At 44.8% G+C, this 143,889-nt stretch overlaps 3 protein-coding genes and 3 long non-coding RNA genes across 8 annotated transcripts; 2 read left to right on the top strand and 4 right to left on the bottom strand.

The window, feature by feature from the left end:
- Positions 1-45,887: 45,887 nt before the first annotated feature.
- SST (somatostatin) lies at positions 45,888-47,391 on the bottom strand. The gene is made up of 2 exons (XM_032472213.1): positions 47,137-47,391; positions 45,888-46,254 (listed from the first exon to the last, which is right to left on the bottom strand). The coding sequence occupies exons 1-2, from the start codon at positions 47,272-47,274 to the stop codon at positions 46,042-46,044; spliced, it is 351 nt and encodes a 116-aa protein (XP_032328104.1). The 5' UTR covers positions 47,275-47,391; the 3' UTR covers positions 45,888-46,041.
- A 14,538-nt stretch (positions 47,392-61,929) lies between these two features.
- LOC116664371 lies at positions 61,930-82,237 on the top strand. Its single transcript, XR_004320883.1, has 3 exons — positions 61,930-61,939; positions 62,018-62,027; positions 82,108-82,237. It is a non-coding gene; the product is annotated as an uncharacterized LOC116664371 (long non-coding RNA).
- Positions 62,140-65,618, bottom strand: RTP2 (receptor transporter protein 2). Its single transcript, XM_032482453.1, has 2 exons — positions 65,455-65,618; positions 62,140-62,647 (listed from the first exon to the last, which is right to left on the bottom strand). The coding sequence occupies exons 1-2, from the start codon at positions 65,616-65,618 to the stop codon at positions 62,140-62,142; spliced, it is 672 nt and encodes a 223-aa protein (XP_032338344.1).
- Positions 78,238-102,046, bottom strand: BCL6 (BCL6 transcription repressor). 3 transcript variants are annotated; one of them, XM_006188853.3, is made up of 10 exons: positions 101,939-102,046; positions 91,565-91,603; positions 90,378-90,549; positions 88,622-88,843; positions 86,016-86,987; positions 85,174-85,358; positions 83,603-83,770; positions 82,381-82,511; positions 82,130-82,267; positions 78,238-79,440 (listed from the first exon to the last, which is right to left on the bottom strand). In XM_006188853.3, the coding sequence occupies exons 3-10, from the start codon at positions 90,536-90,538 to the stop codon at positions 79,297-79,299; spliced, it is 2,121 nt and encodes a 706-aa protein (XP_006188915.1). In that variant the 5' UTR covers positions 90,539-90,549; positions 91,565-91,603; positions 101,939-102,046; the 3' UTR covers positions 78,238-79,296. The 3 variants fall into 3 exon arrangements, with proteins under 3 accessions (XP_006188915.1, XP_014418180.1, XP_014418179.1); XM_014562694.2 differs by lacking the exon at positions 101,939-102,046 and adding an exon at positions 94,181-99,613; XM_014562693.2 differs by lacking the exon at positions 101,939-102,046 and adding an exon at positions 92,763-94,044.
- A 328-nt stretch (positions 102,047-102,374) lies between these two features.
- On the top strand, positions 102,375-107,773 carry LOC116664361. The gene is made up of 2 exons (XR_004320869.1): positions 102,375-102,604; positions 103,984-107,773. It is a non-coding gene; the product is annotated as an uncharacterized LOC116664361 (long non-coding RNA).
- A 19,772-nt stretch (positions 107,774-127,545) lies between these two features.
- LOC116664362 lies at positions 127,546-143,375 on the bottom strand. The gene is made up of 3 exons (XR_004320870.1): positions 142,164-143,375; positions 128,079-128,220; positions 127,546-127,661 (listed from the first exon to the last, which is right to left on the bottom strand). It is a non-coding gene; the product is annotated as an uncharacterized LOC116664362 (long non-coding RNA).
- Positions 143,376-143,889: the final 514 nt, after the last annotated feature.

Below are 143,889 nucleotides of genomic sequence, written 5' to 3'. Positions count from 1 at the left end.
TATGTAGAAATTTATTATTAGCAAGCACATTGAGATTTCTGAGCTCTGAAGTATCTTAATAGAATGAGACAGCTTACAAAAATACAAAGGTAGAAAACAGTTGTTGCACAGACTTAAGGAAAAGAAAAAAAAACAAAAACAAAAAGCCAGGATATCCTCAGATCAGCATGATCTCACATGATCTCACACTGTTGGTAAAAGAAACCACGAATTTGATTCTGAACTTCTTAGTTCCCAAGGCAAAAATTCAGTCAGTTTCAGAACCACTGACTGCCTAGAAGTCATATAGTCATATAGCAGATCTGTAGCTAAGTCAACCAGGAAATTTAGGGGCAGAGTTGGGGCCCTTGGACTCCTCCCCCATGTTCAGCGACCCCAACAAGCCCACTGACAGCCCTGACAGTATAGGCAGGGCAATCAGAAAGCTGAGGGACAAGACTCCCCTAAAATCTGTGCACATCAAGTAGGTCGAACCACGAGAGATTAAGGTCGTTTTCAGAACTTGGTGTTCAGCCAGCGTGGGCAACAACAGCAATAAGAAGGCTACATTAAGGATGAGGGCAGAGGGATGGCTGGTCAGAAATGCATCAGTAAAAAGCGTCTTAGAGAGAAAGGAGAACTGATGATTCCCATCTAAGCAGTATCTGGAGGACAGAAAGCCATTAGAGTCTAGACTTAGAACTTCTGTGGGACAGACTGCCTGCTGCTTTTACCACTTGATGTGTGTGAGGCCTTTTACTACAATGCCATCCTCAATGGGCAAGATTCTGATTAAAGTTCAGCTTCCCAGGAAGGCCTTCCTCTAAGACAAGACTGTTCTGTGACGATTTATGAACTCTGGTCCCTGTGGCGTCCTTCACTGGGAATCTATAATTTTTGATGAGTTTGGCTAGTCCAGATCTTCCCTGGGAGAAGAGTACACATTCTGGTGCTCATGAAATCAGACCTGGGTACCGCCCCTGGAGGCCCTTCTCCCTTGCCTTGTGTTTAAACTGTCATGGGTAAGCCCTGAGGAGAATGCGAGTTCCATGTGTGAAAACTCTTGGCTTTCCTGCCTCACCTCTTCCCTTGCTTGTTTGGGTCGGTAATCTCCATACACAAGCTTGCATCTGACTACCAGTGATACATGTTACTTCTGGGAACTTGTGCCTGCCTCAGACCCTGCACATTGATGTAAAAACCATTACATCTTCCAACAGTCAAATTGCCGGTACTTTACATCTACTAGACCTATTTCCCCGTGGGAAAATTTGAAAGTTATAGCTCTTCTCGGGTGTTTTATAACATTTCAAAAAGCCCAGGCCAGCGTGAAACCACAGTGAACTGAATGAAGATGGATGTGGAAGGTGGAGAAGGGTTGACTTTATCTTCTGACTACTTGAGATGAAAAATGGCTCAAGAAACACAAAGGGAATGACAGTAACATGGTTCATTGGCCTGATGGCCTGTTGTTCATAAACAGATAGTGGAGCTGCTGAAAGGTTGTATGGCTTAAGTCTGTGATGACCAAACAGGACTAGCAGAACTGTTTTCATTTTGGACTTCAAATACATCCTAAGGCTAATGTAAAATACCAAAAAAAAAAAAGTTTTTAATAATATGAAACAGCCGTATTATGTCCAATGGGAAATCAGCAGTGAGAAGGAGACAGAACAACAGAGTTACTGACCTTCCAGGGTTCAGCTTTGAAACAATCTCCCCAGAGGGCCTTTGCTAAAACCTCCTTCCCAGCCCACAATCAGGAAGCAAACTACTTTATTGGGGGTGATTAGCATACAAAAGGCTATACATATTTAATGCATACAACCTGATGAGTTTGGGTGAGTACAGACTCCCGAAACCATCACCACAGCCTATGCCGTAAACACACCCATTACCTCCGAAAGTTTCCTACCACCCAGTTTATTTATTTTTTTGTTTTATATTTATATTTAGTGATAAGAACACTTAACATAAGATCTACACTCTCAGCAAAATTTTAAGCGTATCTAATACAGTGTTGTTTACTACAGTTCTCTGTATTATATTCCTCTGTATATTGAAACTTTGTACTCTGGGACAAATACCTCCCATTTTTCCAACCCACTAGCCCCTGGAAACCACCCTCTCCTCTCTGCCTTTATGAGTTTGACTATTTTAGATTCCTCATATAAGTTGTATCATGTAGCATTTGTCCTCCTATGTCTGGTTTACTTCCCTTAGCGTGATATCCTCCAGTTCATCCGCACTGTCACAAGTGGTAGGATTTCCTTCTATTTTATAGCTGAATAATATTTTGTTTTATATAGATGTACCACATTTTCTTCATCCATTCATTTATCAATGGACATTTAGGTTGCTTCCCTATCTTGGCTGTTGTGAATAATGCTGCAGTGAACAGGAGAGTGCAGATCTCTTCAAGATTCTGCTTTAAATTTCTTTGATATATACCCAGAAGTGAAATTGCTTGATCACATGGTAGTTTTATTTTTAATATTTTGAGAAACCTCCATACTGTTTTCCATAGGGGTTGCCTCAAGGAACAAAAAAAGAGAAGAAAAACTTAAGCCCAAAGTTAGCAAAAGAAAGGAGGAGATAAAGATTAGGGTAAAAATAACTGAAATAGAGAATACCCCTCAAAAATTTGTTAATCAACAAAACTAAAAGTTAGTTTTTAATTAGGAAAAACAAAATCAATAAACCTGAGCTAGAGCAAGAAAAAAGAGTCAAGTAAATAAAGACAAAAATGGAAGAGGAGATATTACAACCAATGCCACAGAAATAAAATAAGGGACTATTGTAAATAATTGTATGCCAGCAAATTGGTTAACTTAGAAGAAATGGACATATTCCTAGAAATATACAACCTACCAAGACTGAATCAGGAGGAATGGAAAGCCTGAACAGATATAAGGAGACTGAATCAATAATTAAAATATTCCTAAGTAAGAAAAACTCAAAACCATATAGCTCACAGGTAAGTTCTACCAAGCATTTAAAGATTTAATACCAATCCTTTTAAACTCTTCCCAAAACTAGAAGAATAGAGAAAACTTCCAAACTCATTTTGTGAGGTCTGCATCAACCTGATACCAAAGCTAGACAAAGACACCCCCAGAAAACTACAGGTCAATATCTCCATTGAAAATTGGTGCTAAAATCCTGAGTAAAATTACTTGCAAACCAAATTCAATAGCATATTGAAAGGATCATGCACAATGACCAAGTGGGACTTATCCCTGGGATGCAGTGATAAACCACATTAAAAGAATGAAAAAAATACAAGATCTTCTCCATAGGTGCAAAATAATCATTTGACGAAATTCAACATTTTGATGATAAAATTTCTCAGAAAAAATTATGTATAGAAAGAACTTACCACAACACAATAAAGGCTGTGTGTGAAAAGCCCACAACCAACATTATATTCAAATGTTCCTCTAAGGTCTGGAACAAAGCAAGGATGCCTATTCTTGCCACTTTTATTCAACATAATACTGGAAGACCTAGTTAGAGCAATTAGGTAACAAGAAGAAATAAAATGCATCCAAATTAGAAAGAAGTAAAATTAATCTCTGTTTGCAGATGGCATGATCTTATGTATGTTGAGTCAGCATCCTGACACTCCATCTTCCCTGCTTTGAAGCCATTCACCTGGGTGTCTTTCCTCCCATAGTGAATGGTCAGTCTTTGAGGGAGGGGCTGGGTCTCTTTCGTCTATTTTCCTTGCAGTGATGGCTTCATGCCAGTCACCTTGCAAGTGCTCAGTACAGATAGAGAAGGAAGATGTGAGTAAACTGTCATGTAAAGGGAGTTCCTCATGGGTGTACAGCACTTTACAGTTTCCAAAATGGCTTCACAGATTTGATCTCATCTGAACTTCCTAAAGCCCTAGGAAGTTCATTGGGACTATTATCCTCTGCTTCAGATAAAGATGCTTTTATCTTCTACAGGCATTATTTTCATGGGTCAGCTCTACACTAGGGATTATGATAGTCCCTACCTCATAAAGCTGCTACAAAGACTAAGTGGAATAAAAGAATGAATGTATGTGAAGGCACTCACAACAGAACTTGGCACTTAGGGAATTCTATACACATTTGCTATATTACTTTTGCTCATTAGTATCTTATTTAATCTGGAATCCGAAGACCAGGACCAAGATTTTCTGCTCCCAAATCCAGGGTCCCTTTCAGCGTCTTCCACCCCCTGGCCTAGCAAGAACCACTTCCTGCCGGGGCCCCCTGTGGCCTCAACAGTGTCACAGGTGTTTGAAGTGGACTTCCTCCAGAAACACTGCCTGCCATGGCTATCCACGGCCCCTTTAAGAAGAAAAATATTCGTCTCTTCCGGAGCAGCTTCTCTTTTCCTTCAGGGTTCACCTCTTCCCCTCCAGAGAGGAGAAAAGAACTTTTGCTCCTGAGGACTTTAGCCCTTCTGATTTCTTCTAAATAGCTATCTGCTCTCCACCTGGATGTGGAACAGGTAACGCTCCAAAGGGGCAGAAGTGCCATTTGCATGCTCTCTATCAGAGGGGCATTTAGACAAAGTGAAGGAGGGGCAGATAGACACACAGCAGTAGTGAGGAGATACTGACCACTGTTTTAATGCTGATGACAGGTCAGCTGGCCTGATTCCCTGGGGGATAAAAGAGCTTAGTTGAAGGTGGGCCACTGTGGCTTATGCATTTCCAGCCCATCACTGAAATTGCCAGATGTGCTTGCTGTGCTATGAGTCCTTCCTCCAATTATTAAAAGGTAAAAAACAAAAACAAAAAACCCCCGCTAAACAAAAAGCAACCACCACGTCCTAAAGAATTGAGCATAGACTCTAGTTGCTGGACTTATTCTAACACAGCATTTCCTCCTTTCTCATACCCTCTTGTCAGAGTTTGGTTGGATGTCCAGTACCACATGACCTCTTTGATCACCTCCCAGAAGGAAAAAACCTCTCTGTTCTATATGAATGAACCCTCATGTTTTCTTTGTCCTCTTTTGAGACATTAGTTTTTCTGCCTTGTTGTGTCTTAACTTCCTGACCTCAAACACCGCTCAGTTATGCAGAATTAACTTTGCTCTCTTGGGTGCCAAGGCAACCCCTTCTTCATGCCACTTCTGTAGCACTTAACTCATTTCCTCATGGTTATTTGCTTAGACCAACCCCCTACTCTGTCCTTGCATCACCATTCCTGAGTTCCACTAGAACAGAGAAGATGTTTTTCCCTCCTTATATTCTCAATGCCTCATACAGTGTGAGTAACTGTGAACTGAGTGAGAACAAGATTGAGACTGAGTCATCACAAAATGTGCTCGGCACATAGGAACTTGATATTACTCATTAATTGAATGGAAATTCTGAACCAGGCTGTTTCCGAGGAAGTAAATCTCCATCGTTTTTCAAGTTTACATTATGAACTTAGATAGTAATAGGTGTCAAGGAGTACAATGTATGAGTGGGAGGAGCGGTTCTGGGAGAAGTTCTGGTTCATAATATTCAAGTTTTGTGAGACCCCCTTAGCTTTGCAAATGACCAATCTGTGAAGTTTATAAGTTATAGACTGGGAAGCGGTCTTAGAGTAATGCATCTAGTTCAACTCATATCTGATAGTTGAACAACCAATCTACATGTGAGCACCTGTAGGGATAAGAAAACACTAGTTTCTTAAGCAATAGATTCCAGTTTTGGGCAGCTGTGTTAGAACATGTAATAACCCAGTCAGTTATTACAAACAATGACCAGGAATATTCTGTGGCCCAAAGGAATATGTTTTATATAAGGGCAAACAAACAAACAAACAAAAGCAAGGTTCAAAAGCCAACATAGGCATCATCAAAGTATCCATGAAAAATAATCATGGTGGGGAAAATAAAGGTGGATAAAAGACATCAAAATTATAATTCATTCACTCCTTTACCAAAGAGCATTAACACCCTAGTCTGTGCCAGGCACTGTTCTAGGTCCTGTGGGTACTGTACGAACAAGATATATGAGCCCTCATGGCTGAGGCATGGTGATGAAATTGGGCTGAATTTTATTTTTTCTTTATTCCACATTATCTGGCCTAGGCTTATATTGATAATTAAAATCCTACAAGGCTTAAGAAGCCCTTCCATAAACTGAAAGCACATGAAAAGAATCTTTTCAATCTTGAATCCTGGAGTTTTTAAAAAACATATCATATTAATAGTTTTTCTCCTGAAGAAGATGCTGATTTCCTACCGAGGAAGGGATTATCAGTTGTGCCAAGGTGAGTGTGACCGGTCTGCAGGGAACTTACCAACTAAGGAATACTCCCTATGGATCTCAGAATATGAAAATGAATATATGTATGTTGATGTATGACTGAAGCATTGTGCTGTACACCAGAAACTGACACAACATTGTAAACTGACTATACTTCAATTTAAAAAAAAATACTCCCCATGGATCTAAAAGAACAGAACAACAACACAATTCTCAGTTTGGAGAGAACCTTCTAATTTATTTATTCAGATCACCTCAATTAAGAGCAGAGTTAGACCAAGAATTCACAGGGTAATGTTGTAATAGGACCTCAGTGATGGCAGGATGCTTGCAGCTGGACCTCCAGCCAGTGTGCCTAGATGTGCATTTGAAGTCCTCTAAAAATAAATTAGCCCAAGTATTTGGTGAAATTATTGAAAAAGAGAAGTTTGGTTCATTAAAAGCTTTATGAGTGGGGAGTTCTACACTCCAGTGTTTGGTTGCCTTCTAAGGGAACTGGGCTGGAAGATGCATGAGCACCTTCTCTCACCAACTATGTGCAATGGTCCCCATGCATTACTACAGATTTATGTCCTCCCTGCAATACGGTTGTGAGTGATAAGCAGCATCTCCTTCATGAAATGCCTAAAAGACAAAACTGCCAATCAAGCCAGGGACACTTTACCTGTGACCACAGCACAGAGTCTGGGGAAGAGTTCTGATGATACAGGCCAAAGCTGCCTCAGTTGAAACTCCCTGGAATTCAATAAAAATATTATCCAAATTCTAAATTCACCAACAATGGGGTTCAACCAAATATCCTTACTGGCCCATACCAGCAGCTTCAAAATTGAATTTTTCCCGTGCTTACTGGAGGAAATAAAACCTCCCAAGGTAGCTAGCTGCTTCAGTAAGTTTGCAACCCGTGCTCTCACAGCATCTGGATGCAAAACCAGTAGTGCTGTTTGGCAGAGAGAACTTTGATAGAGACAACATAAATTGTCTAGGGAGAGGCATGTTTTGCCCTGGTCTGATAAGATTAGTAACGTTATCTACATTTCCACAGGATTATTTACTGACAACCAGACTCTGCTTCAGAATCTTGCTCTAAACATTACAAAATTTCTGTCACTCCAGGTTCATGCCTCTTCTCTCGGTAGCACAACAAGATGTGGGGGTGGCTGCTGAGGTCACAGGGCTTCTTAGCATGGGGGGCACAGGACCCCCTTGTCATGCAAGGGGCCCCCAAAACTCAAGGTCTCATCTGTTAAGATCTGCTTGAAATGTGCTCTTTTCAATAACAAGTACTTCTTTTTTTTTAGGTTTTTTTCTTAATCTTTTAGCAGTTTCCTGCCTCTATTGCTTTATTAAAAAACGATCAATATAGTAATTTACTCATACTTGCATAGGAAAGCTGTTAGCCTGCTTAGAAATCAAATTATTATTTTCTATTGATGGCATTTCCTTTGAAACGAAAGTTCCCAAAATGGATATTCCTGGGAGGGTTCTAACTAATAGAAATTGAGAGTATTAATTGTTCTTTTGCTATTTATAATAACAGTGTCACTAAGTCTGAAGGAGTCATCCACTAAAGTAATGAGGAACATTCGTAACACAGGGTACCCACGTGAGGAAAATCTAGAGAGAATCAAGATGGAAAAGATCAAATATATTTCCCAGAAGCCAGGATGGATGGTCTTTTTGCTCAAATTCTCTCGGAAATTGACCTACACTGTGAAAACAGCAGAACCCCTGACACTTGGAATAAATCTACTATTAAGCCAACTTTTTTTGTTGGCTGTTCTTGTACCAAGATTTTAGCCTCTTGCTTGCTTCTAGATTCAAAGGTAAAAGAATCACTCTCTTCCCACCCAGGTGGCAGTGAACACTGTATAAAGAAGAAAATGTGCTGCTTCAATTCTCAGCCATAATGCAGGCTGGCTAGACAGGTAACTAACCAGCTTCTGTGCCTCGGTTTCCCCACCTGTGAAATGGGATTCTCATTCCCAGCACCCTCACCTCACTGTGTTATTGTGAGTATCAGATAAAATAAAAAATAAGAGAAAGTGGCATGATCTAGAAAGTGTTGTGTTCCTAAATCACTAAAATTATTTCTGATTCCATCTCTTCGTTTTAGAGGGTAGGAGAAATCTTTTTCCCTCTGTCCTCCTAGGTTCAATGGCTGGGGTCCAGGAATCAAATTGATAAAGATTAGCAAGAGGAAAAAAACAGTTTTAATTATATATGCATGAGAGATCACAAAGAAAAATGTGCCTCCAGGAGGTAGCTGGCTAGAAGATTGATGCTGGTTACCATCTTTGGTTAAACAAAGGAAAAGAGGGTTGGGGACGTCTGGGAGGAGGGGGCAAGCTATGGGAAGGTGAGGGGAAAGATGTGTGGTGCATCAGTGTTGTCCAGCAGTATGGATAAGAGTCTCTCAGCTGATAAGAGTTTTCTCCCCAGTGCAGCTAGGGAGACATCTTTACAAATGGAAATTTCCTTTATAAATGTAAATGTTATTTACAAAAGGGAAAATTTATACTCTTATTTTTAGGCAGTGAGGGAGGGGTGAGGTGAAGAGCTTTTTCCTGCATCTACTGGTTCTTGATGGCCTTTAGCTCAAAACAGTTCACATGCCAACAAGGCATATTTGGGGGTGGCGTATTCTGGTACCTACAGTATCATAATTTATGTGATACATGCCTGTCTCCCTAATGGAGTGTGAGGCCAGGGCTTATCATTTTCCATGCCAAATTAACAACAGGGCATTCTTGCTAGTCTCTTTAAAAGGCGTGTATCTACATGACACCAAATGATGTACAAAAGGAAAAAAAAAATCACTCAGTTTCACATCACGGAGAACAAACACACAAATATTTTATTGCATTATTTCACTTTTTTTTGACAGCGTGCAAATATTTGTCATGTCATCACTAATTAACCTGAGAGGGATTTATCAGCCTTCACCATGGATCTACCTGGAAGCAACGGGGAAACCGCACACACAGGCACACACACAGCCTGCCCCAGCGTAGAATGTACAAAAGCAGCACAGAAAGAACAGTGTGTGTGTGTGTGTGTGTGTGTGTGTGTGTGTGTGTGTGTGTGTGTGTGATGACAGTTAAACAAACCAAGGGGAAAAATGAGGCAGAGAAATCGACACAGTAAGAAGAGGTTTTTTGTTTTTGTTGTTATAGTATATCTATCAGGAAAGCAGAAAAAAAGGGAAAATGTGAGTAACACAACAAGGAGGGACCCGCCGCTGTAGGATTAGCACCCACAAAGCACCCCTTGTGTCCTGTGTAACCTGACCTGGGTGCCACGGTCCTGTGCATTAGTCCCACAGCTTTCTGATGTGTCAGGTGCAGGGAAGAAAACCAGAGTAGCATAAGCCCCAGATACAGAACCCATGTCGAGGAGATAACACGCACACCGGCTTTCAGAAGCAGCACAGCGGATCCCAGCATTGAAACATTTTCTCCTGTGGACCCTCGTAAAGGGCATCCTAGTGGAGCAATGTCCACATACTAACAGAAAATAAAATGCTTTGGCTGTACCATGCCAACATCAAGAAAAGTGAATCCATGAGTGGCAGGGAAGCATGCTTTAAATCAGAAGCTCTGTAGCCCTGGGGTCTAACTGACTCCCCAATGCTCTGACCAGCTATGAGAACTTGGACATATTGTATAATTGGTTTTTTTTTCATTTGAGTTTTCACATCTGAGAAAGAATAATAATATTATTTATACTGATAGGGTTTCTGGGGGAAAAAAACTGCAAAGGCAAAGTACCTAGCAAATGGGAGATTCTTAATAAATGTAGGCTCCCTTCCCTCTGTGTGAAGCCCAGCGAATCCCATGTAGCCCTCGTCCCAGGTGAGAGGCTGCTGTAGAGAATAACTTCCTCTGACCCAAACCCTGAGTGGACAGCGGACAGATCTTGCATGAATCAAGCCCTTAATCCAAAATTAGGTTTCCTACACACATTCTTCAGACCCAACATCTCTTTAATGAGCCCATTACATTGAGTTAATTTATAATTGTAACTCATAGCCCAGCTCTTTACTCTCTTTTCATCTGCTCAGCAAGACCACAGGCATTAAATACAAGAATATATTCTGCATTTTGAAAAGAAAAAAAAAGCCCCAAACCTGCCACCCCTGGATACTTATCCATTCAAGGAAGTGTTAGACCTCAGCAACAATAAGCATTGGTGTGTAGGACCCCACAGGGTTCATGAATTTTAGATGCTTGTAAGAAATTATCTGTTTTGCTGGACTCTTGCTGGGATCAATCAGCCCCTCAGTGGTTGGTGCCAATTAAGAGCTAGTGTGATGCAAAGAGGATATTTTAAACACTGTTTGACACCAAGTACTTCTCTGTCCTCTTCCCACCTCCCTCCCTCCTCTCTAACTCTTCCTCCAACCACCTTTTCAGTCATTTTCTTCTCTCACCACGACTCTGCTCTGAAGGTCGTGGAATGTGATAAAAATAATGGCACCTTTCTTTTTTCTGAAGCGAGATACTGTTTACTAAGTGATCTCCGATCATCTCAACTGATCTCCGACAGCCTGCTGTCGGAGGGCAGGCGTAGTTTATCACCGCCTCTGCCTCCTGTCTCCCTTCTCCTTTGCCGGAGTCCTAATCCATTCTCCTCAAAGCTGCCAAAGTTACCTTGTGACGATCAAATTGAATCTGTCATTCTGCTTAAAATAAATCCCCCGCTCTTTCTCATTGCCCAGAGGATAAAGCCCTCCAAGCGCTGATCCCTCCCTTCCTCCTGGGTCTCCCCTCTCACCACCCCTCCTCCTGTCCCACTCATACTTGCAATTCCCTGAGTCCACTAAGCTAGTTCTTGCCTTCCCCTTCTGCCCTGTCCTGAAACTGCCCACACCACCCTGACCATCCCAGTAGCTAACTCATATGCATCCTTTAGGATTCAGCTCAAGCATCTCCCCCTCCAAGAAGCCTTACCCAACTGCCTCGAGATGGCTTAGCTGCCCCTGTGCTATATCCCCTGGCGCTAGAGCTCTCTAGGATAGCGCATTCCTCAGACTGCAGACTAAAGGCCAGTTAGCTTGTCGGTCCAAACTCCAGTCTCCAACTAAACTGGGAGTTCCTTGAGATCAAGGGTAGGGTTTATGTATCTCTGCCTTCTAGTGTCTTGTATAGTATCTCATACACCGTAAGCCATGAGTTCTCAACCTGGCCACTTGTCACAGTCACCTGGTTGAGTTTGTTCATAATGCAGATTCTCCAGCCTTACCTTGGACTTATTAAATCAGTGTGTCTTTTGGGGGTGGAGCCCCAGTTTCTGTGTTTTGTGAAAGAACCATTGATGATGTGCAGACCTTGTTAAAATAATGTGGTAGGGGTTAATAAATATTTAATGATGAGTGCATGAATGAATATATGAGTGTCCCCATTTTAGAAATGAACTTGAGGAGGTGAAAATTTGGCCCAAACTGCCCACAGAAGGCTTATAGGGAGATAGTAAGACAAAAGGGTGTAGGATTGAGCTCTCTTGGACTAGAGTTATTTGTTTACATGTTGATCACCTCAATTACTCTCTGAGCTCTAGGGAGCAGGAATAGGTCTTGTTCATTGTTGGAACCTAAAAAAGTCTGACTCAGTGTCTAATAGGTAGTTTGTCCTCAATATTTGTTGAGATACAACAACATGATGTGACTCAAATACTGTATTTGTAGTTAGAAGGCTTGAGTTCTAGAGCTGGCTATGACATTAATTGCTACTTAGTCTAGGGCAGGAATTCCCTTGGGCCTTAGATTCCCCATCTACACAGAGAGGTAGACTAGATGATCCAAGGTTGCTTCCAGCTCTGATATGTCTAATCTAATGAGTGTGCCGGAGCCGCAGCCTGAGTCTTGGCCTACTGCTGATTGAAAGGACTTCATTGAGGTGAGATGGTGGCTGAGGCCCAGAGAGAAGAGTGACTTGACTATTCTTCATTTTTTAATTCATCATGAAAATGGCGAAAAGAAGCACTGCATTTTGTTCTGCAAAAGACAGGTAAGTATTCAGCCCTAAGCACTCCTAGGGCTTACCTGAGATGTTCATCTTGGCATTCAGACACAAGAAAAATCTCCCTCTCTTGATCACATGGATCTCCAAGGTAAGGGCTGAGTCCCTGGAGGATGAGGGCATGTTAGGAGATGTGATGGGAAGGCACTTGCTCTCTGACACCCACACAAAAACAGCAATAACTTTGCATATGCCCCCAGAGTGATCGTGCCCAAATCACAGATCAGTGATTTCAGCTGATTTTCATTACCTTACAAAAGAAAATAAAAAACAAAAATAAAAATCTAAAAAGAAGTATTACCAGCTCCACCTTACAAATTGGGAAATTGAGTATCGGAGAGCTTGAAGGATCTCTGTATAAATATATAGTGATTAAACGGTAAGACCCTGGAGATTTCTGCTTCCAAAGGTAATGCTCCTTTGGCTACATCATGTTGCTTTCTTTTCTTACCTTCTTTGTTGGATCCTAACAAAAATCCTAACAAGGAAAAAGGTCAGGTATTTCCATTCCTACTTCACAGAGCAGGACATTGATGCTCAAAGGGACTTTTCAGTCTCTCAGTAAATAGCAGTGATTTCCAGTGTACTTTATACTACAACACTACTGCTTTCTTCTGTTGTTTAATTGTATCTTGTTATTGAAACTTACTACTCCCCAAGCAGAGAGTCAGAGCAGGCTGGGATCACAAGCCCCAATTTTCTAACAAGGAAACTGAGGTCCAGAGAGGTAACATTGGAGGAATTTAAAAGGAGTTCATGAGTTTGGGTTGGCATAAGAATAACCTTTCCAACACTGTCCCATCACAGGATCAGTGAGTGGCTCAGAGATATGGTACAGGGGACAATGAAAGGAAGAATTGGCTTGGGTGTTCATTAAGCTCCTTCCTGGCTCCAAGCGTCCATGATTCCACACCTTACCACAAGACCCACAGCCAGGGTGTGATCAGTCAAGATATGAACCCACGTCCTCCAACTCCTACTTTATCCTGTGCCTCTTTCCAACTTTGATTGACTTGCTTCTCCATAGATTTCAGAAGCCAGTTGTCCCAGGTGTAGATACAGCTATCATTTGAACCAGGAGGGAAAAGATCTCTCTGTAGGTTTCCTGGGTAAAACATTGATGAACTGGCCATTCAACAAATCGTAAGTACTGAATATGGGGTAGGCTTCTAGAGCAGCATGAAATAGAGAAAGTCCCTAACATGGGCCCTAGTCCTGATTTCTTAACCAGATCTCTGAAGGTCCTGGGCAAAGTCACTTTCCCTCTCGTGGCAGTGAGCATCCTCCCTGGTACAACGTGACTGTTGCGCCAGGGGTCCTTTCAACCTCAGGAGCACAAGGCTATGAGACAAATTTGTCTTTGCCATTAGGCACAGCACAGCTGGAAGGAAAGGAGCTGGGAATAATGCACTCATCCCGAGGCTTGGCGAAGAGTGTCAGGCTTAGCAACGTTGCTGAGTCCTTAAATGCATTTGAGGTTATGAAGAACCAACCCAGAAATAATAAAATCAGAAAATCCCTATGGTCGCTTCAGTCCTAAATGATGCTGTGTCTTTGAGCTCTGTCCCCCAGTCTCAGGCAGGCACCGACTTCTGTCAGTAGCTGGAGTATTTTTCCCTACCACCGCCCATCTCTAGTTCTTGTTTCTAACCCCATCTTCTCTCTCCCCATACAATCTCCCTGCTGACATTCCTTCCATATCTTGACTGACAACCAATTTTCCTACCTGTCATTATCAATTCCGCTCATTAACTCTCCCACCTGCTTCAGCTGAGGCCTCCCGACACCAAAAAGCATCTCTAAAAACTGATTTTCCCAAGCAGGATAATTGAAACTTCTTGCACATCTAGAGAAACTTTTGTCTGAAGCTCTCAGAGCTATTTCTAAATGTCAGCAGAAATGTACATTTTATACCAAGGGGGCAGACTTTGCCATTCCAGTACAACCAAATGAAAAGTGAAAGAAAAAAAAAAAGTCAGTAACTAGTTTTTTTCTTCTTTTCTTTGCAAAATGCAAAATTGGTCTGACTTTAAAAAAAAAATTATTGACTTGTTAGTTGCTTGTTGCTCTTTTAGACATGGCCTCAGAAATGGTTAGTAACAGGAACAGCAATGCACATATAAAAACCAGAGAGAGACCCTAGTGCCTTTCCCCAAGGAGTTCCATGACTGCTGAGGTGCTAAGACTTGCTAGGAACCTGTAGAGAGTTTTCTGCAGCACTGAGAGGCAGGAGTACCTCTGGGAAGAGTTCAGTCTCTGCTATCAGATTAGTTGGATTTAAAAGCTACAACATATATCTAGACAACCCTTCACTATTTATAAAGCATTTTCACACATGATCTCACTGTGCACTTGCTGTTTCCTCTGTTTGGAACACTGTCCCCTCAGCCATCTACATGACTGACACTCCTTACCTCCTTCAGGCCTTTGTTCAAGTGTCACCTTTCCTCATGGCCTTAGGTACACCTAGTCCACCTGGCATTCCCACAATATACGTTCCCTCCATGGCACTTTTCAGCAACTGACTTGCTATACATTTCATGTACAGAGTGTAAGCCTCGTGGGGGCTGGGACCTTTGTCACGGCTTCTCACGGCTGTATTCCCAAGTCCTAGCACGGTGTCTGAAACAGAGCAGCTGCTTGATTAACACAGGCTTGAGGACTAAAGGAATAAATGGGTGTATCTGATCCTCCCAACAGCCTTGAGGAGCAGAAGTCATCATGATCACTATTTTGCAGACGAGGTGATGGGGACTCAGAGAGGTCAACTGGCCAGGCCAAATGGCTAAGGGGGCAAGACCCAGCTCTCGTTACCCTGCCTCACTCTGTGCTCTCCAGAGACACATTTCAGAAACAGACACGGTGAAGAGTGAACCGTCCCAATCAGGAAAGAGCACTAAGAGTCTTCATGCTCAGCCCTGTGCCCTCAGCCCTGCATTGGGCCCCTTTTGGCATGCTGCCACCCCTGCCCTCCAGGGAGGAAGAGTTCCCAGGCACCCATTGCATTTGATGACTGCCTGCAGGCCTGATCACCCCATTAAGGTGACAGCAAACAAAGGGACGGATAAAATAATTTCCAAGTCAACAACCTGAATGGCTGGCCAGAATATGTCAACACAGTAATTGCTCTGCTCCAAAAAAGAAAAACATGGGACTACACATTTCCATGATTCTTCTCCCTTTAACGGAAGCCCCCTTGCCCAGTTAGCTGCAGAGCATTCACCTGGGTGCTGGCTTTCCCACCCCCACCGCATGCCTTGTTGCCTCTTGACAGAAGTGCGCCATTACTCTTGAGTAAAATTCATTGGCCACCCACTCGACACTTGACAATACTCTGGAAATTGATCTGCTCAAGTATTTTTGGAGCTAATTTAAGGCAATTTGCCCTTCCACTGCTCCACACCGGCACCCCAGGAGACAGAATCGTTGGTAAGAGGATGATTATGTTTTTCTGAGAGGGGAGGGAAGTCTCGTGTGAAGAAGGCAATCCAAAATCTTGGTAGTGTTGGTTATAAAATGATTTCTTTAAATCAAATACCACTTGTACTGCTCTACCTCTTCCGAAGAAAACTCACCTGCATTATCTGTAGGATGTAAGCCTCACACTGCCTGTGAGGAAGTTGAGGAGTACTTGACTCTCCATTTTAAACAAGCACAGAACTAAGAAGCTCGTGACTGGCCCATGGTCACACCCTGTTAAGCAAAAGAGCAAATACTTGAATCCAGGCTTAATAACCCTGAGTGAAATGCTTTATGCCACTGACACGGTGTGTGTGCATGTGTGTGAGTGTATGTGTGTGTGCACACTGGTAGGTATGTGGCAGCGGGGGGAGAAAGAGAGAACGATTGACTCCTTTCCCCCTTCACTGACTCCAGACCTTCCAGTCTTTCCCATGTACTCTTCACCCAGCTCCAAAGTCCCCAGGTATACTCTCCTGTATCAAGGAGCAGGCATTCTGCAGTCCCCAGACTGGTGCTCAGTCCTCCACTGACGTGCTCAGAGGTAAGATTTAATTCCACAAGTATCTGACTTGCCTTAGAGCATGGACTTTGGAGGCAGAGTCCAGTAGGGATTGATTGCTCCGAACCTCAGAGTCCTCACCTGCCCCACAGATTGCTGACAGAATTATATGAAAAGATGAGTATGTTGCGGGGTGAAGTATAGCTCAGTTGTAGAGCGGGCTTAGTATGCACTAGGTCCTGGGTTCAATCCCCAGCACTTCCATTAACAATAAATAAGTAAATAAATAAATAAAATAAATAAATAAATAAATAAATAAAGCTGACTTTTTTAAAAAAAAGACAAACATGGTACCCATCACAGTGCATGGCACACAGTAAGTACTCAATACACACGAGCAGCCATTATTGATTACACTGTTCACTCCTGTGTCACATCCGTGGAGTCGGTGTCCAGGCTGAGTTATCTGACCTACCATTGTTGCCCTGATGCCTTCACCAGAGTCACTCTCTGAGTGTGAAGATTCAGGGGAACAAAAATGTCCCCTCCTCTGAGACTTTCCAGGGGCTGAACAATAGCAGCAACCATAATAGCAGTCACTCCCACTTCCTGAACTTTTACTTGTGCCCTAAATGTTCTCAATGGATGGATACCATTGATTCTGTCAACAGCCCTATTGCGAAGGGCTATCATGATCCCCAGTTTAGATACAGTAATGATGTTGATTGTGTCAACAGCCCTAGCACATAAGGATTACCATCATTCCCCTTTTACAGATAAGAAGGCTGAGGCAAAGAGATTCAGTAACTCCTCCAAGGATGCCAGCCTAGGGAGTCCACCTAGCAGAGGGCAGGCTCGTGACCAACAGCACTCAGCCGCCTAAACATTACATTAGGGAGTCCCATCGTCTCTTACAGCCGGGCTGACATGTTCCAGATGTTGTCTCTCACCTGGCAACTCCACCCTGGCTTGTGTGAGGTACAAGCCCCGCCTGGAATCACAAAATGTTAACACCAGATGATCTCTGAAAATCTGTCTCACTTAATAACTCACTCATTGTTCAGATGAAGCTGAAAGGGGAGGTGAGCTACCTGAGGCCACACAGCCAGACCCTGACATGAATCTTAAGATAGCAAGTGTGGGCCGTGGAAGCTCTGAGGATGCCCTTTGTGCCCTGGCTGCCTGGCAGCTCGGCTGTGCCATCAATTACCTTCTCTGACATAGTGAACAGCTCCTCACTATCCCATCAATGCAGGCCCCGGTAGAATGTAACTTGTCTTAATTTTTGTTTGACTTTGAATTCTTTAAACCATATTGGTGCTTTCTAACATAGGCAATCACAAATCCTTTGGGGAGACAGGTGGAATATAAGGAATAAATACATAAATGCATAAATAAGTAGGTAACTACCAATTTAGCACTCTTCCCACTGAAGTTTGCTTCTCTTCCTACAAATTCCAAAGAGTGCAAGGGAGGGAAGAAAGTCTAGCAGTGAGTATGCCCCATAGATTTCTTTTTCAAAGTGTTGGAAAGAAGAAGAAGAAACTTGGAGCTATTACTTCTCGGTGTAGAATGAGAGGGTGTTAAAAATCGTGCTGTCTGCCGACTACAGAAAAGCATAAGCACTAAGCCTCTGAGCTGACGGCAGTGCATTCAGAGCGGGTCACTTCCTCTACTTAAGTACTTAGAAACCAGGTCCCCAAGCACTGCCCCCACTATGTTTCCCCCTACATTTGCACTCTTCCTGGTCCTGTAACTAGGACCTTTGCGTGATTACTTTTCCCAGGACCTTAGCTCTGTCCGCTGAAGCGCTCCTCCTGGCTGGCTCCTAGCATGCCAGCGAATCACCTTGTATCTTAACACTAAACACTGCGTATTTTCTCTCAGAGTTGTTTGTTTGTTAATTATCTCCTCCTCACTAAAATGCAAGTTCAGTAAGTGCAAGGACTTTGTCTATTGTCTCCACCACTGTTTTCTCAGAGCCAAGAACTTAGCCTAGGACACAACAAGTACCCAGGAAACACTGTCTAATGAGTGTAAATATGATCCTTGAGTACCTCATATTCTCAGTCAAAAATCTGAGTCACAGAAACTGGCCCAAACTCATCAATCCATCAATATTTAGCTGGCATTTGGTGTGTGCTGGGTGCGTTTTGTGAACTGGAGGTTGGGATATGGCTACAGAGATGAATGTGATCAGTCTCTAACCTCAAGAAGTCTATACTCTCGTTAGGGAGTTAAGATGAGCATCTGAAAATTTAACTGAAACAATGGAGCCAATGCTCAGGGACAAACGAGAATTCAGAAGGCAGAAGTGCTGAAGGCCGAACACACAGAGCAGGAAGGAAGATTGGAAGGAAGTTTCACCAACTATGCCGTATCTGTCAAATATCCACAGCACATGAGTGGTAGAGAGAGGGTACCACAACCTCACAACCTGCCCAGCCAGGGCCCCTCAACTGCACTGCAGGCTTCCTAGCGCCTCTGTGTCTCCAAGAGACTCGGAGTTGGAGAGCTTGACTCAACCTGGTGCTTGAAGAAGAGCCCATCTTGGTCAAATGTTCTTTCTGTGAAGGATGCTATGCTAATTTACACATGCCATCTCAGTTATCCTCACTGCCGTGGCCGTATTATAATTCTCATTTTAGATCTATGAAAAACTGACACCCTGGGGTGGGAACTCTTTTACCTAAAGTGACATAGCAGACAGGGCCTGGTGTACTGACCTCTATAACCTGCCCCACTCTTCCCAGCTCACACATCTGCCTCCTTGAGCAGGCTGGCAACTTGCTCAAGTTCACATGACAACTAGGAACTCACCTCTAGGTCTATCTGACTACTAAATAGGTGCTCTTCTGAAACCTGGCAGAGATGAACAGGACAAAGCCCACCATTGCTCCTTTTGCCCCAGTGCAAAAAAACCAGAGGCCTTCAGAAGGTTCAAGTGTTTAGATAAAGGCAAGAAGAATGGTTGTTAAAATGCAAAATTGTACCTCCCTGGAATTCATTTGGTGCTCCCACCCTTCTTCCTGACTAAATGATTCCCTGGTGACGAGCTCTTTAAAGAATTTTCTCTTCACTTCTTTCTGCAGTTTGGAATAATTGTATGTCATCAACAGCCTAGGAATAGTCAAGATTGCAAAATTCTTGCTGTGCTCTTGGCAAAATCATTGCTCACCAGCCAATGTTTAGAAATAAAATGCTCCCCTTCAGTGCCATTAAACACAAATATTTATCAACGCTGTGCTTGAATGTTAGGCTGACGAAGGTTGGGCGTTTGTCGGCGTGTACTTGTACATAATTAGGTTCAGATTTTCAATGAGTACAAGATGGCTTACGGGAGCTATGGCCCTCAGTACCCACCTACAGGCAAAGGAGTTTTATGTTGGTTTACTTCTCAGAGAAATGTTCAAAATCTTAGAAGCATTGCCCAAAGATAGCCAGGGAATTTCTGTTTCTTAGCTCTTTGCAGGCATTGTGGAAGATGCTGCCTGTGATAAAATAAATGACAAGACAAGTGGAAGAGACAAAAATGGACAGTTCAGGATAGCAAATGCTGATGGATAAGTCATTGTTATAAACCCCCACTAGAGTCTGAAGAAAACGAGGCTTTCGATCTCTGTCTTCAATTTGCCCCTACACACTGCTGTGAGAGTTAACATCTCCCAAAGCAGGTTAATGTGTATCTTACTAAGGTCAACTTCCCTGGAAGCTGAGCCTGAGGCTGGGATTCCAGTGATTTACTGGGGGGAAGTACTCTCTGGGTAAAGGGAATGAAAAAAGCAGGATAAGGCAGGGAAAAAACTCAGTTGGATCCAATCCCACAGTAGCACAGATCACCCACAGAGTTAGCCCCGTCCCTCCCTTCACTGAACTGAGGCAAGGGAACTAGCCCTTCGCAATCCATGCCATGGAGTCATGGTCTGTGATCTGTCCCTGCGAAGGCTCCCCTTCTTCGCAGCTGTAAGTATTATGCCCAGCACAGCACCTGGAGCTGTGTGTGCTGCTTGCAGAGGCCTCTGGGTGGGGCACCAACAGAGCCACTGTGCTGCTTGTAAAGCTCCTTCTTATGAAACTTTTTTTATATTCTGCAGAATAAGGTACAAACTTTCCAACATAGACTTGAAAATTTCTGTGTCTGGCCTCAATCTCACAGTTCTGAAATCAGTTTTCTAAAAATCTCAGCCTACGGATGGAATTGTCCAAATGTCTACATGTATGTTGAACATATCATCTGAGTAAAGTCTTGGGATCCCCCCCCCCCCGCCCCTGTCACAGACTGCCACCAGGTCCCCTGCCTTTGGAAGGAAGCTGACTGCCTAGCCTGACCTTCTGCGAGTCTTAGCCTAGCCCTCCAGCTTTGTCTCCTATCACCTCTTTGCACACAGCCCAGCCTTGACAGTGCAGTAGACTGTTAGTCATTTCCCAGAGATGCTATGTTCTTTCACCGCTCCCTGCCTTTGTGACACTAACAATGAATAAGGATAGAAAAGTGCTGAAAACGAAAACCCATTTCCCCCCACCCCTGAATGCTACTGGCATTATTGTCTGAAAGCACAGTGTTAATCATCTTGGGCCCTTCTTAAAAACCTCCTATGGTCTCTGCCCTGAAGAACCAGGTTTTTAATCCTGGGCATGGAATGTCCATTACCTGCTTTTCTGTCTTTGTTCTCCGGTTCTGCCATCTCGCCCCAGTTCACATGCCACCTCTGCTGTGGAGACTTCCCTGACCCACCCAAGCCTTCCTAGCCCTCCATAGCACTGCACTGAGGCCTTTTCTTAGCACTGCCTTTATTCTGCTGTGGACAATCATCTGTTGTGTGGGTGCCTACCTCCACCATCAGACTGTGAGCATCCTAAAAGCAATGTCCTCCACAGCACTTGACACCCTGCTGGGTACCAAGCGTGTGCCAGTGCAGGCATGCTGATGGAAGAAAAGAATGTCCCTCTAGAGAATGGGCCCCTGGGAGAGGCATTTCAGACATGGGGAGACTTCTACAGGGAGCTCTTAGTATTTGAAAGGACTTTGGGACTGACAAAATAAACAGCAGCTGCAACAACCGATGCTAAGACTTACTGAGCACATGCTATGTCAGAATCTGTGCTTAACATTCTACGTGAATTCACTGATTTAACCTTATTAGGCAGGTACGATTTTCATCTCCATTGTACACATAAGACTTTGTCAGGGAGGTTACATGACCTGTTCAAGATCACACAGCAAGTAAATGCTAAAGCCAGGGTGTCAGGACCAGAATCTGGGCCTCAACTCCATACTCTTGGCCACTAAATCCTCAGTAAGGGAAAAGGATTGCTAACAGCTGCATCCTTTGAAGCTATCTACCCGGGGGGTGGGGGGGGGGTGGGGGGGTGGGGTGGCGACATGATAAAAAACACAGTCACAGCGCTTTTTGTGAGCAGGAATGAAAAGCCTTCCGGCCTGTTCCTCCCCTTTATTCAAAGGGAAATGGCCAAAATGAGAAAAAAAGAAAATATTCTTGAAGTTTATTTGATGTTTACTTACTTATAAGTTGTTGTTTTGTTATTTTTTTTTTGTCAGAACGGCTCTGACTTGCAGTGAGAAGAGTACTTCTCTGATCCCTGCTTCCTCATGAGTAAAATGGGCTTTTGCTTGTTTTATTTATCTCTGAACCCATTTGTGTGGGTTCCCCCATCAGTTTAAGCTCCACAACAGACTCCAGCACAGCACCGGGCACAGCATAGGCCTTGATAAGTGTTCATTGACTGAATGGATGGTAGAATTGGCTGGTCAAGTAATAGTGTTTCTCAAACTGCGCTTCTGGGACTACCTGCTCCAGGATTACAGGGACAGCTTGTTAAAAGTGCAGATTCCTGGGCTCACTATGACTTCTCTACTCATCCATGTTTGACAACCGCTGAGATCACTGCTCCACAAGGGTCTCCAAATTCTGCTCACATTTAACAATTTAATTACTGTAACTTCAGGTGAAGTTGTTATAATCTGCTAAAAAGAACGGGGAGGAAATCCTCTTGTTTCTTCCTACTTTCCCTAATTTACTCACCACCCCTCCCCCCAGCCCGCCACCCTCTCCTCTTTTTCTCCTCCTCCCATGGTTATTTATAGTTACTGGCTCAAGGCAAGGCCTGGGAAAGCAAATGTGAATGAAATCCTGTCCTCTGCCCCCAAGGGTCTCACAGTCCAACTAGGGGAGGGGAAACAGTCACTTACACGTGGCTGGAATAAGCTGTAGAGCAGAAATAAACTAGGATGGCACCTCACCAGCTTATGGGGTAAAGAAGTGGTTGCCACTTTGTGTGGGGCTTCTTGCCCTTAAGTACCAGTCTTGAACTGTGGAAGATCAAAGGAACTCAGGTGGAGAGTTTTGTTATATTTTTTCAGCTTTACTGAGGTGTAACTGACATGTAAAATTGTAAGATATTTAAAGCGTACTTCGTGGTGATTTGGCATGCTTATACACTGCGAAAGGAGTCTAGTTATTTAACACGTTCATTTTGGTAAGAGCATTTAAGTTCTACTCTCTTAGCAAATTTCGGTTGTACACACAGTGCTATCAGCTATAATCACCTTGTTTTACATCCGACTCTCAGATCTTAGTTATCTTATAACTGGAAGTCTGTACCCTTCTACCAACATAACCCTGTTGCCCCCACCCTCCAGCCCCCAGCAACCGCTTCTCTGCTCCATTTCTCCGAGTTTGACTTCCACGTTTAAGTGATACCAAGAAGTCTTTGTCTTTCTCTGTCTAGCTTAAGTCTTGTTACATTTTTCATCTTAAAAGTTCGTTTACTCTTTCCTTTCATCATTTCCTTCCAATCCATGCACTCCTAGTTGTTTTTGTTTTGTTTGTTTTTTTTTCCTACCTTAGAAATCCAATTCCCTTCTATCCTCAGAACCTGATTTTCTGGGTCAGTTATTTCTTCCTTCTAGACTATTTCAGTTTTACATATTTGCTTTTCATTTGTGCCCAGCTTCAGCACATGATAGGCTAGTCAATGCTGGTGGATTGACATCTTTTAGATTGTAGTAACAGCAATGCTCAAGAATATCCTCTGAAAATTCATTTTCTACATGATACTTTTCTTGCCTTTGTTTGTTCTTGTTGTGGGTGGATTTTTATCATCTTAATTTCAGGGGCATCTGATGGACATCTGATTTTTTTTTTTTCTGTAGACTAAATTCTCATTACTCTAACACTTGCTGTTTAGCAAAGCTGGGCATGAAGGTTTGTTGGTTTAGCTTGGGTCGTGAGCTAAGCACATGGCATTTATTGTTCAATTCAATCCCACAACACAGCTCCCAGGAGATATTATTATCTCCATTTACAGAAGAGGAACCTGAAATTCAATTCCACAGCCAGTTAGTATGAATAGTGCCCAGGCTTTTTTGGCTGCAATGACCAAGCACTTTCTCTTTATACCACCCTGCCTCCCACGAATATATGGTCTGCTGAGGGAAAACGTGACATGTGTGCAATCAGCTAACCACCACACTCTTCTCTCTTGACATTTTGCCTGCCGCTCTCTTTAATACTCATCTCCGTACCCCTGTTCAAGGTCCAGCACGGGGCTACAAATATAGCTGCTTTTGAGGAAGTTGGATGGCTAACGAAATAAATTTTAAAAAGCCAATAACCTGAGTGCAAACTACTGGCTTTGAGAGCACTGAGGGCATCATTTTAATTGGGGAAGTGATCTTCGAGGGTTCAAGAAGGTTGCAGACTTTGGTGAAGAAGATTTTCCAAAGTAGCCAATGTTGCCAAAGGACTTTCCAGGCAGAGAAGCATGAGAAAAGGGAACGAGTTGGGCAGAGCCTGGCAGGCTGGGGAAAGGAAACTGAGGGTATGTGAAGCTTGGAGGCACAATGAGGACATCGATGTGAAATGCAGCAGCTGGAAGATTGAGGCCAGAGGTTAAAGGGACTTGACATTGGGACCCACCCTGGAAATAGTGAAGAACCATAGGGTGGGCTTGAGGGGATGAGATATGACCCAGACAGTGCAGGAAGGTTGGGCAGCAACTTTAGAGCTTTATGAGTGAATATGAGTTCACTCTGGACATGGACATCCAGCCCCAAATTCTAGCAATCAGCTCATAGTCTCAGCTAAGAAAAATGACAGGAGTTCTACAATTCAAGGCAAAATAAAATATTTTCCAAAAAGTCATCGCATTCCTCTCCTCCCAGCTGAATGAAGCCCTGTGAATTTGTGCTCACAGTCTGAAGAGCTCTGGAGGGCCTGTCAAGAAGGTATTGTATAAACCTTATCTCAGAGATATATTCTTGAGAACTTGTTTACATGACAGAAACATCGCCTGGTGGAATTTCATTGTTCTAACAGGCTTCAAGGAGCCAAAAGTCAATATATCCATCAGTTCTCCCTGCCTGTGATGGTCAGGATTCTTAGACCACTCCCCGGACTGAGTGCCATTTGGAGCTGGAAGATGACAGGGCAGCAGAGGGGATCTATTTTTAGGGAACATTCAGTGTCACATTCTTCTTCAGACCTCAGCCCTTTCACTGGGCGGTGGGCACCAGCTATGTCAGACTTTTTAAACCCACTGGGATGTGATCTGCCAGTGTCCACATCTGGAGGAGGACAGAAGAAACACTAACTCAGAGATCCTGAACAGCAGCTCATTGTCCTGATGACAACATGAAGGTGAGAGGCTTGCAAAGCACAGGGGATCCTCAGCAAATTTCACACAGTTGGCTTCCTCTCCAAGTCTGCCTGCCCACTGGCCGCTTCATACTGTGTTGAGTGCCAGAGTCCTGAGGTTCCTTCCTCCCCCAAGTATTCTGCTGTCTGACCTCACCTTGACACTGGGATTTGTATGGCTAAAATGACCCCTGCCCCCTATCAGCCATGCTATGCCTGTGCCAGCGTGTGTGCACAAGTGTGCGTGCAAACACACACAGAAACACACACACACACACACACACAGGCATTTGCATTTTAACAAGGATCCAATGCCTGGGAGTAGCTCCTTTCAGGTATTAACAGGGGATGCCAGAGACTTTCTCTGTGATATGGGGTCCTTGCCTGATACCCCGGATTATCCCATATCACAGATTCATCTATAGCACAGAGCACTGGACCAGAAGTCCAGATACTAAGATTCTAATCCCAGCTCTGCCACTAATGGACTGTACAAATTTAGGCAAATCATTTGGATTCCCTAGGGCTTGATTTCCTCATGTGTGAAATGGAAGTGATGCCTTTCTTCTCCATTTCGCAGTGGGAACGTGCCACATAACCAGAGATGCTGCTGTGTGGACAGCCTCACCTATGAGCAGGGCTCACCTGCCCGGGAGCCCCCACAGCTGCCCATCCTCTAGGCAGCTGGTGAGGATAGCTTCCCTGCCTCTGAGCAGGGCTCACCACACTGGCCTGCTTGTGAATTTTCTGTGGCTCCCTATCACCTACAGAGTAAAGTCCACGTTTCTCATTTGAATAGAACAAGTTCCACACAAATTGGTCCCAGTCTACCTTTATTCCTTGTCTCCTGGTGAAAAACACTGTGTAGTACCTGTTGACCACCTACTAAGGGTCAGGCACTGTTCTCAGTGCTTTAAATGCATCAGTTTATCGATCCTTATAAACGTGAGTTGCGTATGACTGATTCACTTTTTACAGATGTGGAAAAAAATTTGAGGAATTTTGAGAAAATCACTTTGTGAATTTCACAGTTATTCAGGTAAAGTTGAGATCTGAACTAAAGCCAAATCTTTTGTACTAGAGGCCTATTTTTTTTCCTAGATAGTCCCTGGGTTTGAATCATACTGTGCAACACACCGTCTCTCAGATGTGCGCATCCTGTTTGTCACCTGCTCAGTGCCTGTGTTGATGCTGTCGCCTTCCCATGACCTGCCCTCTCCTTACCCTATCCCTGTCCGGATCGCTCACCCTTTGAGGACTAACCCCAGTATGACATCCTCCCGGGAGCAGCTCCTGCTGGCCTCCAATGACTCAGTGCCTCCTGCTTCATTGGCCCCTTGGGCCTGCTTACTAGGTATTCTGTCTGCCTGGACACTGCACTCAGTGTCAAGTCCTTTGAGGACAGGGACAAGTCTTCTTGGCCTTTACCTCCTAGAGTACGCAGGAGAGCACCCTACAGGGAGACTCCCTTACACCAGGGTACCAGGCACCGGCAGATTTCAAATCCCTCTCTCTCGCCGACGTGGCTTATAATCTCCATAGCGAGAGCAAGGGGCAGTCAGCCTCATTGTATAGATGAGGCTCTGAAGCCCAGAGGGCGAACAGATCTGCTCACAGGCACCAGCCAGCTAGGTAAGTGCAGACAAAGCGGATGACAATATTCCCATTCCTGGCCCCCTGGTCTTTCTTCTCCACTAGCATTCGGCCCCCAACTCTTTCAGGCACACAGTGACCGTTGACCTTTTTCAGAGGCCACATAGCATGGTACAAAGAGATATATAATAACAATAGCTAACGTTTTCTGAGCCCTTACCGTGTGTCGGGCACAGTTCTGAATGCTCTGCAGGCATATCATTTAGTCCCAGCAGTCAGCCTGGGAGGTGAGGTGCATTTTTATCATCACCTCCTTTTTATACATGAGGAAACAAACAAGTCACAGAGAGGTTCAGTAACTTGCCTGAGGTCACACAGTATGAAAGTAGTGGAATCAGGATTTGAACCCAGAGAGTGTGACTCAGACCCATGCATACAAACACTCTGCTCTGGTTGCTGATTCTTATGTGTCCTCAGACATAGCGGGGCCCCACACATCTCGTCTATGATTCACAGGGAGGTGGTGAGCGTTCACGGGGTGAACGATGCGGGAAATCCTGTGTGAGGTCCTGCACGTAGTAGGCTATCAGTAAATCATAGCTCCTAACTTTACTATGAAGCATCCCTCAACGACAGAGCCTCGACTGGCAAAAGCTTTTCATGGTAATGAAAGAATTTGGCAAATGGAAATGCATAATTAGCTATTTATTTTCAGTTCACCTCCATCGAATTGAGATAAAACATTAAGTGCATCACTCCAGTTTGTGAGAAAGAGGTAGGCGAGAGGCAGCGTTTGACATTGGGCTTTAAAAGCTCTTAAATAATTACAGCGTTCAGAGCAAACAAGGCCTTCATGCTTCATTAGGCGACATGTATTACGGCTCCATTAACACACTGTGGCACTTTTCCATTTCTCATTTTCAAAGCACGCTGAGATGGATGCTGGAGTCATCAGTGTTAACTGATAGCTAACAGAAACAAACTTCCTAAAAGGGGAATGATTTTTAGGTCCTAATTTGATTAATTATTAAAGCTCCTGGAACCTACCTTAATGGGGGAGACAGGAAAACCAAATAATGTTAATATTGATTCATGTGAAAACCCAGCCTGGTTATAGCCTCCAGGTACCTGCACCCCCCTTTTAGTATTTGTTCTTGATTCTGCCAAGGTAAATAGAAAAGCCAGGAGTATTTACAGGTAATTAAAAATAAAGTACTGTTCTCACTTTCACTCCGCAGAAAATCCACGACGCATCTTCGTTGAGATGATTCAGAGAGAGAGATGGTGCTTTTGTTCCTGAACTCTTCTCTCTCAGCCGGCCCCGATGCTTTAGCAACCCACAGTACTCACTGCTTTAGTTCATAATAAAAATGCAAGTTTTAAATAATTAAAACGAGTGGCCATCTAAGTGAATGCCATTTGGTAACACCTTTACAGTTACAGATGTATATGTAAGTATAGGTGTAGATAGAAGGATGGATGGATGGATAGATAGATATATGGATAGATAGATAAAGACAGGCAGACACACAGATGTAGACACAGCCATAGATACAGCTATACAGATATTTCAACAAACATGTAGGCTATTCCGTGTAGTGATTAAGGGTTGGGCTCTGGAGTCAGTTTCCCTGGTTCAGATTTGGGCATCATTACTTACTACTGGGAAACCTTAGACAATATACCTAAACCTCCTGTGCCTCAGTTTCTTCATCTATAAAGTAGAGATTTAAAACATTACCTCATGTAGTTGTGGGGTTAAAGGCGTGAGTAACTGTAAGAAGGTGTAAACAATTTCTGGCCTTGCTAGTATCTGCTGTCACCATGATCATTACCCTCTGTGTGCCAGGCCTCCCTATGGGGAATATATGGTTAACTCAGATCTGGGCTTGGTCCTCAGGAAATTCATCACTATGTGCATTAAGACATTTGCACGAATAACTAATACAATTTAGAAAACACTCAGCACCTTAGAGGGAAACATAAGAGAAGCTATAAAGATTCAGAGGGATGAGAACACTTTCCAGTGGGGGGAGTGAGGGATGCCGTCCAGATTGGGAGGACATCCTGTGTGGGGGGAAAGGTGAGAGCAAGTGCCCAGAAGAAGGAAAGTCATGTGCTGGTCAACTAGCTTTTAAAATCAAGCAGGGAGAGAGAAGTCGATTTGGGGGGATGAGGGTAGGTGAGTGACAAAGTTTCAAATTCTTGTCATGGGCTTCCTTAGGTTCACAACTGATGGGGGGCACCAGAAAGCCCTCCGCAAGACTAAGAGGGGTGGGGAAGCCACAGGCCGCCACCAGAAGATGGAATATGATCATCAGTAGAAAGAACACACCAACCTGAACGCTAGAGGGAGTGAGGTCTACTCCCCCGCTTCCTTTCACTAGTCCTGCTGAGGCCTCGGACAACTCCCTGTCCTTCTCTGGACCCATTGCCTCAGTTATAAAATAAGAGATTGGGGGTGGGCAATCTCCAAAAGCCCTTCCAGCTTTGGCATTCTAGGAGTCTAAGAATTTGCCAAGAGCTGAAGTGCCTCCCTTTTGGCACCCTCCCCCCTCCACTGCCTATTCACACACCTTTCCAACCCCTTCCATTCCTTCATTTATATACAAGCAGATAGCATTCAAATAACAAAAAAGACAAGAAATCCCAAAGTGAAAATATTAGGAAAGGGTTAAAAAGTAGAGGAGGAAATTGAGATTAGCAGCCAGACAATTCTGCAGACAGGATGGGAACAATTTAATGGCAAGGCCAGCTTTTCAGGGCCTTCATGACTTGATAGTGAAGCTATTAAGTAGCTCAAACCACTCTTTTTTAATGAAGTGGTTCATTGGGACAAACACTTCAAGCTAAGAGGCAATGTTGCTACAGCTAGGTTTGAAGTGTTTTGCAAAGCATTAACACAATCTTTCACTGTCCTTTATCCTCCCCACTTCATGTAAAGCTGAGTTACATGAATTAGTGTTCAACCAATACCATTTGGAGCCCTTCTGTTACTCAAATTTCTCAAGATTCTACTATGTCACTTCTACTGACACGATTAACTTTTCATTAACTTTAATGGAAACTGTGAGGGTGAAGTCCATTTTGTTCCCTGGGACTTTTTGTTTCTTGATGGTGAGTTCTGGAGCTTTATTTGACTCATCATTATAAATATACATTGGGTAATGACTACTAAGGGACAGTATTTCCTGAACAAAATGGAACTTTCCCATCCAATCCACTTAGTAAACTAACAGGTATTCAAAATTAGAGGAATCACAAACATCGTTGAGTCCTGCCATCATTTGAGTCTCCTTTTAACATCCTTACCAAATAATAGTCCAGCCTTTGTTTGAACAGATCCAAAGGCTGGGAGTCAACTTCTTTTAAGTGTTCATCATGTGACCAATATCCAAGAAATATCACCATTCTGCTTACCGTCCTTCTGGTGCAGTCTTATTTGTATTCATGGTCCCCCTTTAGCCATAAATAATGACTTTCCTTTGACCCATCTTAAGGTTGTCATTGACTTGCTCAGTCAAGTCCCATCTCAGAGATTAGGACCTTGGATAATACACCTGTGACTTAGGAACATTATACAACCAGGGACTGGCCCTTAGTCTTTTGGGCAAATGTATTTGTGGTCTGCAAAATAATCACCTTTCCCAAAGAAGTTAATGTCCTAATTCCTGAATCTACAAATATGTTATCTTACATGGGAAAAGGGGTTTTGCAGATGTGATTGCATGGAGAATCTTGTCATGAGGAGATTATCCTGGATTATCTATATGGGCCCAGAGGACAAAGGGCCTTGTAAGAGGGAAACAGAAAGCTCAGAGTCAGAGAAGGACAAGGAGAGGTAGCAATGGAAGAGGAAACTGGAATGATGTGGGGCTATGAACCAAGGAACGTAAGAAGTCTTCAGAAGCTGAAAAAAGGAAATAGATTCTCCCCAGAACTTCTAGAAGGAACACAGTCTTGTCGACAGTGTGGGACTGATTTGGGGCTTCTGACCTCCAGAGCTATAAGGTGATAAGTTTGTGTTACTTTCAGCCAATACATTATGCTAATTTGTTACAGCAGCAATTGGAATCTAATAAACCAGTAATAATAAAATAAATTTATGCCTGAATTAGATGAGTTCACCTAGGGTTAGGGGAGTGACTCAAATTACCCAAATTCACAAGAGTCCAAGAGCCCAAACTGACACTAATTTTCTTATTATTAACATTATTTCATCCAGGGCACCCCATTTCTAGGATCAGGGTACCCGAGAATGGAGCAGATCAACAGAAGTTTGTCTAGTGGCAGAAAAATTAAAGCAGAGGAAATTATATTATATTTTTAGGTATTTTTTCTAGTGTAGTAAAACCTAATACATTATTCTTGGTCTGTTATGAGGCTTCTGTTGCTCAGTCTGAAGTACAGACTCTCTCTCTCACTAGAAAGTACTATAATCATTAGGCAATTTCCCCTCTCTGAATTTCCTTTATTATTTGCCTTAATCAGTTACAAAAACACCTTTAGTTATGTATCAGTCAAGGGCACACCTAAATACACCTTACAGATAAGCAGGACCAATGAGGAGCCTCAGAACTACCACACATTTAATATGAATTATATTTGAAATTGATATCCTTCAAATGCCTTAGAGGAATTTAGAAAAAAAGTTTTAGTTTCACTAACAATATTCAGAAGTCATCTCCAAGTGAGCAATTTCTTGGAAACATTCCATACTTGATGAATGTCATACGTTTCTGTTAAATTCCATTCCTGAGAGCAATATTTTCTGCCATTCTCCCCAAATCCTTGAGCTATACCTGACTTGGTTCCTGTGGATGCCTTGTCTTAGCGTGGTTCTGAGATGGAAAAGAAATCTGTGTGCATATACCTTTTTCAGTTAGGAACCTCAGTCACGCTTGACTCATTACTCTCCTTAAGGTCTTATGTCTAATTTGTCATCAAATACTGTCATTGTTTTTTTTTTTCTTTCCAAAATGTCCCTTGATTATTCCCTCACTGGGTCAGGCCTCCAACCCTCACACAATCCAACAATCATATTGGCTCTCCCTGCCACCAGCTCACCTTAAATTCAACCAGTGAATGACGGGATGGACTTTGGATGTGGCCTCTCTGCCTGTTGATCTTTGCCTGGCTCTGGACCTAGACACTCACTCCTCTATCCACAACCCTTGAAGAGTTGACACTGGTCGCCATACTAAGTCCATCCAACTGGTTTGCAATCTCTTCTCCACCTAGAAAACTTTATTTCCCACTATTTACTTAATAATTGTGCTGATTGGATTGATCTCCTACAGACCCTATTCAACAAGACCTCCCAAAAGTTTGCCTGTGCTGGATCTCACTGCTAGACCCATCCAAGTGTAACAGGAGGAGATGCCTGGGGGCTATGACTCTTTTCTAATATGGAGTTGATACAGAAGCATTCTTAAAGTCAGACAGAGCCAGGTTCTATTCCAAGCTCTGCCACAATCTTGCTAAGCTTCACTGTAAAGTAAGAATAACAGTAACACTTATTTCATGTCAGAGGAAAGGGTTAAAGGAGAGAATCTGTGCTGTTGCCATTATTTAAAATCCAGTGTGCTTCTAACTACATCATTCGGATTCTCAAGTAGAAAAGCAAACAAACAAATCACAACAATGAAACCTTTCAGACTTCTTAAAACTTACCTAAACAACTGAGGTTGAAGAGCCTCTCAGATTCAGGAAACATTCATTCCTTACTGAATACCCCAGAGTCAATGAGCCCAGCATGGCCATGGGCAGACAGATGCACTCCCTGGGCCACGGCCTCAAGCAGATGGTAGCACCTGGAAAGTCTGTGCAGTGGGACCTTTCACGCCCATTTTCTAAGAGTCTGTACCCTTCCTGCAAGGCTCAGACCTGATTCTTTAAGCCCCATCCTAAACTCATTGACAATTTCTGGCCTTTCCTGCTTCTGCATCTGCCCTGGAAAGAGTGGAAAAGAGAACACTTTATGCTGTCATATGCACATTTTGAGGGTTTTGAGCCAATGGTCCCCCAGGGATGACCAAGGGCAGAAACTGGAATGACAGGGGGATTCCAGAGACACCACGATCTCCTGAAACAGGTGGACATCGTCTCAGTGCTGGAGCCACAAAGATGACCCTCTGGAAAACGTGTCTGGGGGGCCTTTGCTTCCTAGGGTAGCTAACTTCAGGTTGTCTGGACTAGAAGGGCCTGAATCTGGGATCCTGCTGCGCGTAGAGAGCCATTAGTCTGAGCAAGTGCAGCCTCCTGTAGAGATTCTTAGTCACAAGAACCCCAGGGCCCACGCCCAGAGTCAGACAGAACAGATACAAAAGAAGACAAGCCTCTAAATCTGACCTCCCAGGCTAAGCTGTCTTCCTCTTACGAAACAGATCCCATCCCAGCGGATCTCCACATTTGAAATCTACACCCTCTGCATGCACCCTGCGCAAGACCCAGTTCTCCTCCGAGGTTCAGGGAGCCTTAGAACTACCAGACTCATTGGGTCAGCTATGTCCATTTCTCCTCTATACAAGGAAAGATGGCCTGGCAACCAAGAAGCCATGGTCCCCCTTCCACTCCTACAGGCATTATTTTTTTTAACTTTTTTTTTTATTGAATTGTAGTCATTTTACAATGTTGTGTCAAATTCCAGTGTAGAGCACAATTTTTCAGTTATATATGAACATACATATATTCATTGTCACATTCTTTTTTGCTGTGAGCTACCACAAGATCTTGTATATATTTCCCTGTGCTATACAGTATAATCTTGTTTATCTATTCTGCATATGCCTGTCAGTATCTACAAATTTTGAAATCCCAGTCTGTCCCTTCCCACCATCCGCCCCCTTGGCAACCACAAGTTTGTATTCTATGTCTATGAGTCTGTTTCTGTTTTGTATTTATGTTCTTTTTTTTTTTTTTTTTTAGATTCCACATGTGAGCGATCTCATATGGTATTTTTCTTTCTCTTTCTGGCTTACTTCACTTAGAATGACATTCTCCAGGAGTATCCATGTTGCTGCAAATGGCGTTATGTTGTCATTTTTATAACTGAATAGTATTCCATTGTATAAATATACCACATCTTCTTTATCCACCTGTTGATGGACATTTAGGCTGTTTCCATGTTTTGGCTATTGTAAATAGTGCTGCTATGAACATTGGGGTGCAGGTGTCTTTTTGAAGTAGGATTCCTTCTGGATATATGCCCAGGAGCGGGGTTCCAGGGTCATATGGTAAGTCTATTCCTAGTCTTTTGAGGAATCTCCATACTGTTTTCCATAGTGGCTGCACCAAACTGCATCCCCACCAGCACTGTAGGAGGGTCCCTTTTGTCCACAGCCTCTCTAGCATTGGTCATTTTCCAATATTCTGGGTCCTGGACTTGAATTAAAATCAAGTCTTCTATCTTATTGGGTCTAGCATTTTAATTGCCTTCTTTTCTATTATTTGATGTCTTCTTTTTATTTAATGACTTCCAAGGGCTCCCCAAGATTATATAAGTACCAGGGCTGGGATAAATGATGCCCTCAGCTTTACAGCCTGGAAGGAAAACATTTAAAGTGGATTTAATTTCATTCTCCTTTCATCCTAGCACCCAAAAAGTAGAGGGAAATGATGTGAAATTATCTGTTTTTCTCTTTCTGCAGCAAGGGGAAAATTTGCAAGAGGAAAAGCTTTTTTCTAATATCAGTTTATTATTATTTTTTAAAGGCACTCCGAATATGGAGTGAGTTGGCATAGCCATTTCTTTATTGTTCTTAATTTGAACAATCCAGTGTGATTGCTTTTAAACACATCTCTGGGGTTTCAGCTATTTTTAATTAGAGTGGCTTCATTTTTTTCTTTCTTGTTTTTTTTTCTTCACCGTTATCATTCTAAATTTGTTTTCAGTCTTCCCACTCCCCTAGTCTCTGCCTCCTCCCTTAACTCTCCTGTCCCCTATCATATTCAGCCAAGGTTTTACAGAAGCTAGTAAATTGTGATTTATCTGTGTCTATAAAGATAAAGGTCTCCAGTTCTTCCTCTGTGACTCCAGTCGCCCTCTCACCCCCATGCTTGGAAACAGAATTGAAAGTTTATGACGATATGTTCCCTCTGTAATGAGGAAAAACCCAATAAACCATATCATAAAACAGAATCATAAAATTAGAGATGGGAGACTATCCACTTTCACGCCTACCCAATTTTACAGGGGAGGAAACTGAGGCCCAGCCTGGCTGAAGTCAGACTCATTTAAAGGCAGAGCTGGCCTCGAGGCTGGAGCCCCACCTGAGAGGCCTGTGCTGCTTCCTCCTGGCCGCCCACCAGCTCTGAGCTGGCCACCGGAGACACAACACAACAGCAATTACGGGACCTGGCCATCAGCTCCAACACTTCCCCAGCCCCATCCCACCTCCCGAGAAGAGCCGGGAGTGCTCCAGCATTTCTCTGCTGGGGCACTGTCGTCATGGTCTGTGGTTGACAGAACATGGGGCTGAAATTCAAAACATCCCGGTTCTAGTCTTGCCTGACACTAATCAGCCCTATGTAATTGAATGAGTCATTTACGTTTCTAAAAGTCCATTTTCTCCCCATGAAATGGAAATAATATCTACTTGCCCTACAGCACAGGATGATGACTAAACAACTTCCCTGTCTTTTAAAATTCTGTACCATTCGGGTCCAGGACACCCCTCTTTTCCTCATCTCTATGGTCATTCCTTTCAAGCTCCTCTCTGAGGTTATTCCCTTTCAACACCTCTTCTGAGGGATTCCCCTCAGGGCTCTATCCTCTCTCCATTCCTCCTCTTACTCTGCACATTTTTCCTGGATAATTTTACTCCTTGCCTTCAACTACCATCCGTGAAATATGATTCCTAAATCTCTTCTCCAGCCTAGACCTGACTCCCAAGGGAAATGTATCTCTTCACTGTTCCCCGTGGGTGGTCCTTAGCTTCTTAGCTCAACATACCCGCCACAAACCTACTCTACATCCCTTAAGCCTTCTCTTCTCTGTTGTCTTGGTGAATGGCACCCCATGCTACTCTGCTGCTTACATTAAAAAAGTGGAAACCATGCTAGTTTCCTCCTAAGTCCCCAGCCACATTGAATAGCCTCAATATTCAGTTATGCTTTTCTCCTGAAATTTTTTTCCATTTCATTCCATTTTACCCATTCTTATTGCCTAATTAAGGCTCTGTTAGTCTCTTACCTAGACTATTTCAACTACCTCTAAAATATCTTCTCTTTTTTCAGTTTATCCCTTTCTAGTTCATATTCTACACCGTCATCATAGTTAACTACCCAAAATGAAATTCTGACCATTTTACTTTCAGCATATTTTAAAGTCACTCATCATCTAAAAACCAAAAAGATTAAAACCCTTTCACAGTGTCCTTCATGCCAACTCTCCAGTCTCATCTACATCCTGATCTCTGTTAGCACACACACCACACACACACACACACACACACAACCACCATCACTACCATCACCACTCCACCCATTGGTACTATTGCATTTCTTAATTCTTGCTAAGGGTCTCAGATCTGCTGAGAGCAGACAACTTTTGGATTACCTTTGCAGGCTTCAAACTCCCTTCTTTGAAGCTTTCACCCATAGAGGAGAGCCTTGGAAACCATGTGTGTATCACATGATCTTCCCAATCTGGTCATGTGGGTAGGGCTAGAGCAGATTCTGGACCCAAGCTGGGCCAAGTACCAAGAATTTAGGTATTTAGACAGAGAGCTATAAATAAGGTAACTATGGTTCTGGGGATACCTTTTCTGTTCGTGTTCAGCCTCACCGTGTTGCCTGGCAGGACTCTGCCCTAGGGAATCTACAGGATGCCCATGATTCCCAGTCATACACTCCCATTCTTGTTTAAGCAAGTATGAATGGGTTTGTTTTACTTGCCTCCAAATGAGTCTAAGTCACTCATCAACGTGTTCAGCACCTGCTTTTCCTCTGACTGAATCATCTTGCAACTCCTTTCATCTTATAAATCTCTAGTCATCCTCAGGACCTAGGTCAATACTCCCACTCCCACAGACAAATGTATTTACTCCTGCCTATGAGCTGACTATATTTGCTATCGTACTTAGTCATAACTTAGTTTACAAAGCAGATTTTCCCAAAAAACCATGACCTCCTCGAGGGCAGGGATGATGCCATATTTATATTTATATCTCCAGCACCAGAGGAGAGTTTCATACAGAGTAGACACTCAGTACTTTATCTTGAGTGAGTGAATTAATACTTGTAAAAGTGCCCTGTAAACTATTAAGGTCTACACACAATTGGATGGGAGTTCTTAAAAGAAAGCTATATTCTTTATGTCTAAAACAAAGGCCTTCCCTCTAATCACTGGATGATTCCCTCAGCCCTAAAATTCTGATTAATGCTTTGCCCTGAATTTTAAACGAATCATGGATATTATCACGTTATTAAACTTTCCATAAAAATTAAGACAAATGCAAGAGGGAAAAAAGATACTGAAATAGCGAGCAATTAAGACAAATAAAAGGCCATATGCTAATGGATCAGCCTTCCAAATGGCTCTCTGTCTTTTATTTAAAGTCATTTTAAGGTTGAATTGTCAAAAAACATTTTGACTAGCTACTTTAACATTTTGTTTTTGTTCTGGGGCTGCAGTGTATAGCAAGACCTCTTTGTTTTGACCCCTGCAAATGCTTTTTAGTTTCAGAAAGACACTAAAAAATGCTCACACATCATCTCAAAAAATAATTCATTCATCCTCCATGCATCTCAGGGAAAGCCTTGTCTTCCTGTATCAACCACCCCAAAAAAGTATGAACAAGCAGCAGCCCAAATTGTCCTTTAGGGTCCAAGGAAAAATCTAGATCAAGGTAACACACATAAAAACTGATTCATCATCCTTGAAACACACCCTGCATTTCCCCACCTCTGTGTTTTTGCCTCTATCCCCTCAACTTGGAGCAACAGTCACATGGCTCAACTCTCTACCACCTGTTAAAGGCTCAGCAACTCCAGTTTCTTTTCTCTTGGCTGCACTCCTGAGGCAATTGCTTCACACCTCAGCTGTGGGGCTTCCTACACTCGTCCATGAACATGTCAACCTTCCCCTCTGCACTGGACTCCTCAAGGCCAAGGTCTGAGTCTCTGAAATTCCACAGCCTGTGGTTGGTGCTTCAGCACTCAGTAGTGTTCTTGTCATTGAATAGAAACAAAGAAAATGTTATTCGCCAGTCCTTCTTGAGAACTGGGTGACACTGCACTGGGTTTAAAACTAAACCAGCTAGAATTAGGAATCCCAGCTGCCCAGCTCTATTCATTGTATTTTAGTTTAGCAGAAGTTGACAACACGACCTTTCCAAGCAGCAGATTGTCTTAAATCCTGTAATTAACTTATGTCTGACTGATACCTACAAGTGTCTTTGGAAAAACGGTGTAGTGAACACTGGTAAAAAAAAATCAGGAGAACTAAATTTTAACCCTGAATGTAACATTGGAGGTTGTATTACACTTTTCTTCCCTAAACCTCATTTTTGTCATATATATTAAAAAAAAGTTCCCATTGTTTGAGAAAATGTCTTCCCATGGTTTGGTGACAGTAACGAAACCAAAAAGCCAGTACAGATTAACTTTCATTTCAACTAATATATAATCAACATAGCCAAGGTACCATGAGGCAGAGTCCATCAAAAAAAAAAAAAAAAAAAAAAAGGAAATTGATATATTTAACACTATAGTTAAAATCCTTCTTTCTTAGATCTTTAGAATGTTTTTTTCTTCTCTCAGAAAACAAAAACAAAGGATAGGCCACACTCAAGTGTGTGCAGAGATGAGTAAAAGAATTGGAATCCATGTCGCATGCAATAGAAAGAACTTGAGGATGGCCAGGAGGGAGAAGGGAGTAATGGGTGCACTGAAGGGGTCAAAGCATGAGTGTGCTCTGCAAATATTTGGAGGACTTTCTTTGAAGGAGTGATTAAACTTTGTCTAACCCCAAACTACCTCAGGAGAGAGGGAATCCTTCATCACCAAAGAAATTTAATCAGAGTCTGAATATCCTCTGGATAGGGATATGATAGAGCGAGTTCAAGTATTAAATGATAGGCAAGCACGCAGCCTCAAGGACAGGTTCAAATTCTAAATAATGGGTTAGAACGTTGCCAGGAAATGCTATGATTCTCTCTCCTAGGTTCTACTGCATGTTACTCTGGGACAGCTCTCAGGCCAGGATCAGAAGGGCATTGGTGAACCCCTGGGAGCTGGTTGGGACTGTTACGATAATGAAATTCACCAGATATAAAGTAACTAGATTTCTGAAGAGGCCTATAGCAGATTCAACAGCTTCAGTCTGTAACGGCCTGGATATGGTCCCAATGAACAATTGATTTTCTGTTCTTCCTTTTTTTTTTTTTTTTTTTTTTGGTTGGAGGAGGTAATTAGGTTTACTTACTTATTTATTTATTCTTGGAGGAAGTACTGGGGATTGAACCCAGGACCTCCTGTATGCTAAGCATGTACTCTACCACTTGAGCTATACCCTGCCCTGAACAATTGATTTTCTTTGTGACTTTATCCACCCAGGCAGATAAAGCCTTTACCACTTCACCCCCAGGTTAGTCTTGATTCAATTCCTCCCAGAGAGAGATTGAAATAGGACATTGCAGATTTCTTCAGCTCTCTGTCTCCCCTAGAACCATGTGATGGGAACTTACACCAACTGAAATCAAGAGGGTTTTGAAATACCTGCTGAGAGTCAGAGTATTCTCTTTATAGACGATTTCCAAAGAACCAATTTCAGTGAGGCCAAATCTTGATGAAATGAATAAGAACAGAGAGGCAGTAAGTAGATAGACTTATATTCAATGGTATGCTTAATTATATATATATCTTTTATATATATATATATATATATATATATATATATATATATATATTTCAATGGTAGCAAGTTATAATGTAGAAGTTGCTTGGAAACATGGAATTCTTTTGACTAAATGAAAAGGACCATGAGACCAGCAGAATTATTTTGATTTTATTTTTTTCCTTTGGTAAAGAGAGATCACCCCAGTCACACAGTGCTGAGAAAGATCTAATGACATCAATAACTTCACTCTCCTGAACAAATTTGAAAAAAAAGCCAAACTATTTAACAACAGAGGAAGACAAGAATAATTCTGATATATTTGCACAATGAAATATTATGCAGAAACTTAAAAGACGGAAAAAATTCCAAAAATACAACTAAGCTACTACATATAAAGATAGCTAAAGCACAAAGCAATACAACGTATTATTGATGATCACATACATATATAGTAAAAGTATAAAACCACAGGCAGGAGGAATACACACTGAATTAGGAAAAGGAGAAAGGGGAATGAGAATATACCTGAGGATGAGATAAAAAGGAACTTCCACTTTATTTGTAAATTTATTTGATAAAAATTTTGGAATGAAATATGAAAATTAAAAAATTAAATATTATCTTCACCATGGTGACTGTCCTCATATTTTTCCTTCTTGTCTTAAAACGGTAGTTCTCAAAATTTAGTGTGCATTAGAATCTCTCAGAGGGCTTGTTAAAACACTGATCTCTGAATCCAATACCAAAATTTCTTATTCAGTAGATCTGGGCTTGGGCCCAAGAAGTTGCTTTTCCAACAAGTTATGAGGTGATTCTAATGTCATTGGTCCAGGGCCACACTTTGAGAATCAATGTCTTTTAGTTACCTACCAGTGAACATTCATTCAGACTTGAACTGCCTAAGGACAGAGACTTTAACTAATTAATCTTTGTAGCTTCCACTTAGCAGACAGATCATCAATAAATATTTGTGGACTGAAAGAGCGCATTACTAAAAAAATAAATCTGCACTCATATACTGAGCAGTATGACAGCCACACAACAGCATGTAAAATAAATGACATGTTAATGATAATAACTTGACAATTTTAGAAAAGCAAATACAGTGTACTTAGGAAGGTAGACCTTCCTCAGGGGAGACCTCAAGTTATGATCACTGGTATCTTATCTTCACCAGGATGTAACTCTCAAGAAAGGTACTTGAGGAGGAGTACATAAGGAAGCCCAAAGTCAAGACTCTAGACAAAAGCAAAGATACTTTTTATTACATCTTACATAATCAGATAATTCCTACTTATTCGTCTCCTACCTATGCTCCATGAAATGATCCAGAGACAGTCTTTTCACTGAGACTGAATGAGAAGCCTCATGAATTGTCTGTGAAGCTCTTACAGTCTCTTCTCTGCAGGCCAGGAATGACAGTGAGGGTTGTTGCCATAAAAACAGGCTCCCTGAATTCAGTGGATACGATGCGATCCGAGGATGTCAGAGGCCAATTGGTAGGATGTCAACCCCAGCAATGAGATGTCAGTGCTTGCCATAGCAAACAGCAGAGGGAGAGCAGAAAGCAAAGGGCTTGACCTACTATACCACTGTCTGATTGATTGTGGTGTCCCTACAACTGAAAAGGACGGTCGGCTTTACTTGGTTCTTCAGAAGAGCTGGTCTTAATTTTAAGCTCTGCCACATAAGCTTTCTGTGACTGTAAGCAAGTTACGTACATACCTTGAACATCAATTTTTACATTTGTGGCAAATGAAGTATAAACTCCTATCCTAAGCTCAGTTGATAAATTATAAAATGTGTGAAGATTCAATGAGATAACAACAGTAGAACACTTTAATGCATTGGAAAATATTAAATGAATGTAAGCTGATTCTCTTGTTCTTTATTATCAACAGTATTTGTAAAGAAGCTGGTATAGACTCTTCACATAATGGGGTTTCAAAACAGCACAAAGTCTAGTCTTTTTCCTCTGAAAATGTTTATCTCATTGGGAAGTTAGGACAAGCCTAAATATATAAACAGCTACAGATATATGAACAAACACATACCTATAGAATCATACATTTGTGCATACACAAACACACACATATACACACACACTACTAATAATATGAGGTAATGCTAAGTGTGTGGATAAGAAAGCATCTGGTTAAAGTAAAGGAAACCTGAACTACTCTTTAAAAATATAGAAAATTACTTAGATAATACACATGAGGGTCAGAGGTAAAAATTGCCATCGTTGCTGCTGCTGCTGTTGGCGTTTGGGATAAGCTTACTATCATACTTCAGTGAGGCCACCAGAGACCCAGTTTCCTTACGTATCATCGCTCTGCCTTCTGCAGCATAGGCCTTCAGACTGCACTGGCTGTCTCAATATGGTTGACAAACCTTTCATGCTTCCTCATCCACAATCAGCAAGAAAGAGATGTCCCAGCAGTGCCCCCACAAAAGTCTTAAGGTTCGCTGTGATGGGTCAGGTGCTCAAGCCATGAATCAATCCCCATAACCTGGGGGTCATATATTCTGAATGGTTTAATCCATCCTAATGTCCATTCTGAACTGGAAGTGGAGTCAGTCTCATGCCAGCCACATGGCTGAACAGGCACAGAGGGGTGGTAACAGAAAGTAATTGGGGATGCTGTGGTCAAAGAGAGGAGTGACTGTTAGAGAAAAACTAGGAGGAGAAGGAGGAGGAGGAGAAAGAGGAGTTGAAGGAGAAAGGCAGCAGCAACAACATTAGAAATCTGTCCACCACAATGATTCCTAATAGGTTGATCCAGGAAGAAGTGCTTTCATAAATCACATGAGAGAAAAACGTGAGAGCCAGGAAACTCCAGATTTCTTGAAGGGTACGGAACTTGTGTGGTCTTACATATGACTCCATCATGCTAATCCATGTATAATAGCAAATACAAAGGAGGATGAAGAAGATGTTGGTGAGAAGTCTGGTAAAATCACTGCCTTTCATCTTTGATTGGCTGGGAGAATGTAGATGGAAAAATAAGGAAGAAAGAGCTATTTCCTACTTAAATTCCTAATTCTTGACTCTCATAATGGGTATTCTGTAGTCAAATAAATTGTTACCCAGGCATAGTAATTCCAGGGTAGCTGAATACTTCTTTTCGCAATGTGTGCCATCTGACCTTAGTGCAGCATTGGAACTGAAAATGTACTTTTATGTATATTTTGTACAGGAAAGATAGAATTAAGCAGCCATTAATTAGGAATGCATTATCTTTCTTATCTATTTGAACCCTACTCTAAAAGCCTGAATTTCTTTGAATTAGTATTTATTTTAATAGAACTATTTAACCTCTACATAACAATTTCACCATCTTAATGGACCATATTCCAGAGACATGTGAAGCTAATTGGAATGAGGTGGCCACTTGTGTAATCTAGAATATTTATCCGGGACCTTGAGAGGTATACCAACTTCAGTGATGTTAAAGCCTATTTAGTAAAACTTTACTTAATTTATAAAATCCAATGAAAATTCCCAGGGCTCCAAATCCCAGCCTCTAAGAGTGGGAACTTAGGGCTTTGTCCAGACTCTGCATCAGTTTACTGGGTATCTTGGACAGGAATCCTCTCTATATGTCAGCTTCCAGTAAAGTAAATGCTGAGGACAAGATAATTTCTGAGCCCTCTTTCATGTCTAATATTCAGAATTAAAGGTATATTTTGTGTCACCATAAAACTGAATTGTCTATATATTGAGAGTTTAAGCCAAGGTGAAAAAATTGGTCCTGCATGAGCTCAAGAGTGGATCTGCATGATCTTAAGATAAACCAATGTGAAAAAGTGTCAGTGAATCTGATTCTCTATAACTGTGAGCCCCATGGTTGTTGGGCAGCTAAGCAGACCCTACCGAGGAAATTTGTATAATGATTCAGGAAAACTGGACTGATTGCAGCTTCCAAAATGAGTGAGTCTGCTAATTACATGCTTCATTGGTTATAAAAATTATAATCATGTACTATGTCTTTCTGGTGTTACACCAGCATCACATAGAATAGTCATTAATGTAATTTTCCTGTGCTATTCCTAAGAAAGAAAGTTGCCACCTAGCAAATAGAGATTTGTTTCACTTGAGACTGCAAGTTCATGGACCATTCATTCATTCTTCAGTGAACACTAAGAACATACTATGTGCACTGTCTGAGGTACTGATTGCACCGTGCATATGAATCAGACATACATTTTTTCATTGCAAGTTCACATATCAATACTCACTCTCCTACATACCCTCATGCAACTACAATAAGTTGTAGGAAGTGATAAGTAAGCACCTTGGAAGAGATACAGATTAGTACTCAGAGAAGGGAGATATCCCAGTTGAGGGCTTAGAGCAAGAATTTTATGGAGCAAGAAGCATATAAAACAAGTCCTCAACGCTGGGTTAGATTTGGACCTATGGAAATGTCAAGAAATAGCAAAAGCAAAGAAAGAGAGGCTAGAAAGCACAGCATACATGAGAACAAAATTAACACCAAGAATAACATCTAAAACTTACCAGCTGTTTACCACACACCAAGAACTCTAAATATATGGTCTTGGTGAATCCTCATAACTCCAAGGGATTGGTTTTATTACTATGCCTATTTTCAGATGGGGAACCTAAGGCCCAGAAAAGAGAATTATTTTGCCCAAGCTCTCCCCTGGAAAAGAAGTAGCAGGTGGCTCAGGACTGTTGAAACCTATGGTTGTGTTAAGGAGGAAGGAAAATACAATCTGAAAGGTCTGTTGTGGCTAGAATACTAGACTCTTTCAGTGAATCAAACTTAGGAGGAACACAAATGAACTAAATAGGAAGTAAAAAGTAAAGCCTTCTGTATATTTAAAAAACAACAACAACAACAACTATGCTCCACATCTTACTTAAAATGTTCAAAAATCAGTACTTGTTCAGCAGTTTTGTCAATGTTGAAGCACAAAATGACAGTCACGTCTGAAAGGGATATGTATGCCTTTGTCAGTACAATCCTCTACTTATGAGGTTGGGAAAACTGAGGCTGAAAGACAGCTAACCCTAATTAAATGATTCATTCAATTTAAGCTTTAAATAAAGAATAAGTTTATATGTGGGCACATGACTACATAATTCTTGCCAACTATTTCCATACCACTGTTGGGAACTGATGACTAAAGATGATACTAAAAACTTAAAATCCCCTGGCACTCATACAATCTATACACTGCTCAGAAAATAATTAAGTTGTGTTCTCTTCTGTGCTTTAATCATAGTAATGTGATTTTATTACTCCATTGAGTTGGTGGTAACCAGATGTACAGTAAGGCATTTAACACAGACAGATCCCCTAATGGACACTCATTAATTCCCTCCTAAACGTCTTGTAAATAAAAGATGCACCAGTACTTCAAAGGATGTTCTGTTTTCACAGAGATTAGTTAAGTGGCTTAGATTTTCTCTTGTTTGATCAGCTGTTCAGGAATTAACTTCCGCTAAGCCATGTTCATATTAAAAACGTGTGTTATCTAACACAAATATTTTCTTTAAAATACAAAATTCCTGTTAGATGTTTATATGCTGCCATCAGTAAGTTCATAATACTATGGGGGTTTAGACTGAGTTTATGTGTTTATATTTGGTTTCTTATTCTGGCAGCTCTTCAGAAATACAGTTTGTAGTTAAAACACACATCTCCAAAGGGACACCTATCTAAGGTCTTTGTAAGTTAAATGAGCAATGTTTCTATCTCTGTTGTGAGCAGTGCCATTTAGTATATTATTATAATGCTAATAATAATAGCTGACATGTACTGAGTATTTTTATTATTGTCTGCATCTTTATTTTAGTCACATTTTGATAACATCAAAAGAAGGCTTGAAATCTCTCCTTCAGTTGTTCTGCAATGACAATATTTTACTTCAATACCCCTGATAGTGTAGCAGTCAGTGAGACGACCCAACACACGTTTCTTGCAACCCATAGCTCTCATGTTGGAATCCTATAATTAAACAGATATTTTCCCCGAGGGAAAAAATTTAGGAGCTTATATTTAAAACAGAAACTATCATTTAGCCTTATTCAGTTACAAAGAGGATTGTCAAAAAAAGATATTAAAGCAATATTTTTTCTCTAGATAACCGTTCACAAACTATAAACATTTTAAATCCTCAGAACTTTATTTTAGCTATTAAGCCAGCTTCTTTGCTCCAACTTTTAATGATTTTTCCTTTCATTTTTTATATATCATTTATTTTACATAACACTCTGGTGGTTAGTTGGGCATTTCAACCTACCTACCCATGAATACTAATTCTCATTTCAACATATAATTTTAAATGTATTTAATGTGTAATTGATGTTTGTAGCAGCCCTTTCCAATAGTTATCACTAGATTAAAATTAGAATTCATAATTATTTGAAATTGTTTGTGTTTAAAACGATCCAAACTATCAGAGTTACCACTTAAAACATAACCTTTATTACCACAGGGAATTTTAAACAGTGTGTCTGTGAGATTTGGAGTGCATATCTCAAACAACTTGTCTGAAATCACAACTGAAGTTAATCACGTATTATTAAACAGAAAGTTTTACTCAATAAAAAACCAGTCTTGTTTTTCATAATTTTCACCACAATTTTATTTTGTATTTACAGTCTTCTGTTTCTCATGTGAGCATGTTGCTGAGGATTGGGGGAATTAGGGAGGAGAGATGGGGTTTGAAGGAGAGGGATCAGAGGTCTTATAGGGACAAACATAATTAATAAAGCTAACAGGATGTGAAAGTCTTCCAGAAGAAATTCTTGCAGCCAGCTTTGCGTTCTCTGGGTGCCATGGCCGGGTTTGAGTTAGTGGATCTCTGCAGCTCCAGCCTCATTTCGTCCTGCTCAGCAGCCTGGGACAGATCTTCCGGCTCCAGGGCATCGTTCTCTGTCTGGTTAGGTTCAGAGAGCAGCTCTGCCAAGAAGTACTTGGCCAGTTCCTGCAAGGTGTAGGGGAGACAGAGAGAGAGAGAGAGAGAGAGGGGGGAGAGAGAGAGAGAGAGGGAGAGAGAGATAGGATGAGGGTGATAGAGAAGAAGAAATGGAAACGCCTAGTTTGAATAAAAAGATTCAACCGCAACTCAAACCCCAATTTTCACAGCTGTGCAATTTTTGTCACACTTAAAATCAGTTAAGGATATAAAAACAAGGGCTGTTGCTTTAATCAGCAAGTTACACAAAGGAGCTTTAAAAAATCAAATGTTCCTGCACGTTTTCTGCCTCTGTACGTTTAAAACACACACAGAAAGAAATAGCAGATCGTTAGTTTTGCAAAGATAAAACATGTGCCAACAGTTTGTTTCACTCAATTTCCATAGCACGAACTTCATACTGGGATTTTCCTTGCCGTTTTTACTAAGTCATCTTTGGGGAATGAAATCTTTCACAATCCTAAACATACTGTGTTCTGGCTGCAGAGTGCCCTTTAGCCCCTAGCCCCGCTGCATGGAAGGTACAGCTTAGGAAGACAGCCGCTTCAGAAGTCCGCGCTTTCAGCACCTGGGTCAGCACCTCCCGCGGTCAGCACCGGGGATAGATACCGTCATCCCTTCGAGCTCTGTTTCCCGTGTCTTGAAATTTTCTTGAATGCCGAAGAACTCACCTGAACTGTGACCGACTGCGCTGATCAGGAAAAGAAGAGGTAAAAACGGATTCCGGACTTTGAAAGTTATCCCGAGAGCTTTGGTAGCTGAGGGACCCAGAAAAACACCGACACTCGTCTGGAACACCTCTTAGGTCCACCCAAGAGAGCGGGGACAAGGCTAAGGGAAGGTTGGGGGTTTCAGGGGAGGGGAAAGAAGGCGTCGAGGGAGTATCCTTACCTGCTTCCCAGCGGCAGCAGCCAGAGACTTCTGCAGAAACTGACGGAGTCGTGGATCCGAGGGCGCGCCGGTGACACTTCCCAGAGCCAGGACGATGGAGAGCGCGGCCAGCGCGCACTGGAGGCGGCAGGACAGCATCTCTGCGGCGCCGGAGAAGCCGAGCTGGAGGGCGGTTGATCAAACTCTAGGAGCAGATCGCAGGCAGCAGCAAGGGCTCTGAACCTCGCGACTCCTAAAGCGGCTTGTGCGCTCTCCACCGTTTCCCCCCTTTTAAACTCTCTCTCTGACGTCAGACTAGGAGGCGCCCCCAGATCTCACCAGCGCTTTTACGCACCATTACCCTCGTGAAATCAATCACAGAAGTGAGAGGAGGCTACACAATCAAAAGTGGCTTATTAAAGAAAAAACAAAAAAACAAAACCCTGCGCGCACACAGACAGGTCCCCATGATTCCACACATGCCACACCATCTACACAATCTTTTAATGTTCACTCAGTGCTACGCACATACACGTTCCAAATTTCACTCACACACTTGCATATGTACACACTCAATTACACACACACTCACTCAGCCCCCGGAGAAGCAAATGCACCATCATACTCAGCTGCATACGCATAAATGTGTCCAGACAACACTATCCATCACCGTACGCAAACATTTTAGGAGAACCAAATGCAAACGTATATGTATGTGACAAGCTGAGATTCAGAAGCATTCCTCTAAGAACGGATTTGAGAGTGGAATGTGGATTTTAGGACTGAATCATCCCTTTCTCCATTATCTCTGTAAAGAGTCTTGTAGATTAAGATGTAATGGGACTCCAGAAGAACTTCTCTTTTCCTTACAGCGGAGGAAAGTACCTTAGGCTCATCCTCTATCCCTCTTAGCCCCTGAGATCCTTCTAGTCTACCTGCCCTTCTACAGTGACCAAAAAAAAAAAAAAAAAAAAGTTAAATGGAAAAAAAAGTGAGATTGACTTCATTTTCGTCCTAGAAACTTGGAGCTAGAAAGAAATCTCAGAAACCATCTACTGAGCCTCAGAGTTTGAGCCACTGAGCCTGGAAATGGGTAGTGAAATTCTCTGGCTCACATAGTACACAGCTGGACCAGATCTCCACATTCCAAGGCCAGGGTCCTTTTCACTTAACTCTGAGTTTTCTAACAGATTCCTGGCCAGTAGGTGCAGTTTTAGGTCAGGGACTGCCAGTCTGGATGTACAAAAGCCCAGGAACCCTCTGAACATATGTGACCATTATTGTATGTCTCTGTGTGGGGAAAGCACCAACAGACTCTTAGATCCACTACTCCCGTACTCCCCACACGCATAGAAAGGAAGTTTGAGAAATGGTATTCTAGAGTTCTAGTTGTGGTCTGGTTAGATGTTTGCTGTCTAGATCATAGTTCTAGCAGCTTTTTGTTTTCTTCCCCTCACCCCAAATAATTCCTTATCAAGGAATGGCCAGCTAATGTCCTGGCATGGACTAACTGATCCCTGCAGGCTCTTCAAGGGATGACATTTTATAAACTTTAAGCTAGTAAAGGCTGAAAAAAATTACTGTATCTTCAGAAACCAGGTGAAGCAAAGAACTTGACCAAGCCTGTCACCAGCCAGGCATCACATATGTATTCTCATTACTTAGACCAAGACCACAGTGTTGAAAAATCAGGAGGGGTTGGAGGTGTCCTGAATGGCTTGAATAATTGTCACCATTCCCTTTTGAGTCTGTAAGCCAAAGCAATAAGAAAATGCACAGCAGGAAGATCTATAGCTTCCAGGGCTTGGTGAGTCCAGACAAAGCTAAGCACAAGGAGGGCATTAAAAATCACTTGTGTGTTGGAATAATCTCGGACAGCAATGGATCTGGCATTGTGGAACACAACCCTAGGAAATACGTGTTATTTTCTCTGTAATCCCAGAACTCTCCTAGGCCTGTAGCTGGGGATTTGGAGTCTAGTTACAGCAACCCAACAGTCTCCAGGCACGCCCAAATGGTCACACATCTTCTACACGCAGGACTTGCCATTGGCAGCCCGATTGAGTAGAAAAGGAGGGTTTTCCTAAAACAGGAGCCAGCCAAAGGACAAATAGCAGCCCTTTCATTTCGCTCTGTGCTCTGAGATCTCTTCTGCCTCCCTCCCCAGACTCCTGCTCCTTCCCGTCCACATCCTCATTCCCCTCTTTCCTCTTTCTCCCTTTCCTAACCATCTCTGAATTTCTCCCTCAGAATCTTCCTTATTCAATCTTCTCTCTTCACTCCTCGTCCTCAACCTCTTTGCTGTACTTCCCTTTCCCCAGCCACTTTCTGACTTTGGCCTGGTTCAACCTGTCTTTTTCCCTGCCTTCTCTGCACGACTCCCTCCCTTCCTGCTCTGTTCTGTCGATAACCCTCCCAGTCTCTGCCTCCACTCCCTCCCTCTCCTTCCTCCATCCTTCTCAGCTGCTTCTCATAAAAAATACTCATGATCTTTAGTTAAGTACCTACTTGAGGATAGTAAAATCTGGGTTGCTTCCCTCCTACCTTTGCCGAATTACTGAGGCTGTGGATGAGATCACTTCTGGGCTTTTTTTTTTTGTTTGTTTGTTTTGTTTTGTTTATAATTCTCACATTGTTAGAAGTCTAGGAACCACTTAAGAAAGAAGCAGAATCACGACAAAAGGGGACACAAATTCTTCCTTAAACACCCCTGTGGGCAAGTTTTGCGTAAAGATTGATTTAGCACAAAGACATTTCAAACTTCCCCAAACTGAGCTCTCCACAGCCAGTCCCCAGGGCATTGCTCCCAAGTCCCAAACGCTGGGAGGGGGAAGCTGTGCATGGTTAAACAGGGGACCCTATTTCCTAGACCTTGGTCACCAGGAATGACTTCCCCTATCCTTATGCAGCCCTCTGGGGTTCACAAAGCACTTTCTCATCCTATACATCAGGACAGGCTAGCCCCATCTCACAGAGGTGGAAACTGAGATGTGGGAGCACGGTGTCTTACACAAGGGCACACAGGCAGAAAGTGGCGAGGTCGTGGGAGGCTGTTGATTGTCCTTAGAAACATTCACCCTCCCCTGACTCAAAAATGCCAGAAACACCTGGATGAGCTGTCTGCAGCTGGGATACGAGTGCCTCTAGGAGGCATGCTGGCTTCCTTCACAGGCAGCAATCAGGCCAGGATGTGATTTCCCACATCCCTGTGAAATGTGCATTTGGGGAGGGTGACTACCTGCCAGTATGAGGGGAAGACACTCATCTGAATAAGAAACAATAAAATCTATAAGCAAACATATGTTTAACATTAAGCAAGGCAGGGAAGCAGAAAGTAACTGTACTTGGAGTCCAGAGACCTTGGTTCTAGTTCTGGTTCTGCCACAGTCCAGTTGGAGGCTTCCTTTCTGGGCCTTAGTCTCCTCATCTGCAAAATAAAAGGCTTGATAGGTAATTTTGTGGTTCCTTCCCGCTCTGGTAATCAACAAGTTCAAGTTGGAGGAAATAAAGAGGCAAACTACAGTACACTGTGATGTTAAAATGCTGTTTCTTTCTCAAAATGAGAACTTTATATTGGAAGAGTCTGACTTTTATGGAGCAGGAGGGAGGAAGTTGGGTGCAGTGGGCATTTTCACAGGCCTGTTAGAAAGAAAACTTGCTCTTGTGTCTTGCTGCTACTGACCTGCTTTCCCATCCTGGACCTCAGTTACTCCATCTGTGAAATTGATTCCCTCATATCCTTTCTATAAATAAGTACTGAGAATCTGCATTGCTTGAGAGGTTGATAATATAGTAGTGAACTAGATAAACAAAGCCCTGGTGAGAAAGACAAATCATAAACAATCAATTAATTAATTAATATATGTTCAAGTTGGTAAGAACTAAAGCAACATATAAAGCACGATGGTGAGGGGAAAACCCTTCAGAGGAGGAACAACTTGAGTAGAGACCTGAATGAGGTAAGGGAGCTAGCCATGCAAATATCTGAATAAAGGCATTTCCTTGTCAGATGGAAGGACTGTTCAAAGGCCCTGTAGTGGAAGCCTGCTTGGTACATTCTAACGTCAGAAACAAGGCAAGGGAACTAGAACAGAGTGGGTGAATCAGAGAAGGCTAGGAGATGAGGCCAGCAAGACAGGCCGGGACCATATCACAGAGAGACTTGAAGATCATGGGAAGAAAATCATTGGAGGATTTTTGAGCAAGGGATTGACCTGAGTTGACTTTTTTAAAAGCAATGCCTTCTGCTAAGTGGAGAATAAACTGTAGGAGAGCAGAAGGAGATTCAGGAAAATAACTTAGGAGTTTAAGAGCCATTTAAAAGAAAAGAAAAGCCAGGATGAAACAGACATAATCTCCCTTAAACACCCATAGTCCAGCTGGTTGACTTGGCATAAAGGCATTTTATGCTTCCAACCTGAGCAGCCAACCCCTGGAGCCCATCTTTATGGAAGAGGAGGTGGTTTGTGCACATTATTGAAGACTTTATTTTCCAGACTAGTTGAAACAAGAGAAGGTGGTGTTTGGAACACAAGTGATAGCCATGAAGAAGGTGAGGACTGGCTAAGGTTCGAAGTTTATTTTGAAGTAGCGTTGACAAGACATGCTGATGGTTTATGCAGATCTCAAGTTAAGAAAACAAGAGGAAAAACTGCCAACAATTTCAAACAAGTGATCTAGACATTCCCTGCAATGATTTCAAGTTCCAAGAATTCCTGGGTGCAAGAAGTGGATTTCTGACAAAGATTTTTCCTGGACATTTTGTAAATAAAAACCATTTTTATTTCCCAGACAGCAGAAAGAATTAGAGGAAGTGAAGAGAAGCAACATGGAATAATGGGAAAAGCCCTGGACCAGATGTCTGAAGTCCTCGACTTAAGTGCTCAGTGTTCTCTTGCTTAAAATAAGCCTGATAATCCTTGCTTTTGCTAAAATATGATTTAAGAATCAGATCAGACAGTGTAATTGAAAGTGTTTGGTTATCCATATAGTGTGATAAAAAAGGTAAAGTCCTGTTTTTGTCATTGCTGCTGAGAGGGAGGCTGTCAGCCTACACCAAGGGGTGACACTCAGTGAACCAGCCTCTGGAAGCTGGAGTGTCCCCGCTGATACTCTGACCCCACGAGGCAGACAGGCCTTCCTCTTGAGGGCACTGTAGGTGTGACCTGAAGGTCCAAGGAGATCCCTTTCACAGAAATGCAGCAGATAGGTGCTGAAATTCATTCATTAGAATTAGTATATTAAACTATTAAAAAATTAGACTTCTATATACTTTTCCTTAGTACATTTCCTTAGTGCAAAAGACATAGTGCACTTAAACTTGATAGTTATTAACACTTTAGTGTGAATTTCTATGTAGAATTGTCTTCTAGCCTAAAGCTGCCTAAAGGCAGGTTTTGATTTAAGTAAAACTGGGAGGAGATCAATTTGGAGTAAGTGACCCATCCAGTAGAGGGCAGACTTACTGGCGTGCGTTGCTGGGGGTGGGGGCAGGCTGGAGTGAGCATGGAGACTGCTCTTGCCCAAGGGCAAGTGTGCTCGGGTGAGGATACCATAAGGACCTTTTTTTCTATAGAAGCCTACCTCCATGAAGCATGCGAATGAGGACTTGTAATTCTCTGAGAGCTTCTGTTGAGCTGGACTTCAGCAGGAAGAGTCCCAGCTCATGCCCCTAAAGCTGCTGGGGGTAGACAAGCCAGACTTTCCTGCCAAATTAGCTTTCACCAACTTCCACAAAGCCTGGCCTAAAGTCATCATATTAAATAATGAAGAGTGAAGGGGTCACTGAATGAAGCCCATGGGTGGGTGAGTGGTGACACATCAGGCCTCGTCTCCTTGCAGTAGGCTCCTATCTGGTCTCCATCCTGTCACTCTCCAGCTCAGAAGCTTTCAATGACTCCCCAGTGCCAACCAGTTCAAATACAAATACATCAGCCTGACAATCTTGTTTCCGCAGACCCTGGTCTGAGGTCAGTCTCCCTCTGTGTCACTCTTCATCCCATCCCCCTAGCCCCCTGTCCTTCGCTGTACACACCCTGCAGTTTCTTACATCCATTTTTATGTGCATGCTCTTCCCTCCACCTGGAATGCCTTGGACCCATCTCAGACCATTAACATCATACAGTTTATTTTAAGCCAAGAGCTCCTCATTTAGAACCAATATGGCCTCCAAAGTATGTCTTTTGTGTGTCTACTAGAGACCTTCACAGATTCCTTTCATATTTCTAAGGGCAGAAGCCTTGTTTTGGTCATATTTATATTTTCCTCAGAGACCATAAACATGTGAAGCACCGAGTAGTTGCTGAAAAAATGTTGTCTGAGTTGGAGACAAACTTTGTCTCCTTACATGAGATGTCCCTGTGGATTCTGTACATAGAACAAGCATCGTGAACCTCAGGTAACTGAGGACAGTATCACTTGACCCCCAACCCTAGGGAGCTGATACTTTCAGGAACACACACCTGTTGATCCCTTGGTCATCCCTTGAGCTTCAGCAAGAAAAAAACCCATAACATGTTAATGTAATTGCTCCTACCTGCTAAGAACTAACTGAAGTTGTCACATGAACATGCTAATATAGTCACTGAAAACATCAGGGACTTCACTGAAAGGCCTTGGGAGGACACATCCATCGACCACTGAAGAAGACATGTGTCCCTGGTCCACAGCAGGAGTGAACAGTACCGCTAACTTACCTCTGTGCAGGGTTTCACATTTGATTAAGTGTGTTAATATCAAGCAAACAAGGAAATGGAGGCCTCAGGTTAGACAGTCAGTGCATAGCTGGCTGATGTCAGAGCCCTGTCTGCCACTCCGCTGTCATTCTATGACTTCTGCTCAGGGCTCCCCAGTGAAATGAAACTGAACTGGCTCTGCCCACTGGGCCACCTAGAGAACACCTCTCAGTTCTCTTTACCTATTTTCCTCCTGAAAACAAGGCGTTAAATCTCAGATCTTCCATGAGCCTTCCCAGTGCAGTCGGCAGGGGAGGAGCTGTCTTGACCAGCTGGATCTGAGAAAGGAGGCCGGAAACCAACAGTCCTGTCCCTGAAAAAGTACAGGATAGATGGCGAAGTTCTTCTTCGGGGGGATCCCGAGAACTCTGCTCTGAAACAGCCTGATAAGGGCTATCTAAACACAGATATGCTCCATGGAGTGAAAGTATCCCTATGGTAGCTCCAATTTCCCACACTCGGACAATGAGCACTCATGCAGACTGGTGGATCTTAGCCCTGCCTTCACACCAAGTTTGTCTGGGAAACGTTTTAAAAGCGTAGATGCCTGGGATTCAGCTTAGAAGATTCTGACTGTAGTTTTTGAGAGCTCATCTCTAGTCTGCAAGTAGAATTAAGGGCTCAACCCTTCTAGAAAATGATGAGGTCACACACCACTGCCCACCATGGCTCCTCTCTCATCTCACTCTGCTCTGTGTCCCTTTGTCTTCTTTCCCCACCTTTGACTTGGGACTACCCTTGTCGGGACCAGAGCACCTGCTTTACTGACTTCCTGGGCACAACCCCAAGAGCTAAGGGCAGAGGCAGGACAGGGGCCAGAAGTGGATCCTGTCCACAGACTAGGACCCTCAAAAGCACCGAGTGCCACACACCTGTGTTTCCATACAGGAAAACTGAAGCCAAGAGAAGGAAAGGGTCTCTGAAAAACCACACGAGTGTCAGAGACAGATCCTCTGGTTCTCTTGTTGGATGTTCTTTCTGTGCTACAAGTGCACTGGAAATTCCTTGACTCCCTTCCACCCAAGTGGCTGAAATCACGTAAGATTGGCAGCTTCTGTCCTCTGTCTCACCATCAGCCTGAAGCAAAACCCCATTCCCTGATATCCTATAGAGAAAGCTTTGGGGATTCGTGTGTTGAGCTTTCACGCTTTGTGTCTCCATCTTTTTCTCGCTGTGCATTTCCGAATGCTATGACGCAATGGACCTGCTCCTCAAGGCCATGACTGAACCCGGCTGCTTCAGCTCTCTAGAGGAAGATGTTCTTAAAACTGAGCTTTCCTGCCCTCTGCTGGCCAACTGGTAGAAGACAATTTTAGGGCAGGATTTTATTCATTCCTTCATTTCCTCGACCAGTGTTAGGTTTTGTTTGTTTTTTTGTTTTTTGTTGCTATTTTTTTAATTGAGTTATTGGGAGTTCGAGATTTGTAGATACCGACAGGCATATGTAGAATAGATAAACAAGATTATACTGTATAGCACAGGGAAATATATACAAGTTCTGGTGGTAGCTCACAGCAAAAAAGAATGCGATAATGAATATATGTATGCTTATGGATAACTGAAAACTTGTCCTCCACCAACGTTTTTAAAGCACCCACTAGGCGGAGAGCACTGTGCTTGGTGCTGGAGTTGCAAAGAAGTACTCAAACAAGAATCTCTTCAGTCAAACATTTGATTATTGGAACATTTTGCCAGACACTACCAGGGAAACAGAGATAACCAAACCTCAATCCTTGATTTCAAAAAGAAGTTGCAATCTGGTAAATTACACAGATTTTTGTCAGATCCATAGAATCAAACAATTAGTGCTAGAAGGGACTTCAAACCCTTTATAACCCTCAGTAGTCATTACAAGCTTCCCAAATTAGGTCTAGGGCTCCCTACACACACCCCACGGGACCGCCAAGGCAGGGGGAGGGGACCTGCTGCAGGGATTCTGTTTCACTGAACAGTATTCCACCACAAAATTCCATAGAAACAAAGAGCTTGAAGGAGGACGCAAAGTTTAAAAACCGCAGTTGTAATAGAAACAGTCCTCCCACATTTAACCTCACAAACCTGTACTCACAGTTGATGTCACATTTACAGCTGGTCTCACAGTCACTGGCCTGATCACCTTTTTGCACTCACAGACCAGTGGACTCTCACTCCCTTTGCAAGGTCCCTCCAAGGAGGCCTCACTTGCGTAGAGAGCTCCCTCTTGCTATTCACACCGTTGCTACTGGGTCTGGCCAGGGCTCCCTGGCCCCCAGGTCGGAACCAAGGACACTTCCCTGGACCACCACTCTTTCCATGAAGCTCTAAAGTACCAAGCTCGCATCTCTTACTCTAGTGGCTTTCCAATTTTGGGCTGCAGTTACATAATAAAGACATTTTATATCATAATCCAGTGCATGCACATACCCGCCCCATGTTTCTCAAAACACTATTTACCTTTATCACTTGCAATCCACTCTGGCATTTTCTGTTCTTTTTTTGTTTCTTTTTCTGTTTAATGCTGGTCATGGCCCACTGAATTAACTGTGGCCCACGGCTGAGTCATAAGCCTCAGCTGGAAATGCACTACCTTGGACCGCGGCCCACGTGCCCTGCCCTCTGCCTTGGAATTCCCAGGCTGCTGCTCTCCGCACTGCGGCACTCCTTACTGGGGCGCCAGGCAACAGGCCCTGCCACCTGGGGTGCTGGTGCTCCCCTCTCCTCTCCTCCCCACCTTCCATCCTTTTAGAGGGTCTCACAGCTACTTTAATAGCTAGGGGTCTACACTGTTAAGGGATTTAGGTCCCTGCCTGTTAAAGCAGCTGTGTTTACTAACTGCGGTGGGTTGAATGGTGGCCCCCCCACCCAAAATGTATGTCCACATCCTAAACCCTAGAACCTTGGAATGTAACTTTATTTGAAAAAAAGTGTCTTTTCAGATATAATTCAGTCAAAGATATCAACATGAGGTTATTCTGGATTATCTCGGTGGGCCCCAAAATCCAAAGAAAAGTGTACATATAAAAAACAAATGAAGAGACAGAGAAAGACAAATATCATATGATGTCACTTATATGTGAAATCTAAAAAAAAATGCAAATTTTATTTACAAACTAGAAATAGACTCACAGATATAGAAAACAAACTGTGGTCACCAGGGGGAAAGGAGGGGCAGCGGAGGGATAGATTAGGAGTTTGGGATTAACAGATATACATTATTATATATAAAACAGATAAACAAAAAGTACTTACCATATAGCACTGGGAACTATATTCAATATCTTGTAATAAGCCCTATTGGAAAAGAATCTGAAAATATGTATGTATGTATAACTCAATCACTTTGCTGTACACCTGAAACTAACACTGTAAATTGACTGCATGTCAATTAAAAAATATGAATTTAAAAAAAACCAAACAGATGACGAGACACAGAAAAGGCCATGTGATGATGCAGGCAGAGATTGGAGTGATGCAACCACAGCTGGAAAATACCTGGAGCCACCAGATGCTGGAGGAGGCAGGAAAGACTTTTACCCTAGAGCCTCTGGGGGAATCACAGCTGACTGATACTTGATTTCAGACTTCTAGCCTCCAGAACTGCAAGAGAATAAATTTCAGCTTTCTGAAGCCACCAGTTTGTGGTAATCTGTTACAGCTGCTGTAAGAAACTAATTCATTAACCAAGCCTCTTCTTTCCCTCAGCTGGAGGGGACAAGACAGAGCTGGTGATTCAGGTCATGGTCACCCTCCAACCTGGGGCCACTCTTTTGCCTCCAAACCACAAGCCCCTTAAATGGAGTCATGCTCATCCTGCTGGATGCTTTCTTCCAAAGCGTAGATCCTACCAGGAGGCTCTAGAATCTCTTCTTGCAATTTGGCTGCTGTTGTAAGGCCCCACCCCACCCTCCTTCTGACAGACATACCTTGATCAGCTAAATCTTAACTATGGACACATTGGAATCTTGTCCCCAGGAAGTTCCTCAATATCCAGGTACATCAGTTGTTCAAACTAGAAACCAGGCTTAATACAGCAGTAGAATTGGTGGGTGGGGTATGATGATAAAAGCCCAGAAAAGTGAAATGTTTTACCCCAAACCACACAGTGAATTAGTGGCGGGTGGGAGTTTATCTGAATGCTCATGGCATAAATATGAAGAGCTTCAGGGTTTCCACCTTTCAACAGCATTATGGGGAATGTATTCTCTAGCAAGAGAATCAGAGATATCACAAATAAGGGGTATCAAGATATAAGGTCAAGCCTCCATTCCTTAAGCAGATTTTCTAACCATGCAGCTTTCAACCTGTTCGTATCACCATCTTGCTGAAGGGGAATCACTGTTGTCTCCCTTTTACCCTAAATCTACATTTTCTAATCATAAAAAATTTCCAATAAATTGATGAACCAATGCCATGCCTTGGGGAAAAAATGCACAGTTGGCTCAGAAACATTTGACAGCAGGAGTCACAGGGAAACAGATGTCAGCTTTGGGTTCTAAATGGAGGACTAGTACATCCGGGAAACGTGTTCTTAGATCGAAGGAGAGGTGAGATGAGCTCTAGTGAGAACAGATTCTTGCAACTACAATAAATGCACAAGCTAACTTGCTAGTCCCGTCCAGCCCTGGATTCCATGCCTGTTGAAAGCTGTCTTCCAGATCCTGATCCCCATTTTCTCCTGAAAAAGAAGCTGGGCATTTCTTTACAGATTTACTCTTGGCCATTGCAGAGGATTGATGCCAAAAAACACACCCTGTCCTTCTAGAGCCCATAACACAAAGGGGCAGACCCATATATCTAAATATCCTGAAACAAGATAGACCATGGTGGTATTTTTCCCATTACAGCAATTACCTTATTGTCCAGCAGTAGTGTGATCACATGTCTGGCTCCTTGTAAAAGGGCTTTAAACAGCATCTTGGTTTAAACCCCATCTTGGTTTACCTGAAAGATTGCCTGGAACACATAAGTCTCATGAGAGGTGGAGAATAAATATTCCTTTCACACTGCAGAGACAAAGGTACATGCTCATAAGGTTAACCTCACACCAACTCTCTGCAAAAGTTCTCTCCTAAAGCTCTTGTCAGCCATCCTGGCTGACTATTTTTGCACATCTTTCGGACATTTCTGTTTCCAGGTTTCTAGAAGTCCAACTTCCCTCCTTGTCTTCAGGTACTGGTCTGATGTCCAGCTGTCTTCTGGATGTTAGCAGGTGCCTCTGCCCTCTGGTAAAGAGCCGTGGTCCTTGTACAGGATCTGAGCTGAGTCTCAACATACACAATGTATTGAGCCCAAACAGGCCTATTTAATTCTTTATTCCTGGGCAGCCTTGGCTCCCATACCAAATTTAAAATAACCAGCTCACAGACCTTGCAAAACTGGACATCTCACTAAGCCTCAGTCTTCCCCCATAGGTGTGGATAATCATAGTGCCTCTCTCATGGGTTGTTATCAAAGGGAAATTAGACACAAGAGGTGGTACAAAGTTAGCATCCCCTTCACTTCCAGCTTGGGGTAGCACAATACATGAAATATGCAGGACAGGAGCGAGGGTAGGGTAGAGAATATTGCATCCAACAAGAGAATTTAGTCAGTCAACCACTCTGATTAAGCCATGACTTTGTGTTAGTTACTGGGGAGGGAAAGATGAAAAGCAAGTGACAGTGGCAGGCAGACCACAAGCACACAAGCAGTGATGACACAGTCTGAGAAGGGCAGCGGCGGAGGCAGCCTCCAGTGCCAAGACCCAAGCACCCCCAGGGCTGGGAAGGAAGGCTTCACGTGGAGCTCACACTCAAACTGACACTGAAGGAAATGCTCTTGAAAGCCAGATGGGAATGGGGCTCCGGGGAGCACACACATCTGACCTGGAGGGGTATCCGCTTGATCAGAGAGGCAGGATAGCAGAATTGATTGGGAATTTATGTTCTGGGATTGGAGAGACCCTAACTTTCAGCTGCAGGACCTTGACATATTAACTGGATTACCATGAAGGAGTTTCTTCCCCTCTCTAAGCCTCGATTAGAAAATAGAGATAATAAGAGCACATGCCTCACAGGATGGTTTTCAAATTCAATGCACACAAAGCGCTGAGCACAGCATCTCACACATAGTAAGTGATTATAATCGCACATGCTTATTGAGTCCTTCTCAGTAAATGGTACGTGTTATCCTTATCTGGAAATGAGGGGCACCTGGCCACTGAGACTAAGTTTTATCCATTAGCAGGAGAGAGGTCTGGAAGAGTGTAAGCCGGGGAGTGAGCTGATCACATCTGATTACTGGAAAATCACCCCAGGAAAGTGGTAGAGTGGAAGGTGGGCTGTAAGAGAGGAGGTTAGAGGCTTGACGATTACTAAGGAGGCTGCAGAGGCAAGAGACACAAATGATGAGTTCAGGCAGCAGGAAGTGGGAAAGAAAGGAGTCCAATCCTAGAGGGACTTGGGAAGAGTGATCAACAGGATATGGTGACGGATTCGGGCGGGGTGAGGCAGGGCGGTGAGAGAGGTCAGGAGATAACTCCCAGATTTCGGAAGGAGGAGGAGCAAGTTTGGGTGGCAAAATGATGAGATCAGTTTTGGTGATGCTGAGAAAGCTCCCAGGGGACAGGTCAATTGGTCTGAAGTTCAGTGGAAACGCTTGGAGCCATAAGGACCAGGAGTTCATATGCAGTGGAAACCTAAGTCATGAGTTGGGGTGTATAACTGAGGGAAAAGCAGCAGAGTGAGAGAGTCCAGGGGAACACCAGCATGTAAGGGATGCTGAGAGACAGAATGTTGCAGCAGAGAGGAAACGGAAATGGAAGACCAAGGAGCAAGTGCTGCTATGATCTCTTCAAGGAGGGGTTGCAGAAGGTGGCAGCCAAGTGAGATAGAGACGGTTTGACCATGGAGTGGGGGCCAGTCACAGTTATGCCTGAGGGAATGGGCACAGCAAGTGCATTCCCCTAGTGGGGCAGCCTCGTGGGCCGGGCAAAAGGAAAGCTGCAGGGATCCAGGTACTGTCTCTACTGTTTACGCTTCCCCTTGGTCATTGCCTCCCCGTGATGGAGACACACAGCCCCACTGTCACCTAGATGGTCCACTTCCACAGATCTGCCTTATCTGCCCCTTCCCTCACCATCCCCAGGATCCAGGACAGCTACAGAATTTGCTACAAGGTGTTTTCTTCCAGGATGACATCACACGTGACACTACATCACGAGTAAGGAGTGATGCCACCGTTTACACATTTCTGCAGAGCACAGGAATATATTCTCCAAGCCCTAAACCAACACACACACACACACACGCAGAGCGCCATCATCTTGTGATTTCTACAGGTCCTCCTTCCCAGGAAAAATGTTTAGGCAACACTGGGACCCACAGATTCCAGTTAACTGACGATCAGAGCACAGCAGTTACATATTTATTTGTGTACCCCTACTGAACCCCAGCCCCATCCCTGCCCCCAGAAGGCTTCATGCTGAACCTTTAAGCCTGTACCCACTTCTTATTTTATGAACCCTCATACATTTAAGTGGGAATTTCAGGTTCTAAACCAGTGCTGTTCAATAGAAATTTCTGCCAATATGTTCCATATCCACACAGTACAACATGGTAACCAGCAGCCACTAAGTACTTGATATGTGGCTGGTGCGACTGAGCAACTGAATTTTAAATTTTATTTTAATTAATATAAATTTAAATAGCCGCATATGGATGGCTAACAGCTAACATATTGGACAGTGCAGCTCTGAATAACTCCAGGCAAGTGGACTTGAGCACCAGAGTTAAAAACGGAGCCTTTCAGAATGGTGGCAGCAGGCTCTCCAGGGTAGGACCTGATGATGACACACTGAATATTGAATGAAGATGAGCTGGGTGGGGCCACCGCCCTACTGAAGTGGAACCACCGCAGGAAGATCAGAGCATGAGAATGAGGCAGGGACAGACAGGACCTAACGGGGTCCTAATGGGATACGGGATAGGGAAATGAAGCAAAAGGAGGGGTAGACATGGAGGTGGAGGTGGTGGTGGAGTTGGAGGAGGTGGAGGGAGAAGATACTCCTGTGAGTTAAGTACTGACACCTGGAGAGATTTATGTCTTCTTTAGACCCTTCTCTCATCCCCTCAGTCACTGTACATTTTAATGGGAGGATCGTTAAATATCTCCTAGAGCAACCCTCTCCTTCTGCAGAGTAATAAACTGAGGTCCAGAGAGGTAACTGGGTTGTCCAGCATCGTGTATTGAATCTGTAGCAGAATCGGGACCAGAACCGCATCTGCCACACTTTCACGCCCACGCACCCTCCTCCCACCCGCAAACAACTCCACTAAAGGAAGGCAGAGCTTCGGAAAGAGAACTGCAGATAGACAATGAGCAGGCAGAGGGAGGCCCAGAAGAGGCACCAGCGAAGGGAGAAGAAGTTGTAGCCCAAGGCCTCCTGGGCCCTTGACTTGGAGGCACCCGAGAAGGTCGCCTCCTCCTCCAGCAGCTTCTCGCTGGGCTTCCAGTGCACGATGCCCTCCTGGCAGGCCTCACAGAACTCGCTGCGGTGCGGCCCGCTGTCCGGGCGGGTGGCCACGAGGATGCGGTACTGGCCGCCGTCCTCATCGTAGCACTGCTCGCGCAGGCTGGTGATGAGGTTGTCCACCAGGCTCTCGATGTTCTCCTCCAGCATGCTCGACTCGTCCAGCCGCGCCGTGCCGCACTCGTAGCACAGCTGCTTGAAGACGCGCATGCGCACCGAGCCCGCCCGCTGGGCGCGGTCCAGGTGCATGTGGAAGAGGATGACCACGTTGGCCGACTGCCAGGTGTGCCAGCACCAGGTGCAGTGGAACCTGCAGGGAAGGAAGGCAGGGATGTAGACGGTGGGCCTCCCTCCCAGTGACAGCCTGCCTGGAGGAGCCTAGAAAGGAAGGGCCCTGTGTGCCTGTGCCTGGAAGTTGAGGCGGGATGTTTACCGCCTCCTGGGTTCACTGGTGCCAAAGCCGGCATCTCTGCCTCCTCCTAGGGAGCTCCCCTGGGCCTGGAGCAGCATCCTCAAGAGCCAGATGCTGGAGCAATCTGGCTTCCAGCAGTGCTCTCCAGTTTGCCTCCTGCGCGCTTTCTCGTGGCTGCGGCCCTCCCCAAACCTGATGCACTCAGGACAAGGGTCTGGACGCTGCATGGGGGTCACTCCCCCAATCTGGGCCTTATTTCTCTTCAGTGAAATGCAGGGTAATCGTGTCCAATAAGGATCCTTCCTCTCAGACCTCCCATGACTCTGATACAGGGGATGACCACAAGTCTCACTCTTGCATCCTGTCTGTTCTGGGGCGAAGAGATGCCTCTAGCTGTCCCAAGCACATAGACCACTGAGAATAACCCGGAGAATAACCCCCGAGAATCCACCGGATGGACAAGTGGATGGGCGATGGGCCATCAGGAGGAGGACTGCAGAGTTTGGTCCCTGCACCTTCACAAAGAACACTCCCCTGCCCCTTGACAAATCATCCCTAGACCCCACTCCAGCCCCGCAGCAGAAACTAGAAAGGTGGATCCGGGTCTGCAGCCCCTCCACACACATATGTACACGTGCACTTACATACTCACAGGCTGCTTTGTCTCACCTGGGCCCCCTAGAGACCCAGCCTCAGGAAACACGGAGGGAAGTGGCCTGGGACTTATCTCAGCCTCCATCCTCTGTTAATGACAGAGAACTCATTACCTCCAGGGCAGCTCCTTCCATCCTTGAGATAAACTTCTTCCAGGTGCCTGTTACCAAGGTTTTAAGGCAGTCCAGGGTCCACTGGGTTGAGTCTGCCTTCACTGCTGACCCTCCCTGGGACACCTGTCATGGCCCTGAAGGATCTCGGATGAGGATTTCAATTAAATCCAATAGATACCACCCAGCGCCTACTGTATGCCAAACATCACGCAGCCCAGCCTGTGGGGTGGAGATGAACCCTGGGCAACAAAAGCGCAGAACAGTACTCAGCACAGCCCAAGGCAGGGTTGCTCAGCCAGAGCAGCCTGATTGGTCCTGAGCCAGAAGATGGTGTCCCCCTGATGGTGGGCCAGAGCTGCAGGGCACCATGCATCCCATGGCTTACAGATGAGGTAAGCCTCTGCATAGAATATGCACAAGGGTGGTGCTTCCCCAGTCCTGCCTGAGGCCAACTGGGAGCCACGGGTCACCTGCCAAGAATAGGACCATCTGAGCCCTAAGGCAAGAGGAGTCACAAGCCTGTGGAACTCAGCCCCCCCAATCCCTGGGCCCCTGCACCTCTCCCACCAGCCAGCACAGAGCTTCACATCGGCAGTCTCGTCCTTCTCCATCTTTTAATCAAGCCAGTCCAGAGTTGTTTCCCCTCCCTCAAGCCAGACCTCAGATCTTAAATCCTAAACCACCAGATCTAGTGGGAGGGGATCTTAGGATCATCTAGTCAGCCTTTCATTCTACTGAGATGAGACAGAATCACAGAGAGAAAGAGAGCTCTCTGCACACACACAGCTAGTCAGAGACAGAGCAGGGACCCAGCACAGAACAGATGCCCAAGAGATGTCTCTCGAATGGATTTGAATTGAAATGAATCAACCAACCTCTGTCTCTCTGTCTTTTGTCCCAAAGGCAGCTTCAATCTAATATTTGCAGATCTTGGGACAAGAGTACAATGTAAACTCCCCACCCACAGCCTGCCTCCTTCAGGACCCGCCCCCAGCACCGCGAGGTGCTTCACATGCAAGCAGGTGTGAACAGCCCAGTCTGTGTGTCCACACCCCCAGGACACAGCCACCTGTTTTCCTCCCTAGGGGCCTAGAGTTACTGTCTGTTCTTGAATTAACAGAGCCAGGGAAGAGGCCTGCACAGACCCTGGACATGAGCTTGAGGCAGCTTGGGCAGGGCATTCTGTGGCCTCAATCCCAAACCACTGGTCTAAAAAAGGGAGAGGCATGTGGCTTCAGATGGCCATGTCCTCTTGACCTCAAGGACTCTGCTGTATGACAGACATGTGGCTGCTATAATGTATGAGATGCTGGGCCCTAAGGACCTTTGGAACTCCTGGCCAAAGCTAAGTCTTTTTGTCACAGACCCATAGGTAAAAGGGACTTGAGGGATCACCTAAGGCCAACTCCCTGACTTTGCAAAACTTAGACCACAGAAGGAAAAGGACTCGCCCAAATTCACAGTGGTGGTTAGCTGGGAAGCCAGTTTCCAGAACGTAGCAGGTGGACAATAAAGTTTTTTTGTACTCAAATCTAATTGTACTGAGTCCACTGAACAGACCTTGGAGCAGAGCTAAGACTTTCCCTAGTAGATCTCATGGCCTCAGTCCCTACCAATCTTTAAGAAGTTACAAAAAGATAAAAACGTTGAAAATGTCAGAGATTGCAGGGGCATTGAAGAATTACAACTCTTTGTTTACTGTGGCAAGCCAAGACCCAAAGACAGAACATGACTTGCCAGGATCATCCAGGAGTCAGTAGTACAGCCGGGATTAGGACCCAGGCCTGTTCCACCCACCTGGCAGTTCCTTCTCTGCCTCCTAACCTGAGCTGACCCCAGCGTCGGGCTCCAGGTATCTCTGCCTGCCCTTGGAAGCTGTCCCGGGGGCTGTGCTGCAGGGCTGCCCAGTAGCCCCCACCCCCCCACCCCACCTCTCACCTGCCCGAGGCGTGCTGCTCCAGGTACTGCTTCCAGCCGGGGGCCAGCTCATTGGGCTTGAGGTTGGGGTCTATGATGAGTTCCCAGCTGTCAGCTGGCTTTGCCACCTCCATCTTCTCATAGAAGACTTTTTTCCACTCGCAAGTGGTCAGGCTGGTACACATGGTCCTGCTGGCAAGGCTGGAAGTTTGGACTCGACCCAAGGGAGGACACAGGATGGTCGGGTAGGGGCAGAGCAGCACAGTGTCTGAGGTCTGAAAATCCACACTGACAGGACCAGAAGGAAACAGGACCCAGCAACCTCCTTCGTCACCCTGGAACCTGTTACCATGGCAGCTGGGGCTGGGGCTGGGGAAGAGGGAAGTCCCAAAGGAGTGTGCCAGGGCCCCGAGCTAGGCTAGGGAGGTAAGGCTGGGCGGTGACACTAAGAGCAGTGAGTGAGGTGGGAGACGCAGTCCCAGACCACACTCACCAGGCCCGCGGGGGTCTCCAGGAGGCAGGGACGATTTCATGGTCCTGTTTCACCCCTGCTCTTCCAAGCATTCTCCACGTCACGTGCGATGGTAACTGTGATACCCTAGGGGGCCAAGGAGAAGCAGGGGCAAGGAAATGCGGGGCTCCCACACCCCATGATGAGCTGGACCACCATTTATCATGTGCCAAGCACTAGCTGCGTGACTTGTGTGTTGGCAAGTCAGGGATTCTTTCCCCTTTCATCCAGATCAGGAAGCTGAGGTTTACACACTAAACTCTAAGTGACTCATCCAAGATTCAGATGCAGGTCTTCTGAAACCAAGCACTTGTGTTCATTTGCTGCAGTACCACTGAGCTCCTGACACATAAGGATTGAGAGAGAAATACCACGTGGTCCCTTTGAGATCACAGACCAGGTGGTGCAATAAAGTAACTTCAGGTGATGTGAGAAACACAGTGATAACCTTTCAGATCCATAAAGTCATGCAATTGTTAAAGCTCATATTTGGTTCCTGGTCCCAGGCAGCTGCGGGGGGAACACGGTCCTGAGCTGCAGTCTCCTGCCACCTGCGCTGCTGCTAAGAGGCCTGGCGACAGGGCACCACAGCTCCCTGATGCCCAATTTAAATATTTTAGACACTAGAAGGGAACTTGGCTCCAAATTTGCATAATCCAAATGGAGGTACAGTCACCGGAGAGAGGCAGCCTCAACCAGCAGGGAAAAGACCAGGCTATTCGACAGCCAACTGCAGCTTTGCCCCAAGGTCTGCGTGATCTTAGAATCCAATCATTCCCCATAGAGGAACTCCGTCTTCTCGCCCCCACAGGGGAGGTGTACTAGCTAACATCTAAGCTGTAATCATCTTATGGTTCTTTCACCTGGAAATCAGATCACAGCGCGAAGAGAATGCAGAATTGAAAAGAGTTGCTGGGAACCAGAAGGAGAGCTTTCAGTGTTGAGTTCCAGACTCGGCCGTTGCCTCCAAGTGGTGATCGCATGGGATGGGGTCAGGGACACCACCACCACAACCCCTCCTGCAGTGGGGAGTGGGGAAGTGTTCTCCGCCAGCTGTGTGCTGAAGACCTCGGAAAGGACAAGACTGTGTCTCAGAGCCCCTCACTGAGAGCTATAGAAGGGCCTTTTATTTTTCAAATTTGATTTCTTCCTTGAACTCACCATCTCTTAACTGAAATCTCTTGACACTGAATTAAGACAACTCAGGCCCAGAAGTGGGAAATTCCTTGGCCAAGAAAATGCCTGGCCTCAGGACTGGGCTGCTCACACCTCACGGGGCCCTCTCAGAAGTCAGTTACCAGCCAGGTGAGATGGGGGGACCCAGGAGTTCCCAGAAATTGAATGAATCAAGGTGTTTATGGCCCAGCCTAAAGCCACATGCCAGGAGTGATTCTCTGGAAAATATTGTGTCATTGTTCCCAGAACAAATGACAATGAAGGAAAAACAAGAAGATAGAGGGTGAGAATTGTCAGGGTCTGTTTTTACTCAAATGATGCAATCCCCTTAAGCCTAGAATCAGGCTTAATTTATGTGGGAACCCTCTAAGCAGAGACCAATATAAGTCATCGTTCTGTACAACCGCCTTGTTTTCTCTCATTAAGAAATGCTTGTGAAGCAATCAGTGAACACAATTGTCACCTCACTTTTCTGCAAATGACAGTGGGTGGCTCCAGCAGCTGCAGTGTGGGAGCTCACTAGTGTGTAAATGTGCTGTAGCTGTGGCCACATCACACACTGGCAGTTTCATTATACGTGGCTGCGATTTTTCTCATCTAGATAATACTTTTATAAGTAAATGAACTTGTATTCCTTTATCGAATTAAATACTATGCACTTGTATCTCACAAACAAAATTGGCAAGGGAAATCATTGGCAAAGACTTCGAGGATGAAATAATTTAGAATCATTCTTGAAATTCCATCATTTAGTACATCTGGATCACAGGGGAGAGTGGTAAGGGTTGAGGCCTGAGAGATATGAGGGACCTGGATTATGAAAGATTTTTCAATGTCGTGCAAAGCATTAAGATTTTGTCTTCTAGGGGATGTGGAATCACAGAATTGGTTTAAGCTAGGTGATCAGATTTGTAGGTCAATAACAGGCCAGTTAAGGGCATTGCTTTCTCTCCCTTTCCCCAGGAATTGGCCGGTGCTCCGCAGTGCTGCTCCCAGGATACTCTAGCTCTGGGAGTCTAATCTGTCTAGCCTCTTGCAAATCCAGACCCCTCTGCAGGGGGGATGGGAAGAACCTTCACTCTATCATCCAGAACAACTCTGTAGAAGGTTTTGCTCTGCCAAGTGAGACCTACTGGACTTAGCGTCATGAGAAAATGGAGAAATAAATAGTTTATATAGGAAAGCAATTAATACTCAGAATCTGAATATTAAATGTTTTTATTTAGCTTGTATTGTTAATAAAGCTTCTATGGGCTATTTTCCACAATGAAGGTCCATGTGAATAAGAAACCCTTATAAGTTTGCTTTGGTACATGAGCATTTGTCAGACGAACACAGATACCCACAGGATATAGCCATCAAATTGCCTAACATCTCCTATCTTGTTTTTAAAAGATGATATAGGAGGACAGGGAAATCTTAATGTGGATTGATGCCAGTAAGCATGGGAAAGAGGGAATTTGAAAATAACTTATACTAGAGAGTAAATTCTGTAAGGATGAAGTAGACAAAGCAGGTGCAAAAGTCATTATGGTTACTTAATCTGTCTTGGTCCCTGCAAGGCAATTAAGCAAAGTCCACAAAGGTGAAGAGACGCTGAGGTTCAGTGCAGAATGGTTTCAATGTCCAAGGGGACCTACTGATGGAAACTTGTCAGAGTACAACACCAAACTCATGGGTAGCTGCAGTTTCCACATGGGAGTCCAGGTCATTCTTCCAAGAGACTTTATATGATGCAAGATACAGGAGAAGCTGCAACCGAGTCTTTGAGACATCAGGAACTGGGAAAGGAAACAACAGGCTATTTCTTCATTTTAAAGCCTAGTTGGGAGGAAAGTCCTAGTAAACCTTAATTATAATAAAAGTTAACAGTGACAAAGTGCTTAATTTGCACGATGAGCTTTTCTAAGGGCTTTACATGTGTTAATTCATTTACACACACAAGAACTATATGAGGTCGATACTATAATTATTATCCCCATTTTACATATGATTAAATTGAGACAACAAAAGGCTAAGTAATTTAGGCACATAATTAATAAGTGACAGTTCCGGGATCTGGACCCAAACAGCCTGGCTCACTATGTACTTTTACCCACTAAGCCTTTCCCTATGCCCAGTTTTAAAAGAATAAACTTGTAAAAGGTCAAGCAATACAGAAATAAATGAATGAACAAAAGTTCCACATTCTCTTCTCCCCACCTTCCCCAGCCCTTCATTTTTTTAATCAAGTTCTTATTGGTAAAAATTTAGAATTTATAGAACGTATTTAATTTAAAATGGATCATAGTGTTTTATAGTACCTATGATGTCTCATGATGTAAAGCATTGTCTCCAGTTTGGTACATAATGTCTGTGAGACACAGAGCCTTGTTCTTGAGCCTGTGTTATGCTCACTCAGTGCCCCATCTGACGCCAGCATCAGCATCTCGGCTGCAACATCTCCTTGGGGCTTGCGCAAGCTACTGCACACACAGTGACATCATTACAACACTGCCTCTGTGTGAAAAATGACACAAGGAGGAAGCTTTATTAAAGACTGCAAAAGTGATTAATTTGTGATATGAGGCCATAATTTGGTAACTGATGATTCTCTCCATGATTCTAGCAAAGTCAGAAAGCCTTTGTAAATATTTCTGAGTTTTCAACCTAAGAATTCCTGGAAGTTCAGGCAAATTGTCTCTGGCAATGTGAACGGTCTACCCTTGGCATAAAGCTCTCTATGGAGAGCCAGGAGACCTTGCTTCTTATCTCAAACTTGTAATAACCCCGAATCAATCACTTTCATTCCTGAGCATCGATTTTCTGTTTCCAAAGGTCAAAAGTACTCCCCTCCCCAGCCCTATTCACTGCTGAGAATTTGGTGGCTAGAGGCACCATGGAAAGCGAAGTGCTGTCACCAGCCCTAATAACAGATGTCCATCCTTGTAACTTCGAGCATCTCTGTCCTTGTTTTGGTGTGCTTTTGTTTCTGGTGGCCCACACCTTCTTCTGGCTTTGTCTGTACTTAAGACTCAAGGGAATCTCAGCATTGTCCAGAGCAGGGTCTGTTTCTTAGTCCATTAGTAAACAGTCAGTGACTCCCTGCTAGTGCAGAGTGTCAGGTGAGGCTCTGAGGCTAGCGGGATGACCAAAACACAGCCCCGCCTCCTGGATTCAGTCTGAGGCAGCAGAGTGTTGCCTTTGTTCTGGGCTTTGAAATAACCACACTTCCACTGCAATGACATCCTATCTGTGAACCTTTGGCTCTCTTGCTAAAATAAACTCCTGCTCTCTTCTTCTTTGACCTGTGAATTGTTTTAAGGGTGGTTGTTTTTTCTCCTTTACAGACAAATGGAATTTTCCCAGTTTCCTTTTCACTATCGATTTTGAACTTAATTGCACTGTTTTGCAAGAATGTGGTCAGTTTGGTACCAAACCTTTGACATTTTCTGAGGCTACTGTTGTTCTTCCTTTATTCAACTCTTCTCTATTTAGTTTTTAAAAATTTGTCTTAAATATATTCAGAAAGCTAATATAACATTAGAATTAAAACCTGAAACTCTTAACACCAGATCTGGATTTTAATCCCAGTTCGGCCAGTTACTTGCTGAGTAAAATTGGATGATTATCTGTCTCCACGTCTGTAAAGCAGGGATAGTAACAGGGACCATTGCAATGAGTTACTGAGAGGATCAATGAGCTCATACTTGTACAGAGCTGAAGACAATTCCTGGCCCACAGTGAATGCTCAATAAATGTTATTTATAATTATTATTCCATTATATTATAAAGCTTTTATTATATTTTATTTATGGAACACCCACAAAATGACAAAACCATACAGATGGAAGACAGATTAGGGGTTGCCAGGGGTTAGAGATGAAGGGGACAAGTGGGTATAACTATGGAGGGTTAGCCTGAAGGAGCTTTGTGGTGATGACACAGTTGTGTATGTTGATTGTGGTGGTGACCATAAATCCACACAGGAGATAAAACTGTATAGAGATACACACACACACACACACACACACACATACACGAACACACAAATGAGTACAGGTGAAATCTGAATGAGATCTCTGGGTTATACCAACTGCGACACCTTCCTGGCTTTGATGTTGTGCTGTTGTTACATAATACGTTCTCACTGGGGGATTCTGGGAGAAAGGGACACAAGACTATTCTCTGTACTATTTTTGTGACTTCCTGTGAATCTATAATTTAAAAGTAAAAAGTTTTTTTTAAAAGATCCTAAAACAATTTGGATATTCAATAAATATTATTCCGTATTATTATTTTTGTCATAGCTGTTTTCAGATTTTTCTGCATTTAACCTATATTAATTTCAAAATGAAATACACAGCAACAAGTGCTAGTTTTGAAAAGAAAGATGGTGCCTCAGTAAAGATATGAAACTGCTAAATACATAAGAACTTTGAGCTTTGTGTGAACTGTAAATAAGTGAGAGTTTTTGTAAGCCCTTCTTGAATCGTGAAAATATTAGACGAATGTTAGGGAAGCCTCAAAGCCCAGATGTGTGAATGTTGGTCTGCTGGGTACAGGGAACACTGGCAGCACCAGATGAGAAAGGGCTGGCCTCCAGCACTCAGAACTCTGTGGTCCAAATGCCTGATTTCTATTCTCAGGACACCTCCAGCGGGAGGAATCATCCATCTCTGTCTCCCAGCTACATAGCCTGGAAAAGCCAGAGTCATGGTTTCTCCATGCCTGGGACACCATCCTGGGCAATCTTTTCATTTATAGCCAGAAACTGAGGACCACGGAGAAGACTCTTCCTGACCAAGGCCAGTGACCCTGAGCCAAAGCCAGAGCTGTTTGTCCTGGATCTCACTGGCCGAGCCCGGGTCAGTAGGGGTTAGATGATGTCCTCCACCCACAGCTTCCCAGGGTCACTGAATATAAACAGGGGAGCAAAGCTTAGGGCCTCCACCAGGCCCTCAGCATCGAAGGGGAGGAATGAGGTAGCCATCTGGTACCGGGCACCTGAGTTCAGGGCAACACTCTGACATGGGGGGCGAGCCCCACAGCATGCCTGGTGGCTTCCTCTCTGTCTCCATTCAGAATTTGTGATTTAAATCTGAAGAGAATTGCAGTTCTGAGACCCTGAACTCTGTCCTCAGCCTGCGTTGTGCAGTTGGAAGAGCCGTGCACTAGGGCGTGTGAAGGTAGTGTGATGATGTGAGCTTAACTTTTAATCCACCCGCCCACACACGAAGGTGCTGCTGGAGGGAGCTGAGCCCCTGATCGCCAGTCAGAAGCAGAGGTTCATTCCCAGCCTGCCACTCCCTCCTCATGTGTTCTCCTTTCTGAACCTCAGATTCTTCATCTGCCCGATGGGGTTCTTTCCTCCCTGACTGGCAAGGTCATGGTGAGGATTAAGTGAGCACTTGGAAATGACAGCCCCCGGTGATCGCTAAAGTTAGTTATACTTACTAATCCTCCCATAAGCCTCTGCCTCACTCCAGGGTTCTGCCAGGGATTGGTTTCTTTCGCCTGAGAATTGGCACATGACTCCCTCATTTCCAAGGAGAACTGCAACCCGAGACTCGAATGACTTTCTCAGTGGAAATCGACACACCCAGGTAGGTCTCTGAAGGAGAGGTTTGGTGGCCAGAGGACCTCAAATCACATCCTGTAACCGATTCTGTTGGATGGCTTCGCTGAGATGAAGAAGAGGATTGCAGGAAGGGAACAGGCAAAAAGGCATAGGAGGCCAACTGGAAAAAATGGCACTGACTCCATCTACACCTTCCTACTTTTCAAGAAGAGGTACCTGTGGCCTTCACGGCTTGGCCTACCCTGCCACCTGGTGGCTATTTGCTAGACTGCACTGGAATAACTGTCTTAAAATCCAGGCGTCAGGAGAGCTCGAAAAACGACTGGAACCCTTAATGACACACTCACTCTCTCACTCCACCATTCAACAAACCTGTACAGATGCTCACAGTTTTCCAGGAGGAGGAAACTCATGGATGGATGGTTTTTAAAGAGTTTCCAGGGTTGGGGGAGAGTAGGAGGAAAAAGACATGCTAAGCAGGGGGCGTGGTGTAGTCAAAGACGCTGCTGTGTTTGGGAAATGAATTTCTCCATGTGGCTGAAGGATAGGGAGCTCCAGGTAGGAACAGTGGGAGATGAGGGATAGTCCCACCCTCAGAAAATGATGTGTGTGAAACCCCAAGCCAGGTGGGCTGGGAAAAAAGAGATGGACACCAGCCGCCCCTCGAATCAGCTCAGTTTAGGGCTATGGGAGCTGCCCAGCTCTACACAAAATGGCCCCAGACTTGCGTGATCATGCCCTTCTCTCTTGATATTCATAGCAGACCCGTACTCCTGACCTCTCCCCACAGGTCGAAACCAGTTTCTAAATGGGATGGGGTCTTAGAACATCTCAAGCTTGAGAGGGACCTTAGAGTCATTTAGCCTAACTGTCGCCCCAAGTCAACACTGATTCCAACTCACTGTGCATCTTCTGCTTAATCACCTGAGGGATGAGCCCAGCAGCCGACCCAAAGCCCATTCCTTCCTTAGACATCAACGGAAATCTTTCATTCTATCCAGCTCAGCTTTGCCTTTTTATAATTCTTCCCATTGGCCCAAGTTTTGCTCCCATAGGGTCATACCAAAGAAGTGATTCCATATAGGATGACATATGAAGAAAACAATCACTTAGAGTGCAGAAAACTGGCTTAGGTATTTGGAGAACTGTGTGCTAATCCTTCTAGAACCTTTGCTTAATGTCACTTGGCTTCCTTTTATGTATGATGAAGGGGCTGGATTAGAGTAAGAGATTCTCACCTCTGGCTGCACGAGTGTCACCGGGGGAGCAGGCAGAAGTACTTCTAAATGCTCCTGTGGCAGAGAGCTGCAGGGTCAGACCATCACCAGGGTGAGCGCAAAACTCCATGACTTTTCAAAACACCAGTAACTATAATGGCCCCCTGTTCTTGTTCAGGGGCTTTTATCAAACCTGTAATGGTGCTTGGTGATTCTTATTCCACAGAGAAGTACGTGGATCTAGACTTTTCTCCATTCCACATGATGAAAGCGGGGTTGCTTGTCGAGCATAGATAATTTGCCCCCAGTGCTCTTCTGAGGGGAGACCCACCATTGATAAGAAAGACACAGCTAGTTAAAGGGTTTGGAAAGAGCTGAGGCTCTGCGTGGCAGTGTGACCTCGCTTCTTCATCTGGGAGGGGTCAAGCAAATCCCCCTCAGTGGGTGGCTGGAACGTGACTGAGGCCATGATGACACGCCTGGTGGCTGGAGTTGAGGAGGCCCTCCAAATCTCACTTCCTTCACCTCAAACCGCAGGAGCACATGCAAGGATGAGGTGAGGGTGGCCACTGCCAAGAGCATCTCACCACTCCCCCTACAAACAGTCCTGTCACGGGCTGAACTGTGTTCCTCCTCCAAATTCTTCCATTGAACTCCTAACCCCAGCACCTCAGAATGTGACCTGACTTGGAAATAGGGTTATGGCAGATGTAATTAGTTAAGATGAGATCATTAGGGTGGATGGACCCTGCTCCCATATGATTGCTATCTATAGACAAAAGGGGAAATTTGGACGCAGAGACACACACAGAGGGAGAACACCAGGTGAGGACGAAGATGGAGGTCAAGGGGATGCTTCCAAAAGCAAAGGCATGCCAAGGAGGGCCAGCCGACTGCCGGCAGCTAGAGGACAACCCTAAGAGCAGATCCTTCCTCCCAGCTCCCAGAAGGAACCCACCCTGCCAGCACCTGGATCTCAGAGTCCTAGCCTCCAGGACTGGGAGACAACTCATTTCTGTTGTCTGAGCCACTCAGCTTGCAGTGCGCTGCTAAGGCAGCCCTTGCAAACTAAACCACCTCCAGAGATGGCTCCTATTGGGGACATCAAGGAGGACAGCTCTTTCCAGACAGAGGGAGGCACTACAGTCCCACAGAAAGGAGGCAGATGCTTAAAAGTCCTGAGAGTACTTCCACCCAGCCACCCACCCAGCTGGCCAGCCACCCTGTGCTGCCCTGAAGCAGCTGTTTGCCATTCTGAGCATCCTTTTCCTCAAAGCCCCTGAACTATCCAGAGCATCATTCATTAGCCACAAGGGTCTGTCTCTGTGTCTCTTTGTGATTTTACTTCTATATATGTCCATGTTTTATCTTCCCAACGTGACTGCACACTCCCCGAAGGCTGGGACCATGTTACAAACCACCTGGGAGTCAGGAGACCTCTTTGATAAAAATTCTCGATACGACCTTAGGCTTGTGTCCTTTCCCCTTGGGGCCTGGTTTCTTCACCTGCAGACTAAGATCAGAATCACTAAGGCCCCTTCAGTCATGATAGTCTGTGACTCAGACTCTAAGCACGCTTGTTTCAAGTGCACATGAGAGGGAGAGACCAGGAAGCTCATCTCTCAGATGTGCCGAGCAGCCAGTCACTTGAGGTTAAATGAGTCAGACTCGTTTAATAAGAAGGAAAGACCCCAAGGACTTAGAAGTAACACAGTCCTTCAGGGGCTCTGAGCCCCTCTGGGTGCCCTTCCCAGACTCCACAGCCCTCCTGCGTCAGTGTCTGCCTTTTTAGAAGGCCACCTCCTTAGTGATGCTGACGCTCTTTCCTCCTTCAGTGAAGGTGTGTGGCCCTATGTTGCATACACTCACCCAGGGCTGGGCTCCTGTCCCTGCCTTGGCAGCTAGGAGGAGCACTGTCTTTCCAAGCGGTTACAGTACACTGGGTAAACTACTCTTTGTGTTTGACCTCAGATGGATCGCAGCATGCCTCAGCCTCCACTACTGAGAACACTGAACCCAATCTAAGAGTATTTAAGAGTCTTCCTGTTGGTAGACACCTCAAAACTGGGCGCCTGGGTAAATTGTGCCCTCTGGTTCCAGGAAACAGGGACTCACACAGACCAGACCACGTGTGGTGGGTGATGTCCGAGGGGAGGCAGAGACGTGACTGAAGCGGTTGTCAGTGGGATGGAATGGTCTAGAGATCGGAGACCAGAATCCCCCAACCCATGGCAGGCTGCGTAGAACATTGTGCTGGAAGGTGCTTTGAAAATCATAAGATGTCATCACCGCCGTTTAATAAAACTATTACTATGAGTGATGCAGAGAGAGGAATGGGAACCCAGATTCCAAAGGGAATAGCTCATTTTTCCCCCCAAAAAGGAAATGATTGAAGTTCTAGCAACAACCAGTTGTGTGAACTCAGATTAGTTGACCACTTCTGAGCTGTGTGACCTTGGACAAGTCCCTCCTCAGTTTTCTCATTTCTAAAATGGGAACATTTGTGTCTGTTCTTCCTTCCCTCAGGGTGGGGTCAGGGGCAGGAAACAGCCCTCCACTCTCTGTCCCAGAGCACTGAGTGACAGTAGCCAAGTTCCTTCCCGTCTCCTGCCTCAGTCCTTTCATGGGTCGAGGACAGACATGAACTAGGTGATCCTTACCACCCTCCATCCCTTCCAGCTCCTGAGTTAGTTCTAATCAACCCACCTCTCTGGGTCCATCCTCCAGCCACTACTCTGGTCCTTAAAAATCTTTCCCCTAAAAATCTCACAACATAGAGAAGAACATCACACACCCTGTTTTTTAAGTTATGCGTTTTCTAAAAGTAGCGTTCGTGTCACGCTTTTACAATAAAAATTCTACATTCCCTTTGCCTTAGCTTATCTGTTTAGAGACGTTTGCCTTACTTATCATTGATCGCCATTGGCTGCAGTTACTCTTTGATCTTCCCTTTCATTTGAACTCGAATGCCACCCTCACTGTCTGTCTCAGCCCCCCTCGTCCCTCTGTTAGACAGTGATGACATGTAAGCACAGTCCGAGGCCCTTGGGAAGCAAAGCGGCCTGCACAGGCCTCCCTTGGTCCTGTGAATCGTCATTCCTTAAGCTGCCTGTTTTGTAAGCTCTTCGGCCAAGTTTCTATGGGAGCCCAGGGATCATTTTCTCCCTTTTCAAAGAGCAAGGTGAGCTGAGGCTTGGAGCTGGGAGGTTCTTTAAAGTAATTTTCAGAGGAAACCTGAGCCAGAACGCCGTGTGGCTGGCAGAGGGTGGTGTCACTTTGTGAGGCTGTCTCTGGGGCTGGGTGGTCAGCTACTGCTGGCTTCCCCGCACGTGCTCCAAGCCTGCTGCGGGGGCACTGCCAAGTGACACCACTGTCCAGCCAGTGGCCCGAGGGCCCGGGAAAAGGTTCTGCTTCATGTCCCCGCCCCTCTGCCACCCAGGAACGGGAAGAGGTGGGTGGGGACTTTCTCCCCTGGGCCAAGGGCCAGGACCAAGCTTGTACTCTCTTCTCTTAGTCCCTGTCAATCAAACTTGGTCCCTCAGGTTTTTCTAGGTAAAATAAAACTGGGTGCCAAAGCCATAGAGTGAACTTAAGTCTGATTCATGGAATCATAAATGGTCTAGTTAATCCAACCCCTCAGGGACAGGGTGGGAGGGGGACCCAGAAGGGAAATGCTGCCCTAAGTCACACAGGAGAAGATGGCTGATTGCACCACTGAGTTCTGGGGACAAAGAACTCTTCTGCTAGGATGGAGGCTGGCTTGGCTAGTAGCAATTCAGAAAGCTTCTGAGTCTGTAGACGTCTGTCCATCACCCAGCAGAGAGCAGTCTCTGAATCACCAAGGCTGAGAGATGCATGAACCAGAGCAGACACCTTCACACTGGATCCCGGCAGAGAGAAATTATTTATGAAACCAGGAGACAAGATGAGCCTTCCTGCTTCACAGAATGGGCAAATTCTCCAAGGCCTAAAGGAGGTGAGGACTCATATACTGGTGTCAGAAGGGCTAAAACTGAGGTCTTTCATTTAAAGCTCAGCCTAGAGCTCTGAGTGAAAACACAGAAAGAGGAGGGAACTAGCCAGAAACAGAGGTGAGAGGTCCATCCAAAAGCCCTTGCCCGAGCCCCTCCTGACCAGAATCCGGAGTTTGTGGTCCATCCTGGTGCCAGGAGCCAAAGGTGGGTCCCTGCCCAGCTACCAGGAGCAAACCCCAGCCAAGAGACCCCCGAGCCATCAGCTGCTGCACTCCACGAGCACCTCCCATCAGGGGAAAAGCTGGGGAAACAGACCCTTTCAAGTCCCGATTCCGGCACAAGGAAAGACCCCTGGAACAAGCTGACTTGACTTTTCAACATTTTATTCTTGTATTTGTACAGCTATATTTTACAACGCGGTAATGCAGTTTAGACACAGCCAAACCCTGTCTCCGGAGTAGTTATAACACAAGCATGACGCAGAATGTGATGAGACAAACATTCCCAAAGAGAGCTCAGTTAGTGACAACTCCAAGTCCCTGTGTCTGCCTACACTTCAAAAAGGGATGGCGCGTTCGTCCCCAGTTGAAAACTTCCATGGAAAAAGGCACCGTAGGACACGTTGTACAGGTATATACAAACCGAAAACTAGAACAAAACTACACATTTTTCCTTCCGCAGCTTTTTTTGTTCTTTTTTTTTTAATACACACTTTGTAAATTGTAAACCTTCACTTGCAAAAAAATACAAATACACTGAGGCATTTTAGACAAAATATTTTCTTACTTATACAGATGCAATACTTAAAATATTCTCTTAAGTGCTCTTTCTCAATAAAGATTCTCAGATCCGTGTCTGCCTGCAGATACAAAATCGAGCCTTTAACGCAGTTTTATATTTTTAATATATCTTTTTTAGGTTTATATATATTTATTTTATATATATATATATTTATATATTTACACTCTGCCATATATTCCTTCACCTTTGGTTAAAAAAATTAAAGCCCTCTCTTTGATAACATACCGAAGTCTCTTCTTTTAAAAGAATGCACATTTACATACAAAAGAAACATGTGATCCCACAAAACATATACATTCCTCATTTTGCAGACTAAGTTAAGTCATGACTTTTGCATACTCCCCCGCTTTGATATATAAAATGATTTTGCTTTTTGCTGACATGGTGCGCCTTACACATAGGAGAAGAAGCAATATTATTTTCTTAATGTTTTACGGCAGCGGGGGAAGGGGAGCTGCCTGGGCTCCCTGGCCCCCCGGCCCCCTCCCCCCACCCCCACCCCCAGCTATGATTTGCACTAGTGGATGAAAGAGGCACTATATCATGGGATGAACATTGTAAAGTGTTACAGTATCCTTTGGGTAGATTCTGAGAAGGGGCTCGAAAGCATCAACACTCCGTGCTTCAGCAGGCTTTGGGGAGCTCTGGGGGCAGGTCAGTGGCGGACACGCGGTACTGCACCTTGGTGTTGGTGATGGCCCCATGCTTCTGGCGCAAGTGAAGACGCAGCTGGCTTTTGTGACGGAAATGCAGGTTGCACTTTTCGCACTGAAGGAGAACCAGAGGCACACCGTTAGTCATCAACCCAGGAAACGGACACAACTCAAGGACCTTGAGAAGGAGCATCTCCCTTCGAGGAAGGGGGCAGCTCTTCCTTCTGGAAGGCCAGGTTGAGAACCCACATGAGTCCTGGCTTCTGCTAAGCGACAAGTAAGCTTTCTGCAAATGTCCTTTCCCTGCTTTCCAAAGTGTTGCTCATGCGCTTTCCCTTGCTTGAGATGCATTTCCCTGCTTTAGCTCCACAAGTTCAAGTCTTACCCCAAAACGCAGTTCATATGCACACTCCCCTAATTATTAAGGCTTTTCTGCATCTCCCTAGGATGAAGACAATCCCTTTTTCCTTTGACCTCTGTAAGATTTCTGGCCTTGCCGGGTAATGCCAGAGAGCCTTGCCGTCTCATGAATTACCGTCCTTCTTAGGTGGGGAATGCTTTGATGGTGGTAACTTCTTCTTACTAAACTTATAATCTTCCCAGAATATAGAAAATACCTCTTAGGCAATTATGCAATAAATCTGAAAATATCTGGACAAATGGATTAGAGCGGTCTGAATTTATGAAAATTCTCGAGTTTAGGACATGCTTTAAAATATGCATTTACATTCCTTTAACTTAGATAAGGTAACAAAGTATCAGCAAGTAGAGCTGTTTCTTCCTTTGATTCAATGCATGGATGACAATTTCAGTGGAAAAGTTACTTAAAAGTGAAATGGATGACTATACATCACGGGGTAACCTGAAGGCAAGCCTGGAACAGAAAAACGCCATTTTAGGTAAAAACTAAGAAAATCCAAATAAAGTATGGACTTTAGTTAATAATCATGTACCCTTATGGGTTCATTAGTTGTGCTGAATGTGCCCTACTGGTAGATGTTAGCAACAGGGGACGTGCATATGGGAACACTCTGTATTCTCTCTGAAACGTCTCTGTACATCTAAAACTGCTCTCTAGCAAAAGTGTAACAAAATAAGTTCATATAGAGAATATGCTTTCATATAAAAATGGAAATAAATTTAGGAAAATAAAAAAGTAAAATGACAGGACAGTGACTAGAAGGAGCCCTGGTCTTGGGAGACATGTCCCCCTCCTTCATCTATCCCCCCCGCTGCTGTGTGTCCATTCTGAGCAGGGCATTTCCCTCTGAGCCCTGGCTTCCCCTTCTGTCAGGGACTCTGTCAACATTCTCTGGAGGTCGCTCCTCATTCTTACATATTGCTCATCTAAAAGTCTAACAAATCATTATAAACCAAATGTGAACTGGACTCTTGTGATGTCCAAGCACTGTTCAGAACACTTTAGGGAATCCATTAACTTAATACAACTCTAGGAGGTACGTGCTATTATCAGGCTCATTTTACAGAGGAGGAACTAAGGTCCTGAGAAGATAGTCGATTTGCCCAAGAACAAACAGCAAGTAAGAAGATACTCATTCAAAGACTGATAAACAAGTGAATAAAAATAACCACCTTTTCAGGTTAACACTTGTGATATGGGTTATATGTGTGCTCCTCGCTACCCAAAGAGGTGCCATAAACTCATCAAAGTCAGCATTGCCTATGACAGTAGTTTCCACACGTGTAAGCCACGGACTCTTTTTTCAATTAAATGGAAACTGGAAAGGGAAAGAGGCTTCCAGTCCTGCCCTGCGGGGCTGCAGAACCCAAATGATGCTCAGTTTGAAAACTGTTCATCCACAGCATTCTCACGGTTTCACAGAGAGAGACCACTGTGGCCCAGTGAGAAGGTCAGGGTTTGCCCACGGCCCTAAAAAGGGTCAAAGTCAGAATAAGAACGCAGATACCCCAGCTGCCTGGCCAGTATTTTTCCCCTCGACAGCAGAGATCGGCAAAGTGTTTCTGCAAAGAGCCAGACAACAGATGTTTTACGCTTTGTGGGCCTGACACTCTCGGACATGCTGCTCAGCTCTGCGCTGTAGCCTGGAAGCGGCCGGAGACAATACGTAAACAAGTGAGAGGCTGCGTGCCAACAAGACCTTATTTATGGACGTTGAAATTTAAATTTTACATAATTTGCATGTCATAGGATAGTGTTCTTTTGATTTTTTTTAGCCATTTAAAAATATCAAAACCATTCTTGGCTCACAGAATTTCAAAAATTAGCCCACAGGCCATAGTTGGCTGAGACCCTACCATAAAACCCTATGATTCCAACGGCCACATCCCGGCCTCTTGCTGCTGGCTGCCTGCCTCTTGAAATGGCCTTTTCTCTATTTTGATTTTTTTTTCTCCCCCTTTTATCACCACATTCCTCTGGATCCCCCCCCCCCCTTTTCTATGACTGCTGCTTCTCAAATACCTGAGCTCCTCTTAGGTAAACAGACATCCAGCCCAGTTTAGGGGCATGTTGTAAACACTCAATAAATAAGTTTGTGGAATGAATGAATGATTCCACTATCTATGTATCTATAGTCCAGACCTCTTTCCTAAGGCCCAGACCATCTACTCTATTATCCCCACTTTAAAGACATACAAATTGAGACTCAGTTCAAGGTCAAGCCGGATGTCTTTGAAAATCAGGCCCAAATCCAGGCCTTATGAACACTAGAGTTCAGGGGTCATCGTGCTGCGTGCCTGAGACTGGAGCAGACAGTTCTGCTGCCCCACCCTCCACCTCCCTGCCCCCTTAGGCAGCCAGCAGCCGCCAGAGGCTCACGTACATGGTAAGGCTTCTCTCCCGTGTGGATTCGCAGGTGACTCTTCAGAGTCTGAAGGTGCCGGAAGCGGGTGCCGCAGATTTCACAGGGGTAGGGCTTCTCGCCAGTGTGGATGAGCACGTGGGCGCGGAGGTGGGCCACCTGCAGGGAAGCGTGCAGAGCACAGTGAGGGGCTGTGCCGGGGAGGGCTGCCGGGCCCCCTGGGCCCCATCCACACCCTGAAGTGGGGGCCTCTCCCTGCGGCCCCGGCTCACCTGCACAAATCTGGCTCCACATGTTTCGCATTTGTAGGGCTTCTCTCCGGAGTGAATCCGGGTGTGGGTTTTCAGGTTGGCTGGCCGGTTGAACTGGGCCCCGCAGATGTTACAACGATAGGGTTTCTCGCCTGTTACCCAGAGAAGGAGAAAAGGAAAGCTATATTCAGCGGAGGTCTCTGTGGTCCCTGGGCCCTGGGTTTCAAAGCAAGCTGCCCTTCTGGGGGCCACGCTGGCTCTCTTTCCCTTAGAAGATGTCAGAGAGAGGTGCCAGGGGCCTGTCCCCCGGCCTGCCACCCCTCTCTCCCACACACAGCAGCACAGCAGGGAAGCCACATCAGGTGTGGGGCAGGCAGGGAGGTTTCAGGACCCGGGCTTGTCGTTAGGGGTGCCCAACTGTGGGACTTGGACAAGCCACTCTCCTTCTCTGGGCCTCAGTTTCCCTCTCTCGGGGCTGAGGGGTGAATTCAGATGACCTGGGGAGGCTCTTCCAGCTCTCGCCTTGGGTGAGACTGATTCGGCCGTCACCCCACTCCCCAGAGAGATATAATCAGGCTGCTCTAGTTTCTTCTAGAACAAACATGCTTTTCCACTTGTGGCAACTACAGCTAGATTCCATTTGCAAGAGAGGTGGGGCCTGAGCTGGAGCAGATTCCCAGACAGAGGAAACCAACAGAAGGACTGAGCCTTCCTTCATGGAAAATTTCTGGGATAATGGATCCATTTAAAATACCAAGAGTCAACTTTGGACAGCAATTAGGTTACTGGAAGCTACCTGGTAAAGGAATGCGAGTCGATAAGGAACGAGCCCTCAGAGGGGATCAACAGGCCTTTAGTGTTTTTCTGGCTTTATAAAAGCCGACTTTGCCTCTCTCAGCCTAGGTTTCTTCCCCAGTCCAGCGGGATTAATACTTCTAGCCCCAGCAAAGGTGAAGCAGGACAGAGCATCTCAGAGGACAGACAAAGAATACAGGGTGTGGACAAGTCACTAAGGAAAGACATGACTGGGCTGGGCCCGTGCTCAGGCCAGGACAGCATCTGCTCCCTGCGGCCGGGCACCAAGCCCCACACTGCTTTCTCCAAAATCCTCTCCCCATCCTGCCCCTGGGCCCTGGATTTCAAAGCTAACTGCCCTTCCTGGGGCCACCTTGGCTCTCTTTCCCTTCCACAATGTCAGAGAGAGGCGGGACAGGTGCCTCAGGTGGGTGGGACAGGGCCATACCCGTGTGGACGGTCTTGTGGCTGGCGAGGTTGCCCTTGTAGCGGAAGGAGGCCTGGCAGCGGTCACACTTGTAGGGTTTGTCACTGTGGGTCTGCAGCGTGTGCCTCTTGAGTGAGGCCTCCTCAGAGAAGCGGCAGTCACACTCATTGCAGAAGAAGGCCCCGTTCTCTGTGGGGGGTGGGAGGGGACACCAGTGTCAGCACAAGGAAGGGAGGTAAGGGCCCCAAGGCCCCTCCCCTCTGCAGCCACCCCCAGTGGCAGACTGAGCCCCCAGCACCCTGCCCACCCTACGTTCACAGGGGCCCAGAGCAAAGGGCCTGTGGGGACTCTTTTTCTGAGCATATAGAGTCTCCGTCATGGAGGAGAAAGGACACAGATTGGAATATTAAGGCGCAGGAGGGAAACTCAGACCCACAGGAACCCACAGGGTCTGCACCAGCTTGAGGAAGACTCAGCACGGCACTTCCTTCTCTCCAGAGCTCTGAGAACTCACTTTCCTTATCAGTTCATAGTTTTATTTATATTCATACACAGAAGCCTTCGGGTAAGACAGTTTCTGTCTGTGTCTCTATCTCCAAAATCAGGATCATAAAGCCCTGCCCCACCTACCTCATAGGAGCATATTGTACAACATAAAGCATTGTAGGAATGTAAGATATGAATCAAAGTCAAAGATACTCTGAGGTCACTGAAGGAGGCATTAACGATGACCATGGTCACCCTTGCACCTATCTGGACTTTTGTGTCTTCCAAACACTTCTGAGATAGGGAGACCAAAGATGCTGGTGGAAGTAGAAACAGAGGCCCAGAGAGAAGGAACTGGAGTGCAGAGCAAAGGCAAATGGCCAGGGGGACGGGAGGGGACAGTCCCTGCTCACCCAACTATCAGTCCAAGAACCTGTGCCAAACCTCTCAATGTAAGTAATTGATTTTCTTCTTTTGTTTTAACAATTTAAAAATGATACATCATGGTGGTTGACCCCTAAATAGGTATTACTGGGTTATGCTACCATAGCCAGAGCTGGGGGAAGAGGGGAAACTGGGGGTGCCAGTCACCAACTTCTCAGAAACTTCAACTCAATAATTCAGTTCAACTCATTGAGTTCAGCCAACATTAACTGAGTACCTACTCCATGCTAGGCTCGCTAGGCCCTACCAGAGGCACGGGGATGAATAAGGCCAGACACTTCTCCTTCCAGAATGTACAGCCTAGCAGAGTGAACTAACAGGCATGCTGATCAGCACCAGAAGTTAGAGTCCAGAGGGACCAAGGAGGCTCTGGGAGCTGGTTATAGCCAGCTCCACAGCTACCATTGCTAGAAGGAAGCTGGAAAGGCAGTGTGGTCGTTCTCTATTCCCCCAGATTAACTGGAATGCCCTGTTCCTTGCTTTGGTCAGCCTAGTTCCCCACGAGGTCAACAGTGGGGAGATCGGCTGGTGATTTTAGATGCCAACGGACTTCCAATGGGGGCTTTTCCCAACAACATACATAAAAGGGAAACACAAGCCCTGTGGAGCAGAGGCAGCGGCCTTCTTCCCCCTGGCCAGGGGAGGGAGGGAAAGGGACTCACCACAGCTGGAATCCGAGTACTCGGACTGGGTCTCCCCCAGCTCCTCGGGGAACGTGGGGCCGGCAGCATGGAGGCACATCTCCGTGTGCTGTGGGGACTGCGAGCCGCAGGACGTGCACTTGGGCGGGTGCAGGTAGAGCGGGGAGTGGCTCTCGCTGCTGCTGCGGGGGGAGCCCGTCAGGGACCTGTGGGCAGGAGGAAAGAGCCTCAGCAGCTGGACGGGGTGATGCGCTCCGCCTGGCCTCAATGCCATCCCTTCTCCCTGTGCTCAGGGAAGCCCAGAGGCTTCCTTGGGATTTGGAGCCACGGAGATATTCATCCTCAAGCCTACCTGGAGATCACTGACGGGGGTCAAACTGAGCTGAGATCTTGCTCCTGGGCCCAGTTTCTTGCCTTTTTTTTTTTTTTTTTTTTAATTTTTTGTTTGTTTGTTTTTAAATGGAGGTGCTGGGGCTTGAACCCAGGACCTCGTGCATGCTAAGCACACACTCAACCACTGAGCTATACCCTCCCCTGCCCCAGGCCCGGTTTCTTCTCCCTCAGCTCTGCAGTCCATGGCCTCCTTCAGTCCAGTGGAAGCAGGAGGACCCCCGGCCACACTGAGACTGCAGGAGCTTGGGGGTCCTTGGGATGCTCTCCTACCGCAAAGGGGAATGACCTCTTCTGCTATGAAAATACATTGACGCTTAATGTCCTTCCCTATTAGGCTAATCCAATCAATAGCCTTTCTCCCACACCTCCAACATGCTCAGCACTGCAGGCCAGAGAGGAACACAGCCCCTGCGTCCGTCAGAACCCTGCCCGGGGCACCCTGCCCCCAGCCCAACTGCCTCCGCAATCACCTGCTGACGATGTTATTGAGCCGGCTGGCCTGTGGGATGGTGGAGTCCTCCGCACTGGTGCTGAGCTTGGTTGGGGACTGGAGGTCAAGGTTCTCGGGCTCCATGGGCGGCTGGCAGGCCGGAGGGGCAGCGTAGGCGCGAGGGGAAAGGCGGCCCAGCTCGGCCGGCTCGGGCCCCTCGGGCTTGGCGTTCTGATTGAGGCTGTTGAGCACGATGAACTTGTACTTCTTCCAGTTGCAGGCTTTGGGGTCGGTGGGGCTCTTGGCAGGAGGGGAGCCTGAGGTCTGGAGGATACAGGCGTTCTTGCTGCTGCAGGACTCCGTGGGCGAGTTGGGCTGGCAGTCGGATTTCTGGGGGCTCTGAGGACTCACCAGGCCCTTCCTGTTCAGGGGTGCGCTGGGGGGCTCGAAATGCAGGGCGATCTCATCCTCTGAGGACGGCCGCTCTTCCTCCTTGCCAGCCTTGTCACAGGGGAAGTACGGGGCGCTCCGGGCTGAGGGGGCGGCTGGCTTGGGGCCCTCAGCTACGCTGTAGTGCATGTCACTCCGGGCCTCCTCTGGGGCTGCCTCCTTGGGCGAGTAGATGCTGCTGTGGCACACGCCGGGGGGTATCTCCATGGCCGGCCGACTGTACTCACTGGGGACCGGCCTGGCACTATCGCAGGGGAGGGCCCGCTCCTTGGGGAAGGGGTTGGCCACAGGCATCCGGGCATCCCGCAGCTCCTCGTCAGAGAAGAGGAAGCTGCTGACAGGGAGGTGGCTATACACGGGGTATGAGGCAGGTGGCGTGGACAGGCCATTGTACAGGCTGGGGGCGAAGGCTCTGCTCTCACACCCGGGGGCGCTCCTCAGTGGCAGGCTGTTCTCCACCACCTCGCGACCCCGGTAGGCCATGATGTCCTGGGGCATCAGCATCCGGCCATTCAGGAACTCTTCACGGGGAGGCTTGATGGCCGGAACCATTTCTGCTTCACTGCAAGAGGGAAAAGAGAGAAGACACTAAACCCCATATCAGAACCTTCCAGGTGACACTGGTCTAGGAAACCACATTTGTGCGTGGGTCAGGCAGACACGGGTGATGCGGCCCTGGCGTAAGGAAACACTTGCAGTTACAAGGCAGTCCTGCTAAAAATCTAGCAATCTAGCCCACAGTCAGGAAGCCGAAGCCTAGAGAAGGGAAGTGAGTAATCCACACAATCAGTGACTGTTTAGATGTGATCTTGTATAAGTCACATATGCATGTGTGTGTGTGATCTATGATTATCTATCATTATTCTGATGTTACAGCATATCAAGCTTTCAGAGCCCTTATCTCATTTCACCCCCACGGAATCCTGCAAGGAAGGTAGAGCAGGTTTGATTAGCTTCCTTTTACACACATGGAAATTGAGCTTTAGGGAGGGATGAATTCATGCAATGCTGGTGCCACGTGTTCAAAGGGCCCTTGTCAAACTGGTGTCCTGTGAAGAAAGGACTTGCCCTGTGTGCTGACTGGAGTCACGGGGAAGTTGGCTTTGGAGAACAGGCAGCACAGGCCAGTGCTGGAAGCCCTGGCTCTGAAGCCGCCAGACCTGGTTTCCAGTCCCAGCTGTGCCACTTAGCAGCTCTGTGACCTGGAGCAAGTTACTTAACTGCTCCCAGCACAAGGCCTGACCCAGAGACAGTACTGCTAAATGACGGCAGTGATGATCTTGCCACCATTATCACCCACAGGAGACAATCAGCTCCAGCTGCATGTACTGGAAGCAACAGTATATGGGCGAAAAATAGGCCAGCTCAGTACGATCACAGTTAACAGGGCTAGAAGCAAGACCGGAAGCTGAAGGGAGCCAGATTTCAACTCGCCACAAAGAGGAGCTTCCAAACTGTCCAAGGGAGATGGCGTGGCTCTGGGAACACTGAGTTCCTGGCTCCTGGAGATGTTCAAACAGAGGCTGGAAACATTTTTGTTTGAGAACGGATGCAATCACCCTGGAGCGGCTGAGTCAAATGGTTCTAAAGAAGTCAAGGCCTGAGTCTCTGTTCCACTTAGTAAAGCTCTTGCCTTCTTTGGCTATCAGGTTCCCTACTTTTCAATGATGGTCATGTCTTACCAGCCTTCAGGTAAGGGGTTACACCCCCTGACCCCAATTTAATACCATAAACATCCTCTTTCGTAGGAACAGGATGACAGAAAAGATGAGTAAAGCAACCCACAGGCTGGCGGGGGAACTAAGGCACATATGTAAATAGTTACACGGGAAGCCTGAAGGAGATCTAAAACATGCATGCAAATAGTTCAGACAGAAGCTGGGTCTAAAGGACAGGCAGAAGGCTCTGAGACACAGCTGAAGAGCTGAGGAAAAACCTAAGTGATAACTGCACAAAGATCTGCAGAGGAGCTGGCATCCAAACGTGGCTTGCAGGATTGGGGTGGGGGAAGGGGAGGAAGCCAGCAGTGGGGATGCACATGGCACATCTGGACAAGGTGACTGTGCAAAAATAGTGGAAAGGGAGGTTGTGGCATATCACAGAGGATTATTTTTTCTGCACATGTGTGTTATCAACAGTTTCTCATCTCTTCTGGCCCCTTCCAATTCCAAGGCTTCCGTCTGGGTGGCGGCTTACCTGGCCTTGATAAACTTCCGGCAAGTGTCCACGACATGCTCCATCTGCAGGTACATCGCTGTGGCCATCACGGCCATGATGTTGCCCTCCCGCAGGTTGAGCCGGGACGTGTACATGAAGTCCAGGAGGATGCAGAACCCCTCTGGGTTGATCTCGGGATCCAGATTGATCACGCTAAGGTTGCATTTCAACTGGTCTGTGAAGATGCTGTAGAAGAGGCCACTGTAAAACAAAGAAACGTCTCACCATGACAGACATATAGAAACTGTCATCAACTACTGTCAGCATCAATGCTCAGCCCCTGTGCCCTGGACCAATTCCTAGAACTTCCATAGCAATTAATAATAGCTGCCCTTTGTGGAGAGCTTACTAAATGCCAGAGTCATTAAGCACTTTACATACACTATCCTGGGTTCCTCACAGCCAGGTAGATTCTATCCTTTTCTTTCTTTATAAATGGGGAAGGCTAAGATCGGAGAGGTGAAGTGCTTTTTCTCACAGTCATAGAACCTGTATCCCTTTTGGTCTTAACTGCATAGATGGCCAGAGTTAAATTTAACACTCATTTGCAGTAACTATTCTTAGTCTCTATCTTTGAAATAAGCATTTCCCTTCTTGTTCCATCACGTTATCCTTATTTTAAAAATCCTATTGTATTTTTTAGGAAGTGAGTTGGGTATTGACGACAAGTAAAGTGACACCTACATCTGCAGTCTACTGATTTTCCAAAAGTCCACAGACTATCACAAGGTCAGTATTTCTAGGAGAGCCAAGTCAACGTCAAGTCATGCCTCCAGATACTACGTGTTTGGTAGAGGGAAGAGCACTCAGTTAGAGGCCGGAGTTCTGGGCTGTCATCTCGTGTCTATTCTTTCTGAGCATATTGCCAGAAGTGGGTCAGACTTGACCCAGGGAGTAGCTGTGCAACCTCGGATAAGATATTTAACTTCTCTGCACCTCGGTTTCCTTATCTGCTAAGCAGTGACAGGTGTCTGCCTTACAGAGCTATGGCAAGAATGAAGATGTAAAGGGCTTAGAATGATGCATGGCACACCGTTAGCACTCAGTGTTATCTAATATTTTTCTCTCTGCTATTAAAAAAAAAGTGCTTGTTGTAGATGTTGAATAAGTTCTCTACGGGCAATCAAGATCCCTGACTCCACCTCAGTTCCCCTATGCATGTTTTCATTTTTATCATCTATAAAATGGAGCTAATCATGTGTCATCCATAACACAGGCTGCTGTGAAGATCCAGGGAGATGATGTAACATAAAACTGCCCTGAACACTCGAAATACTTGACAAATATGAGGGATTAGCCAGCTCACATTCACCAACTTACATATGCTCAGAAACACCCATGACAATATAGTCGTGATAAAAAGTAATACCATCACAGAATAAAAGAGCAAAAAATTTCAAATAAACTTGCTTAAAGCATTTAAAAACTCTTTCACGTTTCATTTTTTCACTGGTTCACTGAGGTTATTCTCCACATTTGCTCCGAAACACACCTTTTGTGGAGCCAGTGTATGATCTCTTCTTGTTCTGTTCCTATAGAACAGAAACTCTTTTCTAAAAGTCTGTTTGTGTATTTGCTTCCTGGGAACCCACTCTGCCAGGCCATGTGCTAGAGATCTGGGGACAAATGAGACTCGGCCCCTCACACAGCAAGAGGCCTGGATGCTGAGAACCGGCAGCCAGCACCACCACCCGCCTCGTACCCATCTTCCACCTTTCGCTTCCAGACCCCTCACCTGCAGGCCATGAGGACTGTCTTATGGGCTCTAAACTGCTCCCGGCTCACCACTATGACAACATCAGTCAGGATGTCACGGCTCCGGAGGCGATTAAGGTTGAGAAGGACATCACTGGCGTGGCGGGTAAACTGGATACAGCTGTCAGCCGGCGAGGCCATTTTTTCTTCACCTGAAAGAAAAGGTCAAAATCCCGTTAGTCCTTCAGAATCTGTTTCCTTCTTACCAGGAGTGTGATAGCAGATGGTCTGGTCTGCTCCCTTGTGTTTGTGCTTCAAACAACTCATGGCCCTTCTCTGGGCATGACTCTTCACGTATGAAAATCAAGAGAACAATCTTTATCCAACAAGTTGGAACAGAAAGCCCTACAGGGGAAAGGCGAAGGAAATGAAGATCTGTTGAATGTTTTTCCCACATACCAAACACTCTGCCGGCACTGGGAGGCAGTGAATGTGTGACCGGGGAGAGAAGCTATGCTTTGAAGGTTAGCACATTGGCCATACCTGTTGCAGGCTGTGTAACTTGGAGCAGATTGTTTTACTGTTTCTGGGCTTTGGTTTCCCAAATTGGGAGTAGTAATTCCTACGTGGCTGTAAAAATCAGAGCTTCATGCTTGGTCCATGGTAGATTCTCATTAATCTCAGCTATTTGGGGTGGGAGTGGGGAGGTGGTGGTTGGTATAGCTCAGTGGTAGAGCATGCTTAGCATGCATTAGGTCCTGGGTTCAATCCCTAGTACCTCCATTAAAACAAACAAACAAACAAATAAACCTAATTTCCTCCCCATCAAAAAAAAAAAAAAAAATAGCTTAAAAAAAAACTCAGCTATTCTCATCAGTATCTCATTTCATGATCCCAGCCACCATCTCTCTCTCCTCTATTTGCCTTCAGAATTGTCTACATGTACCTTAAGGCACCTAGCACATGCTGGTGCATAGCAGGTGCCAAATTAACGTGAACCACGAAACAAGTTCACACAACAATATTAAGGGGAATGATCACACAGCAATGTTAAGATTGTTGAATGCACGGCAAAGGGGTAAGGGCTGGGTGTGATGGAGAGGGAATTGGTTCTCCTTTATCTCATCTAATGAAAAGTGGCACCATTCACAGAAACATGTGCGGTGGCAAATTCAAAAGAACCAGTCTGTCCACAACTTTTTAAAGCACATAGTTCAATGTACTTACCCAATGCCTTGATTCACAGTCCAAAATTTTGCTTAAAACCTGCAGGGAAGAGAAAAAGAAAACAGAAATTGATTTAATGAATGTAAGATTGTCCACTATAGTCTTATTTTAGGACACACATATTTAGTTTTACTTTGATAGCTGCAGCTTGCCAGCTGGTGCGGTTTTACCACAAGCTAGCAAACATTTTTTCCAGCTTGGCTCTTATGGAAACAACAGGCACCCGAAGCTATGCGATAATAATGTTTTTACCCTGAGTACTGGGAATACAACTTCATACACTAATTACATATACCTATACACATTTATTTCCTCTCTCAAAGTAAAAAATGTATGCCATCCAAAGGCCCTTGAGTTTACAGGAAAGAAAAAATAAGAAAAGTAATTCTTTCAATATTAATGAGAGTGATCCTACAGGGGTCTAAAAACTCTGGCAGCTTTTCAAAACCTGCTAAAATGTTATCTTTCAAGTCTTAGAATGATTCCAAAACCTGACAGGGTCAATATCTTTATCCCTGGTTCATTGGTGACAAAACTGAGACTCAGGTTCAAGCGGCTTGCTCAGAACAAACAGCCAGGCAGGATTTCTGGACTGTCCTAAACACTTAAGACGAAATAAGAAATCTGCAGAATACAACCTGAGATGGCTTATCTACTCTTTTCTCGAGAATCTTTGCCTTCTCTTTCAAAATTTCCTCTCATCCCTCCTGGGTCTAAGACCAGATAGTTTGCTACAAACTTCCAAGTTTGTGCTTCCCCCTGCTGGTGAAAGATTTAACTGCATAGTTTTGCGGAGAACAGGTCAGGGAGCACTGAGGAAATACGGACCCTCTCCCAACTGGGTTCTCTAAAACAAAATAATTCAAAGCAAAGGTGAAAGACTCTCATTTATGATCATACGTGGGCTGCAAACCAAACAATATTTGAACCCCACTCCAACCCCTGCCTTTTTTAAAGTGTAGTCCTTTAGCACTATTTTCCCGGGTAAAGGGGCCTGAGGCCAGGGAGGTCATGTTGGGCCACATAGATGGTGAGTGGCCCAGCCCTAGGTCTCCTGGCTCAAATTCCTGTCCCTGTTCCAAATCAGCCTACGTGCTGTAGAACATGCAAGACAGCACCCTGATGTGGGTGAATCTCATTTTTAAGTTCCTTCCCCCACACAAACACTTTGCCCCCATTCCAGGCTGCTGAGTCTTACCAAATGAACACTCTAAAATGAGAGGTTTCCTTGAGTCTGTAACCAAACACTCTGACATTTCTCTGTGGTCCCAAGTGCCAGTCACTCAATCTCATCGGCTTCAAGGTTAATGTGTGCATGTGAGTGAGTGAGGGTGGGGGAAGGAGATAGGGGAAGGGAGAGGATAGAAAAAAGATGAAAGAACCTACTTCCTCCTCTCCCCATCCTAATTTATGATGGGAAAAGAGAGATACGCTAAATTGGTCTTAGCTAAAGTTCAGTGATTATCTCCTTGGGAAAAGAATGCTGAAGACACATGTGAGGTTTATTTATAAACCTTCTCCTCTTCCCCCTTAGAAGAGATCCTTCTACACTTCTGGAGTACCTAAGGCTGTCCTTGAACCAACTTCAACCACCATCTCGCTTGTGGATTTCCAGTCTCAGAGTTTTGGAACCACAGGAAGCCCAGATTTGCCATTTCACCTTGACAAGTGGCAATGACTCACTCTAGATGCATATTGAAACAAACAAACAAAATAATTCCCATGGGTCCACTGTCAGCCAGGCTCTGGGCTGGGCACTTTCCACCCTAAACCTCTGCCTGGCTTCACCAAAAACAAATGCACATTCACTAAGACCCATGCCCTTATTAAGTCCACTCCTTCTTAAGCTAGCTTTGTCTTAGGAGATCCCACAAGTAGTGAGTACATGGGTTATGGTGGGTGGGTAATGGCACCTCTCTCTACAGATGGTGAGCTGGGATCATTTGATTTGTTTTCCACAGACCACTCAGCTCTTTTCCATCCATTATTGTATCTGATCCTCATAACAGCCCCAATTTACTGGGAGGACACTGAGGCTCCAGGGGGTAAGTCTTGCCCAAGGTCTCAGAACTAATGCCAAGCAAAGCCCGGGACGAACTGTGTCTCCTAGTTTCAGCTACCCCACCAGTGTTCCACGAAAACAACCAAGAGAGCAGAGCTGTCAAGGAGAAGCTGACAACTGGAAGAGCCCAGACCTGGCCTTCCCCGACCCCATCCCAGCCGCAGCCACAGTGCCACCGAGTGAGAGTAAAACATGGTCTTTTCCACCCCCACACACTTTTTCTCCCTTGGCGCTTTCCCCCTGTATTTTCAGTGAGGCACCTGAGAAGGCAGATCCTTTAGAGGGACCGGAGGAGAAAAAAGAGGGACCTTCCCCTTAAGACAAAGAAGAGAAGACAGCAGAAAAGAGAGGAAGAGAGACAAGAGATGAGAAAAGAGTGAGAAGGAAAAAGAGGGAGCCAGCCAATACAAACAACCCCATCCTTCCCGCCCCCCTCCCCCGCCTCCATAGGCAGCCCCTGTCTCCGCTCACACACAAAGGCGCAAACCCGAGCCCTGCAGCCCCGGCGAGCCGGCTCGGATCCAAGGATTCGCCCACCCCTCACCACACCATACCTGTCTGCCAGGGACCGCCCACCCCCGGGCGTGTAGCCAGCACCACTGCTCGTCCACCTCCAAGCCCCCGTAGGCGCGGCGGAGACCGGGCGGTACGCCGGTGGCAGCCCTTAATTTGGTAACATTCAAATAAAACTTTTCGTGCACCTCGGTAGCTAACATTGTGTGTGCCTTTTTTTTTTTTTTTTTCCTGTTACGCCGTCAAGGCAGGGGGCAGTGAGGGGAATGGCACAGCCCTCTCATTCCCGGAACGTAGTCGATCTCAACTCAGCAGATTTCACAGAACAGTCTCTGCCTATCGCCGGCTCCAAAGACAAATAACTTTCCAGGAAGCTATCGGCCCAGACGGCAGCCAGGATCGCTGCCTGTGCCGCGCTGGCCGCCGGGGATTCACCCGGGGGGTGGGGCGGGGAGCGCCCGGGGAGGCTCGCGGGGAATAGGGCACACTTTCCCCTAAATCCCTCGTCCGCGCCCCGTCCAGGGCTCTCACAGTTCGCCTAGTCCAACCTTTCCCCCACAACAATTTTACAAATGGGGAGAGTCAGACAAGTTAGTCGCACAGCCAGCCTAGAACCCAGGAATTTGGGTCCAATCCCAGACTTATTTCATGACTTCAAGTTGCCCAATTCCAGAGTTTGTTTGCCTGATGAGTCTTTTTTTCTCTCCCTTTCTCTCGTTTTGCTCCCCCACCCCGGGATTCCTTTTTTAAGGGGGTGGTTAGGCGAGGCCTCAAAGTCTAAAAGATAAGAATCCCTGGGGCTGAGGGTCTCCATCCAGCGCGCCCCAGTCGAGTTGGAGGAAAACTAAACCGAAAGCCCCTTCTGCCTACGTTGGCTAGAAGGGGAACGCAGCTCGGCTCGGTTACCGCCCAAGGTCTTTAGAGTAGGAGCTGCCAGGCCGAATCTGGCCAGATTTCGGGATTTCCGAATCCGTTTTCTCCGAAACCGTAGAGAAAATTTCGGGATTAGGCAGAGGCCTGGGCGCAAAAACCCTAGCGCGCTTATAGACGCGCTCCAAGGTTGCCTCGCCTTCCCGTAGCCTTCCTCGGAATTATATCCCCTGGGCGCCATCTCCTAATCGGTCTCAGTAGCCCGGCCTGAGAGGCATTTTCGGGGTCCAGGGGTGGGGAATAGGGGAGCGAAAGATGCAGCCTCTAAGGCTGCACTCCCGTCCTAAAACTGGCGAGTAGCGTCACACTACGCCGCGCCTCCAACAAGCAGCGGAGGCGGGGTCACTCTCTGGCCTCATAAAATAGCAGTTTCTCATCCCTTCGCCCGGCGGGATAAAGGTGAAAGCGAAGGCTGAAATTTAATATGGGATGGAGTGAGAATCTAGGAAGGGAAGCTAAAATTAAGTAAATGCATTTATTGGAATGGAGTCCCGTGGTTCCGGGAGTTCAAACCTAATCATGTTTTACCTCTGCCTAACACTAGAGAGAGCCCTCCATCAAGACTTGAAACCGACAACCCTTGTCGCCCCGCCCCCTCCTTTCCATTGACCTAGTTTAGACACGGTCTCCGGATTTGGAGAATGCCTTCCGCCCTACCCCCTTCTCGATCCCGACTGGCTTTTGGATTATTGGTAATCTAACAATTCCAATAACTCATTGAGAAATCCAAAGGAGAATCTGAAAGTGCAAACCACCATTCAGGGGGCAGGGACGAGGAATTTTAATGAGACTGGAGCTGCCGCAGTGGAACCCGCATCAGGGCTCCTGCCGGAGCGCTCCCTTTCTCCGCAGCGTCTCAGCTAATGAGCTGCTCGGGTCTAGCCAAGGTGGTCAGGCGGTAGGGAGATAGGGTCAAATCGCCCAGTTGTTTTTGTTCTAGGGAAGAAACACTCTTCGCGCTCTTGACTGGGGGCGGGAGAGTGGGGAGACGACAGTAGATGAAGGCGAATTTGATAATGCGATGGCCCCGGCTGTAGCTTTTGGGTGACCGAGGAGGTGTTCAGGTACATTATGTCCTGACTTTCATTTCCATCATATTTCCTGCCAACAGAGGTCTTGCAAGCCTGAAAGCTTCTAGGAAATGCAATAAAATAGAGGGATGTGTTTTATCATCAAGATCTAAAGAGGAGCTGCAGAAGGGACGCTCCCCAGGCGCCCAGCTCGCGACAGCCTTCCAGAAAGGGCCGGCAGTCAAAGCCAGCAGACCGCGTCCCCGAGCACAGATATTTTGGCCATCCTGTCTGGACCGGGCTCGGCCTTTGCAAAAAGGCTGGTAGTGGAGGGGAGAGGCATGAGCTCCCCAAGCAAACAATGCCCTTAAAAATCCGATCTGGACAGAAGTCAGCCAAGGTCTTTATTCACGTTAATGAAGATGGAAGGCACTAACTGTCCTTGGAAAGCGATGAGTCAGACTTGACCTCTCTTCAAACGCGTCCCCAGATTTGTTTCCAACCCGAACAGAGGCGCGTTTCTCCCTCAGTAGGAGAGACTGAACTCGATTCCGGCGGACCAGGGCAGTGGAAACAACGGCTTCTCCAGCGGGTGTATGAGCCTGCTATCGCTAGGGGTCGCCAGCACGCGGACACGCGTTTACCATCTTAAGTTTTGAGCTCCGAAAAAGAAAACTTTGCTACGAAGCTGTTGTGGATTACATTCTGCCTGTCCAGAGGACCCAAACACAACTGACTTCTCGCCAAGCCACTAAGCAAAGTTTGGAAGGCGAAGAGAGCTATTTCAGGATTCCAATGTGAGCCTCGGGAGCAGCGAGGTTCATCTCTTCAAGTCTAGGGACTGGATCTTAATCACGCCCTAACACACGCATACACAGTCTCCCACTGCCCCCACCAAGATCTAAGACCCCACCCCCCATCCCTTAGTACTACTGTAGTCTTTTCAAGTCTGTTACTGAAAATCTTGGGCCATACTTTTCTAAACAAATTCCTTGGGAACAGCTGGGGAACCTCTTCAAACTATGGTGACCTAAGAGGTTGAAATCATGGCTCTCTCTGATTGTGTTCCTTTCTCTTAGACACCTCAAAAGAGTGGAGATAAATTCACTTTGGACTTTAAGTCACTGACCTGGAACTCGGCAGCTTAAAATCTAGTTCCGGTTAGTTCTGGTTAACTCACTATTAACCCTCTCATCAGGTCTGTTTCCTCAACTGTGAAGAGCTGTTTGTCCTAGAGACCCTGTGGCACCCCTCCACTATCGACTTTCCTCAGGGAGAGGCCACAGCGACTGGGAGAGTGTGTTCAAAATGGGGTAATTCTTGGTTCTCTTAGCAGAAGCAGATGCCCGTCGCTGGGCGACTGTGGATGGGGCAATCATCCGGAGACTTCATAATTTTCATCCATTCATTGGAGGTCGGATGTCATCCTCATCGGAGGGTGTCCTCCCCCTGTCAGTCCTAGCACCCGTTTGAGATACTTGGGGGCCCGAAGGTGACGCGGTCGGCCGACTGCCCAAAGCGGTGAACTAAGTCAGAGTCTACCACTAGGTGGCAGACTCTGTCCGAAAATCACCGCGCGACCACAGCTTTCCACACCCGACTGCCCCCTACTTTTTTTTCCCCTATTAGGGGGAGGGGGTTGCCTCCATAGGGCAAAACTGGAAAACATTTAATTTACTGGGTCTTCTTTCCCATGCTCACGCCTCTAGCGATCACAGCGCGGTAACTGGAGCTGCGTTCATGTATTATATGTTGATTTTTCCAGTCCGAAATGCTGAATGTAATGGGAAGAGAAAGGGTGCACTTGTCTTCAACAAGCAGAATGGTACTCGACAGTATTAGCAGAACTTCCTGCCAAATACTGGTCAACCAGCGAAAAAGTCAGGAATAAACTTCTGATTCCCACGGAGAAAAGGGGCCCTAGAGGCCAAGGGCAGGAGAGTCCCATCCAGGCTTACTGCGCACCGCTAAGCCGAAGATGGGGGAGTGGGGACGAATATGATCTTTTGGTGGGGCTGTTGGTCTCGGACTGGGAGGCGAGAAGGGTTAGGAGGAGCCGTTTCTGGCTTCCAGTGGGGCGAAGAGAAACCAGCCAGCTTTCCCACAACACAGCACCCTCGCTGGGATCACTACGGCGGCTTTCCCACTTGTTGCGCAGTGCAGGAAACCGGCACGCGCCACACTACTCTGACTCCCAGAGGGCTCCAAACCCAGCTGGAGACCAGCCTACCATTGCCCCAGTCCATCCACAAACCTCCCTCCCCAACCCATCCCCCGATATACACCACCAGCATCGCTGGCAAAACGACAGGACTTCCAGTCACTATGCTTTTTAACACCAAAACATTCCTCTTTATCTTAGTATCAGACAGGCAGCAGAATTCAGGTGCCCTGAGAAGTCAAGTCCAATAGGGAAGGAGGGCTACTACCACCGCCTGGAAAACTCGCCTACTTAAAGACAACCAGCAACCTTCCCCTGCGCGCGCGCGCACATGCAGACACACAGACACACACACTCGAACTACTTTGCCTGTGACACCATCCTAACTGGAAAGCAGCTTTTCCCCCTCTTTTTGAGACCAACTGCGAAATCTTTTTTTAAAGTTAGTTTTGTCAATCCTCTTTCTAAAGAAAGAAAAAAATCCTCATAAGGTCATTTCACAATATTTTTCAAATATTTGACTTTTGCAAATAGTTTCACCCACCGAGGGGTGGCGCTGCCGCACCACCTCCTCTGAATCAATTTTTTTCACAACAAAGTGGGTTGTGAGTGTGGCTACCCGGCAGTGGAGAGGGAAGGAAGAATTTTGACATCTAGTCATGGCTACCATTTACTCAACCAATAACTGGAACTCTTTAAGGCTCAGCAAACGACAACTTAAGAGTTTTGAGTCCCATCCCTGTCCACCAAACCCAGAATAAAAATTGAACAGTCTTTTTTTAAGAAAACAAGGGGCAGAACCCTTCAAAATTGAGCACAGAAGAAATCGCTAATTGGAGAATTCCCACTTCTTCTAGCTATCTTCTTCACATTGCCCAGTTTTTACAAACAGCTTCTAGCTTTATGGCCACTATCAACAGATCTTTAAGCAATTAGTCAATGCTTGGGCTTGCAGTATTGGAAAAGTCTTCCAAATAGGATATTGGAAACTTCTATTTATAAATGGGGGAAGGGGGGATATTTCCCATCTACAGGTTTCTATTTTGGCCTGAAGACTCAACTGTAGTCATTTTAGCAAGGGAATGCCCATCTCCTGGTTCTCCCTTTCCATTTCCTCCTCCCTCAGAGACAAATATCTTTTCTCCTTAAAAAAAAAAGCATATATTTAAAAGTGAGAATGTGATTTCACCTCGTTCCTTTGAGCTCATGTTTGCTACCTCCAGGAATAGCGTGTGGACTAGGGCCAGATGAACTTCAACTTGGGCTGCAGATTTACGAGGTTCTGTTCCAGTGCCAAAGGCTCTTGGTAGTAAATAGTGAGCAAAATAGATACCTGTCTCCTGACAGATCTTACCAGTCCCCCCTCTTATTTTTTTTTAAGTTATTTATTAAAACCACACACACCTTGCAAAGAAAAAGGGAAACTGTCAGTCTCTGTAGAGGAAGCCGGTGGCATCGCTCAGAGCCACAAACTGTATTTCTAAACAGCCCTTTCCCTGGTTCCTTCTCTCCTGCCCCACTTTTTTTTTTTTTTCTGGACAGTAAAAACAAAAAAAAGCATATAAGCATATACTGACATTAAAAAAAAAAGTAAAAGCATTACAAGACTTTCCTTCTGGAAACTAAAAACTGATTTTTTAAAAAATCCATAAAGGACTAAATCAGTTTCCTGAGGGGGATGCTCCGTCGACTGCTCACTAAGGAGGTCAGGGACCCAGTAACAGCCCTGGACTTTGAGCACCCAGTTTGGGGTCATTCCCTCTGCTCAGCTGTCAGGACCCCTACCACCAAGTCAAACATTCCAAGAAGGCACAGTATAAAAGGAGTCTTTTTCATTCTTTTTTTTTTTCTTTTTTTAATCTTTAAGGTGTGTTCTTGTTTTCCATGGGGTAGCTTTTAAAACTCATTATTGCAACGCGAGTTCCATTTTTGGCCAGAGTTCCAATAACACGGCATCATAAAGGCAATGCAATCCACAGTTCTCAAGACATTTACCACGGTCACTACATCCGGCAGCGGGGTGGCCCCTCGCTCCCGCTGCTCCCTACCGCAGCCGATTTCCGAGGCTCCAACTCCTTACCCGCTCCCGCCCCGGGCCGCCGCCGCCGCCGCCTTCCCCCATTCTTACTCCCTCGAGGAGAGCCACAGGTTGCAAATCCAACCAACCTCGCAATCCGTTTTTGCAAAATCACTCACAAAGATCTCCCGTTCCCGCCCGCGCCCCCTCCTCCCGCGCCGGGTCCCCCAGTCAGGGCCACAAAGTGCCCTTCTCTCCTCCTGGGTCTTGCACGCAGGAACGCGGGCTGGGGCTGTTTGTTTTTCCCCTCACCCAGTGCAAGGACCTCGGGAACCTGAAGCCTGACGCCGGCTACTCTCTGGCCCGCAGGGTTTTTAAAAATTTATTTGCCTGTTTTTACAAAGCTTGCACCATGGGAAAAATAAAATTTAGGAAAGCTGGGGGAACAGCCATTGGGAGCTAACACCGAGTCACGCAGCGCCCAAAATACAAACACCGCGACCGCCAGAAATCCCGCCACCTTCCCGCTTGGCTGGGCCGTCCTGTGAAGGTTCCCGGAATCCCCGCACGCTGAACAGCACCGCAGGTGCAAACGCGCACCCCTCTCCCACCCCACCCCCCAAATCCCCGTCCCGCCACCAGCCTCTCTCCCCAGGATGGGGAGAGGGAACGCGCGGGGGTTCCCAACTCCGTCGACTGAAACCAAGAAAGAATAATTTTCAAAGTATTCAACATCCCCGCCCCCAGGCAAAGCTAAGCCTCTCCCAAAACACAGGGGAAGGGGACACCAAAACAGTCGGATCTCGTTAGGAAGATCACGGCTCTGAAAGGAAATAGTAGAACCGACACTTCATCTGGGTTTACGGGGAAAAACAAAAACAAAAAACCGAGGAGTTCGCCTGCATTTTTCCTCCCAAATCTCGGCTCGGGGGTAGGGAATCTAGAGGACCGAGGCCAGTAGAAGGGAGCCAGCGGGGCGAGCGAGCGGGCAGCCTCCCTCCTCGCCTCTCGGAGTTACCAAGAAGGACGGCAGAGGGGAAGGAAGCAGAGGAGGGAGGGAGGGAAGGGGAGGCTGGAGCGAGAGAGCAAGGAAAGCAGTTTGCAAGCGAGAAAAGAGGGAAAAAACACAGCCGCACGAATCCAGCCAGATCACAAGCCGTACACAAGCAGCAGCAGAAAAAGCGAGAGCGCGAGCGCGCGTCCTCTCCGCCGTCTGGGGCCAGACAGCCCCCAGACTTGCCCGAATCACCCCCCAAGCACTGTCTCGTCCTCTCTGCACCGGCCACCCCCTAATTCCCCTCCTTCCTCTCCTCCACCTCCTTTTCAAAAACCAAAACAACACAAGGGAGGGCGGCAAAAGCCTCCCCAAACCGGCCGATTCACTCAAAGACAACAAGAATAAAATAATAAATATATAAAAATCTATATCCTAGAGTGGGAGAGACGTGGGACTAATCTTCGGCATTTATTTTAACACCTGACAGCTACAATAAATAAATATATACATTTACATCAATAGATACACATAGGAAACTTGGAGCCAAAGCATTTGGCAAGAGCGGAAAAAAAAGAATTAAAAGGTAAAATAATGATCATGAGCAGCGGCGGCGGCAGCGGCACCAGCGGCAACAGCGGCGGCGGCGGCAGCAGCAGCAGCGGCGGCAGCAACAGCAATAATCACCTGGTGTCCGGCCTTTCCTAGAAACTTCTTGCATCACCACTTCTAAGAACCCCAGTTCTAAGAATCAACAGAGCTCAATTCTCGGAATTTGAGCTGCGGACTTTACCACTGCTACGTGGCAGGGGAGGACTCGGTGTCAGCTCTCTGCCACCTTTGCCTCTCCTCGCCCATAAAAAGCCCTCAAAGCCACGGCATTTTCCCACTACCCGGCATATTCCTAGGTCCTCATGGCCTTGGCGTCTAGGGTTTGGAGGTTTAGATGCGAGGCTCCGGGGGCCAGACGGTGGCTCTCCCTCCCCAGGCCCGGGACGATGGTACGGTCTGCTCCGCCACCATCACGTGGGCGCCCCCTCTGTGACGTCGGCGTCTTCGCTGTAGCAAAGCTCGGCCTCTGGAATTCTGAGAACTAATTTGCTATTCGGTGACATAAGAGGGGGAGTGCGCTTTGCTTTCCCGGGGTCTGGGGCTAATTCCTCCTCTCTTACCCATAAACTCAGCTCCTCGAGCTCAATACACAAAAGGGAGCGAGAAGGTCGAACCGTTGGAAAAAGTCTGTTATATATAGTAGGTTTCGAGGCGAGTAAGAGAAAAAACAATAAACACCACAGCTCTCTCCAGCTAGAAATATTAGGCACCACGAGAAAAATATTTGCCAAGCAGTTTTCGGTGGGTTCATTTGCTTTATTTTTATTTGGGACAGTATTTTTTTTTTTTTCCTGGTGTAGTGGCTTGGGATTTGGGGTTGTATTTTGATTGTTTTCGGATTTTTGCTTCTGATTTTCGCCTTTTGCAACTTTGTGATGTTACGTAAATCGTAGGATCCCGCATCGGTTGGATTTTGTTTTGAGTCTTTCTTTCTTTCCCCTGTCTAATCCCTGAAGCGCTTTAAAGAAGATGTGTTATTTTAATACTGATTCTATTGAAAGCAGCTTAAATTTTTGGTCGTATGTAGCAATCCCAACCCCCACTTTTGGGGAGGGGTGCAATTTTCTTTTTCCCCTTGGACTTTTACTAAGAGAAGGCTCTCCTTGCCTTGAGAAACATGTTCAAAGGATTTGTTTTGTTTTGGTTTGTTTCTTTACAGGACAGCAAGTGGTGGGTTTACTCTTTCTGTTATTGTTGACTCTTAGGAAATTTCTTGCTACAAGAAACGTTGTGTGTATGTGGGTTTGTGTAAGCGTGTGTTCTACAGAATTCTGTGAGCTAAATATGTGTTTGTGTTTTGCTTTTTCTTAAGGTTTTGATTCACCCCCTCTGCCTCCCAGCTCGTTTCAAGGTCGCTGTAAAAAATCTCTCCTGTCTGTGTTTAAAGAGATCAGCCGGAGGGAATTCTAAAGGCCTGGCATGCCAGTATCACAGATACTGCGTGTATTTAGAACAGACTGTGCTACAACTACAAGGCGCTGCACGCAGCACAGTCCTCTTAGCGTTAGAGCTGAGTTAGGAGGAGGAGGAAAAGGGGCGAATCTTTCTTTCTTCCTTCCTTCCTTCCTTCCTTCCTTCCTTCCTTCCTTCCTTTCTTTTTAAAGGCAAATGCAGTGCAGAATCATTTCACTGTGGGCCTTGGTTTGTTTATTCAGAACTGCCAGTTTCCCTATTTAAATGTTGGTTGGGGTTTTTTCCCCTCCTACTCATCCCTGAATAAGGGAGACTCTTGTTTCTTTTATGTCTCTCTCTTAAAAGAAGGGTGTGAGGGGAAAATAATATTTCAGATTCCTCAAGTATTAACCCAAAATGTTTGGACCAGAAGCAGCTTTCAAAGGTCAGGCTGTTCTGAGCCTTGGCTATGAGAGTCCTTCAGGCGACTCATTAAATTACAGACGAGTTCTTAAAGGTTCCACAAAATTTCTGCACGTGTTAATTTCCAATAATGATATCTTCCCAAATAATCTACCTCTCCTAACCCCACATTTGGGTTTTTAGTGGAGAAGTGAGCAGAGCTATGAAAGATTGCTGGTTGTTTCCTGGGAAATTTGGGATCTCTTTCTCGGAAGAAGTCCGTAAGAAGTTCAGATCTATCGCTGAAAATGTTGTTTTCCATGCAGCCCCACTTTTGAAAAAGCTGTTTTGAGGCTTTCAGAATCAGGAGAGATCCAAAGGGGCTGATTATTTTCCACGAGGGCTGGAGCTTAGGAAATATGCGTAAGTATCTGTCCCTGGGAAATCTGAATATTTTAATACTTATTGACAGATGGATTACTGCAGCCTTTGCAGAAAAAGCCTGTCTTGTGAAGGGTTTTTGAAAAATATACATAGGCCTAATCCTGTCACTGTTGTCGGAGTGAGCATTTTACCCCCAAAGAGGCATGGTATCGTCAAGTGCAGGTTTGTTTTGCCAGAAGGCAGACTATCTGGGTTTTTTTTTTTTTTTTTTTTTTGGTCTTATTCTCCCTCATTTTCAAAGAGTTGTAAAGGAATCCCACTGGATTCAAAATGACACCCCAATTTTGCTGAAGTGATCTTCTTTGTGTATTTATGTGTTTGATAATTTTTTCTTTTACGTGTAATAAGAACTTTAGGGTTTCTCAGGTGTATCTATGTGGTTTGGGATGTGAATTGTATGGCTCTGCCCTATTATTGATTCTACAGTGAGATCACTTTTGTAATTTTTGGTCACCTATTTGTCAAAGTTGCCATTCTACCTCATTGTCTCCTCCCCCCTCAAACACACAACTTGTCCCTCCTATGTTCTCTTTGCCACTCCAATCTTAGCCCCATGGGGGCGCTGCAGAGCAAAGGGAAATCTCCCTCTGGCAGGAGAACCAACCAGAGTGGGGGCTGGGAATGAATTCACCCTTCTGGTACCTCAGCCCTGTTTAAGTCTCTTCAGGGAGCCCTTTGAGGGCGACCCCACCCAGGTCTGCTTTATAGAGAATTAATCCCACTACCAGGGACCTCAGACCTTCTCAGAACATTATTTCTGGGGCCAAGTGCCAGAGTTCCACATTTCTACTACTGATTTTGTTTTTTTGTTTGTTTGTTTTTTGGCCAAATTAAAGTGTTCATATTGAAAGAGATTGATTAGAACAGGAGGCTTTTAGAAGAAAATAAAATTGAAACTGTTCAAAAGATAAAGACTTACTTTTAGGTGGGTCCCTTTCTCTCTACTGAATGAATAGTGAGGAAAATTGTGTACCCACCTCTCAATCTCTTTTCAATTCCTGGGAAAGTAACTATCAAATTTTACACCAATTGGATTCCTTCCAGAATGTCCTGCCTTCTCTCATTCTGGATCTCCACTTATTAGTAGCCAGTTGGCTTCACTGTGTGGATGTCCCTCACCTCACTCACTCCAGCAGTGCTATGGAATAGGATTAAAGAAAGGATTGACTTGAATATATTCAAATACTTAAGAAGCTCTAAAGAGAGATTCCATGTCTGGGGTCTTATGCGTGATTCCTGTGGACTTGAAGGGACTATGTGTCAACCAGTCCTATGATTTAATAGTTACTGACTGTTAATGCTCAAAGGACCAAGCCAGCCTCTTTGCCTTGGTGGTCTGGGCATAGTAATAGTTTCATAAGCACACGTTCTGGATAAAGATAAGCTTTGTTACAAAATAAAATACCCTAGTCCTAATATTACATCTATTTAAGGAAAGGAATAGATTTTTGCATCAAGTTCCCCTCACAAAGCCTTCCCCACGATTCAGTCATAGCTGAAAAGGAAACTATCCTTAAATAAACACTGTCTTGTCCTCTTTCTAAGGGGGCTCCAAATAGGAAACTGGTTTCACCTTTTAGGAACTTCTGGTACCTTGGTAGATCTTTAAACTGTCACATCACAGAATTATAGATTTTAGAACTGGAAGGAACCTTGCTAATCCATCACTCAGCTCCTCCCTCGAGGCTTCCTTCTTTCAAGAGTACTGGATAGTCATCACTGCGGGCAAGACGTGCATGACCCCAGAACACCACTAAGAGGTCAGCCTGGTTTGATGGTCCTGTGTCGGTTTAGAGAATCCAGGTGCTCTGACTACATGGGTTTGGAGGTGGATGTCTTGTTTGCTGGCAGAATTGGGGAAAGTGAGTCTGCTTTGGGCTCTGTGCAAATTGTAAACTGGTTCTCCGAACGAACTCCAAGTCATGATGTATATTAAGTTGTGATGGTCATTCGGGCTTGGTTATGCCTGTCACCTGTGCTGCAATCCTTGACACTTCTTTTGATTGCTATGGGATATCTTATGTACTCATTCGTTTTATTTCAAATCCTTCACTCAGAACTATTGTAAACAAGCTCTCTATTATCCTTGGAGAAAGAAAGGATTTTTTTTTTTTTGATGTGATTTAGAGAAATTGAGCAGAAAGTTTTGAGACATTAAAAAAAAAGAAGATGATTTCCAGTCAGTACCTTCAGAAAAAGAAGTGTCAACATTTAATTTTGATCCATATGCTGCCTGCTTTCAGCCTGTATTATTCTAAGACTTTTCTTTCTCTTTAGAAACCTTTCCAGCCTAGCTCAGAGTTTTCCCCACAACACTGATTTTTCCACACTTTTCTCACTTATTTAAAATGGAAATAAATATCAAGAGCTTAACATAGAGAAGTGATGGGGGGGTGCATAATCATTTGTTTATTGCATTCGATCACTGTTTTGAATAACAGGGTTTTCACTTCCTATGAAACCTTAGCATGAGGGAAAGCAGCAGCTGAACGGGGAGGGGGATGCAGGGAGGAGAGCACTTGAATGTTTGTAAACTCTGGGTGACTGGCCCACCCTCCCGCCGGTGCTGTACTGAGCTGTCTTTACTACCTAAGGCTAGAAGTGGAAAAACTTGATTTGCCTGTTGTGTCTGCATTTTTTTTTCTTTCTTCTCCACACCGCCCTCTGTACACCTGACCATGCAGAAGCCTATCTGAAGCCAGCTTGATGGCAGGGAGAGCTGGAGAGCAGAAGAATGTGCCGAGGGAGGGAGTGCTCGGTACTTTTCCATTCACATCTCCACAGTGGCTTTTCTTGTTTATTTCAACCTCCACCCGCAGAACCCTTTCAGCTGCCTGAAATCCGAGTCATTAAACTGTTCCCTGAGGTCAGACCACAGATGCTCGGTGCATGATTCCTACATGTCGGTGTCTCTGTAACATATGTACATACAGAGATGTACGCATAAACGTGCAACTCCGTGAGGGCACAGTGTGAGGCAGGGGAAAAAAAATGACTGGGTTTGTGGCCAAAAAACCTTGGTTTCTAATTACAGTTCTGCCTGGAACTCCGTATGGGACCTGGAGCAAAATCACTTGTCAGGACTCAGTTTCCTCAACTGTGTGAAAGAATAACCCAGATGATTTACAGGCTGTCTGTCTGTTCCAAATCCTATGCCTTTACATCTAAATACATATTCATATAACTTTAAGTTGGAGGTGGGTTGGAAAGGAGCTGTGTGTATATGTGTCCCTGGGGTGGGAGAAGGAGTTAAAATGTAAACTTCTAAGTAAAGAGGGCAGTCCCAGAATCCTCACCTCTATCAATTTTTAACCAATTATAGACCAAAGTCTGGGACTGTGTTGAGTAGGTCCAAAAGCCATCTGAAGATTTTAAATGTTAAGAGTTGGAGGAGGCCAATTCTAAGCCCTTGTACCTTTGATCTCCAGCATTCATAATCAGATGTGACAGTTCCCAAGTGTCTTTTCTGCACTACAGTTCTCTTTTTTTTCTTCTTCTTCTTCCGTTTGTTTTTGGAAACTGTCCCAGTAATGATAGGAAGGAGATGACACTTGTAAACTGGGCACTCTTTAAGCCACTGGGACCCACAGGGATGTAAAAAATATCATAATATTCACACACACACACACACACACACACACACACACAAGAAGAAGAAAAAGAAAAAAGAAGAAGGAAAAAAAAAAAAACCTAGAGAGAGATTCCTGGTAAGAAACTTAGAGGTAGCTCACCCATCACTGCATTAAAGGTAATTGTCTGAAGTCAAAGGAAATAACAGATAAGGAGTTTGCCCTTATTTTAAAAAAAAAAAAAAAAAAGCTTGCTCTACCAGAACAAACTTGAAAACAATGAAAGAGAAATACTTTCTACCAATATTTCCTATACTTTTAAAATCTTTATTCTTTAAAAAGAAAGGTCTGAAGTTTCTCAGGCCTGGTTGTCTAGACATAAGAAGGCCTTTAACAGACGTCGGCATCTTCAGGAAATAATCAAGTAGCTCCTGTTTATTAGCAGTGAACTCCACCCCAGCACCATCCCTCCCCTTACACCTTCTGGAGTATTGATGCCCACGTACAAGGAGAGATGGAGCCAACTACATTCTCTCAGTGGACAGCTATTGAGAGTCATAATATACCAGCACTGGGAGGCTCCTTAGCAATTATCTAATTCAGCACTACTGATTTCATATATTTGGAAATTGAGGCCCACACAGAATGCACTTGCCACACACACTGGATCAGACAGAGCCAGATCCAGAGCTTTGACACCCTGATTCTAAATCCACTGCATTTTCCATGGCTTACCATGAAAAGAGGATATAGTGTGGGCAGCCCTGCAAAAGGGCCATTTGCTGAGGCCTTACATTCAGAAAAGTTGCCACCTTTGGACTTTTGGCATAATCTCCACTGAGGTTGTGCATCAGTCTTAGCAGTGCAGTGACAGGACGGAAGGGAGAAGACCATCGTGCACAAGCTCTAGGTGTGGGTCCCAGTGTAGGAGCCCCCGCGGGCCCCTACAGTGCTGTGATTTCATACTGTTAACCAACCTTTACTTGTCTTATGGATGGTGCTACTGTATTTTAATTGTGTATGTGTTGATCTTCAAATGTAAAATGTAATATGTGTTTGGCCTAGAAGCAATGTCGCTGCAGCAGCAAAGAGCACAGCTAGTGGCAGGTGCTGATGTCTGACACCACTCTCCAGTAGTGGAGGGCAAGGCGTGGCTGCTTCTAGATGTAGGGCAAGGGCAGCAAGTATATAAAATTAGAATGGAACATCTTGTAGCCCCGTAAATAAGGAATTGCTAAAAAACTAGCAAGCAAACAAAAGCTACATCAATGGGGGGTATTTCAAAGAGACACTGGAGCCATCGGAAGAGCTTCTAATGGCCAAAACTGGAAAGTTTTGAGAAAAAAAATTAAATTGAGTAATATTGGATTATAATTCAAAGTATAAAATAAATATCCATCCATGAATCTATACTGATATAAAAATTGAATAAATTAATAAATGGGAGAAAAGAGACAATTCTTCCTAGCAGAATTCCAAATAACTTATGTAGATAGATATTTTTGTAAATCCTACCCTCAAGGATGGGGAGGAGTGGATAATTCCTCTTTCCTTAAGTGTGAGCTATGCATAGTGACTTCCTTCCAAAGAGGAGAGTCAGGATGGGAAGGGAGGAAGGGAGGATGAAATAATTTTATGTGGAGAAACCTGACAAACACTACACCAGCCAAGTCATCAAGGTCAACCTTAGCAATTATAAATCATGTTGATTTCATGTACCTTTGATATGAGATGATGGAAAAGGCTTTTTAGCTCTGTGGTCTTCCTCCCTTACCCCCTGCCTATTTATGAGAAGAGTATTAGACAAATTCCAACAGAGGAACATCCAACAGAATACTTCGCCAGTACTCCTCAGAACTGTCAAGGAAAGTCTGAGAAACTGCCACTGCCAGGAGTAGCCTAAGAAGATGTGACCTCTTAGTGTTAATGTAGTATCCCAGATGGGATTGTGGAACAGAAAAAGACGTAAGGCAAACCTAGATAAATCTGAATAAATGAAGGAATTTAGCTAATAATATTGTATCAGTATTGTTTCATTAATTGTTACAAATGTGCCATATGGGGGAGAAAGGACACAACTGAACTTATTTACAAAACAGAAACAAACTCACAGATACAGAAAACAAACTTACCACTATAGAGGGGAGAGGGGAGAAGGAATAAATTGGGGGTTCAGGATTTGCAGGTACTAAACTATTATATATAAAATAGATAAACAATAAGGACCTACTGTATAGCAAATAGAACTATACTCAGTACCTCGTAATAACCTATAATGAAAAAGAATATGAAAAGGAACATACATATGTGTGTGTATCGAATGAATAAATGAATCACAATGCTATATACCAGAAATTAACAGAACATTGTAAATTGACTACACTTCAATTTAAAAAAAGTACCGTACTAATATAAAATGTTGATAATACAAAAAACTGGGTACAGGGTTGTTCTCTGTACTATCTTTTCAATTTTTTGTTTAAAAAATATTTTTGAAAAAAAAATTGGGGGAAAGGGTTTTGTTTCTTTATTTCAGTACCAGAAATCTCCAAAAGGTGATCCAGGTCCCTTTTGAAATCTGGGGGAACCTGCATTTATTCCTTTAGTTTACTAAATTGAAAGCAATTTAGCTAATTTCTGTGTCACCATCTGGACAAAGAACTGTCAGGAGAACACTAGGGAGGCACCAAAGGCCAAATGTTGTCATGGTGGTAGATGACCCAGGCCACCTCATTAATCTGCTTACTCCACATTTCTTTCTGAAAACTCTGCAGGGAAACAAGGCTTTGAAAGATCTAGCCATCAGTCCATATGGGATGTATAATACTTGCAGTTTCAGTACTGAGGTTGGGGGAGCCCCAAGAGCTTCATAGAATGTCTGGTTTTTCACTGTACAACTCCAATAGAACTGTGGGTCTCATCAGAGTTCAACTCTGGGTCTAGAGAAGAACAGCTGGCTGGCCCCCACAACTCTATGTTTGTCTTCATTATTAATATGACCCCACCATCTAAACCAGAAAAATCCAGAGAGGAAATGGTTTGCCCAGACCATCCCGCACATTAGTAGTAGATTTCCATCAACCAGTCCACCTTGAATCATTTATTTTAGTAAACTCACTTTAGTAAACTGAGGACTGCTATTACATTGATATATATTATTTCAGATATGCCTCATCCATTTCTAACCAATTGTCAGTTACCCATGGTGGCCAGTTCCAGTGCTGTACTGAATTTTAAGTGTCTCTTTCTTCTTTCCCTTCACCTTTTCCCACTTGTATCAACTTCTCTGCCAAATGGTTATAAGATCTTTGAACCAACACTTATATTCACTATGGAGGCTGACATTTAAACAATTCTTGGTGAAATGCGGTGAGACTGAATCCTACCCTACTCCATGACTCTCAGCAATCTGTTTGATTGCATGTCTCAAGAATCATAAACATAGTCATCTGGACAAAGTAAATTCTACTTCTTGGAATTTATCTTCAAGATGCAATTCAACTTATAGGGGGAAAAAAAACTTTGACTGAGTACACGTATCCAAGCGTTATATCTAACAACATAAAAGTTGAATAACATACATGTCCCATCATGACTGGGCTGGGGGCAAGGGTGTTGGGTGGAGAAAAGTTGAATAAATTATAATACAACTAATTTTTAAAAATTAGAATTGGAAAATGTTTATGGTATCAGATAAAGTAAAAATAAGTAGGATTACATATAAAATTATTTGTATGTATTATATGTAATCCTACTTCATACATGTATAGGATATATATTTTATATATAATATATGTATATAGTATATTTATAGCTATGTTTAAAAATACTCTACATAAAAATTAGTCTGGGTATAAATAAAAGTGCACAATTAACAACAACAACGAAATTATTGACATTGTCTGTCTTAGGGTAGTAGATTATGGATGCTTTTTTTCTCCTTTATTCTTTGTCTTCCAAATTGTGTAATGTTGATATATTAGTTTAATATCTATCTATCTAACTCACAAGCACACACTCAAGACACTGAAAAGCCCTAAGTAAAGTCTTTTAAGTGCAAGCAATTAGTCCTCTAATTCACAGACTGGAATGTTTGACCTCCACATCTTCAGGGCCTACAGCAAAAGTGAGAACTGCCCACTCTCTCTTGGAGAAGACCTTTCATTCAGGGAGACACGTGTCTCCACACCAATAAAACATGACCGTTCTGAACACATTGACCCTAACAAGATTAAACAGACCCTGTAAACCTGTGATCTATCCCCGCCCCCTTCCTCTAGGTGTGCTTATCTTGTTTGTTGGTGTCTCACAGCATTTGCAAATGTCAGAGGGTTTCCTGGTTACTTTGCTCTCTCTGTGAGGCCACCCAGGAGCTCTCCTGGTAAATAGACCTTCTCTGAGATCCTTCTGGGACTACAGGGGATCTGTTCATGGTTCTTATAACATGTTTGACTAGGGAATTCTAAGGAAGACAATTAAAAAAAATTACATCATTTTTTTTTTTTCTTCAAAGAATCACAAGGCTGTTAGGAACTTTGGTGGGGTTAGGGGGTGCCTGTACCATTGTTTGAATGTCTGGTTCTCAGGAAAGAGCATGGGGGTGGGCATCAGGAACTAGGAGGTGAGGTAAGGACCACGGTTCTGATAAGCCCCTCTTCCTTTAAGCCGCCGATGGGATTGCTCATGCTCAGCTTCCGCATTCACACAACACCCAGTTCATCAGCAGTCTCGTGGGAGAGACGATGTGCTAGATGCTGGGGAAACAAGTGTAAATACAACAGGGGACTCTGACCCCAGAGGGCATGAGTCTACTGAGGAAACAGAAGCCCAGAAACATGCCAAAACTTGCTTTAGGTCGTGCAAGAGGATAGTCCACTTGCTAGGCTGGGCCCCAGACTTCCTGATTCTGAGCTGAATAGAACTCTCTGGTTTCTTCTCAGGAGCTGTGTCCCACCTCCCACCTCCCACCTCAACACCAGTGTGAGGCATCGACTCCCTTCTTTGGGCAGGTCCACTCTCTGAGTTTTTCATCCGGTATTGATCAGAACAGGACATAGCCCAGCTGCCTCAGTGTACCATCCAGTAATACCCACTACCCAAGACTGGACAGGCCCGCGAGAGCCTGGGGCATGCAGGGTCCCCGCTGTGTCCTCCACCACCATCACTGGTTGGCTCAGCCTTCAGACCAGAGCTTGGCCTGGGTTCTGACTTTTCTATCTTCATGTGCCTGAAGGGTTCTACCAGGAGCAGACAGGCCACCCAGCATCATGCTATTCCAAAGCACACAGCCTCAAGTAACAACCACAGTCTGGACACCAGGACCCAGCACCAGCTTTAACAGGATCTGGACCCCTAATACATCCTGATGCCTACTCAGCTAAGCCCAGGCTTACTCCAACCCTCTGGGTATCCCATACCTTTGATGATACACTAACAGGTGATCTATACAGGTGCCAGCGCTGCATCCAGACCTGTTTCCATAGCACCCTAGTTCCTAAGGCCCAGCCTGCCTCAGGGTTGGGCCTATGTGCCAGGAGTAGTAACCATTTCTATTCTGTGGCCGGACAGTGATGAGTTGGATATAAAAATGGCACATGCATAAAACCACCAAAGTTTCGGCAGTCTTAAAATTAGTTGGAAATACAGCTGCTTCTGGTGTCTAAACAGCAAGGTTGCTAAGAACAACCCTACCCTTTAGAAACACCAGTACTGAAAAGCCAGTAGAATGCTCAAAAGAAAATGGAACAGAGAAAGATTAATAATGCCATTAATAAAGGGCATAGTTTGGGAAGATATACTGAGAAGATTTGACAATGGTGATGGTCGGCCATGAAATCAAGCTCCTTAGAGCCCTCAGATTTCTTTCCAGTTTCGTCTCCTAAACAGCTTTCTACCCCAGACTCTCAGCATTCTCCAAGGACCCCAGCACTTACCTCCACTCCACACCCGGGCCTTGATATCTGCCTTCCTCTGACAGGCTAGAAGCTCCTCAAAGACAAGAGTACTTCATTTTTGTTGTATTAGACTTGTGTCCAGCACATGGCACTAACTTAGGAAATCTTGATTGAATTAAAGTAGGTAGAACTGAAAGAGAATTCACTGTGAAGTCTGACGATCTGGGTTCCAGTTAAAGTTCCACAACTGTCTAACTTCTGTGAGTCTCAGTTTCTTGTTCTCTAAAATGGTAAGTTCTGTTATGGGACTGCATCGCAGGATTCCCGTGAGAATCAAGTACATTTGGAAAGGAAAGTACTTTGAAAATGATCATGTGCATTTCAAAGTGGTTGTTGAACACTGAGAGAATGGACAAACTAATAAGTGAACCATCACAGTGAAGTGAAGCCGTCAGGTTATTCCATTACTGATTCTGGGACCCAGATTATATCTGGGGACCAATGTCTTTGAGGCTCCAGTCTTGACTTTGTAACCATCCTTAAACATGTTATTTCACTTCCCCAAATACTTTAACCCTTTCAGTACAGGAAGACATAAGTTATAGCTAAGGATTCATACTGATCCAAAAAGAATAAAAAAGATCATCAGAAAGTCTTGATATTCTTGAAATGCAGAATTGGAAATGAACCATTTCCCAGTAGTGGGAACTGAAATCCAGTATTAGATCCTCCTTTTTGGTACCTTCTTCCTCTTCCTCCTCTTTCTACCTTAGACCCTCCCTACCCCTCCCCTGCACCCAAAGGGAACAAATCCTTTGTTTTGAGCTAACTTTAGTCTTAGAAAAAGGTATAAACAAAGTGCAAACTTCTCATGGCTGTTTTCTAGGATCAACAAGGTGGATTTCTATATATTGTTCAAGTCCTTCAGTTGATGGGTGAGTTACTCAAACAGGGAGGGAGGATAACTTTGTACCAAAGGCCTGACCCAAATGACAGGAAGAATCTTGGACCGACTTCGTCCTGCTAATAGAATCCATGCATCAGTCTATCCCTCCTGTCTCTGCAACAAATGCAGAGCAGATCCCACCAACGGTAAATATGAAAAGGTAAATAGGGGGTAAATACACAGTAGCATAAAAAGGGATTAGGAGCAGGTTGGTCTTGATAGGGAAGAGGGAAGCAAATACGAGCATGGGTGCTGGAGAGGAGGTAAGGGCTTCACTCCAGTAGCAGAACAAGGAGATGGTTAAGCAGATGAAGCAACGGACCTCTGTCAGAGGTATTAAAAAACAAAGCAAAACAACTACTCAAAAGTCCGTGTCCCACTTCCTGCAATCTATAACAATAGGCGCTTAAAAGGAACAAAGCACCCAGTGGACTCAGCAGAAACAGGAGCACGATAATCTCCAAAGGGGCCAGGGCGTGCGTGGCAGCGGCAAGAGCAGATTCCCTAGAATCGGGAGCACCTTTGCCCGCTCTTGCCAGTTCTGCCAGTGCCATGCCCATGATCAACAGCTCATTTATTTTTGGATTCCTAGAGGTGGAAAGAAGAGAACACTGGATATACATGGCATTAAAAAAGAAAAAACTCTCCAACAACATGGAATGATGGAATGATGTCCAAGCTGTACAAGGGTAACCACCTCTCCCATATAGTTCCTTTTTTCCCCCCCTTTCTACCCCATCCTGCCTCCAACACTGCTCACCCAACACAACACTGGAAGCCTAATTCCTGCACAAAGTGAAATGTGTCTAAGGGGAGCAAAGCCAAGGAACTTGTAACACCAAGATATTTCCTTTAACAACGCTGAAAACTGGGAAGGGTCAGTAAGGAAATGGAGGGGTGCTCCAAGACACTAAGGGTTAGGAACTAAAAAGACTGATGAAACAGAAAATATTCAACTATGTTTCCCTATGTTACCAGCCATTTGGTTGGACTTTTCAGCAAAGAATAAACATATGTTGTTATTTTCAAGTCCTATCAATATGCAGCCACGAAAGTTATGATTTGAGCACCTACTATGTGCTAAGCACCAGGCTAGACTTTGCATATACAAAGAACAATCACAGACCTGCTCCCGGAGGAGCCTGTAGTCTAGTTGAGGAGATAAGCATTGTAAGCCAATCCACAGACAAGGATGTGTGATGAATTACGGTAACTGAGATACAGGAAAAAATGAGGTGCTGTGAGGTGGAGGAAGAATGTAATTTACCTAACGTACAGGCCCCTCTATTAAAGTCACCTTTAAGCTGAGATCTGAAAAAACAATATGGGTCATCCAGGCCAAGAGTGAGGGCGAAAGTGTGCTGGACAGAGGGAACAGAGGTCAATAACCCTAAAGGGGGTAGAAACATGGCAGGTGCAGAGGCCAGATAGAAGACAGCACAGTACAAACGGAGAGAGTAGTAGATGAATTTGGAAGGAGGGTCAGGAGCTGGACCTTTAAGCTTTTTAGGAAGGGTGAGGCCATGATCTGATTTATATTTTAAGAAAAGCACCGCAGCTGTTGTGTGGAAGATAACTTAGAAAGAAGCATGAGGAGCTTCTTTAGGACTAAATCACTGTGCTGTACACCAGAAATGAACCAACACTGTAAACCAACTATGCTTCAATTAAAAAGAAAGAGGGAGGAGTCCTGGGACTAGGGAGGAGCAGTGTAGGCGGTGAGGTACGGGAAGACTTGAGACATACTTTGAAGGTAGAATTGACAAGATTGAAAGAAAGATTGGATTGAGCAGGAGTGGGTAGTGAAGGAGAGAGGAGTATCAAGAAAGTTTCCAGTTTAAGCAATTGGATGGATGTGTTTCTATTTACTGAGTTAGAAACACTGCAAAGGAGAAGTTTGCAGGGGATTTGGGGGAATTGCTGGCAATAAAGAACTCAGTTTTGAACAGGGTGTGTTGGAGATGTCTCCCAGGCAGGTGTCAGAGTAGGCAGTTGGGTATTTGAGACCTGATCTCAAAAGAGATGTCTGGTTTGGAGACATCAATTTGGGATTCATCAAAATAGAGGTAGTATTTGATGTGAGAAAGAAAGATTGGTTTTTATATCAGACCAGGTGTTTAAAAATAAAATTAAAAAACATGAAGTGGTCCTTAGAAATACTCCAGTCCAAGCTCATTTCTCAACTGATAGCAAAATTGGGAGCTAAAGTGAAGCCATTGGTGGAAGTGGAGTTAATAGGAGATTAGGTCTCCCCTTTGGGCCAGCACTTTTTTTGTTTTACAGTGTTTTATCAACATTTAATACCAAAATGGTTGAGATTAAGAAGTCTATTGAGATATAATCCTATGGATGTGGCTTATGGTGTCACCGCTCTTATTTTTTATTTTATATGTGCTGTGTGTAAACCACCACATCCTCATAACTAACTTGCTCCCCTCTTCCTTTCGGTGGCTTAGAGCCTTCTCTGCTGGTTCCCTAGTTATTGAAAAGAAGGTGCAGTCATCCCAAATGAACATACCTGGGCAATTTTATCAAGGAGGCCCACGCCTTCGAGTAGTGACTGAGCTGCTGAAGGCGCACTCCTGTGCACATCCCTCCTACCCAGCTTTGCACCCAGGGCCTCTGTAATCACTTAGTAGTAGGAATGTCTCTCTTCTTGAATGTGAGTGCCGGGAGGTCAGAAGCTACTTTTACTTTCCCTGGTATGTATCTTAATCTAGCCCTTATTAGATGATAAGTCACTTACTTTCCTAATGTATGTTTTGAATGAGAGGGACCCAATAAACTGAAACCTTTCACTGGACTTACTGTACCTTTAGTTATCTTTCTATGCTTCCAAGTAAACACATTTACTATATGTCAGGTATGGGGCTTAATGTTATAAATGTGTTCGGTCTTTAAAATACAGGTTTCACGTAAAGGTTGCTGTTAGCTATTGTCCAGTATATATAGGTTTATTCGCCTGCCTACATTTGCATACTTCCTGTCCAATACAGCAAATATTTGATGTGCATCAACCAAGTGTACAGAGGCAAAAGAAGTCTCGGTCGCTCAGGGCTATAGGCCAGTGCAGGAGAGAGATGGCAGTTTACACAGAAGCGGTGGCCAGGGCTGTCACTGAGCTACAACCAGTATACTTCAGCTGAATACGGGGCTATGACTTGTTCAGACTAAGAGATCTAAAAACATTTCTTAGAGGGGTGGAGTTTGAACACAATAATAAAATAATGCAAAGTAAAGAACATATCCATCAAAATAATAAACAAATCTTTGACCTAATCAGAGCTAACATATGTATCAGCCTTAATACATACTGACCTAAGTACTTCAAACTTGTGAGCTTATTTACTCAGAGCAACATTATAGGATGGAGGGGCGAGTGTTGTTATCCTCGCTTTACAGATGAGAAACCAGAGCGCAAAGAGTAACTTGCCTAAGGTCAAACAGCTCACAAACAGCAGAGAGGGGCGTTTGAACCCTCACCATGTAAGTCTTTGCTGTTAGCCATTATGCTCTCCTGACTTATGAATGAAGGTTAGGGCGTCAACATTCAGCTTAGAAGAAGAGGAGGTGTGGGGAAGGAGGGCATTTCAGACAGAGAAGAGCTGAAAAAAGTGGCACAGAGATTAGGTATACACCTAATCATGCTTTATCTAGCCTAGAAAGCTGTCTAGTTTGCAAAGAACTTTCTCAGCCATTCTTTAAAATATGCTTCTCATTTTGACCCTGTGAAGCATGCTGTGATTATTATTTCAATTAGAGAGATGAGGAAATTGGGACTCAAGATGGGAAGGCACCAGCTGGGCTAGTGAGCTGCAGCGTGAAGTTCAAAACCCAGTCATTTAACTTCAGACCAGTGCCTTCTCCCATGTTGTCGTATTAACAATGAAATACATGCATTGCGCCTGGTTCTGAGCAAGGCTCTGAGCTAGCCTGTTCATATATGTTCTAATTTCATCCCCACAATGGCCCTGAGAGGTAGGTATTATTGCATTTTAAAAGAAGAAACAAGGTGGGGAGGCTTTAGCTCAGTGGTAGAGCACATGCTTAGCATGCACAAGGCCCTGGGTTCAATCCCCAGTACCTCCACTAAATTAAAGCAAAATGTTAATAAATAAACCGACTTACCTCTCCCCATGCCCCCCGAAAGAAACTCCTTAAAAGAGGAAATAGTTCAATTCTGCCTCTACTTTTCATTTTCTTTTTGAGAATACTAATAATTTCCTATCTGGCGTGTTGGTTTTCTGGTTCATGCTTTGCCCACGCTTTGGTCCCTGGGAACCCCTGAGACCAGAGTATTACCTGTGCATGAGCACACACAGCTGCTCTAAAAATGGAAAATCCCAATTAATCTCTTTGCCAAAATCTTCCAGTCACTCCTGCATTTGGCCAACCTTTTTTGCGTGCTGAAAGTCAACATTTAAATATGAAACCTGGCTCAATTTCCAAAAATGTAATTGCATTATTAGGAATTAGTTGAAACTAGGCTTTGTGAATCCATGAGGGGAAAGGCTGAGAACAAGGCTGACCAAATCCTCAAGGCTGGCCAGAAATTCAGTGCAATTGCTGAAATTCTTGATGTAATCTGGGACTTACTGGTTGGCAGTACCATCTCCAGCTCAGTGAGCACCCACTGTGTAGGACAGAGTTCTAGGCCCTCTGGGGGAAATATAAATTAGTGGCCAGAGAAAGAGACTGGCTGTACCATGGATCCAGTGACAAGTATGTCAAATGCCAAAGAAGGAGGATCAGGAAAGAGTCAATAAAAATTCACAGATATTCCCCCACGGCCTCAGGCAGCAAGGGCTGGATTCTCAAGCATCAACTTTGTTTGTACATGTTCAGTCCGAGAATTAGGTAGGGAAGATTCCTGTGTTCAGTCCTGTTGCCTTCCAGATTTGATTAAGGCTCATAGGCGAGTCATGACCTCAGCCTTGAATGGCAACTTCGGAAAAAAACAACAAAAAAATAGAGAGAAGATGACTAAATCTTTTAGTGCAAGAGGAGGGGGATGGATGGAGTGAAAATTCGGAAGTTTCCACTTGTGTTTAACGCTGTTGTTAAGCCTTTTAGAAGAGTCTTTCCAGCAAGCTGGACGCCAAAGCAGTGGTCTGAGAACTTTTCTCTCCATGACTCTTGCCTGTTTGCTCATTTACAAAAGGGGAAAGCAATGGCTCCCTCACAGGTAAGTCTTCAGACCAGTGCCTGAAGGATTTTGAGGATTAAATGTGGTAAAGCACAGAAAATGGCTCATTAACATAAATGTGTAGAAAATAGACAATTTGATATACCGTCTAGCTATCCCAGCCACCTGTTAAAAAATAGGACTAGACTCATTTAATGGAAACTTAGAAATTATCTGATCCAACACCTGAATGTGGTGGATGAGAAGAGAGAAGGCTAAGTGCCTTGCCCAAGGATGCAGAGGAAGTTAGAGGTTGGGGGAGGCTTTATGGGTTGGGGGGAGTGAGATACTGTGGGCTCTGCTGAGCTCCTTGTGACCTAATCTAATTTAATACTGATGGGAGACATAGGTAGGGGTCTTCACTGCAGAAACCAAGAACCAGAGGTTCCAAATGGAAATAGTTTCCCTGAGATCAAAGAGCTAAAAGCAGATGAGGGGTATTCAGCCCCTGTTAGAGTTCAATACAAAGCCCAAGCTCTTTTTTTTTTTTTTGTTTTAATTTTATTTTATTGAGTTGTAGTCAGTTTACAGTGTTGTGTCAGTTTCCAGTGTTGCGAGGGGGAGGAGGGTGGGAGGGGACAGACTGGGAGTTCGAAATTTGTGGATACTGACAGGTGTATGTAGAATAGACAAACAAAGCCCAAGCTCTTGACCTTGCCCCATCTTGGCAGGGTTTCGGCAAACTTGCAAAAACCCATTTTTCAGGGTTTCAGGGCACCTTCAGAAAACGGTGGTGGCGAGGGGTTCTTATTTTTTAAAAAGTCTGCCTATGCAGCTCTGTGTCACCCTCTCTAATGCAGCTCAGTTTTGCAAACTGAAATGGCTAAGTGCACTGGATTCCTCAGACTTCCTTCGCCCCTAACACTCTAACTAGTGCTTCACACTAATGAAAAAATGGTCCTCCTTTGCCTCCAAATCCAAGTAGTTCTTCCCTATAGGATCACTTCTTTAAAATCATCTGTATATATTTCTTATGGTTATCTGAGGCCAATCCAAAGAGATATGCCTCCCATTTCCTTCCACCAGCACCCAGTAGGTGCCTAGTACACCTTCTGGTGGCCCCAGTATCCATCCACCTGTACATTCATTACTCACCCAAGTGAATTTACATACATAATTACCAAAATCACACCTGTCACCATACGTGGTACTCATGCACGTGAAGATGCCTGCACATGTAAACAGAGTGGACGTGGACTAAGCCCCATGATGTGGTCAGTAACAGGCACGTTGCACAGAAGTGTCCCCAGTGAAAATCTAGACTGGATCACGAATCCTTCAAAAAAATCATGGCATTTCTTATACCACTGTTTTTTAAAAAAATTTCTGATGCTTAGAAAGACCAGAGGGTATTGCTATGAGCAATATTATTCTTATGCTCTATCGAAAATTTAGCTCAAAACCCTGGTTTCTTCTGAATTGTTACCGTATACTGCCATGAGAAAACAGTCATAGCACAAGGCAGCGGCTTAGAGAAGGGTTTAGATTCACAGGTGGCAAACGGACCTGCCTTTTCACTTTTAGAATTATATTTAATAGCTCAGAGTCTGCTATCTGTCTGGACCCCTGATGTTAGACTCGTGTATTATTCACTTGCCCAAATTCAGGTGATTGAGACTGTTGGCTACTGAATTCATTCCAACAAGATCTCTGAAAAGACAGCCTGTGGAAAGAGACAGACTCTGGAAACAGAGCTAGTTTCTTCCGGCTCTGACACCAAATATGCGTGTGACCCTGGGCAAGTTAACCTAACTTCCCTGAGCCTTGGTTTTCTCATCACTAAAGAAGAGGGGAATAATACCCAACTCATGAATGTGTGTAAGGATGGACAGAGAAGTCATCCCCAGAACCTGGTGCACAGGGAACAACAGCAGTCAAGCGTGGCTCCACGCTCTTTGGCCTGAGCAACTGTAACAAATGGGATTGTTATTTACTAATAGCACACGCACTAAATAGCACCTTATTTGGACACTAGCCACGTCCTCAGGAGGGTACATCTTCCAACCCCTCCTCCCCATGCCCCTCCCACATTCGAAAGCCCCGATGAAGGCCTTCTGAATGAGTCACCGATTTGGAGCACCCCCCTCCTTTCCTTGCCACGGAGGTAGATCATCTACATGTGAGTCTGAAAGATTACTTCAACGGCACGCTCATGCATTTCACTAATCCCCACTGCAATCGCCCAGCTTTCCGAGTGAGAAGCACTTTCCCATCCTTCACCTTGTTTGATCTTCACAACAGCCCCGTAAGAACGCGAGCCAGTGTGGTTCCCCTTCTTTGGGAGATGAACCAGCAGAGAGTTACAGAGGTTAGGCGGCTCGTCCACGGTCACACCTCTAGATTTAGGTCTGTGACTCTGAATTCTATCCCTGAGATTTCTATTATACAAAGCAGCTGTGGGATTTTCCCTTTATACTAATAGACAATAGGAAGAAATAAATGCAGGAAGGTATATGCTGACAGAGAGTAAGTCCGTTAGTATGGTCCTTCCCATCCCCATGGGGCCCCACCTGGCCTTTGCCTGGTGCCTCTCTCCCCAGGCATTCCTTGCTCAGCCTCTGGTCACTCAGGTCCTCCCCATGGCTCAGAGCATCACTCAAACCCAGGCTCCTCAATGATGTCTCTGACCAACCCCCCACCCATTTTTTTTCATCTGAAATTCACTGAACACCAGGCACTATGTTCCACTGTCCATTGGAATTTTCTTCTAGTAGGAAGAAACAGATAAAAAGCTGGCTAGTAAACATGTACAGTTGTTTTTGTGGTAGTAAATGCTAAAAAGCAGGTAAAAAGCAGGGAAGAGGGATGAGGCATGTGTGAAGGGGAAGAATGCTCAGTGCTGGTGTACCGTCACTGAGCAGGTTACACTAAAGACTGGGAAGAGGTGAAGAAGAGAACCGCTTGAATAGGCAGGGTGGAGGCATCAGACAGAGGGTACCAGCATCACGGCCCTGTGCCAGGGTGTCCCTGTGTGTTTGAGGAACAGCATGGAGGCTGGTGTAGCTGGAGCAGAGTGAAGGAGGGCAGAGCAGTGGGAGAGGAGGACAGAGAGGAAAGGGCAGTATGTCATATACACCCCATGGGTTATTAGGGAAGTTCCTATGACTCTGGAAAGCCACTGAGAATTTGGACAGAGTCTAAAGTTTATTTTCACAGAATCCCTCTGGCTTCTCCATTGAGATGGGCAGGGTGGGAGTATCGAGACTGTTTAGGAGGCTGTTATAATAATCCTGGAGAGAGACAATGGTGGCTTGGACTAGGAAATGGTGAGGAGCATTTGAATTCTGTCTGTACTTTTAAGGCAGAGCCAATAGTGTTGGTGGTAATTTGGATGTGGGTTGTGGAGAAATGGGAGTCAAGCATGACTCCAAGTTCTTTGGTTCGAGCAACTGTAACAGATGGAATTGTTATTCACCAGACAAGGAAAGTCTGCAGGTGGAGTAGATTTGAAGGACTGAGGTGCCCATCAGGAACTCTAACTTGGAGGTGTCCAATAAGAGAAGCCAGATACACAGGCAAATGGTGATGACTGAAGAAGCAGCTGGGTTTTGGAGTCTGAAGTTCTAGGGAGAGATCCAAGCTAAAGATAAACATTTAGGAGCTGTCACTGTTAAGATTTTATTAAAACTGTGAAACTGAATAAGATCCCCAGAGAACTGAGCATGAACAAGAAGAGGTCCAGCCATTGAGCCTTGGGACACACTCTGGTCAGAAGTTCACTGGCCGAGGATGTAGGAGTGGCCAGGGAGGTAGGGGAAATCTTTTCTGGTATCTTTTCTGTGAAATTCTAACAAAACTTGTCTATGTTCTCCAACTCTTGGTTTCTGTCTCCTGGATGGAGGCAGACTGCAGGCATCTTTAGAGCGAGACTCACATCACTTCTGCCCCCTCCACAGTACTGGGCATCTAGGAGCCCTTTGGTTAAAACTTGGCTGGTTGTCTTACAACTGAATCACAGATGATCGGGTATAAGGGACTCAAGCAATCCTCTGGCTCTATGATTTCCCAGCTGTATTCTTTAGAGCAAGTCAGAGTTCTTTTCTTTCATCATTGGGAAGCTTATGAAACTATGACCTCTCCTTTCCTAGAAGGGCCAATGAAAGCAGCTAAGCATCCTGGCATTCAGTGGCCTCACCCTTTCTTCTAAGAAATAGTTGAGATTTCCATCAGCCCTTAGTCATTTCAGAAAGCTCCAAGTGCTTGGATCTAGTCAAGAAAATCCACAGTTCAGAGGGGTTAAGGAGAAACATGCTGTTTTCGGAGACTCTGGCCCCGTTTTGGGTTGATTTGAGAAGGCAAGACCCTGCCCCCGGCCACATTCACTCCTCTAGGACCAACTAAAGGCTTGTGATCCTAGACAGGCTCCTGAAGATCTTCTAGTCCAGCTGCCTCCTGGAAAGATGAGGAATGTGGGCCTAGAAAAGCCCTAGTATCTTGTTCAAAATCACATATTAAGTGTGTTGGATCCAAGACTAAAAGCCAGGTCACAACTTGAAACTTTCTGCTCAGATTCAGATTCAACTAAATGTTATTAGCATCTACTATATGCCTGGAAACATGCCAGATGCTTTCACATGTTATCAGCCTTAGTCCTCACCGCCGCCTCTGAGACGGATCCTACTACCCACCTTTTACAGATGCCAGCACTGATGCTCAGACAAGAAAGGGACGCGTCCAGGGTCACAGGGCTTGCATGTTGAAGAGTGGGCTCCGAGCCCATGCCTGTTTGACTTGGGGTCCAGTGCTCACACCTGCTGCCTTCCTCAGCAGGTCTCGTCTCCTAGGACAAGCGACTGCCCCTGAGACCCTGCCTTCCTTCCAATAAATGACACCTCTCCAGCTTGGTGCATTAGTGAGTGACATGACTTTGAGTCCAGAACGTGGACTCTGGAACTGGACTGTCCAGGTCTGAAGCAAGACTCTGCCACTTATTAGCCACACAACTTTGGGTGGTGGAACTTCCCTAAGCCCCAGTTTCCTCATCTACAAAATGGGAACAATGATATGCTTATCCCCAGGGAGTAAGGATTAAGTAATAGAATATATGCAAATCACTTAGCACAATGTCTGACACATATAGCAGATGTTCAGTAAGTGTTATATGTAATGAATATTTAACAATGGCTGACTTTTTAAAAACCCTGGAGCTGTTTTGAAATATACTGTCCAATGCTTCAAAATTCACTTCTGGAAGATGTCCAGGTAGGGAAGCCAACACCAAATTCCTGACCTGACACGTTTTAGTAGTTTCAGCAGTGGGCTCTGTGTCAATCACGGTTTAATTAGAAAAGAGAAACCCCACAAGTGATAGCAAATTATAAGAATTCCATACACAACTGATAGAAGATCTTATACAGCTGATATAAGGCCAAAGGTGTATCATGATGATAAGTCCTAACAACTCTTTGAAATACCTATGAAAAGTCATGAACAGTAAGTATGCATGTATGTGTATGGAAAAAACACTGAAAGGAAACTCACCAAATGTTCCCAGGGGATATTTCAGAGTGATGGGGTACGGAGAGGTTTTATTTTTGCTTTCATGTGTTTGTTTTTTAATCTTGTATCCTAAACAAATAAGAAATGACCTAATTGTTAATATTTGCTATTCATTTATTTCTTACTTTAACTAATATCATTTTTCTCTAAGAAACAACTTAAGGTAGTGTACTGGAAACACTTATGATTATAAAGATAATTACAGGGAAGAGACAAGATAAAAGGAGTTAGAATGGATATAGATGGGGATGCAGGGCAGATAGTCACTTATTTCAGTCAGTAAATGTAATCCCCTGGATTCTGGGAGTCATGAACAGAAGACATTCTCATATCCAAGTGAGAGCTTAAGAAAAGAAATTTCCAGTGTAGTGGTGTCATGGAACAAGCACTCAGCTAGGGTGTCGGTGTGTCTGGGCTGGTGTCCTGGCCCATCTCAGGAACTGACTGGGTCTCACAGCCCTTGTGACTCTCTTTTCTCCTCTTTAAAGTGAGAGCCCTCTGCATAATAATAGTCCTCCTATTGTGTCTGCATGTTTCAGTGGCTGGAGCCTAAGGTCGCTGGCAAAGGGAGGAGCTGGGGGTGTGGTGGGTGGGTGCCGGGTGATCACTATAGTGGGGAAGGAGGTGCAGCTTCTCCTGCTCACTGTCACCCTGGCAACCCTGAGAAGAGAGAGGCAAACTGAAGATAAGAAGCTTGAGGACCTTTGAACACTTTTGGTGAAGCATGTTTAGACCAGAATTTGATATTCTAGATAGGATCAAAGAATTTCAGGCCTGGAAATGTTAAAGGTTATGTAGTCCAACTTCCCGTTTGGTAGATGGAGGCACTGAAACCCACAAAGTCAAATCACTTGTCTAAGACCACACAGAGCCTGGAGAGAAACAGGGACTTTGTACTCCTAGCTGAGTGCACGAGCCACCATACCATGATTTCTCCCAAGTGCCACCCATGGTTGATTTTATGATGCTGATAATGACTGGGAGAAGTTGAGAGAGGGGAGGAAGGGCCCTTTAATCTTACCCTCATTTGGTAGGAACTGGAAAATTTCCCCCATGGGTAGGCACGCTAAATTGATTTTTTTCTCAAGATCCTGGACTGCCCACAGCAGCAGACCCAGCTTCTGAACAGTAATCATCAATTCTCTCCCCAGAGTTCAGGAGGTGATCCAGGTGGTGACCACACAGTCCAGACTGTGCTAGACAAAGCTCTTGGGCAGTGCTGCTGGCTTGCCATGTGCTCAGTATCTGGTCCCTCCTCCTGATAACAGGTACAAATCTGCCTAAATTTGCTCCTGGATCTCAACAGAAGCCTCAGAACCTGTCACTGTGCCCAGAAAACCTTCCTACCAGTTAACTTGCACATAGCTGGCCACTCAGCTAAGACAAGTCATGAGCCAAGAAAAACCAAGACGAGTGTGGTCTCGATAGACAGGATTTTATTACTGTCATTAGTCAGGTAACCGTGGGCCAGCGAATTTTTAAAGCAATCTTAAACTATACTCCTTTCCCTTGATTCCCAGACACTGTGCAGAGAAAGAGGGATAAGAATATAACCTTTTCAAAGCTCCTTTTTCCTTAGTCCTTTTAGTAACTCCATGGGCTCAACTCTAGAGTCTAGAGACTTAATCTCAAAAGATTATTGTGTGGGAAGAGGCAGTAAGATGTAGTAAAAATCCCACTGAGCCTGAAGTTAGAAAAGTGATGATGTCTTGACGCTTCTGTCTGTCAGGTGTATGACCTCTGGACAAGGCATTTCACCTTCTGGCCCTGCTTTCCCCCCAAAACTGGGGTAATACTCATACTCGTCCTTTCAAACTCTGCTGTGCTGTTCAGAGGATCAACATAGTGGTTATAAAAGCCTTTGGACGTTATTGTTTCATTAAGTATAGTCCTAGTATCAGTTTTCAATGGCATTAGGTCTCTGCACAAAATGAAATTGGTCTCTGGGTATCAAATGCATGTACATATTTCTGAATGGATTGCAAAAAGAAGGTAGAAGGAGAAAAAAAATAAAAATACGAGTCATTCTTTTCCTGGAAAGCTCTATTTAATCCTCTTCTTGAGGTAAAAAAAATCCCAGCCACACTGGAGGGAAGAGAACACGGCTTCTCTTTGATGTCACCGCTCACCCAATGGCCAGTATCACTTCCCTTTTTTTCATCAACAGATTCAAAACACTGCTGTTTGGGCTTCTCTGGTGACCATGTTAAATGTTTTAATCCCCTGTGAACATGTATCACCACCTAAATGACCAAAAGGAAGACAGAGGCAAAGGAAGAGGAGAGAGAGAGAGAAGGGCATATTCTTTGGAAGGAGGTTCGTTCATGAGACTTACATTTTAGTTTAGAGCCAAGTAGCTTTCTTCAAACAGAGAAGATCACAGCAACCTCAGACAGGAGCAGGCAGGAGCCAGAGCGTGAGTGAGCCCTGCTCTCCAGCTGGTGGTGTTACCACCCCTTTGTGGTTCCTGAGAGAGAACAGTGGAGTGAGCCAGACCTTAATACCCTGCCTTGCATTGACAAGCATGGACCTGGCCTTTCAGGTAGACTCCTTCTAAGGATGGGCTGCTCTCCTTGGTCTTGGGCTCCAGCTGAAGACAGGGTGAGTCCTGTAAAGACCACGAGCTTGTCTTGATGCCCACAGACCAAGCCCCCAGGTCTCCCGGCATTGAACCATGCTACTCCTTCATCCAACCAGCAAATCAACGCCACCCCAAGGTGAGTTGTGGGAATCAGAAAACTGAGGGGAGTGTAGGGCCAGCTAAAGAGCCCAAAAAGAGAGTTAGGGCAGGAAACCTCTGTAGTGGCTCCTGTACCATGCCATTCTTTATCTTCTGAGTCACTCTCCACACCCCACCATGGAAACTGAGACTCAATTGCCTTACCAGATCTGGACAGACGCTGCAAACGGATGGCCTCTGGATGGCTATGGCAATTTGACATGGTGTTGTCCCTGTTACATTTCAGATCTTCTTGTGCACTTTTTCTCAAGGGGTCAGTTCTCCGCGGGATCAAGGAAAGGCCAGCCTGGTATAAGACAAAGCCAGCGATCATTAGCCAGAGTTGGGCCTTGAGCAATGCATGTGCAATTATACTAATCAGTTGATTGATGCAGGTTCAGTTGGGAAATACTACATTTTAAGGAAGTGCAACCTTTTAACTTCTGGGTTGGAGCAGGCAGCATGCCAAGGGAAGGAGGACTGGATTAAGCTAAAGAACAATTCTTGGAGCCATGGGTACTGAGCTGGGTACAAACCAAGCCAGGTCCAGGGATTCTCGGAGGACCCAGGGAGAAGTGGGCAGGCAGGTAATTGTCAGGTAGCGTAGTGATTACCGGCAAGGTGATCTAGCCCTCTCCGGCGTGCCAAGTCCTGGTTTGGGCATGTCAGTTACCTCTGCTGAACTTTTTTTCACAATGCTGTCATTCATATTTAATCAAAATTTATAACTCCATGGCTCAGAACCCTGGAATATTGGTGTCTTTAGTAAAAGACTCTTTTAGCCCATGTGCGGAGTTGGCCTTTTTCTCTTCCTTGTCGGGGATGAACAACTCATTTCTTTTTTAGAGTATGATAAAACCCATCACCCACATTCCAGAGTCAGCCTGACAAGACTAGGTAGAACCAGAAAATCATACACGTCGGCTCAGAAGGACTTTAGAGATCACTCTATACCTGAATGTCCAACATGATACCCCTCACAAAGAGTCCACCGTACTCCTTTGATATCTCCAGACGGGGAGCTTTCTGCCTCCCAAGGTGACCCATTCCATGGCTGATCAGATTTAGAAGATGGATGGTTTAGACCTGGACTTATTCATTGGTTCAAGTATAGGAAATAATTTATCACTGCAAGCTAGCACTCACCAACTATATTTGGGGCTGTATGTTGTGGGTAACCTCAACGGCTACAGATAGGATCCAGGGCCACAGACTCTACCCCAGATCCCAACCCATATGTGAGTCCTTGGTCAGCAGAGTGAACAGGAAGATACTGTGTGCTGTGCTAAGTGCATGTCTATTGCCAGGACTAGAGAAATATTTACAAATGACCATCTTAGGTGTTGACGATAAAGCTTGTGTGAAAATCCTTCCTTGGTCACAGGGAAAAAATGATCTGATCTTCTTTAATTTTTAGCTTTTAAGAAAACATGAACTTCGGGTCAATAGCACACTTTTTCAAACACGAGTTGGACAGTTTATGCCTCCTACCTGCTTAGTCATTTCTACAGATTGTCTTTCTCTTGAACCTATACCTAAGTCAGAAAATCATAGATTTGGTTACCTAATGCAGTTTTAGAACTGGAAGTTTCCCAGATAAAATTTTATCTGATTTCCTGGTCTTAAAACTAGGCTACTAAGGCCCAGAGAGAGGAGGCAACTGACCCAAGGTCACAGAGCCCTTTTGAGATGGAGTACAGGACTACGTCTCTGGTCTCCCTACCTCCTGTTCTTCATTATCAACAGTAGCCTGCTGAGTGTGGACAAAGGGTGATGGTCTTTCCAGTGTGCTTTGGAACAGGCACTCTAGAAAGTCTTATGGGCTAGAGGAATGAGCCAGCCTCTTCTGGCTCCCCCTGGGGCAACCTCATGGAGGAAGAATTGCTAACATGCCTTTTAAAATACCAATACAACAATAAACAACAACGACAAAAATACACTGCAAACACCATCGAATTGTATCTGCAGCAAATACATCAAAATGAGCCCCATCATAAGAATTGCAAGTTATTGAGCATCTCCTATGTTCCAGGCACTTTATATAACTTATTAGATCTAATCTTCCCAATGACCCTGTGAGGTTGCTTTTACTATGGTTCTTTTTCATGTGAATAAAGTGAGGCTCAGAAGACACTTGGCCAATGTGTCAGTATCCAGTTTTAGGGCCATATTCCTGGCACCAAAGTCTGTGCTATTTTCACTATAGCCACCACCTTCTCTGGATGATCTCAGACCCACTCTTGTGCCCACCTAGCAATAAGCTCCTAACGTTTTATCTGGCTGATGCTGGTGTGAAATAAACTCGAGGGCTTTTTTTTTAATTTCTTGACTATTCAACTAAGTTATCTTATCAGACAATTTGGAAAGTATCTCTCCTTTTTATGAATGTGTTCTTTTATTTAAGGCATCTCATAAGGCAAAGGGGGAGGATAGCTCAAGTGGTAGAGTACATGCTTAGCATGCACAAGGTCCTGGGTTCAATCCCCAGTATCTCCTCCAAATGTAAATAAATGAATAAATCTAATTACTTTTCCCTCAAAAAGAAAACAGGGCAAATTGAGACCCTAGCATTGGGTGGTAAGTTGTAATATTTGATACATAAACATAAATAAATAGAAATAATTACATTCTGAAAATATTTATTCATTAGTCATAATTTTGAAAGCTGTTATTTGTACTAAAACATGTTTATATTAAACGACTACCTGCAAAATGTAAAACCAGAATTTTATTTTTGCAGAAGAGTTAGATCCAACATCTAGTTGTAAATTCTTTTTAAATGAATTATTTTTATTTAAGGTATATACTTTTAAAATATATATTTTGATGTTTTAAATAGAAAAGAAATACAGGGATTAAATCAGCATTTGCCTGAATAAAGAAATATCTACTTTCAAGGTAGAGTAATATTTAAATATTAAAAATAGATCATAGCGTCTGATAGGTGCAATGGTCTGGCAGAGTGAAAGACAATGTTAGTGTGTGGCTTTGGCAGGATGATATTCTGTGCCTCTTAAAAGTCTTGGGTTAAAGTCCCCAAACAGGGAACATCATGATCCACTTGGAGGTCTGCCACAGAGGACAACTGTCTGGCAGTTGAGAGAAGCCAGCTCCTGGCTGACAGGAGAACTGTCATCTTAGGAATGAAGCCGTTATCTAAGATGCAAGCTGTATGACATACTCTTATTTCATACCCAAGTGATATGTAAGCATCGTCTCTTCCTTCTAAAATTCATTAGGGATGCTGCCGTTCCAATATACAAGCCACTGGAATCAAGGATAGCAGTACAATGACAATAACTAATGACTAAGTGAGTGCTTCTTACCAGCCAGGCACTGCTTTATACCCTTTACAGGTATTAACTCTTTGGTCTTCACAGCAACTCAGTGAAAAGGGAAATTGTGATTATCTCCACTTTCCTATATGCCCAAATTTGCAGAGCTGTTACACGAGGGAGACTTTGTTCAGAGTGGGGCAGGGACCCTGAGATCCTGGGGTCTCCCTCCACAGTGCTGCCCTGCCTCCGGGGAGCCATGGCCAGTGAGTAGGCCTCCCCTCTCTTCAGGCAGCAGCCCAGGCAGCGAAGGTGCAGTCGGCTGTGGTAAGTATCTGTGCAGAACCTTCGTGGTTTCTGCCGCCTGGATGTCACCATCTTCCTTACCAGACAGAGCTTCCTATTTTGATGGGTGAGTCATCAGTGACTGTTCACCATCTTCGGCTGCGTTTCCTCTATAAGGAGCCACTCCTGCCTGTTCAACACTAGACTTACCTTACTGGTCACCCCTGAATGTTTTGTTGTCCGTTTTCTGAGCTTGAATTATGTTTACTCTGCTAGTGTCTGCTTCTTCTCAGACTTGAAAAACACCAGTCATTTCTCATCTTACAAAACGTAAGCACCCGAGGACTAAAACTCATGTCTGACTTATTCTTTATATCATCTCCCCAGTGTACAGCAGCCTTTGAATAAATGCTGAAAGAATAGTGATGAGTAATCCATGTTGAAAGAGGGAGTGAATAACTCCCCTCTGAGAACTTTCTAGACTCAGCATTCCCCTGACATCTGCTCTAGTGCAGATTCGTTCAGTCATTAACTTTGCAAATATCCCTTGAGCAGCCACTACCTGAAAGAGAACACGAAGTCCTGTGCACAGAGTATTCACGCTTGAAGACACACACTTTCTTGATTCATCCGTTTGTTCATTCACTCAATTAACAAACATTTACTGAGTATTTCCTATGCTAAGAGTATGCAGTAAGCGGGGGCATGGATGCTAAGAACCATGGATTTGGACTGGAGATTCCTTGTTTCCATCTTGACTCCCCTACTTCATAGCTGTGTACTTGGGCAACTTTCTGAACCATTCTGCATCCTTGTTTCCTTATTTGCAAAATGAAAGAGATACCAGTATCAACATCCTCAGTTAGCTGTGAGGATTAAAGGAGATCGCACACATTAAGTGCTCAGTAAATCTCAGCTATTAGCTATTATCATTTCCCGGATAAGTGAAACAAAGAGGAATTAGATATAATCCTTCTCAAGGAACTGACAAATTCATCAGAATATAAATTTTTAGAATATGAGAAACATGTGAAGTTGCTAGGGGTGCTCAGTTTAAGTAGAAATGAGGGAAAACCAGAGGCAGCACCCTTCCTGGAGGAGGCTGTATGTAAGCGGTTTTGGACATGTGGCCGTGTCGGGGGAAAGGCATCCCAGGAGGTGGAAACAGCCCAACAAACACACAGAGGTACCAAAGAACAAGCCCGTATCCTGGGCTCCTGAGTCACTTGGCGATCAATTTGGCCACACTACTAGAGACATGGGGGGATAGAGAAAAAGACAGTCTTAGAGAAAAGGAAACATCTTGGGGAGGATCTTGAAAACTGGTGAGTGAATTTGGATTCCATTCTACGTTTAGAATGGGTGTGTGTCTGTGGATTTAGGTGCATCATTCATTAATTTCACTTCTGCTTTTGACTGCCAATGGGTATGGTCCTCTGCATTCAAACCTCTTAGATTTTAAGTGATTTACTCCTTCATGTTTGGGAAATTTGACCACCTCCCAATGTGTGCTAACATCCTTCATGTCACCCGAGGGACTCAGTAGCGCCTTGAAGTGAACCGTGTCGAGGATGAGGAAATCCACACGGACATGTAAGATAACCTGTCTGTGTCAAGAACAGGTACTTGGATGGGCTGGGATGTGAACGCCATGGCTTCCAATTCCAAGACTTTGTTTCCTGAGGTGGGAAATGCAAATACACTGCAAGATGGAAGCCAAGGCCATGTTGCCTGGGTGGCAAAGAAGAGAAATTTTGATGACAGGGCCCTTCAGCTGGGGATTCCTGCTGCTGCCGCTGGCTGCTTGCTTCTGCTGTGATTTGCAGCAGTAAATGCTGTGCAAAATGAAATCAGCTACAGCTATTTCCCTGCTCTCCTGGCCTGGCCTAGTGGTACGTCTCCTCTGGCCTCATCTTAAAGGGCTTCAACATAAATTGATACTGGCTGAACTCTGGGTTATTTATAATGGAAATCCAGCCTCTCATTCCTCCCATCCTCCACTAGAGAATTAGGCTCTTAATCTGAACCTTGGGGAATCAGAGGCCCAGTTTGCTTTATTTAGCTTTCAGGACATTGTATTTTTTTTTTCTATTATCATTTTTCCTTTTCTGCAAAGAGCTCTAAGTTCCAGTGAAGATAAACATATCCTATGTCCCAACGTCTTGACCAGTTTAAGTAGCCTGCCTTCTTCTCCAAATCCTATCATATTTCATGAAGTCGGACATTCTCCCTTCTTTCTTTCCTTAAGCAGTTGTATAAAAGGGAAGTCTGAATGAGAACCAACTTTTGAGCATACCCCAGAAGCAATTTACTTAAGTAGTACACACACACACCCACACACACATACTAATTTCAGTGCATTTATCTGACAATTTATCCAAGAGTTTGTGAGGTCCAAGGAGGAGGTTCTGTGACCATATGTTCTCTATTCTCCAAACGTGAACACTGTCTGCACATAGTAAGTGCCCAGTTATTTGCTGGTTAAAGAATCAGTTAGTAAGTGTGCAAGTGTCTCTCCACGTGAAGAAGTACAGAGCTGCCAGCTGTGGTCAGTTACAGTGGTTTTCTTTAGCTTGAATTTTTTATGGTTTTCTGACTGTTGCCTATCCCTTGTGACACACACACACACACGTGCACACACAAGTTTATGTTTTAACATTTCGCCTACATTCTATTGTGCTGGAGACCTTGACTGCAAGCCATGCAAGACATCTGGAAAGTTCTGTTTTAACAGAAGTGGTATAAAGTAATATTAAATACACCGTGGATATGTCTGAAAACTTCTTTAGCCTTTTTTACTTAACAGTTGTGTGACCTTAGTCAAGTTACTTAGATGCTTTGGACTTCAGTTTCCTCATCTGTAAAATGGAGACAATAATGATACTTACCTCTTGATAATTAAATGAGATGATGAGGACTAGAATATTTAGTCTGATTTCTGGCACATATTATGTGCTCAATAAATGTTTGTTAAGATGACAACAGTGATGTTTTTCTTTTTTTTTTGTTTATGTGTAAGGATTGGCACAATGATACATGCATTTGTAAGCTACAAACCAACTTCCACTTTTTTGGTAAGATGTCAAATTGAAAAAGCCCAGTGAAATATTTTAATTATTCATGCACTTACTATCTGTAACTACCCATTTAATCAACATATTTGAGAAGGCCTACAGTCAAATAGTACAGATAACATCATCATTAACATTTGGATTACAAAAGCATGAGTTGTTTATTGAAACAAAATAGTTACATGGTCCTTCACAGACTTCCTGGTGCTCTTTCAAACGTTATCTCCCCTAATCCTTAACTTTCACAATTCTTGTTAAGGAGGCATTATTACTTCACCTGTCTGAGGGGAGTAGATTACCTTGCTCTAGTTCTCACTGCTTAGTATGTGGTTAAGGAAATGTTTCAGAGCCCAGGATCACAGCACTGTCTGTCCTAGTAGAAAAGCTAAGACTCAATTACCCCTGGTCTGGACTGAAACCCCTGGCCAGAGCTGTGCTGAAGGGGCAATAAGGCAGTTACCAGCTCTGGCACTAGCTCTGATGTCAATCCCGGTCATACGACTTTCTAGCGGTGGGACCTGGGGCAAGTTAGACAGTTCTCTGAGCTTCAGTTGGCTAATCTCTAAGATTGGTCGGAATAATGACACTTCACCAATTTTTGTGAAGATTGAGACAGTGCTTACTATGGAAACAGAAGTGTGGAGCACAGGGCACAGGATCCCTGGCTGTATGCAAGTCTGACTTTGTCTTGAATGGCCCTGAAGGCTTGAGAGTCTTGGCTATCAGAAGGTGTGACTCAGAAAGGAGGAGTGTTTGCTGTGAGAGTGAGGCAAGGGGGTATGTCCAAACCGAGGAAGAGAGAAAGTGGGGGGATGGGGGTGCTTATAGAAAGAATAAGAGCCTGTGTCTCTCCACCCCACCAGACCCAGAGGCTACCCTGTGGGGTAGAGGGCAAGAATGGAATGACAATCAGGAGGTCCAAGTTCTAGACTTTCTGTTGTGAATTCAGTGTATGACCTTGGTCAGATCCCTCTCCTTTCTGGGCCTTAGCTTACCATCTGAAAAAAATGGACCTCAGGTAATCTGATCTTTCCCCTTCAGTCTTGAAATTCTATCATAAATACCAGGGAATCAGTGTTTGGCTGGAGAAGAGCACAAAGGGTTGAAATCAGAAGTTGTAGGTGTGTCTGGTTCCTAAATGCTAACTGATTTGAAATATCGAGCATTTTACATTTTGTGTCCAAACAACTTTTTCCTCTTGATTGTCTTTAAACCCTCAGAAAATAAAGGTCCTTATCCACTCTGATTCCATTTCACATCCGACATGTAGCAACAAACTGGGAAAAAATGTCAAAGGCAGGAAAGGGTTAGCTCACTAGCAATTCTTAGCCATCATGTGATACGACAAGGAAACATGTTGGATCAAGATTCCCACCCACTTTAACGATCAAACCAGATCCAGATAATTGTGAGAATGTCTCTGGGGTGGACAGCGGGGCTCCTCTCAAAGCAAAGAGAGACCAGGGGAAGGGAGCTGCAGCAAGCGGGGGACAAGAGGGCAGGGCTGAGGGAAGGGAACGGACGAGGAGGAGGAGGAGGGAGAGCAGGAGACAGGGGAGAAGGCACTGGCTCTCGGATGGCAATTCACAGGTTAGAAAGCACCTCAACAAAATCGTATCCCATCTTTTCCCTCATAATCACCCTGTGCTTATCCTCTTTGGCAGAAGAGGAAACTAAAGCCCAAAGAACTGAAGTGACTGCCGAGGCCGTGTGGATTGATTTCATTCCAGGGGGTTCTCGTTTGACAAATCCCTTTCTGTGTCGTATTAGAGGTTTGGCGGGGGGGGGGGGGTCTGTGGGTGGGATCTCCCCCACCATTCTGTGTGAGCACCTTAGGGACAAGACCTGGATTGCATTCAAGCCATTCTCCCCACAGAATCTGAGATTCAACACCTTGCACATAGTAGGTGTTCAGAAGATGTGTTGGTGGATGGATGAACAGAGCCCCAAGTATGGCTCCTGAAATTATATGTCATAAATCTGGCAAAAAAACAAAAAACAAAAAACAAACCCTACCCTGCTTCCACTCTCTTGGTGAAGGGCAGGGCTCAGGTGAAATGTTCACCTAGACATGCCCACTCATCTTTTCAGGAATCAGTCCTCAGGAATCCAGGTAATGGCAAGTATTGAGCGGTTTGCACGGAGTTCTAATATTTGCTTTGAAAAATTCTCACACTGGTTATTTCATGCCATGAGGTGGTAAAGCTGGAATTGTCTGTGACTCATATCTTGCAGAAGGGAAGCCTGCGGTCTGGGGAACTTAAGCGGCTTGCTTGAGCTCAGCCTGTGTGGAGTGGCTGAGCCCAGATTTGAAATCTCTCAACGAGGCTCTGGGACCTGTTCCTAGTCCTCATTCTCTGTGGGTATATCTCTGACACCTCCTGATGTCTCAGCCAGAACAGGAATACTGCCTGCCCGAGCCCAAGCTATTTGATAATATTAATCCTTGGAGGATCAAGGTAATATGATGGCCTTACAATCTAAAGGAAGATCCCCACATCAGTACAGCCACTGTCAGGTGACACAGTCACATGGCACTTCTGTAAAATGAAGTTCTCCAAGAGGAAAGGGAAACACTGGTCACTGAAACTCCACATACTCTATGACTTGGTAGAAGTGGCCCCATGATGGATGATTGGCGGGTGATGGAGTACAACTTCTGAGTTTTCAAGTCTCCTGAACTTTATCTAGTTGACTGCTAGCTCAGCCCTTCTGCAGTGCCCTGAAATTTGCCATGCTTGGCAGTGATCTCAGAGGGACTTTTGACATCTTTTTGTCATCATCGTTTTCATACCTGAGGGGGAAAAAAACAATTTCCTAATTCAAATTATTCTGTACACATTGCCCAATAAAATAAAATAAGTCAGTATGCAAAAAACATATTACAAGCTACTTGCTCTGAATATTTATTTAATAAACATTTATTGCATGCCTGTGATATGCTACACATACGTGTAAGCCCTAGAGATATGAGTGGATGAACACAACAGACAAAATCTCTGGACTCACAGAGCTCCTGTTCTAGTGTGAAGAAACAGACAAAAAAGACACGGATGGGAAGTATAACGGGGCGCTACATGCTATGCAGATTTCCTTAGGGGGTGGAAGATAAGGAGCTTGGATGTACTATAGCAGAGGTGATATTTGAGCCAAGGTCTGGAGGAAGGAGTGCGCCCTGTCGTCGTTGGCAGGAGGAGTGCTTCTGATGAAGAAAACATCATTTGAAGGGGTCTTAGGGATGGGAGGATGCTCAGTGTCCTGGGAACAGCAAGGAGGCCAGTGCAGCTGGAGCAAAGTTCCTGCTGGAGCAAAGTTTGTTCCTCCTACAAAGGAGTAGATTCAAGGTCTGACAGGCAGCAAGGGAGCCCATCGGGTCTCTCAGGGCCTGAATGGGATTATGGCTCTGACTCTTAGTGAGGCCAGAAATCACTGGAGCTTTTTGAGCAGAAGTGTCACACAATCTGATTTAGGTTTCAAATGGAACACTCTGGCTGCTATGTGGGGAATAGACATGGGAGGTGGGAATGGTGAGAAGAAGGGAGATGGATAAGCAGACTATTCCAAGAGTTTAAGCCTAAAATGATTGTGGCTTGGACCATAATAGTCTATACTGTTGGCCCAAAATAAAGAGAAATCTCTGGACCAAATTTTGGGATAACTTATCTTTAAAGGCTTGAACTATGGGAGAGAGTTCAAGAAAATTTAAACTCAGTCTAAAGTTATGTGACTGTCTCTACCTCTCTGGAGTAACACAAATACCTTTTATCTTTGATAAGTATATAGGCAATTTCCTCTTCCAACTTTGGAAAATTAGGTAACATTCCGTATCACTTGGTTCTTCTATGACTTGAATCATTAAATGGGTTGTGAGCTGAATAATTTAGCCAATTGTTAAATGATGAAAGAAGCAAAAGAAAATAATTCTCAGGACTCTACAGAAGTTAACGGTAGAGTATATTGCAATCAGAAAAGTTGAAATTCTCTCAGAAATGTAAGTACTGTCAGCTTAACATACGAAAGAGGCACAGGGCACTAAACACGGATGAGATCCCACTTTGTCCGTGAAGAAACTGAGACTCAGGAGGGAGAGAAAATGTCCAAGTGACACAAAAGTTACTGAGTTTGGACCAGAACTTGATTCTCAGTCCAGCATGTTGCTTCCTCCATCACAAGTTTTCCTTATAATTGCACTTTGTCTCTGTTATGTTAAAGTGGCTGAACTGTAGCATTTATAGCTGCTCCTGTTAAGAACTCAGGTCTTCTCTGTTTCCTGAGCACCTGAGGAGAATTGGCCCCCATTCACACCGTCCTGACCTGAACCACCTATGGTTCCTTGACCTGTTTTCTCTCTGTCTTACATTCTATCCTCACGCAGCCCCACAGGGATTATATTTCTTCTGCTCTGACTGTTTTCCTTGGGGAATCTGCCCGCCTGGCTTGTACACCCTCACTCCGCAGAGAGGGAGAAAAGCTAAGCAGATAATACCTACATGTCCTGATAGGTTGGGAAAACCCTCCAATTTCAATGCTTTTGTTCCTTCACAGGAAGGAGTCACATTTTCAAGCCTTGGAATTTCAGTATGTGACTTTTTCCCCAGTACTTTATATGCATCCATGCATTAATTTTCTGACGAAGAAACACAGTGTGAATCTGAATGTTAAAAAATGCATAAGATTCTTTTTATTATGTTTATGGTAACAGGAATTTGGGGAAACAAACTTCAAAACAAGGATCAGCCAGCTCAGAAAGGCACTAGAAAACTAGACCCAGCTCTGGGACTCAGTGGCTTTGTCACCTTCAACAAGGTCATTGTCCTTTAGGGCCTCTACCTTCTGATTTGTGAAAGGAAGGGAAGAAGAGATGGGCTTTGCTGCTAACATCTGCTGGGGATCTTGGAGGCTCGTTCCTAAGACTTCGCAGTGCATGTGCCAGACTTTTACTTTACATCCCCAGGCCATCTGTGCAGTCCCTTCCTCACCCTACAATCCCAGCATTCTCCTTCATAATCTCAAATTCGGTGATTTGCATTTGGATTAATACATATTTACTGAGAGCTTCTCCTGTGCTCACTGATGTACTGGGCACTACAAAGAAATAAAAAGGAAACATAAGACATTATTTCTCCCCTTAAAGAAAACTAGTTGGGAAAGAGGCCTGTTTGCATTGGTGAACAGTTTGTATTACAGACTTTTTTTTAAAGGAATGAAGTTTTAGCATCTCCATGCACCTTTCGTAATTCAAAATAAGCCCAGAAAGATCTGCTTAGGAAAGCACTTAGAGGAATGCTTTAATTAATCCATCAGAATGCTTTGAAATGAACAAATCAAGGGCTCTTTGTAAATGGGGGGATCAGAGACTCGGAAAACAATCGGTTCTCTTAAATATTTGAAACATTTTTGTCATAGTTTTACAATATTAATTTGTTCTGTTACGGAAGGAAAAATAACAGTCTAGAGATTTTCTGAAGGATCACATTTTCAGAATGATTGGAATCTAAAATCTGAATGAAAAGTGCAGTCCCTCTGCTGGAAATGCTTTCTTGTTCCTTTCTACTTGTCACAATTATAACTATCTTTGAAGGCTGAGTTAAAATATTTCCTCATTCATCACCACCACCACCACCACCATCCCCCATCACCCCCTCCTATAAATCTGTGTGGTCGGCCATCTGCACTGCTTTAGAGCACTCTGACCTTGACCTTGCCTCATAGCAATGTAAGTAGGTGATATCTTTTGCCCTGGGCTGGGCTCCCTGGGGCAGGGAGTGTGTCTGACTCACCTGCTCACACTATGCCTTGTAAGCAGCGGCATTTTGCCTGATGTTGGAGTGGTGGTCTGGTTGCCGTGCTGTAATGGATGACCCTATCAGCTGGGATACAGTTTCACCTGCTCTACCAGACAGCCAAAATGGTAATGGCTGAAACAACTTAGACATTTCTTTCTTTTTCACATTAAAAAAAAAAAAAAAAAAAAAAACCCACAAGAAAATCTGGGCCTAGTAAGGTAGCTCTAAAATACGTGGAAGCCAGGCTCTTGTTGTTCTGCCATCTCTAGAATGTTTCTACATGGTAGAAGCTGGTCCTCCACCCACCATGTCTGTATTCCAGACCACTGGAAGGAGGAAAAGGGGACTTGGCGGTCCCCTACTTTCATGATAGCACATGTGGGCAGTTGTGCACACACACCCACATCCCACTGAGAACTACCTATGCTGGCCGACCTGGTCAGGGGTATGCCAGAGCCCAGTCCCCGGGCAGGTGAAGGCCCACTGTGTGCGTTTCCTCCCAACTCTAAATCCAGTGAGTCATGCCGGCAGCTTGAAATCAGCCATGGGAGAACCAAACCCACAGAAGCCGGCAAATGCTACAAATCAAGGCTTTTTTTTTTTTTTCCATAGGAGTTAATTGTCAAAAATTCACTTGTAATCTGCCGTATCTAGCTGCAAGAGAAGCTGGGAAATGTGGCCTTTTTTACAACTCCTTACTCCCATAAATAGAATTGTTAGCTGGATAGCCTGATATCTAGCTGACAATTCCATGTATGGGAGCAAGGAGTTGTATTGCTATAGAAGAAGCTAAAGATGAATATTTGCAAATAATTAGAAGTCTCTATAAAAATGACATCATCTGTAAACAGAAAAAAAGAAAAATTGGAAAGCCTGGTTTTAATTGTGAGAGAACAGGTCTATCTATAAGGACTTGTACCTGGGGGCTTTCTGCTGCCATCTTCCAGCTGGGAAGGGCCATACTAGAGAGAAGTTAAACTTATCTGTGTGAGCTCAGGGAATAGGCCTCTGGGAAGAGGTTACATGAGCCAGATTCTGCTCCATTTTGACTGTCAGTACTGTCTCAAAATGCAGCACTGGTTTCCATCACTGCCAGTGTCCTGGATGAGCACTTGCCATAGAGGAGGTCTCATTCTGACCACAGGTTACTCTGGCCTGTCTCCGAGTCTCTGCTCATGCTTCAGACACTCTTCCTGACCCTTCAGAGTCTCCGAGTTTCCAGTACTTTCCTTTGCTACACTTAACCACAGTAGTAATTATTACTGCACTAACTCAGTTAACGTCGATCTCCTCAAAGGGGCCGTAGGAGAAGTCACGGTGTTGTTTTACTCACCGTTGTGCCTGCTACATGGAACAAAGTGTACGGCCACCCTGGGGCACTCATTAAATCTATGCGGAATGGAGGATGGATGCTGTGACGTATCATGTGTGAAAGTGCCTTGTAAGCGGCTCATAATAATTACTCTTTAAAACTAAGATATTGAGATACAAAACAGAACAGAAAGCAGGTGAAGGAAGTGTCAGTAAATACTTCAGACATCTAGGGGGAACTGAACTTGATTCTAAGCTTCCTGGAAATGAAGTACAAAAAGAGAACACATTGGGTTACTGGATTTTCTTTTTTTCGAATGGTATATAACTTGTGAATTCATCTGCAGAAGTCAAGTTTTCTGTGATTTCAAGTGATTTATTAAAATGAAACCATTGCTTCCTCCCAGTTAATGTTCAAGCACGATCAAATATCTCCAAACTTAAAAAAAAAAAAAAAAAAAAAAAAAAAAAAGACAAAGAAAGGAAAGAAACAAAGCCTCCCTCAGCAGCCATCTTACCTACCAAAGGCCTTCGTACTCCGTCTGCGCCTGCGCCGTCTGCAGCTCCTCGCCTCCCGGAGGAGGTTCTGCTCACTACAGCCTGGCTTCCGCTCTCCTCCTTCTCCAGGACCTGCCGTCCTGACGGGCTGGAGCCAGTTTGTCCCGGCTCTGTCTCTGCTTCAGTCTTCATTGCAGTAGACGTGTCTTCATTATTGGAAACTCTTGCCCTTGCTAGATCCTGTCCCTTGGTTCAGTGACACAAAACTGTGCTGGCTGTCTTCTATCTTCCTGGACGCTTTCTCAGGCTCCTTTAAGGACTTGCGGGAGCTCTGTTCCTCTTGTAAATGTCGGCATTCCTCGGGGTTTTGAAATTTTTTCCTTGACTCTTCTTTTCTCACCCTACATACTGTCCCTAGGAAATGTTATCTACTCTAATGGCTTTCATTAGTCTTTAGATTCTAAGGACTCCTAATTTATGATCTTTAGACTAGATGACCCACCCGAGTTTCAGACCCACATATTTGACTTCCTTGTGGACATCTCATAGCTCATATATATCTCGCATTCAGCATGTCCCAAATTAAGCCAATATTTTCCCTTCCTCTTGACTTTTTATTCTCATGTGTTCCCCATCTTAGCAAAGGGCCCTACTTTCCACCCAGTTTTTCAAGGTAGAAATCTTGCCATCATCTTTAACTTCTGTCTCTCTCTCTGACTCCTCATTCCTCCAACTCTCCATCACCAAATCCTATTAACTCTCCTTCCCAAATATCTCGCAGATCAGTCCACTGATCCTTATCACCAGTGTCACTAACTTAGTGCAGGCCCCCGGGGTTCTGCCACGGCTCTCAGCCAGCTATGCACTGGGCTTACCCTCCTTCCAATTATGCAGCCAAAGCGGCCTTTCTGAAGCAACACCCTGACCTTGTTCTTGCCCTGCTTCCAACTTATCAATGGCTTTCTGTGGCCTCCAGAAGCAAGACCTAACTCCACAGTGAGGCTTAAGCAGCCCTGCCTAGTCTGACTCCTGACCTTCTAACCTTGTTTCCTTCTTACTTCCCAACCCCACTCCCAAACTGCACACACCCACCAGCTGACCCACATCCGCTCTCCACGGTACCCGGCTCTCTCTTGGCTCAGGGTCGTGGCACGTTCTGTACTCCTTCTCTGCCCATCCCTCCATGCTCCTCCTGGATTACTCCTATCATCCTCTCCCTCTTACCTGGAACTAGCCTCTTTTGTGCGTTCATTTCATAAAGATCTACTAAGCCACGTACTATGTGCCAGGCACCATACAGGCACTTGTGTTACAGCAGTGAGCAAGACTCACATGATCTCTGTCCCACAGTCCCAGTCCACGTGGCCTTCCTTGGCTTTCCAAGTCTGTGTTAGGTCTCCTGGGGAGCCCTCTCCTTCCTCTCCAGTGTGTTTTATTTTATTTAAAAAAAATTATTATTATTATTATTTTTTAACAGAGGTGCTGGGGATAGGACCCAGGACCTCATGCATGCTAAGCATGAGCTCTACCACTAAGCTGTACCCTCCCCACTCCAGCGTATTTTAATGACTTTTAAACTAGGGTACAAACCAGGTGAACAGGCTTTCTCTGTAAAGGGACAGGCTACAGATGATAAATATTTTTGTCTCTGTAGGGTACATGGCTCTGTCAGAGCTGCCACCTCAGCAGCTGGAGAGGAGAAGCAGACGCAGACACCACACAATGAACGGCGTGGCTGCCTTCCAGTAAG

This window comes from Camelus ferus, chromosome 1, assembly GCF_009834535.1.
Source record: "Camelus ferus isolate YT-003-E chromosome 1, BCGSAC_Cfer_1.0, whole genome shotgun sequence".
NCBI classification, from domain to species: Eukaryota; Metazoa; Chordata; class Mammalia; order Artiodactyla; family Camelidae; genus Camelus; species Camelus ferus.
The sequence above is the reverse complement of the archived record's forward strand: the minus strand, read 5'-3'. Positions and strand labels throughout refer to the sequence as shown.

Excerpts from the sequence above, each read along its gene's own strand:
- SST (XM_032472213.1), bottom strand. The coding sequence starts at position 47,274 with ATGCTGTCCTGCCGCCTCCAGTGCGCGCTGGCCGCGCTCTCCATCGTC. Across the intron at positions 46,255-47,136 it reads CTGCTGCCGCTGGGAAGCAG|GAACTGGCCAAGTACTTCTT; the intron begins GTAAGGATACTC and ends TACACCTTGCAG.
- RTP2 (XM_032482453.1), bottom strand. The coding sequence starts at position 65,618 with ATGTGTACCAGCCTGACCACTTGCGAGTGGAAAAAAGTCTTCTATGAG. Across the intron at positions 62,648-65,454 it reads GAGCAGCACGCCTCGGGCAG|GTTCCACTGCACCTGGTGCT; the intron begins GTGAGAGGTGGG and ends CCTTCCCTGCAG.
- BCL6 (XM_006188853.3), bottom strand. The coding sequence starts at position 90,538 with ATGGCCTCGCCGGCTGACAGCTGTATCCAGTTTACCCGCCACGCCAGT. Across the intron at positions 83,771-85,173 it reads GTACTCGGATTCCAGCTGTG|AGAACGGGGCCTTCTTCTGC; the intron begins GTGAGTCCCTTT and ends CACCCCCCACAG. Across the intron at positions 82,512-83,602 it reads CCACAAGACCGTCCACACGG|GCGAGAAACCCTATCGTTGT; the intron begins GTATGGCCCTGT and ends TCTGGGTAACAG.